The sequence below is a fragment of the Coffea eugenioides genome, chromosome 6 (assembly GCF_003713205.1).
Source record: "Coffea eugenioides isolate CCC68of chromosome 6, Ceug_1.0, whole genome shotgun sequence".
Classification (NCBI taxonomy): domain Eukaryota; kingdom Viridiplantae; phylum Streptophyta; class Magnoliopsida; order Gentianales; family Rubiaceae; genus Coffea; species Coffea eugenioides.
In genome coordinates this window covers 22256330-22393911 of record NC_040040.1, presented here as the reverse complement: position 1 = coordinate 22393911, position 137582 = coordinate 22256330, and the positions used below count along the sequence as shown (strand labels likewise).

Genomic DNA, 137582 nt, shown 5'->3' with positions numbered 1-137582 from the left:
AATTGATTGAAATTTAAATTCTTGAACCCAAAAACAAAGAAAGAAAAGGAAAAAAAAAAAAGAAAAAAAGAATCGGGGTCACTACTTACCAGAATGCAGTGAATCGGGGTATGGTAGAGGCCCCTGGCTCTACCGAGGTGGCTCCGTATGGCTGCTCCGTATGGTGAGTCAGTGACGGTGGCAAGAATCAGGCGAGCTACTGGCCAAGGAAGGAATTCAGTCGCTTGATTCAGTGGGCTGCTTTTGTCAAGAGGGTGCGGCTGCGGCTGCGGCTGCGGCTGCAGGTGTGGAACGGGAAAAAAGTTGACAGAAAGGGGAAAAGAAAAAATTAGGAGAATGGAGGCTGGCGGTGAGAATGGAGGCTGCGGGGATTGGGGTGCGGCTGCGGGGTGACGGCTCTGGCCTGTGGGACGGGAAAACGAAATACCAAAAGAGGAAAGGAGGAATTAGGGCTATAGCAGACGGGAGATGACTTAGTGAGTTAGTGTACCACATACACGCTGAAATGACGAAAATGTCCCTATCTTTCGAGCCTACCGAGCTTATACGAGCCGAGCCTGCTCGGCTCGTTTAATAAACGAGTACTCATTAGAGCTCGAGCTCGGCTCGTTTCTCTCTGTTAACGAGCCGAGTCGAGCCCTTATCGAGCCGGGTCGAGCTCGGCTCGCGAGCTGCCCGGTTCGATTAACAGCTCTACTCTTAGTTGGTCTTTGCATCAGTTTCACTCGTAACATTATTCAAACGGTCTTTTAACAGACCTATAATAGAAATTCGGAGAATAGTCTCATTTTGCATAAAGTTAAAATTATTGGTATCACTTTAAAAAATTATGTACTTTTGCAAAAATTATAGAGGAGATGAAGTGCCATTAACAATAAGTGGTGTCTCCATTGATTATGCCCTTGTCTAGTAGAAGGTTAGCTGTTAAATATGGCCAGAAGTTGGAAATTTTTTTGTTACTATTAGGGCCTATATTAAACATAAATTGCGGCTAATTGATAGAAATAGGTTGTAAAAAAAAATGAAAGTCAGACATTGCGGGTCTGACGGGGTCGTTATAAATCTATGGTACCGGGCTGACACAGCCGCACGACACAAATTTGTTTTTAATAAAAGGACACTGGGCCGGGGCTGGACTGACAAAAGTTAAAAAAAAGCTGGTTTGCCAGCAGAGAAGAGCCGGCACTTCAGTGAAATTGTTTAAAAAAAAAAAAAATTCGGCAGGCTGAAAAAAAAAGCTGACAAAGTGGAGGAAAAAAAAAAGCTGGCTGCCCGGCGGCCAGTGAAATTGTTTTTTAAAAAAAATGCGGCAGGCTTGTGGACAAAAAAAAAATTGGCTGGCAGCTCCCGTGAAGCAAAAAAGCTAAACCAAAAGAAAAATTTACGTGCGATAACTGTTAGCATTTAGTCGGGGCAATTTAAGTATTTGAAATAATATCCATGCTAATAAAATAAATACATAAAATTAATATAATTAGCATAGCTTAATTTCGAAACTAGTGATATTAGTTTAATGCAATTCATTTTTTTTGTTAAGATAGTTGATAATTAGTTTACATTATGTAGTATACAATTATTTTAATTAGTTTAGTGGATTAATTAGTTTAATTAATTGAATGAATTAATTTTAAGAGGTCTGATTAAATGAATTTAGATGTATTTGGCGAGGTTAATTAATTGAATGGATTAATTGAACAAATTTGTGCAATTGAGTTTTGATTAAGATAGCCATTTAGTGGGGCAATTTAAGTATTTGAAATAATATCCATGCTAATAAAATAAATACATAAAATTAATGTAAATTTGCATAGCTTAATTTCAAAACTAGTGATATTAGTTTAATGCAATTCACTTTATTTGTTAAGATAGTTGATAATTAGTTTACGTTATGTAGTATACAATTATTTTAATTATTTTAGTGGATTAATTAGTTTAATTAATTGAATTAATTAATTTTAAAGCGATAAATGATTTAATGTATGCATTATAATAATGGATTATGAACGAATTTGCAATTGAGTTTATTAAATACCATTATCGGGCAATTAAGTATTTAAATAATTGATGCTAATAAAAAATGGCTAATTAATGTAAATTAGCTAATTTCCAAACTAGTGTATTAGTTAAGCATCACTTTATGTTAAGTGTTGATATTTTCTTTGATAACAATTATTAATATTATGATTAATTAGTTTAATTAATTGAATGAATTAATTTTAAGAGGTCTGATTAAATGAATTTAATTAAGGTGCTGGGCTGACCCAGTCCGGCACCTGACATATTTTTTTAAAAAAAAAAGGTACCTGACATCTTTTTTAAAAATAGGGAATCTGTTGGGTGCCAGGCTGATATCTTTTTTTAAAAAAAGGAACATGTCTGTTTTCTTTAAACCTGTCTGATTTTTCTTTTTTACACCTATATTCTAATGAATTAGCCACAAAAGAATACATTTCTGACAATATTCTTCCATCCACGGAATTAAAGTGGAGGTAAGAATTAAACATTGGTTACATTTCTATGGTGGAAAGTTCACTTTTCTGCGCACAAAAAGCAGAAGCAATGCAAATGTGGAGATGCATAAAGAAGTATATTGGACACTCGAAAAAATGAATTATGCATGGATGAAAAATATTATATATATTAAAATTATAATAAAAGTCTTTTTAAAAATTTATTCATTATTTAATGTTCAATACTTATATTTGGTAAATTAAAATAATTAATTAAATATTCTATTATATTATAAGTAACTATATATCGTTAAGTCGATTGAATAATATGTAAACAGTTATTTTTTTTGGCATTTCAAGTAGTTGTCTATTAAGTTTTAACTAAAATAAAGATTTTATAATTATTTGAAATTATGCAATAAAAAAATCAATGTAAGATGAACATAAATGTAAGATGAACAAATAAATGTAAGATGAACAAATTGTATGATTGAAATATTTGATTTAATATGCAAGAAAGACAAGAAGAAATGGCAAGAAGTTTTTTCAAAATTAATGTGAGTTATATTGGTAATCACCTTTATTTGTTATTTTAATCATAATACCTGATTATAACCGATTATAATACCTAATACTATTTACAACTAAAGTTACTATATACTCAAATTAAAATTTTCTTTTTCACTAAATTTTCTTTTATATATGATGCACGTTTTATCATTTGTTAAAACAAATTAAATGATAAAACAAATGATAAATTTTAACAAATTAAATGTTTTCTGAAACCTAAACCCCAAACCCCAAACCCTAAAGAACAATGCATTTCTGAAACCTAAACCCTAAACCCTAGACTATACACATCGTAGAAGTACAAAATAATGTAACCTTAAAGAAGGAACACTAAACCCTAAACCCTAAAGAAGAATGCATTTCTAAAACCTAAACCCTAAAACCCTAAAAACATCCATGGAATTAAAGCGGAGAGAAGAATTAAACATAGGTTACATTTCTATGGTGGAAAGTTCACTTTTATGCGCACAATAAGCAGGAGCAATGCAAATGTGGAGACGCACAAAGAAGTATATTGGGCACTGGAAAAAGCTGATTATGCATATATGAAAAATAGTATACATTTTAAAATTACAATAAAAGTCCTCTTAAAAATTTATTCATTATCTAATGTTCAATACTTATATTTGGTAAATTAAAATAGTTAATTAAATATTCTATTATAATATAAGTAACTATATAGCGTTAAGTCGATTGAATAATATGTAAGCAGTTATTTTTTTTTGGCATTTCAAGTAGTTGTCTATTAAGTTTCACTTGAAATAAAGATTTATAATTATTTGAAATTATGCAATAAAAAATCAACGTAAGAAGAAAAAATGCATAACATGACATTGTACAATCGTGAATTTAAAAATAGCGATAAGTATTATAATAATAAAAGATTAAATTAACGCTAAATCCCCATATTCAAATATTTGAAATTGTAAAACATGCAATTGAAATGATCATATCAACGGTCAGTACGCCTTTTGCCCTTGCCTTTATCACCTGGTGTTGTAGACGGATAGCAAAATTTTTTAGGCTTTCGTCTGCAACGATCACGAAGAGCATAGGGTCCTACGTCCCCCTCCTCATCCGACTCAACTGTCGTACTGCTAGCTATCACCATCGTGTTGAGAACGATACGTGACAAAATCCCCCGTCTGACCGTATGTAGTAGTAGATATCGGCTGGATCGATGCAGGTACGGTCATAGTCTGTCCAAGACTGTAATAATCGGGAAGGTCTGAAATGGAAGGGACACCACCCGTTTCGTTCAGAAAATTGAATATTGGATGTAGCTTAGCAGTAGAAGATGAGGTCGCTGCAGTGGCAACGTATCCAAATGGAGGCTCGTTTGACGAGGATGGAAAATGTCCCCCAAATACAGGCAAATATGGAAAGGGCTTGGAATATACACCAAAAGGTGGAAACTGTGGCAAAGGCGTGGCATCTAGAGCAATATGCTGTGAGTGCGGGAACGATGTCACCTGAGGGGTAAAGGCCGATATATTCTGTCCAGGTGACACACCGTGGATGTCTGTCATCGGCACAGACACAGATGTGGTGAATTGATTACTAGTCGGGTTGTAACGCGACTGAGTGCCCCCCTCGGTCATTTGAATGCCCGTCTCCTCAATGACTTCGTCTTGCAACCCATGCCTATGGCGTCGACTTCTACTAGATGATGGTCCACCTTGTGTAGGGACACGTCGCACGCGAGGTTGGATAGGAATTTCTGGTGTCACATGAGGATTATGATCGAAAGAATCATAATCACCAACAACCATGCGATCAAAGCGCTGGAGATATTGCATTGATCCATATGCTCCATCAGCAATTGTTGCAAGACGTGGATGAAATCGACTTCCAGGGTCATCAAGTTCAAGTGCATCATGTGATTGCCGACCAATGCGCTGCATAGTATTCATCTGACATATACAAAATAGGAGAAAACATGATCATCCATTGTCCAAAAGTAAATAAATTAAATTTGGGAGATAGTAGTAATTTACTAAATACTCAAACTGGCCCGAAACTCCATGCAACATTTGTCCAACTTGTGCCTGCTGCTGGATAGGAGGAGTAATGTACAGAACGGTGTGATTGTGATACCACTCCAGATAATTATTGGAAGGCCTGAACGTGGTTGTAGGCACACCAGGTACTTGTGCTTCTGCACGCGCATTCCAGTATCCTATCCAATCCCGATGAAAATGAGCCCAATTTCTTCCAGGATAACCGGAAATCTCCAATTGGTGTAAACCTCGATTAGTGTCAACTTTGTCCGGAATTTCCTGCCTCATCCCAAATTGGCGCATGACACGATCTGGACAATATATTTCGACGATGTGCCAGAAAATTAGAGGGACTCTTACCCGCCATATGCGCTCCCCTCTTCTGCAATAATCAGGTAGACTAGCCAGTACGCCATCGCTATACGGCATCCAAATAAACTGCTACCATAACCATAATTTAGATACGATCCAAAATTAAAAATGAGGGACTATAAAATATAATTTATTGATATAGACGTTATACCTGATCCAACCGCAATAAGGCTAGCTGCTCCCGATAAGATGTGCTGGATCGGCTATAAGGGTCAACCCCAGTTCGTTCAGCGGCCCATCTACCACCTCTAGGAAAATCTCCAATCCCAGAATATGGGAGTACATCAGGACGAATCACGGGAATCTGCTCCCACGCCCAAAGTTGTACTAACAAGTACGGACCTCCAGATGTGATTGTAGAAACACGTGATGCGTGGCACAATCGTCGGTATAAACACGCCAACGTCGCAGATCCCCAGCTGTACTGGCCCATGGCATCCAAATTACGAACATAGTCTAGCCAACTTAAACTAACGACTTTCTGACACGAATCTGCAAATAGCAATCCACCCAATAGAATTAGGATGTTCATCCGGGCATACTGGCGAACCATCTCATCAGAAGCATCTGCAGGCAGTGGCGTACTCAACCGTCGGGATATGGACGATAACTTCAGACGACCGTGGTTGAGCATGTTATCTTCTGGCCAATATCCCAAAAGGTCGTTAACTAACTGTTTGCGGTCTAATGGACTACGTTTCGTCTGTACTAATGTGACGGGTAGACCATCAACCCTTAGACCCCACAAAACCTCCACATCCTGCAGAGTCACAGTCGCCTCTCCCATAACTGGAAGGTGAAAAGTGTGTGTCTCTTGCCTCCAACGCTCCACAAGTGCATTTATAAGACCATGATCTACTGTGAGATAACCGGTTCGACGAATGCCATAAAAACCAGCAGCATCGATGTAGTGCGCAACCCGTTCATCTAAATGTATAAGAGGTTGAAAAAACCTCTTATCACACCGCCGAACATCTAAATCCACACCAGTGCCTTGGAAGATCGCAGCTGACCTATGTTCTGATTGTAGATATAAAACACTGTCATCCAACGGACCGGGATGAGGGGGTGCTGTGGTTGTGTTCCATCGCTCCATTTTAAATCTTGCTTTCAGATACAAATAACATAATAAATGATACATCCAAATTTTAACACTTTAACAAATGCATCACAGCAGACAATACATCTAGAGTTTAACATTTATCACTACCAAATACCAGTTCACAACAGATAATACATCAAAAGTTTATGCATTTAATACTATCAAATATCAAATACCAGTTACTTATTAGTACAACCCTCCACCAAAACTGACACAGCTCAAGTTATTTATGAAAATAACCAGTATATGGACAATTAGGGGCAGTGTGACCCGGCTGTAAGCAGTTACTGCATCGACGTGGTGCATCAGGACTTCTTGTATCCATTTGATTTCTGATCCTAGCAGTTCTCAATGGCCCGAGCATCTTTTGTTTCAACCGATCTCCATTGACATTCAGCTTTAATTCCGCCAAGGTCCAATATTTATCATCCCGTAGCGGCTGAAAAGAACCACTGAATGTAGCCTGATAAGCGGGAAACGTATGTTCATGAGCGATAAGCGTCATTGGACTAATACCACACCTATAACCCGCTGCCATAGCATGTGAACATGGGAAGCGTAGTTCTCTCCATTTTTCACATGTACAGGTATGACTTCCAATGTCAACAGTCTGGGCATTACCTCCTTGTCGGCTTTGCCGATAAGCAGTTGTGATACAGTAAATGCCTCTCTGGTGATCGAACACTTGAACTGCATCTGCCCTCCCTTTTTTTTCATTTTTAACATATTGCTGCCAACATTTTTTTGGGAGCGCGTATACTTGATTCCATGCCACCTTGTGATTTTTGACAAACAGGTCAACTGTTTGGTTGAATGTGAACCGTATACATGCAGTAATTGGAAGCAACCAAGCGTCCCTCAATAAATTATTGAAACATTCAACCATATTTGTGGATATGTGCCCCCAACGATATCCCTCATCTTTGCACAGAGCCCATTGCTCGGGTCGAACTGATCCACCCGTTAGCCATGTGTACGCCTCCGTATTCAAGGAGTAAATCAAATTCATGATGTCCTCATACTTGTGCGGCTGATTTGCCACACCAACAGCGTACATCAGGCTTTTAAGTCTACCAGGCAGCATAAAATATCGTCAGAATAAGTTTAATATATGTTTAATATGTTAGGGTGCGGTGAAAAAATATTTAAGGGTTCGGAGATAATTTACCTCTCATTCTTGAATTTTTGTGTGAAATTGCTCCGAATATGAATCAAACAAAATCGGTGCACCCCTAATGGCTCCTGCCACTCTTCGAGTGTACGCATTGCGTTTATAATGCCATGGTGACGATCAGAAATAATCCATATATTTTGCACATCACCACACACGTGAATGCGTAACAGTCTCATGAACCAAGACCAACTCCGATTATTCTCCTCATCAACTAGGGCATATGCCAAGGGAAACATTGAATTATCAGCATCAAACCCTATGGCGACAAGAAGTTTTCCCCGATAAGACCCTTTCAAAAAGGTACCATCCACGCATATCACCGATTTTAGATAGCGGAAAGCTTGGATGGCTGGAGCAAATGCCCAAAATATATAATAAAAAATTATTGCAGAGGGGGCACTTAATGGATGATGATCCCACACAACTACCGTCCCTGGATTCGACCGTTGTAACTCCTCAATATATGTCGGCAGTTGCGATATGGATGTCGGCCAATCCCCATATAACATATCAATGGCACGGCGTCTAGCGTACCAAGCCTTCTTATATGACACATCGCAATGAAACTCTTGTTTCACCGATGCCTGAATTTCCTTGATTTTGTACACCGGACCATTCATAATATGGGGAATAATGTGCTCGGCAATTGTGTCACTACTCAATCCACGGTGATCATTACTATAGCAAACACGGACGCAAGTATGTGCGTCAGCAAGTGTGACAATCATTCACATGTTGTGCGAGCTCCGTAAGGTTGCACGAAGCTGCCAATTACAAGGGAGGACGGAGTTACGAGCCCGACAACGAACATACCAAGTCGTTGGCGTGCTCTCACGAACTCTGAACTCCCTGTTCTCCTTGATGGACCCCAATTTTACAGCTCGTTGGACATGCTCCTTTGATTCAAAAAGATGGCCCAATTCTAAATCTCTGGTATGTTCGTTCCATATTCTTAACTTCTCCACTCGCCCAGCATCAAGGGGGTCAAAATTCAATGCAGCGTCAACACCAGCTTCATAACGCAGTTGTGGACCCTCACTATTTATCCAAGGAGCACCATGATCCATGTCATCATGGGCCATAGATGTGCCCTCTAGAAACCCTGCTTGACTATCAGTATGATGTTCATGGTTCTCAGCATCGGAACCACTAAGATTGGACTCCGGTTCGGAGTCCATGTCAACATCTACAAACTGATCGTCAGTAGATGGCTGTGCATCAAACATTGGTGCCGATTCATTATCCGCACCTCGAGAATGAATGGTTGAGGTGTGAATTATCGGTCGAGCACCTGTACATGGAGGATCATTATTCGTCCGCCGACCAGTACCCCTTCTTCGCCCTCTATGCCTTTGTTCGACATCTGCTCCAGCTAGTTGGGTCATTTGACTCTCAAAATGGCCGACTGGCTGGAATAAAGATATATGTTCGGAACTGCTACCGCATCGCTCAAGATTACCACTTATAATTTGTAAACCATCGGTACCATGTTCTTCTAAACCCAATAGCTTCTCGACCTCCACATATATTTCGGTTGCAAGTCTACTACCAGATTGTAAGTAGTACAAACCAGCAACTCCATTGTCATTTACCAAAGGCATTGCACCAAACTTGCCATTTTGGAGACAACTCCGATATATCAAACTAATCTTATAGCTGTTCCGATCTAAACCCATACTAGTGCATATTCTGTCTACCAATTCATCATAACCCACCACCTCTGTCAGGAACAACGCATTTTTCGGTATAGGAGGATCATATGAAATTGACCCCTTTTTGTATATAATTTTTCCTCCCCAATATAATTGTATCACCAGGCAATTATCACTTGACATGTTATACCTATTACGGACGAGTGTTGATAACATTGTAAAATCGCATTGATAAGCTTATTTGAATAATCAATTAATTGATCGAATCAAATATGTATAATTTATAACAAATAAATAAATAATTATGAGTCCATAATTGTAACAAATAATAACCAAAAATATAACAAATAACAACAAAAAATGCATTCTAATTAAATAATTCAACCATTTATAACAAATAAACATATCATTTAATAAATAACAAAGTAAACCTAATTAACCACCTTAATTACTACATTTAGTTATAAAAATTTTACCTTATGCTAAGTCTATCATGCACCTACATTTCATATTGGGTCAATTAAATATGAAATTCTAATCAAATATCTCACTAATATTAAAAACCCTATTTTAAAATGATTTTATGCTAATTACATTATGTTTATGCATTTAATGTATTAAATGTAGCAGTTTTTCCAAATACTTGAATTATCCCCACTAAATAGCTATCATAATCAAAACTCAATACATGCCTCGACAAATAAATCTAAGTTCATTTAATCGACCTCTTAAAATTAATTAATTACAAAAGAGTGAGAGGTCCTAATTTAACTAATTAAACCACAAAACTACTTAATCTAATCAGATACTAAATAGCACAAGCTAATTATCAACTAACTTGCACAACAAAGTGAATTGCATTAAACTAATACCCCTAATTTTGAAATAAAGCTAACCTAATTACATTATGTTTATGCATTTAATGTATTAAATGTAGCAATTATTTCAAATACTTAAATTATCCCCACTAAATAGCTATCATAATCAAAACTCAATACATGACTCGACAAATACATCTAAATTCATCTAATCGAACCTATTAAATTTAATTCATTCAACTAATTAAAAAGCAACTAATTAATCTAATTAAATCACAAAACTAATTAAACTAATCATATACTAAATACCGTGGACTAATTATCAACTAACTTGCATAATAAAGTGAATTGCATTGAACCAATAATACTAATTTCGATATTAAGCTATGCTAATGACATCAATTTTATGTACTGCATTTATTATAGATTTACATTCATGTAATCAATCACTTTAAATACATTTATTAAACAAATTTAAACAACTAATTAATCTACTTAAACTAATTCAATCACTAAACTAATTCAACTAAGCGTGTACCGTGCTTCACTAACTAATATTAACAAACATACGTAAACTACATTAGCTGTTTACAATTGCTTCAACAATAAATTAAATATTTAATTAATAACAAATTATAACAATAACATAAAATATTTATCAACAATTCACTAACATAAAATGACAAATTATAGCAACTTTTATATAATACAAATCACTAACCTCTTTTGAATCAAAAAAATCGATTGCCTCGGGAGCACCGTGAGTAATGAGCCCGGCGACCTTAACAGAAGCACCGCAATTAATCAGCACGGCGATTAACAAAAACACGGCACCAAGCGTCTGATGCCAATTCTGCATAAGAATAAGGTAATTATTAGAAACACCAACGGGATCACAAGCCAATTCTACTGCCAAACAAGGTAATAATCATTTGTTAAATAAGGAGGACTAAGCCAACAAACACTCACGATTAGGACCCCAGGACAGTTCTTTGCCCAACTCTGTCGAAATATCGATTAGGGCCACAAGATAGTAATATGCCAAACTCTGCGAAATGTAAAGTGAGGTGCTCGTGTGAAAGTGTGAGACACTGAGAAATGTAAACTCCGACTGAGAGAAAAGTGAGAAATGTAAACTCCGTGTGGGAGAAAGTGAGAGGTGCGGACGATGAGGAAATTCCTCAACGCTTATATAGAGCATTAGGTAAAATCTAGCCGTCCGTTTGGACGGCTAGATTACAAAGTTTCTTTAAAAAAAAAAATTACACTACCGGTAGCACACAATTATTGTTTCACGACCTGCTAAACTCTAATGGAGCATAGTTTTTTTGTCCAGTTATCATACGTAAATTTTTCTTTTGGTTCAGCTTTTTTGCTTCACGGGAGCTGCCAGCCAATTTTTTTTTTTTGTCCACAAGCCTGCCGCATTTTTTTTTAAAAACAATTTCACTGGCTGCGGGGCAGCCAGCTTTTTTTTTCCTCCACTTTGTCAGCTTTTTTTTTCAGCCTGCCGAATTTTTTTTTTTAACAATTTCACTGGCTGCCGGGCTCTCTCTGCCCGGCAGCCAGCTTTTTTTAGACTTTGTCAGGTGTCAGGCTGACACAGCCTGGCACCCATGTGTCTTTTATAAAAAAAAAATTTTTTGGTGTCAGGTGTCGGGCTATGTCAGCCCGGCACCCATAGATTTATGCAGGACCCCTGTCAGACCCGCAAATGTCTGACTTTTCTTTTTTACACATATATTCTAATCAATTAGCCCTAATTGCCTGTGTTAGGTGGATAATTTATGTCCAAATTTGTAGCACAATCTGAAATGCAATTGATTACTTAAATACTAGAAACTAGAACGGATGCTCAAAACTTACTATTTTAAGAAACCAAGGAAACTCATCTGCCTAGAGGCAAGTGTCTTGCTTCAACGAAAAAATAATTGCACTAAAATTTGATCAAGTAATAAAATAAAAAAAATCAAGTTTGAGTTCCCTCTGCCCCCTGGTGGTTTCTTCAGTTTTGTTGACATCCATGGTACAATACTTCAACCCTTCTTGCTACACAAATGACAATGAATAGTTATCTTTTTTTTTTCTGGGAAAATCTAATCAAAGGCTTCTAATGTTGTTTGAGTTGGAGGGTTATCATCTTTTTGGTTCACAATAAACGAAGCCACTTTATTTTCACCAAAGTTTGTGAATTATGAGTTTATATATATCATGATTATGTGTTGATAAAACTATCGAATATTTGAGTGTAATTGTATTAATCTATATTGTCCACTCTCTATATTTCCAATTATGAATTATCTATTCCATTCTCAAAACACCATAATTTCAAGTTTCAACCTATTTTGTTGATTTTGGGATTAACTCAAATGAAAACTAGATAATCTGAGTACGTGCGTAGTTCGGGTAATGGCCACATTGGTTGAGTTTCTCCAAAGTTGGACTGACTTCATTCGATGGGTGACCATTTGCCAAATCTGCCAGATTTGTTTTAGGCACTTAATGGATTTAGGGTAAGCAACCTATAGGCTAAATGGTCATTAAACTATACTTCACTTTCGACTGATGAAAATTTCGCTGTTTAAATTCTCCATTTAACTGTTGAAGTTGGCTCTAAAAATGGTTTCATATAGGCTTTCTGTAAACCTTATTCGTACGCTTCAACGTCCCTAGTTAAGTTAGACTGAAGTACTTAGAGACCTCACCTTTTGCTTTCTTGCATAATAAAAATTTTTCTTATGAATAAACTTGGGTGGATAAATACTAAATAGTATTAATTGCAAATGTCCTTCTAAAAGTTCTATTTTAACAAGACCCTTTTTTCTTGATGCATTAATACAGCATTCCAGCTAGTATGTAAGGGAATCGGTGTGTCGCGCCCCACTTTTTGAAATGTTGTGAGTAGTGGTGTGTGGATATGTATGTGAACATGTGTGCAAGTGAAAATAAAAGGCCATGGGACTTGAAAATGCGACGATTTGGCCAAACAAAGTTCAAAAAGGGTTTTTGGATGGAAAATGGAGTCGCCACTTGGTATAGAGTTAGGGTGTACCAAGTCACCCAAAAAGTGATTTTTGGAAAGTAAAGTAAACAAACCCCTTTTAAGAACTTTTAGGTCTACGTAACCAAAACGAGGGATCGGGGGTCACATTTAATAAGGGAGAAGGCAAAGGCAAAGCCTAAGGCACTCCCTTACCCTAGCCAAAGCTAGTTGCGTGACTTAACCCTTCTTTTCCTAATTCTTCTACCCAAAATATGCGTTGCATGTTGGATATGACTAATGGATATGAAAAAGAAATGCAATCCTAAATCTAAAATGTCTCTTACGAGGCTTTTTGGTCCCAACCACATGAGTTGTGGTGGCCAATAAGGAAAGTCCTCATAGAGGTCGCGAATGATGCAAATGAAGACTCAAATATGAGTGCAAGTGTGAAAATGTAAGAAAACGTGCATGTGTGCAAATGTAAGACAAGTGCATGTGTGCAAATTGAGAAAATAAAGGTGTTTGTGTGCAAATGGATGAAAATATGATAGTAGATACATATAAGTGCAATTGGGTGCAATTTGTGATGTAGAAAAACAAGTGACAAGAAGAAAAATGTGAGAACATGGCATTTGTATTGAGAAAGATATAAGTAGTGAGAAAATGTGGATAAAGAAGGTGAGGGAGTGACATGATGAGAATGAAAGTGTATGAACCTAGAGGAATGCATCAAGTCGGGTACGGGAATGACTCCTAATTTCACGACTTTAATTTTCCCTTTGATTAGAAGGAAGAACTAGCGTGCTAAGGCTATTTTGTAGCCACACTCGCTCGTTTCCCTTATCGAAAGGGGACTCTCAAGCAAATGTACTCTATAACTAGCATGAAGATGCAAAAACCTAAAATGAAGGGGAAAGGGTTGGAGGGGCATACCAAATGCTAGAAAACTAAGAAAAATGCATGAAATGTAGTGAAACATGCAAGTATGAACTAGCGAGGGAAATCCCTAAGGGTCTAGCGTTGGACTAGCCCATATCTATGAATTCCTACTAGCGTTGGACTAGTGGAAAACGGGACAATGAGCCACAACTAGCGTTGGACTAGTGTGGTGACGTGCATTCATCCATTACATTCATCTATGACTATAGAAAGCAAGTAGACATGCCAATCACCTATAAACACGTAGCACATAACACTTAGCATGCTCGACTAAATGCAAGAGCCTAATAAAGCAAATTAACACGTAGCAACAAAAGCAAGCCATCAATCTAATGAACCTATTGCATTTTGCTAACTAAAACAAAAGGGGAAGGGGAAAATGGACAAAAACGCTCTCCAAGCCCTATCTATTACAAGCCAAGAGGTGTACACATACCCCATAAATAAATAAAAGAATGACTTAATAAAAGCAAAAGTAAATGAAATAAATGAAAGGAATTAAGGAAAAGCAAGGAAAGCAAAGTAGGCATGCAGTTCTCACTTAGCACGTTGGATCACATAGGAGAGACAAAAAGGGATAAAAGAAGTTGTACCTCCCCCTGTTTGTAATGCTAATAAGGTGAACAAGACTTAACTTGGGCTATAGTCACCAAAGAAAGAGCTAATTTGGGCTAAAACTATCAAAACAAGGGGTTAATGCATCACTTTAATTAACAAAATTTCAAGGAAAAGAATAAATATGAAATTGAATAATTAAACAAAGCATTCAAGGAAGTTAAACACCCCTATTCTCCCAATTAAACAAACAAAGGTCCATATAAAGAATTAAAGAATATTCAAGGGATCAATTTATTATTACTATAAAATTACGGACCTAAGGTGAGACCTCCAATCAAATGATAAAATTCACAAGAAATGAATAAAAAAACCATTTTACGACAAAAATTCAAACATTCCACTAAAAATTCAAATCAAAGCTATAAGTCTATGAAAAGTTTTTAAAACCTACAAATTCATTCTAAACTTATGAATAATCTATCCCAATCATTATATTAAAACATACTAAGAAAGTTAAAACTTGAAATGGACGAAATTGATTAATTTATGTGATTAGTTGGGCCACAGGGGAACGAAGGGAGACTTGGGGGGTCAAAGTGCTAAATTCCAGAAAGTTTTTCATGCAAAACCATGCACGGTTATGAAGCTTATGCTTCTGCAACTTCCAGCCAACATTTTTCTGCAATTTTTTTTGTATTCATTCTAATGCCATTTTCCACCCAAACCAAGCAAACATTTTTAACCCAAACATCAAAGCCTCGATTCCAAAATCACAACAATCAGCATCCAAAACAGACCACGAGAGAAAAAGAGAAGCGTATGAATGGGAGCAGGCAACGGCAATGCATCAGTTTTTTTTTTTGAAGACACGCACAGCCATCTAAAAATGATGAAATGTGCGCTGCATATTGAACAAAAGAGAACAACAACCACTGGACAATTACGGCATCTGGAATATACATTTGTCTTCCTCACTACAAGTGCAACCATAAAAAAACAGCAAAAGCAACGTGAGGACTTGCGGCACACCGAAATTCATTTTCAGCAGGCATCGAATCATGACTCAAGCTAGCCTCAAATTAATACTTGAATGGTTTTGTGTTAACAAGGCTTGAGGAACCGCAAGTTCCTGGAGCGCGAGATGGAATGTGGAATGACCAAGGAGAACTCAGATGATCTTCCCCAGGATTGAACGTTGCGGGTGGCTCCGTCACCTTCCCTTTCTGCAATCTTCCTGCTGCAACTTTGCAGTTCAACTCACGCAAAGTTGAAGATCCTAATGCCAAATATGTGGATCCCGTGAGCGTTGAAGATGATTGTTCTCCACAGAAATCGAAAAGGACTTGCTACTGGCTCTGATGAAAGCAACGCAAAATCTGGAATTTTCCTGGTTTGCCCGTAGCTTCCTTTGCCCAGATTCTCCCTTTTCTCTCCCGAAAATTTTTCAAACCTCTCTCTTGCTCTTGGCTTTTCCCTCTACCACCGTACTCTCACTTTTCTCTCTCTCTCTCTTCCCCCCAGAAATCTTCCCTTGCCGTTCTCTCCTTTTCTTGCTCCACCAGCCGTTCTTCCTCTTGCTTTTTTTCTTTTCGTTTTTTCAGCCGTCAACTCAAAAACACTCCCTTCCGGCTGCTGTTTTCTTTCCCTTTTATAGGAACCCCCAATCCCTAAACCCTCACCTCAAAGGTGAGGATAAGGGATTGGTTTCTACCAAGATTTCCAGCCCTCCGATGGGGCATGCGTGACTGTCCTTGCAAGTTGCGGAAACGCAGCTTGCATGTAAAAATCCTTTTTTTTTTTTTGAATACTAATTTAACAAAATGATAATAAAATTAAGTAAAAAGAAACCAACAATTTAATTAACATCGGATGAAAATAAATAAACTAGAAATAAACAACAACAAAGTTGCAATTTTTCATTTTCATCATTTTTCTCTTTTCCTTCTTTTTTCTTTTCCTTTTTCCTTTTTTTTTCAAATGAACCAATCAACAAATTAAGTAAACACGACTAAAATAAACAAATACTAAGAAATAAAACAAAATTGCTAATCTTAATAATAAAAATCTTTTGATTGATGCTTTTCTTCTCCAATTAATAACACTAAAAGAAATGAAACTTATCCCCCTCTTTATGAAACTTTCTCCTTTTGACAACTTTTAGGCTAAAGTCTTACAATAATAATAATAATAAAAGAATAAAATAAAATAAAAAATAAAACAGTTAAAAGGACCAAACTAATGCAAAAAGTAAAACTAAAATAAAAACAAATGCTAAAAGTTTAAAAACTAAAATCGTGACTGAGGATGCTCACCTCGGCCATCCCTGAGTGGCCGAGGTTATTCCACTTCATCCCTCACACAAGCGCAATCTTGTCCTGAGTAATGACCCCTGATCCCGGCCGGGGCCCTGGTCTTCTCGCCTGGACGACCTCTGCACCTCAGACTTCCAGCTCAGCTGCACGCTGATGATGTCAAGCCACCTGACATCATCAGGGACCAGTGCTTTATCTGAAAAGCACTGACGCTCTTAATGGCTACTACGCAGGACTCCCCGTTACCCTGTCCAGGCGGCTACAGTGTCAGAGGCGGCTACAGTGTCAGAGTCAGACCTCCTGGCAAGGAACAGAGCCGTAATTGCAGAACATGGGTCCCACTAGCATGAGCCCTTTGTCCTGCCATCCATTCTCGCTCTATAAATATCTCTCACATACACCCAACAAGTAAGCATACTGTTCATTTGACAATACTATTGTTTATCTCGTTCTCATACTAACTTGAGCGTCGGAGTGATCCCAGGGGAGAAGCCCCGCTATTCACTTCGGACAAGCAGATATACCTCACCTCACCTTAGAATAGGCTGATTCAGGTCGGTTCAACTACCCACCAAAAATCACCTCCTCAACTGGCGCCGTCTGTGGGAACGAGATTACTGCTAAAATGAGATCCACGCGCTCCAGAAGTGGAAGAGTCCCCTCGACAGGGGCTGGGCAAACCTCGGGAGCCCAGCAAGATCGTATTTCTGAAGAACAAGGGTCCCCAAGGACCCAGCCCAACAACGAAGACGCCATCGCAAAGATGGTCGAGTTCGTGGCTGATAACCCGAACATTTTCGAAGAACTAGGGAGGTACTTCAAGAGGCAGGGAAAAGAAAAAGCTGAATCCTCCAAGAGGAGACCGACGAAGTCCCCTGAAGTACCTTCCGGCGAAGACTCCGATGAGGGGCACCTCTCTCGGAGCACTTCCAGGCGCGCCTCTTCCAAGGCGACATCTAAAATTGCTTCCATTTTCCGGGCGTTTTCCCGGGGTCTTCTGAGAAAACGAGCCGATGACCCACCTCGGCGTCCCGGAGGCTTAGTAGCCGAGTATCTGAGGGCTCCGCCCTTCACGGATGACATCAATGGGGAGATGGTCCCCCCAAATTTCAAACTTCCCGCACTCCGTTCCTACGATGGCCGAGGTGACCCTGAGGTTCACCTCCGCGCCTTCCTCTCTGCCTTTCGGCTCTACTGCGTCCCTGACGCAGTAATTTGCCGAGCTTTCCCCATCTTCCTGCAGGGGACGGCCCGAAAGTGGTTCTGGGGCTTAGAACCGAGGAGCATTTCCTCGTTAGACGAGCTGATAGATCGGTTCATCCACCGCTTTGTGTCGTCTCGCCCAATTACGAATACTTCAGCTTACCTCTTGAACCTGCAGCAGGCTCCCAGCGAGTCACTGCGCTCATACCTGCAGAGGTTCGATGAGGAGAATGTACAGATACCTGATCAGAATGAGCAGGTAACCATAGCTGCCTTCACCAACGGGCTGATCGCGGGAATCTTCAATACCGAGATACACCGGGATTACCCCCGCACACTTCGGGAACTCTGGGATCGAGTAGATCAGGGAATCCGAAATGAAGATCTAAACCGCATGAAGCGGGAGGCTCAAGCCACTCGTACCGGGCAAGATTCCCGGAGGAAAAAGGATGCCGGCCGGGCTGAACAAGGCCCCAGCGGGTCGTCGAGTCAGTTCCGAGACCGCCGAAGTGTCTTTGATCGGATCGTCAAAGGCAGGTCGTCCACCTCGGACGTCGAGCTTACACCTCTCAACTCCATCCGGACTCATGTCCTGGCTGTGATGAGGCAGAATCACCTCGGCCGAACTCCTCCTGAGATTCCGGGGAGGAGAGATAAGAGGAACTCAAACCTCTACTGTGCCTACCACCGGGATGTTGGGCACGAGACTGAAGACTGCAATGATCTGAAGCGGGAGATCGAGAATTTGATCCGGCAGGGATACCTGAAGCAATTCGTCCGCAAGAATGGAGGCTTCAACCGAAGCGTCTCCCACCGGGAGAACCGGGGCCCCCGCCGAGAGGACAGGCGGGACACGAACATGCATTGCCGAGGTCCCGAGGATCGTAGGGAGGACAAGCAGCCTCCACGCGATGGATCACCGGGCTACGGCCCCAACATCGCCGGGGTGATCAACACAATCGCGGGAGGACCAACGGGAGGAGACAGCCAGAACTCCCGGAAGCGGACCTACCGCCAGGCCGGGATGGAGGTGGCCGAGCCGAGCTCTCGGCTGTCTGAAGTCATCACTTATGGTCCCACTGACCCAGTTCCTGCGGCCTCCAGCAATCACGAAGCTCTCGTGATCGAGGTTCTCACCAACAACTACACAGTCAAAAAGGTCTATGTTGACCCCGAAAGCTCGGTAGACGTCTTGTACTACCGAACTTTCGAAAGTTTGAAACTGACCAGGGAACAACTCACTCCTGTCAGAACTCTCCTCGTCGGATTCGGGGGACACGTAGTCCACCCGGAGGGTATGGTGTCCCTGATGGTGACTGTCGGGCGTCATCCCCGCTGCCGGACTATACCCGTCAACTTCGCGGTGGTCAAGGCAGATTCTCCCTATAATATGTTGATAGGTCGACCCACGCTCAACGCCTTGAGAGCTGTGTACTCTACCTACCACCTGAGTTTCAAATTCCCGACACCAGCGGGGGTGGCCGAGGTGAGCAGCGACGTGAGCACTGCCCGCGAATGCTACCTCGCCACCATTCAGGCCGCTGTCACTCCCCGGACTGCATCAAAGGCCGAAGAGAAGAGGCCAGCTGTTCTCTCCAAAGACTGCATTGATCCTCAGAAAGCGGGAAAGCCCGGCAGGCTGGAACCCGGGGATGAGGTGGAGCAGGTGGTCCTGAATGAGGCAAGACCGGACCAAGTGGTCCAGGTAGGGGCCGGACTCCCCTCGCCTCTAAAGGAAGAAATGATTTGCCTTATAAAGGACCACCGAGACGTCTTCGCTTGGTCCGCTGATGAGGTGGTTGGAGTGCCACCTGAGCTCATGGTTCACCAGTTCAACGTTAATCCGCAGGCCCGTCCTGTGAAACAAAAGCGCAGGCACTTCGGCCCAGAACGCAGCAAGGCCATATCCGATGAGGTCGACAAGCTCTTACCCGCTAAAATGATTCATGAAGTCCAATACCCCACCTGGCTGTCCAACCCAGTCATGGTCAAAAATGACACCAGTGGTAGGAGGATGTGTGTGGACTTCACAGACCTCAATAAGGCCTGCCCCAAAGATTGCTATCCTCTGCCAAGGATAGACGCCCTACTCGATTCGGCGATGGGACATGAGATCCTCTGCTTCCTGGATGCCTTCAAAGGGTATCATCAAATAGGAATGAGTGAGGAGGACCAAGAGAAAACGGCATTCTACACCGACAAAGGTGTCTACTGCTATACCACCATGCCGTTCGGGCTAAAAAACGCCAGGGCGACCTATCAAAGGTTGATCAACCGCCTCTTCAAGGATCAGATCGGCCGAAATGTGGAAGCCTATGTGGACGATATCCTTGTCAAAAGCTTAACCACTTCGGCCATCTTATCAGATGTAAGGGAGGTCTTCGGCGTCCTGCGGGACTCAAGGATGAAGTTAAATCCCAAGAAGTGTGTCTTCGGTGTCACCTCAGGAAAATTTTTGGGGTATCTGGTTTCCCACCGGGGAATCGAAGCTAACCCAGACAAGGTCAAGGCCATCCAGGACATGTCCCCACCTCGGAACCTCCGAGAAGTCCAGCGATTGAACGGACGTCTGGCTGCACTGAACCGCTTCCTATCCCAATCCGCAGAAAAAGCTTTGCCCTTTTTCAAGGTGCTTAAGAAGACCGATCAATTTGCCTGGACTGAGGAGTGCCAGGTTGCCTTCGACAAGTTGAAGCAGTACCTGCACCACCTACCCACCCTCGCTTCACCTCGGCCCGAGGAGAAGCTGTACCTCTACCTCTCCGCAGCGGACGAGGCTGTCAGCGCTGTGCTCATCCGGGATGAGGGCACTCAAGTGCCAGTCTATTATGTCAGCTGAGCTCTCCCTGGGCCGGAGACTCGATACACCCAAGTGGAAAAACTTGTGCTAGGACTAGTCCACGCCGCCCGGCGGCTGAAACCCTACTTCTTAGCTCATCCCATCTCCGTCAGGACCGACCAGCCGCTCCGACAGATACTGGTGCGGCCCGAGGCCTCCGGGCGCCTCACTAAGTGGGCCGTCAAGTTAGGTGAGTACGACCTGTCGTATGAGCCGCGCACCGCCATAAAAGCTCAAGCCTTAGCCGATTTCTTGGCCGAGCTCACCTTCACGGAAGGTCGAGAGTCCACTCCTGCCCTAGCCGAAGTGTCCACCCAGCACCTGTGGACGTTATACGTGGACGGATCTTCCAACGGGTATGGCAGTGGAGCAGGACTGCTCCTGGAGGGCCCCCAGGGAGAAGTGTGCTCGTGTGCCCTCCGCTTTGACTTCCCGGCCACCAACAATGAATCCGAATATGAGGCCTTAATCACGGGACTCCAGCTAGTCCGCAAGCTCGGTGCACAGCGGATCCACGTCCGCAGCGACTCCCAACTCGTAGTATGCCAAGTCCTTGGTGAGTATGAGGCCAAGGATGAAACCATGCAACGGTATCTATCCAAAGTCCACCAACTCATCGTGTATTTCGAGTCTTTCGAAATCCAAAGAATCCCCCACTCCCAGAATAGGCGGGCCGACGCCTTATCCCGGTTGGCTTCCACCTCATTTTCTGACCTCAACAAGACCGTTTTGGTGGAAATGTTGAGCGAGCCGGGATACATGGAGGAGGTGGCCTGCCCTGTGAACACGGGAGAAACATGGATGAGCCCGTTCATCCTTTTCTTAGGGCAGGGAGTCCTCCCCGAGGACCGAGCCGAGGCGAGAAAGATACAACGCAAATCTACTCGGTACGCGCTCCGCGATGGAGAACTGTATAAACGCTCATGCCTTGGCCCATGGCTGAGGTGCGTTACACCCGAGGCAGGACGTCAGGTCCTCCATGAGATACACGAAGGCCTATGTGGGGCTCACGTCGGCCACAGGATGTTAGCCAGGAAGACCTTACTCCTTGGGTATTTCTGGCCTTCCGTTCGACAAGATGCCCAAAATCTTATTCTCAGTTGCCCATCCTGCCAAGTCCATGCCCCTGAGCTTCACCAACTCTCAAATTTCATGGTTCCAATCACTTCACCCTGGCCCTTTGAGCAATGGGGGACAGACATCATCGGTCCTTTCCCTAAAGCGGTCGGGAGTTATACCTTCCTGGTAACCGCTGTGGATTATTTCACAAAGTGGGTTGAGGCCGAGCCTCTAAGGAACATCACGGGGCTGGCCGTTCAAAAATTCTTTTGGAAATGCATTGTCTGCCGCTTCGGCATACCTCAGATCATCATTTCGGACAATGGGAGACAGTTTGCCGAGAACCCCTTCAAGGCTTGGTGCCAGAACCTCGGCATCAAACAACATTTCACTTCGGTAGGCCACCCTCAGGCCAATGGTCAGGCAGAAAATTTCAACCGAACTCTCTTGCATGGCCTCAAGACCCGACTACACCGAGCTGGATCATCTTGGGTGGAGGAACTCCCCAGTGTTCTGTGGTCGTATCGGACCACGCCGAGGTCATCCACGCAAGAGACCCCCTTCTCCTTGACCTATGGAGCCGAGGCTGTCATCCCTGCTGAGATCCTTACACCCAGTCCTCGGCTGACAGCCTATGTAGCCGAGGAGAACGGAGAAGAGAGACAGTTAGATCTCGACCTCATCGACGAGAAGAGAGACCTTGCCTCAGCTCGGATAGCTTCCTACAAGAACACCCTAACCCACTACAACAACACCCGCGTCAAGCATCGGCAATTCCTGCCAGGAGACTTGGTGCTTAGAAAAAACTCGGTCAGCCGAGCTGAGCCCCAAGGGAAACTGGGCCCGAAATGGGAAGGTCCATACCGAGTTGTGGAGTATAATCTTAATGGGTATTGTAAATTGAGTTACCGAGATGGCTCTCTAGTGCCGAGGACTTGGCACGTCGAGAACCTCAGACTGTATTATGTTTGAAAATTTTACTAAGTTATCACTTCAGCTGCTTAGTTATTTTTCAATACCAAGATGCTACACATCCGTTATCAGAAAATAAGGGGGACAAATAGGGGACGAAGCAAGAAATTAAAGGAGCCGAAGTGAGGAGAAATAGATCTTTCATTCAAATAAGAAAAGGCATTACAAGAAGAATACAAAAGACCGAGGTCAGGAGTATTGCTAATAATCTCCCACCTCGGATTTACACTTAAACCCCTATGAGCTAAGCCTCCATCTCGGCTCCCTCTTGGCCAGTTGCCTCCCCGGCTTCTTCCCCGCCGGGGTGAGTATCTTCTCCACCTCCTCCTTGCTGTTCGGCAGCCTCCTCGCCGACGTCACCCCCAGTGTCCTCTCCTCCTTCCTCCTCGAACACCTCATCGAGCTCAGCTAACCATTTGTTGAACTCGTCCTGGACTTCGGCCAAATTCCTTCCAGCTTGGATGCCCTCGGCCATCCGATTGCACAGCTCCTTGGAGTCCTCATTATAGTTGGCACTGTTCCTCAAGGACTCCAAAGCCTCAGAGGATAGATAAGCTGCGGCCTCGTCTATGGCCGATGTGAAGCCAAACATGAAGCTCGGCCTTGTCAGCTGGCCGAGGTCCCCGATGAAGGTCTCGGACCTCCGGAAATCCTCTACAGCCGAAGTCCTCGCGCTCTCGGGGGCCTGCTCGTGGGACTTCTTCACCTCCTCTGACCTCTTCTGCTCTTCCTCCAGAGCCGACCTCAGACTGTTGGTAGTGGCCTCGGCCTCCTCCTCCTTAGTCTCGGCCTCTTGAAGACGTCGCTGAAGCTCGGACTTCTCGGACCCGGACACCACCAGTTTTTTCTTCAACTTGGCAATCTGATCTTGCAGCTTGCCGGTGTCCTGCTCCTCAAGTAACTCACAGTACCGATGTGCCATCTCGGCCACAAAGGCTGTGTTGGAGGCCGTGGTCACCATGACGCTTTGGAGTATCTCGGCCGGAGTCAGCTTTCTTGTGAACTCCACGTCCCTCGGCAAGCTGGACTGCATCACCAAGTCTTGTGCAACCCGAGGATTGCTGCACCTGTCGTTGACCTTAAGCGTCTAGTCCGGACACCAATGGTCGCCGGGGTGAAATTTATCTTTCCCAGAAAACACTGGGGGGCTTTGGTAACGGTTCCATAGTGAAGACCCCGTCACCGCGTTGACTGGAGCCTTCAACTGTTTGCCTCGACCATGTGGAGGTGGAAATGCCGTAGTCACCCCTAATGGCACCCCTTCCGGAACTGAAGAAGTGGACCCTGTGGCAGCAGCAGCCGAGCTGCTCTGGGCTGCCGTGGTGGGGGTGGTCTTCTCCCCGAGGTCTTGGCAGACTGACCCTTGAGACTTCTTTTTGGGAGAGGCGCCGACGTTTCCCCCGAGCTCTTCTCTTCGACCTCTTGGCCACTCGCACCTCAGCTCGACGTGATGATGTCGGACAATTTGGTCACTGCACAGGAGCAATAATTATTATTTGCCATAACCGAGGTAAAGAAAAGCCATGAAAGAAAATTACACAGGTTCTCAAGTTTAATGGAAAAGAAGGGCTTGTTGGGAGGCAAGTTTAAAGCTCGGCTCATCCCCGTCGACCAGCACAGCTTCGGGTAGTCCAACTAAATATCGAAGTCCCGCCCCCGATTAACTTCTGGAAGGACTCTCCTCGTGGTCCCCTGCGAAGGGTACGGCTTTCGATTTTAAATGGGCCTCCACAAAATCCCAAAAGGAAGTCCCGGTCGGGACGAAGACGAAGTCCCGTTTTCCAGTTCTTTATCGAAGTGGGAGCCCCAACCACCAGTTTCGGATGGTGTTGTTCCGGTTGCTGATGTAGAACCACTCCTTATCCGTCCCGTGTGCCTTGAGGGTGTAGCATCGGCGGAAGAGATCCACAGTCGGGGTCACTTTTGATGTCGGCACAGCATCTCGAAAACCTCAGAATGCGGCCGCGTTTGGGACTAGCTGAGTGCATTCTTTACTCCGAAGTGGCGGAGCAAGTCCAGAAGAACCTTGACGTCGGCTCTCAACCGGCCTCCAACTGCTGGATATAGACCGCCACAGTGCCCATGGGGGGGTCTTCCTCGGCCGAAGTCATCCTGCCGGCGAAGTGATGATATTACCGGCCTGAAGGGGTTTACTTTCTTATTCCCTTCTCGGCCCTGGTCTTCTCCCACTCGACTTCTGAACTTCGGCATCTTGCCGAAGTCAATTCGGGCTGCGTCCCTCGGAGCTACTGGCTCCAGTACTCCCTCATCATGGGGCATCTGGGTTCCGAGCTCGCTATTAAAGACGACCTCGGAGCTACCCTCACTTATCTCAGATGACTCTGACACCGAGGCTGTCTCCCCGGCTCCCACTTCGACTGAACCTTCTGCAGCACTAGACGTCGACCCCCCAGAGCTGGACGAAGCCGTTTCTTCCGAAGTGTCGGCCACCTCCTCGGCCTGGTAGCTTGGTTTCACAGTTTCCTTGTGGGTTTTAGCCGTTTTGGCCACGTGTGAATGATGAGATGAAAAGAAAAATACTTACTGTTGACTACGGAATCTGACGAAGTGGATGATTTCAGCTGTGATATCGGCTGGCAGGACTCACCTCGGCAACGCTCAGGAATTTTACAAGTCTGAGGCTGAGAAATTAAGTGGTGGGCCATAAGGTGAAAAAGACCCCCTATTTATAGGGATTCGGCGAGAATCCGAAAAGGCGGCAAGAATGTGAAAGGGCGACCACGTTCAAATTCAAAGAACGTGCTTTTCTCTCTCCTCATTAATGACCCGTCCTTTCGTCTGACACCCTCTCTGCACGAAACGTCCCACTACCTCACGACGTGACCACTCTGCTCACCACGTCCTATCGACTGACAAAGCCTACGCGTCGCACCACGCATCTTCCGGAACAGTTTCGGGCCTCCAACCATATACGACCTCGGTACAAGAAAGTCTCGGCACCTCCAGGGTTCGGAACTTCCGAGGCTTGGGGGGCTTATTGAGGATGCTCACCTCGGCCATCCCTGAGTGGCCGAGGTTATTCCACTTCATCCCTCACACAAGCGCAATCTTGTCCTGAGTATGACCCCTGATCCCGGCCGGGCCCCTGGTCTTCTCGCCTGGACGACCTCTGCACCTCAGACTTCCAGCTCAGCTGCACGCTGATGATGTCAAGCCACCTGACATCATCAGGGACCAGTGCTTTATCTGAAAAGCACTGACGCTCTTAATGGCTACTACGCAGGACTCCCCGTCACCCTGCCCAGGCGGCTACAGTGTCAGAGTCAGACTCCCTGGCAGGGAACAGAGCCGTAATGACAGAATATGGGTCCCACTAGCATGAGCTCTCCGTCCTACCATCCACTCCCGCTCTATAAATACCCCTCATGTACACCTAACAAGTAAGCATACTGTTCATTGGACAATACCATTGTCTTTCTCGTTCTCATACTAACTTGAGCGTCGGAGTGATCCCAGGGGAGAAGCCCCGCCATTCACTTCGGACAAGCAGATACACCTCACCTCACCTCAGAAGAGACTGATTTCGGCTGGTTCGATTACCCCCCAAAAAATCACCTCTTCAGTGACATTAAAAATTTGGTGTCTACACGGTGCAATTTATTGATGGCAATTGGTGCCATGTTGGATCTAAGGTAGAAAATATGCCTTATAGAGTTCTCCTTCCTCAAAATTTATTCACTTTTTGAGTCAGAAGAAAACCTCACCAAGGTCTGGAAAGCATTGTTCGATGTGTATGAGGAATATGTTGTTGCAACTGGCAGTTCAAGTGAAAATGTAATTGTGTCCTATGGCAGTGCATCTGATGGCCGGATTCAAAGTAGCAAAAGTCTTTGAATTGGAACGATTCTACTGAATATATTGTAGCAGTATAGACCTCAGCCTCCCCACAAATCCGAATTGTTAGATTATCTAGATAAGCCTCATCGTCTAATTGGCTCAGATCCAAGTTCATTTCACTCCTTATAGTAGTGGAAAGTCAATAGTATTACATACCCGACTTTATCTAAGATGGCCTGCGATATCTTGGTTATTCTGATAACTACAGTAGCATTGAGATCATGTTTAGTGCCTGAACTAGAGTAATTGATTCATATAAAGCTGCATTGGCTCATCAATCTTTCATATACCTCCGTTTGTACAGATTGCACCAAAGTTCATGTGCTGGAATTTACGTTATTTTGAAGGTATCAGCATGTCTTGTTTACTGATTTCATACACATTATAGAGGAGTTCAGCTTCTGCATTGAGTAATTATGTTTCATGCGCATAATTTGATTTACACAGACTTCTGGTTTTTGAAAAGATGCAGTATGGTACTTGATTCTCCCAATTTGGAACCTGGATGATACATCATTTGAAATATTTGGAAATTCACAGGCGGATTTATTGCTAAATGAAATGGTTCTGAAAATTGAGTAATTCTGGTTCTAGAGGACTGAGTCATGTCAAGTGCTCAACTTGAGTCGATCTCGAGTAAGTAAAAGTACTGTCAATCTTGAGCTCGAGCAAAAAGATTGCTGCTCACTCAAACTCAAGTTCAAGTAGTAGTTTTTTGGGTCGAGTCAAGCCTATAGAGCTACTAGAACTATAAATGCAAGAGAGGATAACTATTATGGGCAAGATTAAATAAGAAAAATATATAAATGCAAGAGAGGATAATAATTGTTAATATGTGTATATATATGATAGATTAGGTGAATACTAAGTGTATTAACGAGTGAATACTAAGTATGTGTATAAATACTAAAAGCACCTGTTAGAAAAAATCCTTTTAATTTTGTGGTAGGTGTTTTGCATGCTACACTGTCAGGAACTCAGAAATTAAGCCATTGTCGTTTTATTCACATTGTTTAGCGTTTGGTATACACAGGGCATAGATGCTGGAAACGGTATCGTTCCACTAAGCGACAGTTAGTAGTAAATAAAGGCGGTTAAGACATAATTGCATAAATACCCCCCTAATGATTGTAACAGAATTAGTTAGGATATTATTTGTCTGAATTTATCAAATTCCCATACTTTCCTCTTTTCTGTTATTTCTCTCTCTTCCCTTCTACCTTTCTTTCTTTCTATTGCTCTGTTTCTATTAACTTTCCGGTGACTATTGTAGCCCATTGTGGCAGTGCTAGCTCGGAGCCTGACAGTTGGTATCAGAGCAACCGATCCTTGGCTGCTGAGGAGGAAGGTCTACCATGGCGGAAGGCACGAGATACCGATCCTTGGAAGATCAACTGAAGAAGTAGGAGAGTAAGCTCCAAGAATTGGCCGAATTCATGGCCGCTTTGCATACTTCCGGGCAGAATGAGTTACGGCAGAGACTCCAGGAAGAAGTGGAGAAGAGCAACTCACGATTGGAGACAGTAGTGGGCAATCTGGACCAGAAATTCTGCAAGTTGGAGCAAAAGTTCAGCGCACTAATGAAGGTGATGTTGAAGGACAAGGGAGTCCAGGAGAATGAAGGGGGATCTTCTGAACCTCTTCTGCCCACACCACCCTCGCATTTCCGACTGGCGACTCAAGCTGAAATAGCAGGCCACCAGCAAGAGTCCAGAGGTAGGATGTCCACTCCCAATTTGCCTAGGTTAGAGTTGCCAATGTTCTCGGCAGGGAACCCCAGGGAATGGCTTAGGAAATGTCATAAATACTTTTTGAACTACCAGATACCTGCTAGCCAGAAAGTAGATTTAGTGGAAATGTTCTTAGAAGGCAAAGCCGACAACTGGTTCCAAGGGGTAAAATTAGCTAAACCTGGACTGAATTGGGAAGAGTTTAGCGAGTTGTTATGTGAGCGATTCTCTGGAAAGGGATCCCTTGACATAGTAGAAGAATTTAATAAGCTGCAACAAGTGGGGACAATGGAGGAATATGAGGAAAAATTCAAGAAATTAAAAACTTTGATGTTGACCAAGAACCCCAAACTAGATGAGTCCTATTTTGTTTCTAGGTTTATCAGTGGGTTGAAAGAGGAGATCAAGCCCATGGTAAAGATGTTCAGACCACAGACATTGACCAAAGCATTTGAAGTAGCAGAGTTGCAAGAGTATGCACTGGAGGAGCAATGTAATCAGACTAAAAATTCTAGCAAGGTTGCACTGGAGCCTAAATTTGGGATGTACAAGGGTCAAATTGGTGGACAGAACCTACCTAGTACTTACAGGCTTCCTGCAATAACTTCTAATACTAGGAAGACTGAATTCTCACACAAGGAGGTGGGAAGACTTTCAGGTGTACAGGCGTAAAAATAACCTGTCCTACAGGTGTGGAGAGAAGTTTTGGGATGGGGCATCAGTGTAGGGCAAAAGGTCTGAACTGCCTTAGTGTTGAAGAAGAAGAGCAGACTGATTTTGAGGATGTAGTGGGGGAACAGGATGAGCTTACTGGTAGAGTTGGGGAGATGGCTGAGCTATCATTGAATGCCTTGTCCGGTGCCATTCAGAGGAAGTCCATTATGCTGATTGGCAGTATAGGAGGCCTACCAGTCAAAATACTAGTGGACACTGGGAGTTCTGACAGTTTCATCAACCACAGACTTGTTACCTTATTGCATCTACCTTATCAATCTGTAAATCCCTTCACTGTGACTTTGGCAAATGGAACAGACATTACCAGTGGGGCAGCATGTCCTAAGGTAGCTTGGAGGATACAAGATTACCAGTTTCAGTTTGATATGAAGATAATGGAACTAGGTAGTTGGGATATCATCCTGGGGGTTGATTGGATGTGTCAGTTCAGTCCAATCACCTTTGACTTCCACACCCTCAGCATCGCACTCAGTGATAGAGGGCAATTACTTCATCTCCAGGGGTTCATCAATCAACCTACAATGGAGCTTGTGAGGGGAAGGGATCTCAGATCCTTCATCCAGGAGAAAAAAAAGAGCTGTGCACACCTGCAAGCGAACTCCACCAAGGACCTTCAGAAAGACATTCCAGAGCTGGTGGAACAGGTTCTGCAGCAGTTTCCACAGATATTTGCTACTCCAACAGGACTACCTCCAGAGAGAGAGCTAGATCACCAAATCACTCTCAATCCAGGGGCGGAGCCATTTAAACTCAAGCCTTACAGGTACCCCCACTCCCATAAAGCAGAAATTGAGAAGCAAGTTGCAGAAATGCTTACGAATGGGATTGTTAAGCACAGTACCAGTCCTTTTGCCTCCCCTGTCTTGTTGGTTAAAAAAAAAAGATAATACTTGGAGATTATGTATAGATTACAGGAAGCTGAATGAAGTGACTGTCAAGGATAGATTTCCCATTCCCAATATTGATAAATTGCTAGATGAGTTACATGGTACCAAGTATATGTATAAGTTGGACCTCAGGGCTGGGTACCATTAGTTGAGGGTCAAGGTAGCAGACACTCACAAGACTGCTTTCCAAACACACCATGGGCACTTTGAATTTCTAGTAATGCCTTTTGGTCTAACAAATGCTCCAGCCACATTTCAGGCTTTGATGAATAGGATTTTTCAGCCATTCCTGAGGAAGTTTGTGTTAGTGTTTTTTTATGATATCTTGGTCTACAATAGGGGTGCAAACGAGTCGAGCTCGAGTCGAGATTTAACTAATCGAGCCGAGCTCGAGTTAATTTTGTGAAGCTCGAACTCGAGCTTGAGCTCGACGAGCTCAAAATATCAATCTCGAGCTTAAAAAATAAAAAATAATAATAATTATTATTTTTTTAAAAAAAAATAAAAAATAATTATTTATTTTTTAAAATGAATAAAATAATAATTTTTTAATAAATAATAAAATATTAGGGGTATATATGTAATTTTACTATTAAAATAAAAAATAAAAAATATATATAATTGAGCTCGCGAGCCGCTCGCGAACCAACGAACTTAATGTTTTTGAGCTCGAGCTCGAGCTCGAGATCGACTTAATTAGCTCAAGCTCGACTCGAGCTCGTATTCGAGCCGCTCGCGATCGGCTCGCGAGCGGCTCGATTCGTGAACACCCCTAGTCTACGTCCCACTCTAGAGTCATATGCACAAAACCTGAAAGTTGTACTCCAGGTCTTAGCTGATAATCAGCTATATTGCAAGAAGTCAAAATATTCTTTTGCTCAGACATCCATAGAATACTTGGGGCATGTGATTTCTGACGTTGGGGTCAGCATGGACCCAGATAAGGTGGGATGTATCCTGTCTTGGCCAACCCCCAGCTCAGTTAAGGAATTAAGGGGTTTCTTGGGACTGACTGGGTATTACAGAAGATTGATAAGGGGGTATGGTGTGATTTGCAAGTCTTTAACTCAGCTACTGAAGAAGGAGAGTTTTGGGTGGAACCATCATGCTCAGATGGCTTTTGAAGACCTCAAGAGAGCCATGACCACAGCTCCAGTACTGAGTATGCCAGACTTTGAAATCCCTTTTGTCATAGAGACTGATGCTTGTGGAGTAGGGATTGGAGCAGTGTTGATGCAACATGGACATCCTATAGCATTCCTTAGCAAAGCTCTATCTAGCCAGAACTTGGGGTTGTCTGTTTATGAGAAGGAGTTATTTGCTTTGGTGCTAGCTGTGACCAAGTGGAAACACTACTTAGTAGGCCATCAATTTGTCATCAAAACTGATCACCAAGCTCTCAAACATCTGCTGGAGCAAAAACTCACTCACCCACTGCAACATAAGTGGCTCACAAAATTACTGGGGTTGGACTACGAAATCCAGCACAAGAAGGGAGCTGACAATAGGGTGGCAGATGCTTTATCAAGGAGGAGGTTTGAAGACCCCCTTGAGGACATGGCAGTGAGTCATACCATGTGTGCAATTTCCTCAGTGCAACCAGCATGGATGCAGGAGTTGGTTGCAAGCTATGAGAGGGATAATGAAGCTTAGCAGAAGATAGCTCAGCTCCTGTTAGACCCCAATGCAGTCTCAGACTATCACTTGGATAGGGGAATGCTCAAGTTTAAAGATAAACTATATGTGGGATCTGCTAATAGTATTCGTGGCAAGGTGATCAAGGCCTTGCATGACTCAGCAATGGGAGGGCATTCTGGCCAAAGGGGATGTTTACACAGGATACAAACTCTATTTTATTGGCCTGGACTCAAGCAGGATGTTGTCATCTTTGTCAGATCTTGTGATGTGTGCCAGAGGACCAAGCATGAGAACGTTCCCTATTCTGGACTTCTGCAACCTATTCCAGTCCCACAACAGGCATGGTCCCACGTGTCCATGGATTTCATTAAGCAGCTGCCTCTATCCCATGGTTTTGACACTATTTTGGTAGTGGTGGATCGACCGACAAAGTTCAGTCACTTCATACGTCTCACACATCCTTTCATTGCACAGCAAATAGCTCAGGTCTTCCTTGACCAGATTTATAGGCTCCATGGATTACCAGAATCTATAATTTCAGATAGAGATAGGACTTTTGTTAGCAGATTTTGGCAGCAGTTGTTCCATCTGTTGGGAGTTGGCCTGCATTACAGCTCATCCTACCATCCCCAGTCTGATGGCCAAAGTGAGCGAGTGAACCAATGCTTAGAAAACTATCTTAGGTGCATGTGCAGTAAACACCCCTCTCAGTGGAGTAATTGGCTACCCACAGCTGAGCTTTGGTACAATACCAACTTCCACACCAGTTTACAAATTACTCCATTTGAGGCATTGTATGGATACAAGCCCAACCACATTCCATTGGGATCCTTCCATGACAGTATTATACCAGCTGCAGCTAATCTGGTGCAGGATAGGCTCAAAGTCATATCACTCATCAAGGAGAACTTGGCAAAGACACAGAGTCGCATGAAACACTTTGCCGACAGACACAGGTCTGAACGTGCACTCCAAGTGAGGGATTGGATGTTTCTTAAATTACAACCTTATAGACAACAAACAGTGGCTATTCGAAGGAGCCTAAAACTCACAGCAAAATACTATTGACCTTTCCAAATCATTGCTAAGGTGGGAGCGGTGGCCTATAAGTTGCAGTTACCTGATGGAGCTAGGATCCATCCAGTGTTCCATGTTTCATTGTTAAAGAAAAGGATTGGAGATGCTCAGGGTATTGACCCTATGTTCCCTGCATGGGACTCCTCTGACCAATGCTTACTTCAACCTGAGAAGATATTGAAAAGAAGAGCTACCAAGCGTAACTCTCAAGTAGTCATCCAGTACTTAGTGAAGTGGGATCAGCTACCGGAATCAGAATCCTCTTGGGAAGACAAAGACTTCATCGACAAACAGTTTCCAGAATTCCAAGCTTGAGGACAAGCTTTGCTTAAGGGGGAGGAATTGTCAGGAACTCAGAAATTAAGCCATTGTCGTTTTATTCACATTGTTTAGCGTGTGTTTTACACAGGGCACAGACACTGGAAACAGTGTCGTTCCACTAAGCGACAATTAGTAGTAAATAAAGGCGGTTAAGACATAATTGCATAAATACCCCCTAATGATTGTAACAGAATTAGTTAGGATATTATTTGTCTGAATTCATCAAATTCCCATACTTTCCTCTTTTCTGTTATTCCTCTCTCTTCCCTTCTACCTTTCTTTCTTTCTATTGCTCTCTTTCTGTTAACTTTCCGGTGACTGTTGTAGCCCATTGTGGCGGTGCTAGCTCGGAGCCTGACATACACACGCTGGAACAATCGTTGTCTATAATCCAAATATTTCTCAAATGCATTAATTAACGCACTGGTCATAACAAAAGTCTTTGTTTTGGACGTTAATTACAATTGTTGTAGTATAACAAAAGTCATTGTAGCATAGTGGTGAGTATTCTTGCCTGTCATGCGGGTGACCCGAGTTCGATCCCCGGCAACGGCGCCAAAAAACTTTATTTTTTTTAGAGTCGAGTCTGTGCAATAATGAATATCTATTAGAGAAAAAATATAAATTTTGTATATAGGGTGAGTAGGGTCGAATCCACAGAATTGGGAAAAATTCGTTTCTTTGAGAGTTCAGAGCCTTGGGAGTTTTTTATATGATTGAGGATAATTAAACAACTCAGATAAATTAAATAAAATAAAAACTAAATGACAATTTAACAAAATTAAATCAATAATGAATAATATCTAGCCAAGAAATAATTTCGGAGACGATTCACCCAATTAATCATCGATGCAATGATAATTTCATTTATTCGCTGATAAACAAGTTATAACTGTCAAACACGCGATAACAATCAACTTCTTCTTACTGTATTAGTGATCAAGGTATGACCATTAATCACTTTCCTAATCAAGAAATAACCTTAAGCACAAACATAAAATTCAATTTTCCAATTACCTTAAGAATTAAAGAAGCTATGTTCTAACCAAATAACATGCTATGCGGGTTATTTTAAGTTAGCCCATATGTTCTCCTGACACAAACTCAATCATATCAGTCACCACTAATTTAAAGCAATTAAATAATTATGGATTTAACTGATCTAACTGATTTTAGGTTATTAGATTAAATTAAATATTAGGTGCCCTTAATATTCAAATAAAATAATAACCATAAGAAATTAAATCAGAGAACATAAATTGCAGATTTATTATAAAATAAAAAGCCTACAAAACCTAAGAAATAATTCCAAGGCCAAAAAGGCACCGAAAACTAAAAACACAAAAGAGTTTAAATAGCATAAAATATTTAACGGTCCAAAGGCCCATTAACTTGCTCTTTTGGTTTGATGCTTAATTAAAATTCCTCAAATTAGGGTGTAGGTCTCCTAAAACTCTTTTGAACTGGTGCATATGGCACTTGGACTGATGCTCTTAGTACATTTAAACTCATTTAACCCCTACTATATTCATAACCACCATGAGAAGAGACTTCTGTGTAAAATTTTCGATATGGGATATAAAGACAAACTCATTAAATCTCTACCTTGACGTGTATCCAATATCGACAAATAGCAGACAAATAACAAACAAACTCCACCTTCTCCAGAAAAAATTTAACGGATTCCAACGAACCACGATAGTCCAAACAAATCCCAACAAGCCACCAACAAACCAAGATGAAAAAGGGTCGACAGGTCCCAATGAGTCAAAACTTATAAAAAATTCAATATATCCCAACGGGTTAAAATAGCGAATATAGTAATCTTGCTCCACCTTTTTCACGAAACTCTCAATGAATTCCAACGGGCCAAAATAACTCTTCTTTAAACCATAACTAAACTCCAACGAAAATTTTTCTTCACTCTATGTAGCGCTAAATCAATATCCCGGAATTGATAGTGATCTATTATTATCATCAAGAGCCCAAAATTTGAAACTCTGATACCAATTTGTTAGATTTGGTATCAGAAAATTGATCAACAAGAACAATAGAGTTCTTAGCAACCTAATAAAGACAATAACAAATCAAATAAAATAAACACAAAGATACAAAATTTTACGTAATTAGACCTAATTGATCTACATCCATAGGCGAAAGGGGTCGCAGATTTACTATAATAGCAAAATAGTACAAAACCTAGAAAATAATTCCAATGCCCAAAAGGTACCTAAAATTGAAAACATAAAAGAGTCTAAATAGCATAAAATAACACTTGCATATTAAATAGCATAAAATACTTAACGATCCAAAAGCCTACTAACTTGCTTTTTTGATTTGATGTTTAACCAAAACTCCTCTCAAAATAGAACATGGGCCCCCTAAAACTTTCTTGAATTGATACATAGGACACTTGGATTAGTGCCCTTAGCATATTTAATCTCATTTAAATCCAAATAGACTTTTTTATAAAATTCTCGATATGGGATACAAAGACAAACTCAACAATCTATTCCATTCTTAAAATAGCATACTTCTAACTAATTTACTTATTTTTCAGGTTGTCTCAGTAGATAATTAAGTGGTCTACTGTGTGCGCAATTCGTGTAATGGTTATATTTTTGGTTGAGTTGCCCACAAGTTAGTGTCGATGTGACAAGGCTTCCTCTTTCATTGACGGCAACTTGCCAAATCTAAATTGTTTGAACACACACTTTTCAAGAATAACCCAAATTAATTACATAGAGTAATTTAATAAAAATGAAAAAAAAATGGTGTTTTGAGATTCACTTGCCAATGAATTCTAAAATGGTTGAATTGTCATCAAATATATATGGAATTGTTAAAAAAGAAGTTTTAGCACCTCGAAGATGCTGGGGCAAAGTAGTAGTGGGGGAAGTTCAGAGTGAATACAGGATATTTTAAATTCTTGAACCAGAGCAGTCTTCCTCATTATTCAGATGCTCATTCAAAGGCAATACAAAAGGAGATGGATATCTCAGGCTTAGCACATCATCATATTGCAAGTCACTTGCAGGTACTAATCTTGATCAGCCAATGAAAATGCTCACATTTCTTATTGTTTCATTCATTACTTTTCTTTAATTTTAAAATTCTTTTGGTTTTTTGAATTCCTGAGTTAATTTCCTATATTTTTGTTCGGCTTAAATTCACAAGTTGATTAACTAATGTTGCTAGAAAAAGAAGATTTTCTGTTTATTTTGGTTTATCTTTAGATTTTTTTTTATATTATCATTGATTTTTGTTTATTTGTTAGGAGTTCCCATGTTTAACTTGCTGAATGCCACCAATAATAATAATAATAATAATAATAAGAAACCTTTTATGGCTCAACTTTGATAAGATTTGTTACTTGAGAAATATTTGAACTGTAGCAAATTAAATGTAGTCGCCAGCCAGCTATTACTATCATAGGACATTAAGTAAATTTTATATGCCAACAATGTTTGGATAATACATTGTTGTTCATATCCTGAATTAGCCTCAAATTTTCATTTGTGTGAAGTTCACATTAATTATTTGGTGGCTTTCCATTTCCAATATTCCTGTCTCCGAAATTTTTCTTTCCTTTTGATAAATTCTCCTACATTTTTCTCTTCTTTTATTTTGTCTTGCTCTTTTATATTTTAACTCGAATTGGGACTCACAACAGGAAAGATGCAACTGAATTTTGAAGACAAATTTTGTTCATTATCATCCCAAGCTTAAACATGAAGATGGGTGACAAAGTGCAAGTTAAAATAGCAAATTTTTCAATTTGTTCAAAGAGATAACATTGGCATATTCTAACCGCACTAGGGCTATTTATCAGCAGCTTGAGTGTCATTAATTGGTTAGTTGACTTAAAAGATCATGAGTGATTGGTGATTGGTGTTCAGTCCAAGTCACAAAGTAATTTTGAACAATTTCATTTCTCTTATTCTATGTTGGTTATTGGACTAGTCTTCTTTCCATTGTATTAAAGAGAACTTCTCTGCATTACATTTCAATAAAATTAATTTAAAAATTACTTTCAAAAATCGACACCGTTCATAATATATTTCATTACTGGTGTTCGTTATATAAAAAAATTCATATGAAATTGACCAAGTTTTACCGTCTAAGTTTTTGAATTCATTTCAACATTTTACGATTGTTGCTTGCTAAATTAAGTGCTTAATCACTTACTCTACGTATTCAATCCTTCCGGTTGCATTTGCAGCTGCAGAAGAGAATTGTCAAAATGAAAAATTGAGGAATAAAAAAAAGTGATCTCCTAGCAAATTTAGTCATCACAATCGAGAGAGAATCGAGTGTTATTCAGTCTAATTTCCCTTAAAAAGTATGAGATCTTCAATGTCCATGCCACCATATCAACCATATACAGATCATATCACCATCATTAGCACATATTTTGCCCGTGGCATCATTGGAGTCATTTGTTTGTACCATGATCGTGCATTCACAACATGACCAATATGATCGATCAGACTCTTCTTCTTTTATCCATGATTATGTTATCATCCATTGCATAGGAGAATGTGCTAAATCGAATTATAAAATTTTGAAAATTTGGCAAGATGTTACCAGGTTATTCTTGCTCTTTTATGGATATGTGTCATAAATTAGGTGTGATTGTCATAAACGAACTCTTGTGAATAACCGTATCTAAAAAAAAAAAAAAATTTCTTGTGAATATATGTCATAAACGTCATATTGTAGGCCAATATCTTAAGGAAAATTCTTATTTGGATCAAGACCATAAGAAACTAAACCTCGAGACTGAAGGAAAGTGTTAGACCGATTGTCTAATTTGTCCACTAGAGAGTCCCAAGAGAAAAAGCGAAGGGGGTGCAAAAGTAGATTTAACAGAAGTAGAATATGGGTTTAAAAGAGAAAGACAAATAGTATTGAATTTTTCTGGTTCAATTGTAAGAACATAAAGATAATCTAATTTAATTGAAACAGTCCTTCGAAGTGAACGGGAGGGATCTATGGTAGGATATTGGGTTGACAAAGTAGTATGGAGCCTTTCATGGCTCACATGTATACATACTCCAATAGTATCAAACCTAGTCTTCAAGTGTATAGCTCAACTAGTTTACTCTTACACCTTGTACATATATTGATAAATTGCCACAGAAGCATAAAATTCAGGTAATCCCACCTGAAATTTCCACAAATTCTGATGACGCAATAGCTGAAATAGTCAAAACTAGAGTTGTAAACGAATCGAACAGCTTGCGAGCAGCTCGAGTCCAATCTCAATCAATATCGAGTTCGAGCTGACCAAGTCGAATTCAAGATAAAAAATACTAAACTCATTAGCTCGTGAGTTGGCTCAAACTCGATTATAAATATTTTTTTTTATTTTTATTTTAATAGTAAAATTACATATATATCCCTAATATTTTTTTAAAAAATAAATTAATTATTTTTTATTTTTTTAAGCTCGAGTTTAAGTTTGATATTTTGATCTCGTCGAGTTCGAACTCAAGTTCAAACTTTGTAGAATTATGTTGAGCCTCAGTTTAATTAGGTCAAAACTTGACTCGACTCGACTCATTTGCACCCCTAGTCAAGGCTGTCATTCAATAACAATCTAAGCTTCAGAACAACAGTTTAGAAATAGAATTCCTCAAAAAAAGAGTGAGAGGGAAGTAAGACAGAGAGGATATAAAAACTCACTGTTCACAGCATTTTCTGATCAGACCACTTATTGTTTATGTGCGTCTTCAAACTTTGGGCAACCAAAAAAAAAAAAAAAAGGGAAGAAAGGAAAAACGAAATTAAGCAATGTATAAGAATGAGAAAAACGAAGAGAATGTAGGAATAAACACAGAAGGCTCAGAGCCAACATAAAGTTACCATAAATCCAAAAGAAAGGCAGGAAGGCGGAAACAAACTTCAGCCTAGCTTTATTTGATGTTGAAGGCATTCGGGCTGGAACCACAAAACCTAAATATCATAGAAGAAGTTGCCAAGTACCTTCAGCAGGCAACAACTTGTTGGCCTTTAGGAGAACTTGAACAATATGCTACTACTTCAAGGCTTTCCCTAGCAGCTCAACCCTACGCTTCATATGGATTCTATTCCTTTCTGCATTGGGTTCATACATCGTTTTTTTGACACTCTCAGACTGTGATGGACCTCTTATCTGCACACCCAAATTTTGAAGCTACCATTGTAGCTGATAGTAGTGCAAAACAAGGGAGAGTGACTTTTGTTAACAATTAACATGTTTTCCCGTTTCAGCTCCAACTCCTTCAAGCCCTACATGAAATACTAACCCAAGCTAGGGCTAGAACTAAAAGTACTACTCATAAGTTGATTCCGATATGACAAGTAATCATGATGAAATGTTTTAAGGTTAGATCTGGTTGACTTCAATGACAATTGAACTATTTTTTTTCCTTATTTTCTTTTGATTCTTTTTGGGGTTAGTTTTGAAGTTCATGCATGCTGCTTTAAGCTTCAGACATCCCTATGCTAGCAAACAAAGTGCAAGCTATGGTTTATTTTAGGTCAACTTGTTAATTGAATACACACTCACTTGTTGAAGAGATTTTATTGAAGTTATATAAATGCAAGAAGTTTTACCTACTAAGAGACATGGTTGAAGCCATTCAATCTGTTTGCTCTATGATTCTATGAAATACAGATTCAGAATTTGTAGGTCCTAAGACCTGGTAGATACGCCTCCAATGGATGTTACGAAATTAACAAGTTACTAAACACGATTGGCGCACGTGATATGTAACTTGATAACAAGACATGAATTGTAAACTTTAGCTGATCATCTATCATAAAAAAAAAAAAAAGAATTCAGCAAGAAAATTGCTGTAATTAAATCATCTTCTAAGATAATCATAAAAGTTCTGTGGAGTTTCAATAATAAGTGAATTTTTATAATGGCACCACTTTTCTTCCTATTTCTTTAATTTTATGATGGTATTGGTTATCATGATGATTATAGTTAATTTATTGATTGAAATCTTTTGGAATTCCAGGGGAATGGATTTTGTTGAGGATTATATGAAGAAACGGGAAGATGATGACTGTGACAGCTTGATGGCATTTCTTTCAACAAAAGACCAATCTAAGAGTCTCGTCATCTGATAAGCATGGAAACATTGCTTATTTTATAGATGGCATAAACCACCATTTGCCATAAGCCTACACCCTACCAGCATATTAACCATATCCTTGCAATTATTTTTACCTTGCTTTCTTTCTTTCTTTCTTTCTTTTTTCTCCTGATATCTCTCATCGATAACTTTACTAGCTTTGAGAAACTGTGGAGGGAGGCTATGGCGAAAGCAGAGTCAAGCTGTGCAGGAATTTGTGGATAAATTTTTAGCAGTGGTGATTGGAGGAGAAGAAGAAGAAGAAGAAAATTGTAAACAGGTATTTGTTTTTGTGAAAAAATTTCCACTTTTTGTATTAAATTGACCAGAATAACTGCTGACTTATGCGTTTGGCAGTTTAATTAATGCATGGTCCTGTGTTTGCATGTGTATATATGCACAGATACACATAGATAATGAAAGAATATGCACTGCTGTTGCACGTATAGTATAGAATGCTTGATGATAGGAATTTGGTCTCCACCGGCCTTGGTGACATGCCTTCCTACAATGATGTGTTTTCTTGGAGCGTTGAAGACCAAAAGCATGGTGATTCAAGCTTGCAGCGTTGTCATTGCCGGCAGATGCAAGTTGCGTCCGAGGAGTTGAAGGGCATATTAGTTTTAAGTTAAAAAATAATTCGAAACCCTTGGAAGCACGGTTCGCAATCGCGGCGGTTACAAACACAATTGCTCCGCATTGTTCGCGGCATTTCGGTTGTAAATCGAGTGATACGCATATTTTTTACTACTGATATTTTTTAAAAATTCTGAAAATTTTATTAGAAAAAGGAAATAGAGTAACAAGCATAATGATGAAATTAAAAATTGCAAAAAATCAAGATCAATAAGTCCAATTACTAATTCAACGAAAGAAGTTAAAGTTGTTCTTAAACAAAAGAAAAAAAAAATTGAAGCCTAATGAATCACCTGAGATTTATGGCAGAAGATGGAGCCTCCAATTCTCTTGGGCCTAAATTTGATGCTTTCTATAGGTGGGCTTCTTCTTTGACTAATTGAGCAGCAGACCAATGCATTCATCTCTTGCACTCTTTCTCTCTTTTTATTCATTTTCTTGTCCAGACTTTCCTTCCTTTGACTCTTCATCCTCCCTGCCCCTTTTCCTTCCCCCTTTCAAACACATAGCTTTGAAAGATACAAATTGAAAAATATCTAGAGCTGCTAAAATATCTTTGTGTCTAGATATGATCAAACCTTGAAAGAGCTGCTAAAATTTCAGTCTACCTTTCAAAGATCACACCCTTCAATCTACTTTCACCAAAAACCCAGAATGATATATTCAAGTAAAATGAGTTTGATGAAACAGCCCATCTTTTTTCCTCTGATTTTGTTGAGTTTCTAACCGTTGAATTTGCTCATCATATTGTGTTTGATGAAAAAGTTGATCGGTTTCCCTTTTATATATTATATAGAATGTTTTGTCCATTGTAACACTTCAACGTTCTTGTATTCTAGTTCAAAAGATATGAGATCTTTAAGTTCTAATTTCCAATCAACTATATTTTTTAACAATTTTTGGAGATTTTGATAGGACTGCCACAAGGTAACTTAGTTTTCTGACCTACATCTTCACACCCTATCGTTTTATTTTCGATGGATTGAAAATTGTCATATTTGAATTCCATCTACCATAATTATTCATGTATTTCACATAAATTTCTTCATAACATCCCAAAACCTAAACGCAAGCATATAGCCGTGCCTTTCGTTTAATCTGCTTAATCTAAATTGAAAAATATGAGTAAGTTCTCTAAGAAGAAAGAGAAAAGAGCAATTTCAACGTCGAAATTTCGTTAAGTTTTGCAGCTACATATTCATGTAAAATGGAAAAAAAAAAAAGAGAGAGAATAGTAATAAAAAAATTAACCCCTTAGATTCAGTATTAATATAACCATTAACACATGTTTATAATGTTCATAGGAAAATCATATCTACTAACTTAGGGTTCAACGTCTATACCATATGTAAAGGGAGATGCGGTTTTTGGTATAAATAAAATTTTGTCACTTTATAATTTTTCTAAAATATTCTTACTACCTACCTAATGTATTCAACTGCTAATTATGGTTATGAATTATTTATAAATAACTATCTCTTTATGCATTTTATTTTGATAAATTATTTTAATATTTATTGTCAAAAATATAAAACCAATTCTTCTAAAAATGATATAACTTTACTCAAACTTTAATAATATTTTTCTATTAGTTGCACAAACGGATCTGAACACTTGTCAATAAACAATTTGTGAGGTTTGACAAAAAAAAAAAAAAAAAAAAAAAAAAAACAAATAAACAATTTGTGAGGTTAAATGGTGAAGTTCACGTGGGTAGTCCAGAAGAACGGCATCAGCCGCCACCCTAGACAAGCCGTGCCCCAGTCTTATTCACGATAACTTATTATATGAATATATTTATGGACCTGTCAAGCTCCCTTCAATTTTAGAAACTATCACTTACACCCCCTATTTCACCTTTAAGATAACAAAACAAACCCAATATGCTGGCCTGGAGATAAAATTCCCATGAACACCCTAAAATGATCCTCCCATGAACAAATTTTAGAAAAAGGATAACATTTGAAGGAATAACAAACAACGATTGAGTTGTATTTGAACTCAAATAGCCAAAGAGCCAAAGCACTTCATTAGCCCTCACTTCTTATCCTATAAATAAATTCCCATGAATAACCCAAAACGACACTCCTATAAATAAATTTTAGAAGGGGATAAAATTTCAAGGAATAATAAAATACAAGGGATAATATCAGAAACCTCCCTTGAAGTTTCTTCTAATATTAGTTGGCACCCCTAAAATTTTAAAAATAATTGTAAAAAGCTATATTAACTTTTATTTGATGCATAATTTAAATAAATGAAACTCAAAAATTTTTAAAAAAAAGAAACAAAAGTCACTTTCTTCTCTTTCCTTATTCTCCAACGTTCTCTTTTACTCATTTTTTTAGATGACTATACAATATTTCATTTGTAAATTATAATAAATTGAATCTTATTTATCTTTTGCTTTTAATGATTGTGATGGAGTGGGGTATGATTTATTTGTTTATTTTGAGATGATTTTTATAATGATTGGTGTAATTTAAAAGTGTAGGCACGGGTTGAGAAGAGATTGGAAAAAATATAAAGTTCATAAGAAATCAGTTTTGAACATATAGAGTTAAATTGGTACAAGTGTATTTCTTTGCAAATATATTTTTTATTTTTCAAATTTATTTTTTTATGGGATATAACATTATGACGTGACAGTACTGTCAGAGATTATTTTTTAGGTGATGATTTTTTTAAGTAAATAAAGTGGTATAGGAATATTTTTATTTGGCACGTAAAAGAGCAGTTAGGATTTTTAAAAAATTCGTTACACAAATAACAAAAATAAGGGAGGTAAGTGATATTTTTAAAACTTTTAAGATACCAGATGAATTAAGAGAAACCTTAGGGAGGATACTGATATTATCCCATAATACAAAACAAAGATTGAGTTATATGCTTGCCTCATTCTCCCCTTATAATTGTGTCTCACCCAAATTCATACGTCTCTTTCCCAAATCATGTGGTCCATGTCCTCTTCTTCTACCACTGCCACACTTCCCTCGTTCCTCTTTTTTTCCAGAAAAGTACAGACAAGTACGTGTTCCCGCACCCATGGACCATGGCCGAATCCTCTATGAAGAAAAGTTGATCTCCTAGGACTTTTGAGTGACATGACGAAAGGAACCCATCGGTAGCTGGAAAATTGATTGTGGTACTGCAAATCACAAGATTGAGGCTGATATGCAAGTATATGTGGCTGAATTCACGATTTCTTGTCTACTATTGCTTGGACTATGTTGTGATTTTCTTGCATGTTTGATAGCTTCATGGTTTTGGACACTATTATTCACCTTTTTTTTAAAATTTTTTTTGCTACGGCAGGATGTTTATAACTGCTGACAGAGATGAGGATTAGACGGCAAGGGAAGATTTGAAAGGTGACGGGTGTTTTATGAGGCTGGCCAAGTAATTGAAAAAGGGTAAGATTTGATGAGGGGTGAAAAGGGTGGAGGAAATGGAGTTGGAGTCTTCTGGTACCTTCTTCATTTTCATTTTGGTTTTTCGCATTTTTTTTTTTTCCTGAAAATTATGGTTAGGAGTCAGGCCCTTTAACATAGTGAAGGGCGGTAATTGTTATTATACAAACCTGAGGGGAGCTTCCTGTAATTAGGCTAAACCTCAGGGAGATATGTGACATTATCGCATATATGTTATACACATGAAAAACATTCTTGCTGCTTGTTTGCATTTCCTAAAGAAATATATTTGTTGTAGATAATCAGTAGGTGGTGGAAGTTTGTTTCTGGACGGTAGAATGGGATCCGGATCAGCATCATCAAACTCAAAAAAGTCTTTGACATTCAGGGTGACCAGACAAAAGCCTGAGCTGGTCCGTCCGGCCAAGTCCACCCCTAGGGAATTCAAGCTCCTCTCTGACATCGACGATCAAGAGGGTCTTCGCACTCAACTCCCTGCCATCCATTTTTACCATAACCATAATAATGATCCCAGGATTAATGGGACCAGGAGGAGATTAGACCCCGTGAAGGTGATCAGGGAGGCTATTGCGAAGGCTCTGGTGTTCTACTACCCGTTTGCAGGGCGGCTGAGAGAAGGCCCCGGAAGAAAGCTGATGGTTGAGTGCACGGGAGAGGGTGTTCTGTTCATTGAAGCCGATGCAGACGTGACGCTGGAGCAGTTTGGGGATGCGTTTCAGCCTCCATTCCCGTGCTTGGAGGAGCTCCTCTATGATGTTCCTCACTCTGGAGGAATCCTTCACTGTCCTTTACTGCTTATACAGGTACAACCCAACCACTGTACCACTCTTTTGTGTCTTTTTTTTTTTGGTTCGTGAATGTGGAGGTGTCCCCATCACTCTTTCCCAGATTCTTCTAAGTTTCTCCAAGGAAGAGGTAAATTGATAGTTGAATCCACAACAAATACTACCTATTCTTAACGGTAGAAAAATGCTACCCTCTTTTTTGGTACATATCCATGATGCTAATCTACACTCTTTTAGATAAATCTCGCCTAGTTTCGTCTAAGGTGGCGTCTCACACAAATTGTCAACTTCAATGATAAATGTCTGCTCCCATGGGTAGTCCGATTGGTTCTGTAACCTGGTAGTTACTAGTAGGTCCGTGATCAACCCTTATGTGCTACCTCGCTGTGTACCATTGGGACAAGACTTTACGTAACCTTAGGAATTAGTCTAGCCGAAAGGTTAGAATGCCCTTTAAGTAAAAAAAATATGATAAATGCCCCACAAGTAGGCCTGGCCCTGTCCACTACCCAATTAAATTGTTCAGGGAGTGGGCTTTATATTTTGTTCTTACACTTGCAATCAATTACTGAGTGCCAATGGGAATTCTGTAAAATGCATCTACAATTATTGTATGAAAAAATTTAGTATCACGATACGGAGTAACTATTTGGATGAAACTCTTTGGTAGAATTATAAATTCTTAGTTACGATAAATAGCAATTGGAAGTCATAGTAGTGGGTATTTTCATATTTTGTTCTAGTAAGTAGCAGCTAATTAACTAGCTAAACTATATTATTCACTGATCATGTATATAACTGTAATGGTATTGTACTATATACGGTTTCGGACAGGTACGATTGGTTTTAGGTACTGTTGATATGGTTATTATACTTTTTCATGATACTTTGTTGTATTTCATGATGTACAATAAAAGTTATAGAAATGTACATCAAATCATGTAATACAACAAAAGTTATTTGAGTATACACAAAACCATGAAATGTGTACAACAATCGCACCAGTTATACTTAAGAGCAAATGTACTTGTCCAATTCCCATCATGTAAAACGTCTACGCAGGTAACTCGTTTAAGATGCGGTGGTTTCATCTTCGCACTTCGCCTAAATCACACCATGGCTGATGGTGCTGGACTCGGTCAGTTCATGAATGCTGTGGGAGAAATCGCACGGGGAGCCTCTGCCCCATCTATACAGCCAGTATGGCAGAGAGAGCTCCTCAATGCTAGAGACCCGCCAAGGGTGACGTGCACCCACCACGAATACGACCAGGTAGCTGATACCATGGGATCCATCATTCCCCAGGATGACATGGTCCATCGTTCTTTCTTCTTTGGCCCGGCAGAGATCTCAGCGCGATCTCAGCGCTGAGAAAATCGATCCCTCTTGACCTTAGTCGCACGTGTTCAACGTTTGATGTTCTGACAGCCTGGCTCTGGCGCTGCCGAACCATCGCCCTCCAGCCTGAACCTAACGAGGAAGTCCGTGTGATGTGCATTGTTAATGCTCGTTCCAAGTTCAATCCTCCCTTGCCCCAAGGATACTACGGCAATGCTATAGCATATCCAGTGGCGTTGACAACAGCCGGAGAACTATGCAACAAGCCTGTGGGATATGCAGTGGAGCTGGTGACCAAGGTCAAACGTGTTGTGACAGAAGATTACATGAGATCTGTGGCTGATTTAATGGTTATTAAAGGGAGCCCTCATTTCACTCTGGTGAGGACTTATCTTGTGTCGGATGGTACCCGGTCTAGGTTGACTGACGTTGACTTCGGTTGGGGAAAGCCGGTGTATGGGGGGCCGGCCAAGGGTACTGTTGCCAGCTTTCACATAGCTTTCAAGAACAAGAAGGGGGAGAAAGGAAGAATAGTTCCTATTTATCTGCCGGGTTTGGCAATGGACAGATTTGTGAGCGAGCTGAAAAAATTGTTGAGCAACAATGTCCATCGTGGTGCCATTACTGATCGCTCCATCTCCGTCAAATCAGCCTTGTGAACTAACTTTCTTTCTGTACCTGATCAAGTCCACCTCTGTATTTCTCATATCATTCGGATATCACCTGTCCAGCTCTTGCTATGACTCACTCACTCACTCTTAATCACCAAATTGAGTACACACTCCACACCGATTATTCACTCTACCAAAAGACGCAAAAATCCTAATTTACGATAACAAGAAAACGTAAGGAAAAACCCTTGATTATATGTTTAATTGCAATTATTGAGGGGGTGAATGAGTAGTAAAGCTATTGTAAAATAATGAATTCCAAATAAAAGGGAATTTTAAGAAAATATGAGGGATTTTACAAGTTCTCACAATCACACTACCAAAATGCACAAAAAAACACACCAAAACCTTAGTATGCACAAAAACCCTAACTTATGCCCTTACTTTAGGAAAATCATAACTTGAGTTATAAGTGCAAAAATTCATACAACTTGGCTTGTTAAAAACTAGACTTCAAATACTAAATCTCTTTAAGGTGTTTTTGAGTATAGTTTCTATCACTTGTGACCGAGCGAGTGGTACAATCATTCTAATTAGACAAAAACATGTCTCTTCTTCTATTATACCGCCACATGAATGCTTCAGCCCAAATTGCAAATAATTCATGTAAGTTTGGATCAAAATGTTGCACCAGATTGGCCGGATTTTTTCCGATTAGACCGAGGTATGCTCTTGTATTACTACCTCTAATCTAAATCTACATGAGCCTAAGAAATCTACAATGTGGGTATTGTCGAACCATAACATTTTATCCAAGAGTTGAGGAATCCAATGAAGTGAGTCTAGCTTCAACTTCTCCAAAGACTGACCAATACCATAATTTGATGTTGGATCTTTCACTTGCTAATTGTAATGGTTTTCAATTTACACTTTTTACTGATGTCGCAGATGAACAATGGGGCATGACCTACGGACTGGAACTTGCACGGGAGAAGGGATACAGTCCATAGGATGTTGTAGTGAAGGATGGAGTAAGAACAGCCCACACTTCAACATCATGTCATCAGAGTTGGAACCATGATCATCAGCAGGACCTGCTGATTCTCTGCAATCCACCAGATGTTTTTGAATAGGCACAATTTGTGTTTTTTAGTGTAATGGGGTTACTGGTCGTCAATCAGTTACTCTGTAATGGGTCTGAGGCTTCCCAATGCACCTGAAAAAGAAAAATCATCATACTTTGAAATCTTAATAGAGTAGTTAAATCCACAACTTTCCAGCTTAATTTGACTGATTACCATGTGTTTGTTTTTTAAACACGGAAATTACTTGGAGATCGTATTAAAGCTCTTAATACTATGTGAAGTTCCTCCTCATGATCAAAATGATTGAACCCATTCAATTCATTGGCCCTTTGAATCTTTGATATATCAACATGATACAAAATTTGTATATTATCATGAAATTCTAAAATCACCCTTCAATTTAAAGTTAATATAATGTCCAAAATATGAGGACAAACATATACTTTTAGAAAAATTTAGATAAAAATGAAATTTTAGGAAAAAAAATTATATTTTCTTTGTTTTCAATGCTATTTATTAAATTGCTACCACTATGATCAGTGGCGGAGCCATATATAATTTTCCTCCCTCCCTCAACATTGAGAAAATTGTTTTTTAGGCTTAAAAAATTTAAAAATTTCAAGAATTGCTCTCTATTTGCCCCCTCCTAAAATCTTTAAGGCTTTCTTTTCTAAGTGCATTGCCCCGCAACATCTATAAAATTCTCTTTTCAGGTGCTTTGCCCCCCTCCCCCTCCCTGACATCAAATAATTAAAAATTTCATAATTGTTACTATTTACAATAATGTTAAAAACATAGATATTAATCCAAATATAAGCTCTGTCGATATTTCTAAACACAAATTGTTAGAGTGATTTTTATTATTAAATTTAGGTCTAATTTAAACTTAAAAACATATTTTATATAGGAAAAAAAATATGTTTTACATAGATTTTCATTTAATTTAATTCACTATAACTGTGTTCTACATACTGTCGGAGATTGACCCCCTTGACCTTAGGGTCTTCACTTCGCCACTGATCGGGATAAAAAAAAATTTATACTTATTTTGTCTCATATAAAAGAGCAAATACAGACCCCAGTGGCAGCTAAGAATAAAGCTTTGCCATGCTTGCCATCTTTGCCCTCATCATTGCCTTAGCATCCTTCCTTTCAAGGAAGAAATCAGAATTAAATTACTAATTCTGAATCCCAGGTAAAACCTCAAAAGCCGACAACTCTTGAGACCACCCAGAAAACTAATAACCTAACCCTTAATCCCCTGATCGATGTGGGATTCTTGTGGTAAGGCCAGGGAGGCCTTAGCATCCTTCCACCCTTTCCAAAAGTTGGTAAAATTATCGACGAACGAGAGATATTAGGAGAAAAGGAAAGAAAAGATGAGAAAGCAATTGTGTGGATAAGGTTGGTAGGCCAAAGGCTTGCCGCAAATAGTTTTTTATGCAATCCATAAAACAAGCAATGTTTCCAAGCTTATTAGATGGATATTTTGCTAAACGAAGTGTCGTCTAGCTACCATAGTCATCATGTTTGATGTTCCCGTCTCTTCATATCATCCACACAAAAAAAAAAAAAAAAAATCATCCACCATAAAAATTTTTAAAATTTGCACGATAGTGACACAAGAGCTAACTTTAATTTGTTGCTTTGCTAGCATATCAAAAACATTTTTTTTCTATAAAAAGGAAAATGATAATTATTTCAAATTGGACGAAGGCATCAACAATATTGAACTATCTAATTGGTCCAAAATATTTTATTTTCTTTTGCTGAGAAACTACTTTTTAAGCAAAAACATTTTGGAGAAAATAAATTACATAATTTTAAGCATGAACGAGATGAAAAATGATTGTTTATCCTGTTGCCTTATGTCTATGTGAAGTGATTATTACAAACAAAGGCACATTATTAAGAGAGGGAGAAAATGTACTTTAAAATTATCTTTGTGCATGTAAAGAACTGTGCAACATTTCAGGTAAAGAACACGAATATCAAAAGGGTTATACGAATATCCTCCACAGTAGATAAATCAGGAACGGTGCACAACCAACTCTCCAAAATAAACGAGATTCATCAAGAATCTTAACCCAAGACGCACCCAATAGGACAAGGTATGAGACCCAAACAAAACAACAGCTGTTAAAGTTGATAAAATACGTCAAAAATCTGAATGATGATAATAGCCTTAATAAACCTAGTTATAGGCACACAACCACTGCTAAAAATACGCAAGGAATTGAAAACAATTAGACTAGGAAACTACTTAACTAAAAAGAAACTCTTAAAACATTTAATTAGAATAGGAAATGAAATACTATGAAAAAAGGAAAACGAAGTAAAACGAAGTTACTGTCAGAACGGTGTTCAGCCCCGGTCATAGAGCCGGACTTGGTCTGGTCTCATTCTACATCAGTCCCCTCAACTTCGAAAGAACTCGACCTCGAGTTCCATGGTAAATTCATTACGCATATATGAACAAATAATCCCACAATCCTTCCTCAAAGTTTATAGGGGCACCTGGTTCAAAATAATTGATTTCCCTGAGTCTTATCTTCCTTTGATGAAAGATTGCGAACCATATACACGGAGTACTGCTTGTTTTGAAAAAAGTTCTCTCTAGAGCTACGGTTTAACTCAACAAAACTTGCCAAAATTTCATCATCCAAAGATAAGACCTCATAACTGGCTATCTATAAGGTTGATATAGACCATGTTGAATAAGGGCGCAATCATGAGCAATTCTCCTAGCACGATCACCCTCTTCTCCATGATCCAATGTGTGGTGTGCATTAGCAATCATCACAAGAGAAGTATGCTCTGATACCAACTGACACGGCACGGAAGGGTGATAAATCAAGGAATACACAATCAATTTTTCAAAATAAACAACATTCAATAAGAATCTTAACCCAAGGCGCATCCGATGGGGCAAGTTATAAAACCCAAACAATACAATAAGTATTAAAATTGATAAAATATGTCAAAAGACTGAATGATTATAATAGCCCAAATAAACCTAGTTGTAGGCATACAACCACTACTAAAAATACTAACGAACAGAAAACAATTAGCCTATGAAAGTAATTAACTAATAAGAAACTTCTAAAACATCTAATTAGAATAGGAAACAAAATAATACGAAAACAGGAAAACAAAATAAAACGATATTATTGTCGTGATGAAGTTCGATGCTGGACTTGCTTTGGTCTCGTCTATATTAAGGTGACTTGGTAAATGAGTTTTGACAACCAAAATAATTTACGTAACATAATATTAGTTTCTAAATAATAAAATTACCATAATTTGACCCCAATAAACTACTAAAAACTTAATTTGAATAAAATACTACGCTAAACAATACTATAGAAAATTCTACTTCATAGGCTTGATTTAATATGCCAACATTATCTCCCTTAAATCAAGTTCTCAATCCAAAACGATCCCTAACATTAATATGTCTTGTAAATTCTACAAGCATCAATTTGAACTCTTCATCTTTAAAAGGTTTTGTTGCTGTAATATTTCACGCATCTGGACTGATTCATCTTGTCACTCAATTTGTTTTTGACTTGCTAAAATAATCCATGCTTCTAGATAGGCTGTTTTCATCACACAAATTTAATGTCAATTATTTTAATAATCACAACGTATTTTATAGAATTCTTCTCTGATCTCTATCTTTGCAACATTTTCGGACTAATCTTATAGTCATCTTCATCGACTGGATACTAACCTTATAGTCTAACTCAATCAGCTGACTTTTTTCTGAATAAATCTTGTGACTCAACTCCAAAAGCAGAAGCACCCGAACTAATTCCATTGTTGGGCCAATTCTTCAATTTTCACAGGCATCCCAAAATTAATTTCTTAGACCTAGAGTTCTGGTGCTAGATGTAGAATCCAAAATTTTCATCAAAAAGCTATAGAAGATCAATTTTATAAAACCAATATATATGGGAAGACAATTTATACACATAAAAATATGTGTGGGAAAAAAGGAATAAATCAATAATTTAATATCAATAATGCCATAAGAACAAGCCTATCAAACTTTAACTCTTCTCAGTTGACAAACATATTAAGACTCCCTATTTATAAACTATATGACTTGATAAACAAGTCTTAACAATCACAATAAATTACCTAACATAATATCAGTTTCTAAACAAAAAATTACCATAACTTTACCCCAATCAGCTATATATTAACAACTTTATTTGACTAAAATACTACTATTAAATAATAATATAGAAATTTCTTTTTCTTAGACTTGATTTAACATGCCAATAAAATTTGTAGAACAATCTGAAATGGAATTGATTACTTAAATCCTAGAAACTAGAACAGATGCCCAAAACTTACTTTCTTAAGAGACTAAAGAAGCTCATCTGGCTAGGAGCAGGTACCTTGCTTCAAGGTGAAAATAATTGCATTAGAATTGGATTAAGGAAAAAAAAAAAAACCTAGTTTGAGTTCAGTCTAATCTCTTCATTGGAGACATCCCTGTTGGTTTCTTGAGTTTCGTTGACCTCCATGGTAACATGGTCCAGCCCCTTTTGATACACAAATGACAGTGAATAGTCATCTTTTCTCTGGGAAAATCTCCTCGACGGCTTCTTTTATTGTTTGAATTGGAGGGTTATCTTCTTTTGGGTTCACAATAAGCGAAGCCGCGGAATTTTTTTCCCCCAAAGCTTGAAATTATGAATTGTCTACTCCATTCTCAATATTTCCAAGCATACATGGTAAAAGTGGAAAGAAATTCTTGTCACCATATATACCCTATTTCACGTGCGCTAGGCGTGCCTAATCTGTTAATAGAGCACATCAGCTTCAAATATATATGTTACAATTGTTAAGTTATACAAAGTCTACAAGTTACTTAGGCTATAATTTTCAGCTCAACCATGTAGATGAAAAATTGAAATTCAGTGTATTTAGTTTAAGGGTTTTTTTTTTTTTGGGGTAGGTTAGTTTAATGTTTTTGTTAGTTGAAATTTCATTACCCATCAAGACCTCACCTTTGCTTTCTTGCACATGGGGTATATAAATAGTATTGATTGCAAATATCCTGGTGAAAAAAAATTTATTTTAACAAGACCGTTATTCTTCATTTATTGATACAGCATTCTAGCTAGTTTATAAGAAGCCATTTTAAAAGGAAACCCATCTTAATTTTTAGGTTTATTTAATATAGATAGAGTAAATATTATATACGTTAATAATATATACACTATCATGATTAGATGAATGACACATGAACAAAATTTGAAATTTTAATTCAAATAAATTGTCATGTATTCAATAGTGATAATGCATGTATTATTAATATATAAAAGATTAATTCATATAGATATCAGTCATAACTACGGTTTATTGTGTTTAGTTTGTTGGTTTCCTTTCTTCAGTGTCTACGATGCCTTGTACCATGTGAATAATGAATTCGAATACACAAACATCAAGTTGACAGATTTGGCTAAGGTAAAAAGTTATTATCAGTTATGTACCAACTTAAACTTCAGCGTCTGATTTCTGAAAAGATTGTTATGTTACAACATTTTACCAATTATGCTTTCTAAATTAAGTGCTTAATTACTTACTCTACGTATTCAATCCTTCCTTCCTGAGTTCATGTGGCATTTGCTGCTGCAGAAGAGAATTGTCAAATGTATGCGAGTTGAGGAGAAAAAAGAGTGATCTCCTAGCAAATTTAGTGATCTTGAACAAGGGAAAATTGAGTGTTATTTAGTCTGATTCTCCTTGAATTTTTGAAATCTTGAATGTCTATGCACCATATCAACCTAGTATATGAAATTTGCAAATAGCTGGTCATAAAATGAAATTTTAGAATCAATTAACTCAAAAATAAGTTAGTATATCGAATAAAATTTGATTTAGAGCTTCCATGTAAAGAAACATACTATAACTAGAAGCTCAAGATTAAGAAAAATAAAATTGATTAGTTCGCATCCGTCATTTTTGGGTAAGCTGTAAATTCACTTCTAGGTACATAAGTAAACACTTGATGATTTGCCATTTCTAAGAAAATATAGTAACACACTTTTGCTTTTTGAGAGTATCAGTTCAGGATAGTGGGAGATATATCCAGCCAAAAAGAATGATGAAAGATGCAATTGGCAGCTTAATCTCTGGTAGTGTTTTTTTTTTCCTCAAGTGTGTTTATGTATACACTTACATAAACATATAAACGTACAAGCACACATAGGATCAATGAGAGAATCCACACTCTCATTGCACGTATAGGATGCATGATTACAGGAATTTTATCGGCTCAATTCAACTTGAGACCTCTTAAATTATAAATACACACTCATTTTAATCTTTAAACTTCAGTTTTAGATTAAAAAAAAAAATCTAATTGGACACGTAAAAATCAATTGGTAATTTCTATATTCATTTTTTTAGATAAGCAATTTCTATATTCAAATAGAACAGCAATGGGCTGAAAAAAATTAGTGTTAAGTAGGAGTACTTAACTTTGAAAGTTACAGTCTAAAATCCTCCTGTAATTTTGCACATTACCAAATGACATCCTAAAGTTTCAACATGTCTATATAAACTCTTTGTAGTTTTATGAGAAGTGGAGAGTAGATTGAAAGGTGGTCACAATCTCCCGTTTTATTCTGTGTTAAGGGGCTAAACCCCTCTCTTGTAACCAAAAGAAAAAAAGATTGAAAGCATGTTTGATTATTGTGATCGAACCAGACGCACATGATATGTAATAATCGTATCCACTTAATCTTGTATGATTTCCAAAACTATCCACTTAACTTTTCTACCATTTGGGTGTTTATCCACATAATACTCTCAATATTTTTATGCAAGGTGTTTACACCATTATTTGATTTAGTAATTAAGAAAGAACAATAATGGTATTTCAACTAATAACACCATCAAGGTTATCTTCTATTAAGTTTTGACTTTAAATGAAACCATGATGGGAGTTATGTAGATATTTTCAAACGTTAGATATGCGAAACCACAGTGTTGCCAATTTTGACGAATATGATGCGTGCGCAACCCGTGGAAGGTGTTTGGCATCACTGAAGCTGAAGCTCTTGCCATGGCCGGTTCTTGATCCGTGAAGAATGTTCTCGGCGGGTTACCAGACATGGCTTCTAGAATGGTTTGGAACAACCATTTGTAGGAATCAACACCATCATCATATAATAGTGCAGCACCAAATATTACCATCTGGCGGTGATGATTAAATCCCGGGAAAATGCCCAAAGGACGACATTCCTTGTTTGTTCTAAATGTCGTGTCGAAGGTAACCACCTCTCCAACATATTTGTAGTCTATAGTTATTTGTTCCTCACTATCCAATTGTACAGCAAAGTAAAATGATGGGTTTTCCAGAGGTTGTTGTTGAAAATGTCTGAAAATGGTTCCAGCTTCCCCCAACCTTAAGCTTCTAGAGCGCTTGTTTGGAAGATACCCCAGCTTATTTGCGAGGTTATTGGACTGCTTCAACGATAATGACACAAGCAAGACATCCTGTCTGAGTTTCTGCACGGGGTGTCTTTGTTGCCCTATCCCTTTTATCCTGAAGCCGGAATCCTTCTTTATTACATGCTAACTTCCTTGAAGTTACCATTCCCTATTTATCTTTGTTGCAATATTCTTTTAGAACACCAAATCCAAGAGTTGCTGCATACATGTTATAGAATTTGTAAGATTCATCGTCTGAATCAAGCAATTGTCCATAATAGGGTGTGAAACACTTTTGCGTCATATCAAGCTGGTCTTCCTTGTCTCCCATTTCTGCATTACTCACACAAAGAAAGCACTGAAAAGAAATAAATAGGGCAACAAATTCATGGTACTGAACATGCTTGTAACTGATTGTATTCCAAAAAAAAAAAAGGTAATCTAATAAAGGACATACATTTCAACTAGAGGTTTCAACAAGCCAAATCCAGTCGAACAATGCAATATTCAATCTTGATATGATTTTTTTTTTTTAAAGATCTGGCTTTGATCTTAACTCAAGCTGAGCTAAAACCAATGTGGAATGTGAAAATTTGAGGATGGTGGACTCGATAAGTCTGTTATTAAAAGGGCAAATTATATTTTACTCTCCTATAGTTCAGTATTTTTATACATAATCCCTATATGATTTTAAAAACTATACATAACCCCCTTATAATTTAGATTAAAATGTCAAAGTGATGAAAATGATCATTCATAACGGAACCTTTAACAATATCGAAATTACCCTTGTTTAAAAATTAAAAAGATTGAAGTGACCAAAATATATAAATATAATATAGATGACACACTAATCCCGTATGATTTTATACCTATAACCCTCTTATGATTTAATACTTTACCATATAACCCCCTTATAATTTTCAAAATATACGCATAACCCCTTGTGGTTAATAAATAATTTTTAACTTTATATAGGGGTATTTTTTACATTTTAGACGATTTCGTTATGGATTGTAAATTTCGTCATTTTGACACTTTAATCGAAATCATGAGGGGGTTATGTATAGTTTTTGAATCTATAGGAGGGTTATGTACAAAAATACTAAATTACAGGAGGGTAAAGTGTAATTTGCCCTTATTAAAATTACCTGGTATTCTTGCTAATGTTGATATTAAACAACTCTTTTCTAGATGCTAATGTCTTTTGCAATTTTCCTTCAACCTTCTAATTTTGATGCTGATTTCTTCCTCCTCTTCCTCTTATCGGTTTCTCCCATTTCCCCATTGTCTTCTTTTTCATTTCCCTCTTCTCTCCCTCCCGGGGTAGTAGTGGTTGATATCTTCTGTTTTTCTGCCATTTTTTTCCTGTGATGTATAATGGTATGTGCTTTACATCATTCCCAAAACGAAATCATTGATGATAGTCAATGTATTCGAGATTTTGTGCTCCGACTTCAACACAACAACTTGCCTCTAAGCCAATTCGTAGTCGCTCAAGTTTTTTAAGCTTAATCACCTTAAGATTTGCAAGGCCTACGCAGCCTGAAATTTAATTCCAAAAGATTAAGGAGGGCTCTATTGTTTTTGGTAATTTTATTTAAGGGTAAATTACACTTTACTCCCCTATAGTTTAGAAATTTTTCATGTAACTATCCTATAGTTTTAAAGCTATATATATCTTGACCTTTGTAATAGAATTGATTAAAATATGAAAAATACCCTCAATGTCAAAATCAAAACTATTTGCTATCCATACAATGTTTATCTATGGATTTCAAAATCATATGAAGGTTATTTTAAATCAACATTGTAATATTAGGTCTACACATTTTTCCTATCGACCACACATGCGGTCTACTCTTTCTTTTTTAATGTTATTTTTTTGCTAAAGAAGAACCCAAATGAATTAAAGAGAGATAGGAGGAAAGGTCCATCTAAATCAAGAGAGAATTCTATGCACTCTTTGAATTTTTTTATTGCAAAATACGAAATATGAACACCTAGCCTACATTCCATAAAAGAAATTTAAAATTCCTCGCTGTGGCCAACTATTAATGACAAATTAGCCTTCAGGATAGATTCAGATTTGCCTTCGATAATATGTAGTCAACTCAACTCCTAATGAATCACGGTTCACACGCCAAGAAGCAAAATCTAACATCCAACTATTCACTAAAATTCAACATATATATCCATGCTTCTCAATTTTGGACAAATTCTTGCTGAAATTTTAACGCCTATAGCCAAGATTGAAATGTGCCCAGCATTGTGGGGTACATATTTACTTTCTTCTTATAAACTCTTTGAGCTTCACCATATATATTTTGTTATCATGATTTTGAGGACAAAAAGAAAAAAAAAACAATTCATTACTTTGGTTCCTAAAGTATCTAAATTTAACCAGAAAAGCATATTTGAAGACAATCCTACAGGTGGAAGTCATGTGAACAATAATTGAAACAGTTGAACAAATTCTATCTTGAAAATTAATTACAAAATCATTCATTTGCAGTTTCATATTTGCACGAAAATGTTAGCTTCGATTTTTGGTTGTAAAGTTATAAAAGATGATGGGTTCTTGTTTGCTAGAAATAATAAATAACTGGTGTTGATGGAGCTAAGTATTTTATTCAGTCTTTTAACTTTTAACTAACAGATATTTTAACAAAATATTCAGGCACCAAAAATGATGGAATAATATGAGCCACCTTATATTTATGGAGGGGCATATAAGATAAGTACTAAATAAATCCGACTTTTTTTAACTGTATATATTAACTTACATTTCTTAATCTGTGTAAAAATTGAAATAAGTAATCTTTATAGGATTGAGGGGGGTATATTAACTCTGACATGCTATTTGGTTTATAAAACAACCAAATTCATTTTTTAGCTAAAGTTTGGAGGCTTCCAAATCTTTAACTTTAACAATAATGTATTGGTTCCTCTTTCACATATGTTTGTTTGTGTTTTTTGACCAATTAAGAAACACTTAAACTTGAGGTGGTCGGGCAGCAAAAGTGCAAATCCAAAATGAATTGACTAATCACTACCGCTAGTTAGAGCTCTGAAGAAAATATATACTGCTGCTTAAAAATCGATTTTCAGAAACCAGTTATTGTACCCTAATTACCTTTGTTGGATCGGTTAGAATTGCAATGAAGTGGAAAAGATCTCAATTATACATGGAGAAGTAATTAGAGTAGATGATAACTTACACAACGCAAAAATAATATTCAGATCATAGACACAGTCAGAATTTTTAGCTTAGGGGTGAAAAAAATTTAATACATAACAATACAATTAATGAAACAAAGAAAGTGTATCAAAATATAATACCAAATTCAAAATATTATAACTAGCAACCGAATGCTTTAGATTCTAACCCAAAAAGGAAAAAAAAAGGTTTTGGAAACACATGAAACTAAAAAGTAGTTCAAACCAAAACCATTCATATTTTGTTTCAATTGTTAAGAAGATTTTATTTGGATTGTTAGTAGCATTATTTCGTTCTTGGTATTGATCGTGTGGGATTAATTCTTTAGCCTTTTCAGTTTGCTTAAACAAGTTTTAGGAAATTAGATAGTGTAGAAGTAGTTCATAATGGGGATTTATGTGACAAAATTAAAGAAGCATAGAATTAGGTCCCAATCAGACCATTGAGAGACATAACAATTAATAAATAAATGTCTGTACGTATTGTTAATTGTTATTTCTCGTGCTAGTTCCTTGCAATTAATTAAATTTTGATAATAATTAAAGGGACTAATTCCACTTTGTACTCTTAAACTTGTACCACTTTTCTTGCAATTATTTAAAATTTGATAATAATTAAAGGGACTAATTAATTTTGATAATTAATTAAAGTTATTTTGATATTAAGCCATTGCTCTAAATATAAGATTACATGGTTTTTGAAAGACATTACTGTCATGCATTTCATATTTCTCCATGAATTGGAAATCTTGGTTTTGTTATTGAATACCACCAGACTACTTATCCTTCGGATTGGGGCCCATTTAAAAATATTTGTCATGGATATTAATTACGATTATCATTCACGAGAAAAAAAGAGTGAATAAGCATTTGGGGTTTAGGCCAAAGTATTCTTTGTAGCTTTCTTTATTTTTCTCTTTTCCCCTCACCTGAAAAATGACCGGTCCAATCATTATGCAAAAGATATTGTGTTGGCTGTGGTACATTGGGTACGTTTGATGCCACTGATCAATCAGAGACTTGGCACGCATGGCGCACGTGTGGGATGCATGGTGATAAGATATTCAAAAAAATAATTAAAAAAAACTTTTGGGATGATAATTGAGAAAATATACAATAATAGGAAAGTTCCCTCCCACATCGGTTGGATGGGGTTCTTCAGCTTGGGTTTAAGGTCCATAGAAGTCTCGTCTAGGCACCAATTGGCTGGACGTGGATTTTTTGTGGATCCCCTTTAAATTACTTTTAACTGGGTCATTTAGTCGCTAACTGGATCGTTTAACCGCTGACTTCCTGAGTGTTTCTAATCTAATTGGATGTGTGAGTTTCTGCCTCTTAACAGAAAAAAAATACAACAATAGGAAAGTAGAACGATTCAACAATAATTCTTAGGCAAAAATTTGAGTAGACCCAGTATATGAACCTCATGTGTAGATAGGGTGATTCAAAATTTGCAACACCATCTCACCAATTTAAACATTAAATACACAGTGAAGATGTGAAAAAAATTTGAACCACTAGATCTATTAAACCAAGTCTGTCCAAGTTTTTGCCTAATTCCTTATACACTAAGCCAATTTAGTTCTCTATCTTAAGCCACGGTGAGGCATGATTGCCGTGATATAATTGTCACCTGTTCGAAGTTAATTGAGAAAATTTTTAATTTAGTCCTCCAACCTTTTTACTTCAGTGTATTTTGTTTTCTATTTTTTATGAATTAATATTTTATTTACTAATAGTATAGTAATTTTTTTACACTAACAATTTTTAATGTATGCTACATGTATGCATTTTTTGAAGTTTATATTTAAATTTATATTATGTGACATAATTTAAATATGCTAATATAAAGAAAAAAAATTATCCAATGGTAACGTATAAAAAAGTTATCCATCTTTTGTTTGACAGTACTATTTAGTCCCTCAAATCTTTTTGGCCAATTTCGTCCTCAATGGCATTAAATTGTGTTTTTGCTCACTTTCATGAGCCAACTAAGGTCAATTTAGGAATTACAAGCCCAGTCATAAAAGAGGGGAACAGTACAATCTTTTCATTGTACTCTTGATAAACTTGAAGTGAAACGAAAACCAGTAAAGATCTGTTGTGGATTACACGGAGAGACAGAAACCGGATGACTGGGACAGCAGTTCGGACTTCGGTGACACTTCTTTTAGCAAAAGACAAAGTAAGAGTCTAGCTGTCTTCCTGATAGGCCTACAAACATTACTGCATGTTCCGTAAATGGCATAAAGATCCATTTGAAGTTAGGAAATCACCAATTTAGTACTCCCAACATTTTTACCTCAGCCAGTTTAGTTGTTTATCTTTTATTTGGTATAAATTAGTCCCTTAACTTTGAGTTTTTAGCATATGTCTTCCTTACACGAATTAAATTGTGGTTTTACTCAAAATCTCCTCCCAACCAAAGCAATCGAGGAATTACAAGCCAAGTCTATATCAAAGAGAAGGAAAAAATAAATAAATTTTTTGTTGTATCTTAATATCTAGTAGGAAAACACAAATTCTCCACAACCCAGCAGTTAGAGGTGTCAAATTGGATAATTTAGGCAACTTTGGACGAGTTGAAATGGGTAATGGATATATATGGATAAGTTAAAAAAATGAGTTGAGTAATTAAATTACTCCATTTATTTTAAATGTATTAATTGAATTTGATAGATTACTCAATAATACCTATTTATTAAATATGTATTATTAGATAACCCATTTATACTCATATGTAGGAAGTTAAGATACCCATTTCCAGTTATTTGTGGGCGAATATAAGTAAATTTAATTAAATGAATTTGTTTGTCACCTATGCCAACAACCATGTTACACAATCATTTTTAACATCCTTTCTTTTTGTTTTTTTTTTATCTTTCATCAATATATAATTTTCTTTATATATTTTTTTCTTTATATTGCTCGCTAATAATTTTTTTCTTTCTTTTCTCTAATATCTCTCGTCAATAATTTTACCCAAATAAATAATTTGGAGCCAACTAAGACCCCGTTTGGAACCTGAGTTTTTTGAAAGTTTGTCTAAAATTTTACTGTATTGCACTGTAGAAGTTTTTGAAAAAATTTATTGGTTTATGAAAAACTTTTTTTTTCCTTTTCTTTTTTTTCTTTCTTTTTCTTTTTCTTTCTTTCCTTTTTCTTTTCTTTCCTCTCTTCTTCTTCTTCTTCCTTCCCCCTCCCCCTTCCCTCCCTCGCCATCTCTGCCTCCGACGTTGAAGAACCAGCAGATGCGGTCTGGTACCGCGAATGGTTGTGATTTGGTAGTGCGACCAGATCGCAGCTAGGGGAAGAGGGAGGGTGGCTGGGGAGGGGGAGGGAGAGGAAAAAAAAGAAAAAAGAAAAAAAAACATCACAGAGGGTCGCCGCGCGTCAGGAGCTTTCTTGTTGTCTGTTCTTGGGCTACTCCCCGAGTTGCTATTTGAAAGAGAGACGAAAGTTGACTTCTGTAACACCCCAGTAGGAGAGCATCCCATCTGAGGGCTATCATCCCAGACGTCTGTCATGAGGATCAGAGTCGTTGAGCTCTTGAAAGCTCCTGCGCTACTAGAAGTGCTATTCAAAACCTCTCCCAACGACCCACCTAAAATTGAGGGGAAGTATGGAATAGGTTGGCATTTTCGGAAGGGAGAGGGGGAAGGGGAGGGTAGGAGAGAGGGATATGGAGAGGGAGAAAGGAAAACAAAATTGTTCAGGCTGGAGCGGAAGCAGCGGCAAAGGTAGTGGCCGGCGATAAAGGTGTGATGGATCGGGTGAGGGAGAAAGAAAAAGAAAAGAGGTGTATTAGATATTTTAAAATGTGTAAATTAAAAATTTTGATAAATTTTTTGAATTTATATAGCAAAAGTTATTAAAAAATTAGTAACCTACAAACTTACAAAAAAACTAAGGTTCAAACAAGGTTCCAAGCAGGGTTAAGTTTTGAGATAAACAAAAACTTGGATGGATAGATACGATCTACGACTGGTGCATAAATGGGCTGGTGCCCACATTATAATAATTCCAATCTCCCATCAGATCAAAGTACAGGCTTTAGCTTTGTTCATCTGCAACATCTGCAACATCCACAGCTTTGTTCACAACATGGTGTCCTGCAATTCAGCATTGGGATTACAAGGGACAAGCACGAACCATGGGTAGGCATTGGAATCTGTCTAATAGGAGGAGCTCAGGAAACACACACAGGTTGGGCAATGCGTGAAACCAGTTCAGGATCTTTCTTGCTGGATGAAGCATTAGCTCTAAAATTGGCAATGTGTAAAGTTGCTGAAATGCAACACAGAGTGGTCCAATTCCAAGTGCAGAATCAGCAGCTCCTCAACCTTATTCAATCCAAACAAGCGCGGGATATCAGATTAGCAACTGTGGTGGAGGATATTATTCAACTTAGACTTTTGTTTCATATATGCTCCTTTTGTCTAGTTCAAAATGATAACTATCATCTAAGCTCCAAGCTTAGTACTTATGCTTTAGGCATTACTTTTGATGAGGAACTTTTGTTTCCTTAGTGGTTAAATGACCGCTTGTATAGTTTCATCGAGCCTTTGTTCGTACTTGTACATCTTTTGAAAAGGAATACAATCATATATCGTTTTGAAAAAAAAAAAAGTATTAGGTAAAAAAAAAAGTACAGGCTTTAGATTCCTCGTCACAGTTCCAAATCCTGCTTTACCTTCCATGCGTACCCCAATCATTACCACGCCTTCATTAAAATCACTGCTCCCTTCCTATCCCAGTCATCATCACCGTATTGTCCTCCACACATCTTCATTACTTCCTCTACCTTCCCTCCCCAAAAAATTGTGACCATTCCCTTCCTCCTCTATGCCTCCACCACCATTCTCCTTCTTCATGATTTCCTTCCATCTTTCATTTCCTGAGATGCTTTAGGGTTTTAACTTTTTTAGGGTCTATACAAGTTTTTGTCATTGTATCTTCCTTCAGGCACTTGGTACTGCTACTACTGATTTGAAAAAGGGGGAAAGAAAAAACCATGCGGGAAAGAAAGGAAGAAGATATCCTCCTCAAACTATGATCAATTTTCATTAGCAGTTAGCAAGAATACTACCTGTACAGTTGTACTCACTTTTTTCTTCCTCTGCGCCTGACTGTCTATATATATTATATACATACATATACTTGATCAAAAGCATTTTCATTGATTAATCAGTACAGTACGCACTACGCAGTAGTAGTAGTTTGTTTGTGGGCAGTAGAATGGGATCCGTATCAGCATCATCAAAGTCTTTGACATTCAGGGTGACTAGACAAAAGCCTGAGCTGGTCCGTCCGGCCAAATCCACTCCTCGGGAATGCAAGCTCCTCTCCGACATCGACGATCAAGAGGCTCTTCGGATTCAAATCCCTTTCATCCAATTTTACCGTAACCGCGATGATCCTGGCATTAATGAGAGCAGGAGGAGATCAGACCCCGTGAAGGTGATCAGGGAGGCTATTGCAAAGGCTCTGGTGTTCTACTACCCGTTGGCAGGGCGTCTCAGAGAAGGCCCTGGAAGAAAGCTGATGGTTGAGTGCACGGGAGAGGGTGTTCTTTTCATTGAAGCCGATGCAGACGTGACGCTGGAGCAGTTTGGGGATGCAATTCAGCCTCCATTCCCATGCCTGGAGGAGCTCCTCTATGACGTTCCTCACTCTGGAGGAATCCTTCACTGTCCTATAGTGCTTATACAGGTACAACCCTACAACTGTACGACTCTTTTCTTTTTTCGGTTCGTGAGCGCCAGCACTTCTTCCCTGTTTGTCATGTCACATAGATCTTGCCTAGATTCTTCCAAGTTTTTCCAAAGAAGGGGTAAGTTGATAGTTGAATCACTTGGCAATACTACCTACTTTCTTTTAATTATAGAAAAGTACTACACTCTTTTTGGTATTGAATCCATGGTTCTAATTCACTTGTACTTTGACACATCATTTAGTAGTTTAAACTTTTAAAATAATTTTAAAATTGGTAACCCTTATTCTATATTTGATAGAGAATTTAATCTCACTAGTACATTAGCTAAAAGGGACAGTAAAACTCCCCTTAATTATATAGTGCTTCTTTTATCAATACTACAAAAGAAACAGAAGAATGTTCGTTAGGAAAAATTACACCACAGACAATCAAATCTTTGGTTCCTTACAAGTAAAACCTTATTTCTCATTGTTATAGCTCTTTTAACTTGTTGGATGTGGCATTCACTACCTAGACTATAAAGTATAAAGCAAATTATAAAAAAAAAAAAAGGGAAGAAGAATATAAGAGCCCATTTGGATTGGAAATTTGCATGTAAAAATTTTCGAAATATTCTCCTAAATTCTTTATTTTGTTCTTTTTGAGCGCCCTTTCAATCAAGGCTCCAAAAAATAAACTTCCAAGAAGGTGGGTAGGGGGATTAACATGTACTACTATTTGATGGAGCCTCAGCCCACAGGAGGACAAGCTTGTGGCATGTAGGCAAATGGACGGGACTGGTTATCAGGTTTGGTTGCATCTAGACTGTCGGCTGTGTTCAAAATAATGCCCCGCAAGTCGGCCTGGCCTTAACCACCAGCCTTTGGTCTGGTGGCCACGTCAAACCTTTAAGGCTCGGACCTTGCCTCCTACCAATTGTCACGTTATAATGTGAATTTGGTTCAAAAAATCCAGGCAGGTGCACTACGCATCCGTTTGATCCGGTGGTGATTCAGTAATCTTCGAGTTACTCCTGGACCTCCTTAAGTCCACCCCCTCCCCCTAATGTAGGATAGATTAAAATATACTACAGTTGTCATCTCCGAAAAAAAAAAAAAATTGGTCTGGCCTTATTCACCACCCAATCATTCAGGCAGTTGGCACTACTATATTTTGTTCTTACACTTCCAATCAATTACTGAGCACCAGTAGGAATGATGTAAAATGTCTCCACAATTATTGTATGAAAAATGTTACTATCGTGATTCAGAGTAACAATTTAGATGAAACTTATAGGTAATTCTGTCAGAGAATTCGTAGGAGCTGATCTAATAGGGGTTTCTACCCCCCTTTTGATTTCTTGCTAAGGTGCTCTAGCCTTCCCTACGTACCCAAAAAAACAAAAACTTTAAGGTAGATTATAAATTCTTAATTATTATGAGTAGTACTACCTCTGTCCCATATATTTAGTCATGTTTGAAGATATATACTTTTTCTGCATAGTATACTCCATTAAAAAATTTTTGCTTTTGTTCCACTTTTAGCTTTAATCATGTGCTAGTCAAAATAAAAAGTAAAAAGCAATCTTATCATATTTGTCTTTATGCAGCATTATAAAATAGTTAAAAATGTCAAACATGACAAACATTTAGCCAAAAAAAAAGTACAATACTTTTAATAGGACGGAGGGAGTAATTAAAAGTCATGTTAGTGGTTAATAGTGTACTATTTTCATATTAGAGTCTTGTTTACTATCAAATTCAAGATTCAAATCCATTACTAGCAATTAGGGGTGAAAAGAGTGTGGAGAGAGATAAGAAGATTAAAAAATAAATAAATAAATAAAAATAAAAACTAATTAACTAGTTAAACTATAATATTCACCCATCATATGTATATAATGGTAATGGTATTATCATACAACGTAACACAGGTAACTCGTTTAAGATGCGGCGGTTTCATCTTCGCACTACGCATGAATCACACCATTGCTGATGGTGTTGGAATCGCTCAATTCATGAATGCTGTGGGAGAAATCGCACGGGGAGCGTCCGCCCCATCTATACAGCCAGTATGGCAGAGGGAGCTCCTGTATGCTAGAGACCCGCCAAGGGTGACGTGCACCCACCACGAATACGACGAGGTAGTCGTCGATACCAAGGGAACCATCGTTCCCCTGGACGACATGGTCCATCGCTCTTTCTTCTTTGGTCCGGCAGAGGTCTCAGCTCTGAGAAAATCCATCCCTCTTGACCTCAGTCACAAGTGTTCGACGTTTGATATTCTGACAGCCTTCCTTTGGCGCTGCCAAACCATCGCCCTCCAATACGATCCCAACGAGGAAGTCCGCGTGATCTGCATTGTTAATGCCCGCTTCAAGTTCAATCCACCCTTGCCCCAAGGATACTACGGCAATGCCATAGCATATCCAACGGCGCTGACGACGGCCGGACAGCTATGTGAGAAGCCTGTGGGATATGCAGTGGAGTTGGTGACCAAGGCCAAACGTGTTGTGACGGAAGATTACATGAAATCTGTGGCTGATTTAATGGTTATCAAAGGGAGGCCTCGTGTCACTCTGGTGAGGACTTATCTTGCATCGGATGTTACCCGGGCTGGGCTCAATGAGGCGGACTTTGGTTGGGGGAAGCCGGTGTATGGGGGGCCGGCCGAAGGTACTGTGGCCAGCTTTCACATACCCTTCAAGAACAAGAAGGGGGAGACAGGAAGAGTAGTTCCTATTTTTCTACCAGGTCTTGCATTGGACAGATTTGTGAACGAGCTGGAAAACTTCTTTTTGAGCCACAATGTGAGGCCCCATTTCCGCCGTACCACATCGAGACTTTGAGGAATGAAATAATCAGTTTGAAGGGTAAATTACGGTAATGTGACCTCCTTGTAGTTTTATCAATTATTATCGCATGATCTCCTAAAGTTTTAAAATATCCACTTTACCCCCTTATACTTTTATGTAAAGTGAAGGCTTGTGGAAAATAGCTATGTAATGTTATTAGTTGAAATATCACCAGCGCCCTTACTTAAAGCTATTGATTACTGCTGCTGCTGCTAGTTTAATGTAGTATTATATAAAATAATTTTGCTTATCTTCACTGCTTTGTATATACTTGTGCTCGTGCATAATTTGTGCTAATATTATTGGTTTTGATGATACAAATTTCCTGCGGCCTTTTTCTCACAGAATTTGTAAAAGCCTCCAATTTTTTCCAGTTCCAAGTAAACCAAATGTAAATTTTCTCCATTTTTTTTTTTTATGAGCATGCCAATACATTTTTTTGATGATTGGTCCATGGTTGTTCGTGAAGCAATGCTAAAATTTGTCATTTCTATGGAGGTGATACATCTTCTTGCAATGATGATTGCCGCCACTGAAACGCCATGGAAAGCAATTAAGGAACAAGAAAGAATGGCAATGGCTTCTGCCAACTCCGACAGGGGAGGATAGCTTTTGTGGAAGTTGCAGAAAGCCACCAACAAAGCCACTAAGACCTCGAGCAAGATCAAGGGAAGAGCCATCTTTTATTTTAGTACATGATATAGGTTATCTATACCCTCGTGCAAAGCACGAGCTGTACTTCAGTTTGTAACAGAAAATTCAACACAGTATCAAGGAAAGAGCCAATCTTTTAGTTCGTAAAAGAAATTAAAACCCTGGAAAGAAGCTCTACTTACTATCAGCACAAAAACTCTTTTGTTGGTGCCTGCCTCAGACTGAAAGGTATGCCCATAAGGATTGGTTGGCTCTGAAGGACCATTATGGGAACAATTGATAGAAGGATTCGTTTCAACAAATCTTGGATCACTAGGTTCTCAATCTTTACATTCTGTCTCAGTTATCAGTGACAGAGAAGCAGAGGAAGTCCCATTGATAGTGTTTGGATGATCAGCTTGCAGGATTCACTCATGCATGAGATATATTCATGTCAGATACTAACAAGAACAGAGCAGAGGAAGATACGATTAACATATATGTTGTGTATAATTTTGATGCATAACTGTATTATATTGCTGTGTCGAAATACATGAAATATTAAATTAATATATATATATATAAACTTTTCTTAAAACATAATAATATAATGTGATTGTATACTAAGGGTTAAATAATGTTACAAGCACAATAATCGCACTGAACTAATTAAAACGAAACCATACTAACCCTGTCCAAGAAGAACCACATTTCATTACCAGTGCTGAAATTAGGCTTCACTTCTATTAGAAAGCAAACTGATTCTGCTAGCAGAAATGGGCAGACTTTGATAACAACAATTGGCAATCACATTGAGCTAATTGGAAGAAAGTTGAAAAACAGAGACAGACTTAAGTTAAACAGTGGAACCCAAATAAGCAAATCAAGCAAAGAAATTGAAAAATAAGATAACAACAATTAGCTATTGAAACTGATTAATCAACCAGCTGAAGCAAATGTTTGTTGACATTAAGTGTCAATCACCATCCCAAAGTAAAAATTGTACAGATATGTAGATGAAAAGGATGCAGCATCACTAAAACACTCGTATCAGTAGCTCTATATATGATGGACACAATCACAAATGAAATGTCTTTCATGAATCAAGACCAATTCAAATGAGCAAAACCATCAGAAAACCAAGAACCAAAAACACGAGTATCCAACGGCGTTAAGAAAAGACTTGGGAGAAAAACACGCTATTATTCCTTCTCTCAGGCACTTATACACACATCTATCTTTTAAGTCTCTGTCGCATACGTGTTTTCTATATTAGGTATGTACAGCTGATTAGGATTAGAAACTAATATTTGAAAAAGGAATTCAATACTCTTTCTAGAACCAAAAAGAAAAAGCAAATTTTTCACTGAACTATGGTCCTAGTACTAGTCCATTTTTTATCTTGGTATGTCTCATTCGTACTTGTTTATGTATAATTGATTCATTGATGCTAAAATCAGAAGCTTTTTATGCATGAAGGGGTCACAATCCAAAAGGAGTAATTAATCTGGTATTCGAGATGTTCATCCACGTGGATTGCTTTTTTCGTGCTCAAACCCTCAAGTTTCAAGTGGGCTTTAACCTTATTAATTTTCCCCTTTAATTAATCAATAAGCACAAATCAACAAAAATTCCAAACAAACATATGCGAGAGAGGGTGTTGCTCTAATTCAAAGAATGCAAATTCCAACTGTTGTAAGATGCAATTTGCATATAGCTCACCTGATAGCATTTTCTTTGTATCCCATATCAGTGCCTCGAGAACAATACACAGGAAAATTGTTGTGAAAAGGTCATGATCAACTATAAGAAGAATCGTGCATGGTTTGTGCTAATATTGGTGTTAAAACTTGATACAAAGTTTCCAAAGCTTTTTTCTTGCAAAAGTTTCGAGTCTCTTCCAACTTTTTCCAATTCCGGGCAAACCAAAAGTAATGGATTTTTGTGATTTTTTGGTGCACTATGCATTTTAATTTGCCAAAGAGTGCTGAAATTTCTCATAGTTTGTAGAGGCGATGCACCTTTTTCGCAATGAAAATTGCCGCTATTGGAACACCAAGGCAGGTCAAGAACAAGAAAGAATGGCAACGCCTGATATGGATGTCAACATAGAGCAGAAACCCTAGCCGAAATTGCAAATATATATATATATATAACGCCAGCAAAGAACCTCCAACCTGAAGCAACTTCACATATTTACACATAAAGCATCCTTGTTGTTGTCAGTACTTATGAATGGTGATCTAAAACCCTGTGCAAGGGAGCATTAGTTAGTTTGTATCATGAATGTCAATCAGGAACAATTTTCTCCAAAGTTAACAATAGATTGAGTCCAATAAATTGTGCAAGGGGATAAAAAAGTTTGGACGAAAATTTAGTTTGTAGTTAAACATATGCTTTCTGAAAAAATTACCACTATTGCTATGAAAACTTAAAAAATGACTTGCTATAAAAGCTTATATAGGAATTTCCCCCTAACTTCATACTTGGACTTTATTTGCACCCGCAAACTGTAATTTGTAGACACATTATTATTTCTAATTTGGTTATAGGTTTCATATAGGTGTTATTAAGCTGAAGTAGAAGGCAACAAACTTGTTCATATCTGGTACGTGGTTTTTACAATCCTATTAAAGGTATTTATAAACTAAATGTAGTTATGATTTACAATTTGTGGAGGACATATATATACATTGCACCAATTAATTGATGTAATATATGAGTTGATTGCTAGAATTCTCTATTTTGCACTATTCAAACATTCATGCTAGCTTGACATAGATAGAGGAAATTAAACTAAGAGAAGAGCAAGAACGATTGTTACTACATACATTTCTAACCAGTATAGTGGAACAACTCTTGTGCGTATTGTAATACATGAAAAGTTGCTTGTACAACTTTGCAATTGAAAAAATGTTATATTTAGTAAACATTCATGTAAGTTGCATAATAGTTATGTGGCGTTCTACAAATAGCAAATTGTGCAAAGTTTGGACCACGAACGGCCCTAGACCGTCCAAGCCCTCAGTCCAGGAAAACCACCCTCTACTTTAACCAATTTTGTGGTCAAGAACAAGCTTTAATAAAGTGTATATGACAAAGAGTACTTTAACGTCTATGAAATCAAATGCTACTGTCTATTTTCAGAAGGATATGGTTCACTCATATAGATGGACAATTTTAATCTACTACTTGTTTTTAAGGCTAGCAATAATAAATATCCTTATACTATATAAGAATGGATCGTAGTCAAAAGGGACTTTGAATTTCAATCGCATGGATAAGAATTTTTTTAAAAATATAAAATATTGTGTTATATTTTTAAAACTTTTGATACAATTGAGAACAATATGTGATTGAGTATGTTTACCGAAATGTCTTGATTTTGATACATTTAAAACTTTGATTTATGAAGAACTTTGGAAACTTTGAAATCTCAACTTAATTGTTTATGAACTTGCGTATCAATATATAGTGTGTGCTTTTCCCATTAGTTCTTTATTATTAGGCATGTCATTCTAGTCGGAAAATTATTGGTTTATATAGGGTCCAATTTTATAAAACTCGAATCCAAACTCAAGCCATTACCATGGGAGTTGCTGAAGAAAACTTTTTCCTCCATGCAATAGAATCAATCATGAGCCCTCCTGCTAATTATGGACAAAATTTAGGCTAGTGAAATACCACAGGAGGTCGACCAAAAAGACCTAGTACATTAAATAATATTTACCCAAGTTTGTCCAAAATATATTTATTGTAAGATTGATGCTCTTTGACAAAATTGTGGCCTCTTAATAGATGCTTGGGCTTTTTCCCCTCCTACAGGGATCTAAAAACATATAATGAAAATGGGGGAGGAGACTAGTGCCTTCTTTCATGAAAGAGAACCTAAAGTCTTGGGCTCTATTCAGATACCATAAAAACGAGGGTGTGAAGGTCCAAAAACGGGAAAAAAGACGAATATGGTTTTGTCCAACCACAATTGCGATAACTCAAAGATCTTTTTAGTTTCATGTCTCAATTTTCTACACTTCTATCGTCAGATGCTTAGTAGGGTTTACGTTCTTAAATTGCTTCTGAATTTTTTGTTTCCATTAAAACCATAGAATTCGTGTCGATTCAATTTTATGAATAACCTTGTTAATAGAATCAAAAATCTTGAACTTTTTTTTTGGTGGTAATGAGGGCAGATGGTCAATTTGACAGAAAATTCGATGATTGGACAAAATCCGATCATCAAAATCCTCTCGTTTTCTCATCTTATCTTGTTCTCATTTGCCTTCCCCATTTCCACACCTTCATAAACAGGTTGCGGGGAAAAAAAATTGCATAAACAAAGAGGCACAAGCTCCTTTTATAGAAGCTAATTAATCATAACAAATCCATACATAAGTCTCTGAAACACTGCCAGTTGATAATATTACAATACATACCATACCATACAGGAATATCTTTAAATTTGGGAGAGTTGCTTAATATTCATGGGGTAGACTTCAGCTCTGGAGTTGGAATAATATGCCTTATTTGCGATGACAGCATTTACAGTTTCAGTAGGATGCAGCCCATCAAAGAAAACGTTACTTCTCCTATTTGAACAAATTGATCCACCTCTCTTGCAAAGAGTTCCAGTCCCACCTTCTTCTATCGATGGCACTTTGCAACAAGCATTTTTGGCATCTTCGAAACCTGCAGATTTGATGCTTGCAATTTTGTAGATGTTTGGAAAAATTAATTTCATGCATATATGAACAAGTACTCCATATTGTATTAATTGGTCCAAAGGAAGAAAGGGAGAAAAAAACCACACAGACACACCCTTGAGGATTTTGAGCCAACAGCAAGCTAAGTTAAGAATTAATTAGTTGGAGGCTACCAAATTAAACAAAAGGACTCAATGTTCATGATGAATTAGACATTGGAAAAGGTTTCTCTAGCTACCAAAGGTACCATAAATGTTAGGATAAATATCTATTTACTCCCCTATGATTTCACGTATAACCAACACAACACCGTTAACGTTTTAAAATAAGCACATAGCCTCCATGATTTTATGTAAAGTGAAAACTAGATAGAAAGCAACTCTTTTACGGTGAATCGGCTCTAGAAACACACGTGCTAAATTGATAATATCCGCTTAAATTCTCTACTGTTTTATACTTAGGATTTTATGCAAGGTGGTTAGTCCCCATTCTGTTAAGTAAGGTCAAAGCTATAATTTTAATTGACAATGTTGTAGAGGTTTGATTCTTTCAAATATCTACTTTACAAAAAATTATAGAGAGTTATTTGAATACTTTTAAACATTAAAAAGTTCAAGACAAAACCACGATGGCATGCTATGGAGATACAAATACCTGTTACATGTATCATAAACAATGAGGGGCTTGCGATGGATAATTGATATAGCATATGTGTTTTGAACAAAATTCCATGCATATGTTGCACGGTTTAATTTCGTATAGTGCAAGAGTACAGAGACACAGAGAAAAGTTATCACTGAATAGTGTAACGTTGCCATTGGCAAAAGATAGTGTGTTATAATAGAGACAGGAAGATTACCTTTTGATGACGGCTCTTTTATGATATCCCTAACAATTTTGTACGAGTTAACATAAACAAGCTTGGAAGCAGGCAATTCTAGTTGGATTTCATCCACCATGGCCTTCAGGTTGGTGTTAAAAAGATGAATAGCTCGATTTACACTTTGTATGCAACGTTCATGCATTGGAATCATGGTCCTGGCCATTGGGGTGCATCCGTTTGGGTTCACAGACATGAGTACGAACTTTCGAGCTCCCAAATTATACAGCCTCTGATTTGGTTTTAAAAAAAAAAGAACGACCAATTACTAAGTCAAATCATAATTACAAATCGTTGTTCTGAAAACTGATTAGATGAAAGACATATATATAAATGGATTAAATTCACTTCTCATTGTTAGAGTAAACTTTCTGCTTAATTTGCACGTTCATGTGCCTTGCAATTTGGTCTGTATTGTCAATGAAGTTGATATAAAAGGGGTAATTGCTTTACGGGTGCAAAGTTGAACAAACCCTCCATAAATTTCAAAATGATCGTACCATATCAACTTTTTTCTTTCTACTTCTTGAATGAAAAAATGACCCCTCTGGCATGATATAGAAATATTCCTCTACTTCTAGAAGAGAGCTGGGACAACTGCATCAATAAGTTAGCATGATATAGCTCTAGAAGTCCCCTCTGGCTCTGCCTCAAACGATTGTGTAAGCCAACCCGATGACCCATTCATGAAGCTAAGAAGCTTTCATTTGGAGTCATTATTGATAATATCGTCCAATTTTTTACACTAAGCCTATATTATTTCCGGAATGACATGTTTAATTTCTGATCTTTCGAAACGGAAGCACCCCTTGAAAAAGGTGAGAAATAACTACCAATACCATGATGTATTCCTTGATTCTAACTTGTATTTTTATCCAAGTATACATTGTTCGAAAAATATTTCTACTACAAAAAGTAAAAAAAAAAACATTAATTACCAAATTATCATCATAAAGTGCATTATTCTCAACTACTTTCACTTTAAAACTCCAAGAATTAAAGACCTTCTGTTCAAATCTCCCATATACCCTTTTTGCTCCTCTGTTCCGAAAATATTTTATTAAAATGAACATGCATATATAGCATAAAATCTAAAGGTAATTGATGCACTAATATGCAATTACGTGCCCAATCCGAGTGCTAAAATGGGAATGATAACGAGGGACAATCATTTATTGTGCCTTTTCTTTTCCAGACAGGATTTCTCTTTTTTTTTTTTAATGTTGTATTAATGTTACTTGCCAAGCCATTAAAAGGTACCTTAAGTTGACGAGAGAGAGTAGTAGTCAACTTTGTAGTGAATGCTTCAAGACTGACATTGCTGCTGTCTTTGTCTCTGCTCAGGAAGTAATTAAATGTGTAATCGTTTCCTCCGGTTCCAACCACAAACAAGTAGTGGGCTAGTGATTTCCCAAAATCTTCCCCATTCCCGAATTCAGGAAGTGTCACATTCTCGAAGTTTTCTATCTGCTTATTCAAGCTGAAAACCTGGCCCTGGAATCCATAACATTAAAGAGCAAGTTTTTAATCAATTCTATTTTGCATGATCATCCACCAAATGCATAGAAGAAGATGCAGTTTGATCATATATCGAAAAACTAAAGCCTTCATGACTGATCATCTCGAAATCAAGACTCTTTTTATGGCTTTTCAACTTTTGTAATTGGCAATTAGTAAAAGGAAATATCAAAATGTTTGTATCAATAAGGACAAATCTATATATAGGCTACAAAAGAGAAAATAACGAGTGGTACAGATTTTGCTGCCTAAAAAGAAAAGAAACAAGAAAACTGCAAAAAAAAGTGCATTATTAACAGCAATAAGAAGATACACAATCGGATGAAATTGCTAATATTGTGTCTATGTTATTTAGGGGACTTTGACTGCAGTTTGTAAATCCATCATTTGATAATGCACTATGGAGTTCTTCGACATGCAAGATAGACTTCTAAACAAAAGAAGGCTACCTTTGGACCTGAACTCCAATCCCACTAAACTTTCCAAAAATGCAATATTTCTCCTCTTTCCTATGTGTAGATGGTAACTCCACCGCATAAAACTTCAGCAGAGCAATTTAGACACCAAAAAATCAATTCATATAAACCAAATAGGAGAAGAAGCTTGTTGAAATTAAAAAAAAAAAGAAAGGCTAGCTGGAGGTTTTTCTTACTGCAATTGCACCAGTTTCATCTAATATCCCAGAAGCACCAGATGCATAATTTACACCATAAAGGATCCTTCTCCCCTTAGTTGTGGGATCTGCGAAAGGTGGAATAAAAGTCGGAAGTTTTAGCAATTCACCGAGAAGGTCGACCACATTCTTCCCGTTGGTGAATCTCCCAGTAGAACCAAGAGGAAAATCTACTCCATAAGGGAAATAGTTGGCCTTAGCTAGTGAGTTTGGAAGGAAATTGTTATTGCCATTATCAACAAGGGAACTTCCAAAGACAAACATCCCTCTAATTTTAGGATCATTATTTGCTGACACCTTTCCGTAGCTGCTGCAAAGATGAAGGCAAACAATGACAAAAAAGGCAAAGGAAATTGAACCCTTTGATGGTTTTGGCGCCATTATGCTGAGATTAGGTGCTGAGGTTTCGAGGTTTTGTCTAGGATAGTATGAATGAATTTTTTTGTGGAGAGTGTACAAGGTATTAATAGGACTAAAAGCAAATGTTTATGCAGGCAAATTTGGCTCAGCAGAATGAAATTAATTTTTTTAGAAAAACATTTAAAATAGTTTCAGCTCCGGCCACTTTTGTCAAAAAAAAAAAAAAGTTTCAATCACTTGCCATAGATTAGAACATACTTCAGGACCATAAGTATCTTAGTACTTATAAATTATCTACCATACAGCTTTCACATCGACAATGTTCCGTTCTTATCAATTGAACCAATACGTTTTGATAGAAATTAAATGGAAAAGCAAAAATAAACGGCAAAATGGGTGAGATCCGCTGAAGAAGTATAAAGAAACATGGACCAAAAGCCACTTTAATTGATAATGAAAATTTTCCTATTTTAAAATTTCGTCTTGTAGATTTCAGCATTAGAATTTTTACCTTTTCAGGTAAGAAACTGGTAATTAACAATTATTAGGCTCAAAAATATTAAGAATTATTAGAACTTTGACTTAGTCGATATGTCTTACCATACTTGTCACGGTTGACCATTCTGGAAACTGTCAATGTTTGGACTTTCTTGAATTTCTTGGCCGAAATTGTAGAATTATTTCAAGCATTGAAAGCTGAAAAAGATTAGACTAATATTTTATTAGAATATACTCCATGTCTTAGATCTGAAAAAAAAAAAAAAAAAGCCGCCAATGTCAATTATTGAGTGAGGTATGTCGTCGGTGTAGATTTTACTATTATAATACAATTTGAATTTTTCACATTAATTACATCAATTTGCAAACAATTCGGAAAGACAACAACACAATCCTACACTTGTTTCTAATAAACTGATTTAAGCAGCATTCATTTCAAAAAAAAAAAAAAAAAAACAAACAAGAAAGATTAAAGCAAGAAGCAATCAGATGCCAAGTAAAGGAGGACAATTAGGCAAGGACTAACTCTACACCATACAAGTTGGCCGAAGAAAATAAATTGCATCGGGTTTGGCAGTTAGACACAGCACACAGACATAAATGCTGTAATAGATCGGCTTACAATGGCTTTAGCTTCAAACATTTGATGCATTAAAGAAAATGAATTTCAGTTAAAATAGTTTGTTGACCTCCATTAAAAAAAACATAAAATTAATTTTATGGATATTTTCACCACTGAATCATTTATCTACTTCCAACCAACTTTTGGCATCCACAGGACAATGGCAGTTTGAACGGAGAAGTTGTCTGCAAAGAATAGACAAGCTGCAAAACCCAACTACTACAAGTTAATGAGTTTTGCAAATAAACAGCTGTATTAGTAAAGCAATATTAACTAAATAACAAGCAACTTCTAGGAATACTTGTAGATCATGTTTAGGGGTGCAGGCGAATCAAGTAACTCATGAGTAATTTACGAGCGACTTGACTTGGTCAAACACTCAGCTCGAAATCGAGTTCGAGTTCAAACTACTCGTTTCATACAACGAGTTGAGTCCAAGTATCAATATTTATTACTAGAGTGCTTGAGGAGGTTAATTGAGTATTTGTATTATTTATATATTATATATTTTAATTATGGAATAACTATTATGTGTTCGCATTTTAATAAATTTACATAAAGCAGTGTTCAGTAAAAACTTGAGCTCGAACTCAAGTAGTTTAAGTTCAACAATGCTTGTAGTTTACTCGAGTTCAAACGAGTTGAGCTCGAGCTTAATTTCTATTACGTCGAGTCAAGTTCAAATCCAATGTCATGTATTTATTCGAATTCGAATTCGAGTAGCACTAATAGTGATCAAACTCAAGGTCAAGCATGGTACTAAGCGAGTTCAACTCAGTTTAATAGCATCCCTAGTCATGTTAGAATCGGTTACTTATTGTGTTTGGTAACACAGTGACATCCCATGAAAATCAAGTAGTATTAATATGTTCCCACAGTCTGTTTGATTACATTTGATCAATCGAGCAGTTGATAATTCACCATAAAAGAAATAATAGTGCTTTTTGTTGTTGCAACAAAAGTAATCGAGCAGTTGATAATTCACCATATTATTAAAATTTTTAATAATATGATGTATACCACATAAGAAGGTGATTGAAATAATTAAAAATTATATTTATAATTCAATTAAAAGAATTATTTTTGACACAATAGATATCCAAACACACCGGAGACAAATATAACACAAAAATCTCGCTGAGAGGTAGTTGTACAAGGTAGCAAGGGTTTCAGAAACACATTGGATGAACTTGTGCTCCCCGTGAGTGGTAAGATATAGGATAAGTAGGGGAAAGTTCCTCATAAATTATGGAAAGATTACCTAATTTGGAAGTTGGAGGGATAAGCATAGGCAAAATTCCTTGAATACAGATGTAACGTATATGTTAACATAATAAATCAAACTCGATAAATATGTAGTTTAGAAGTTTATTGTGATTAAGTTGTTGGCAATTTCTAACTATTTATTGTGGACTTCATTAAAATGTGTTTAAAGTTTTAATATTGTAAATGTAAATTTGATGTGAAACTCTATGTTAAATTTTGTTTGAGTACAACATTTTTACGACTAGTCCAGTAGTCCTATATCAGGGAAGGAGGGGAGTTTGGGAGGGGAATGGACCCAACTAAGTTATTGAAAACTCGAAAGGAACTAAACTATTTTTGAAAACATTTCAGGAAATTCTAAATGGAAATGTTAAATCCACCAAATATTGTTGGAAAAAGAAAAAATCACATAAGAAAAAATCACTCAATAACAGCGGGTGCACATTTTGGAGATGATATTATTTTTGACTTTCTGAGTACTTTGGCTAGAAATTTGTCACCCTTTCATCAGACATCCAAGATCCTCATAGTCAATAATGTTGAGGCTAGTCCTATTGCCCTACATTCTTGTCTGTAATGCAGCCAAACTTCAATTGCTATATATTCAGATGATGATGGCGAGCCACCACATCTGATGGCGAGCCACCACCACTCCAACTTGATTTCGGACTAAGGAGATCCTTTCGGTACCAGCCTCAATGGAACATGCCACGGAGAAGAAAGCGTTGGAGATGCGACTGCTCAACCACCCTAAGAGATAAGCGCAAGAGGCCTGTACACTGAGGGGGTAACCCTAAGAATACAATTAATCTATTTTGTATAAATTTCATTTGTTGCATTCAAAAAATTTATATTCAATTTTCGTGAATGAATTTTGGTTTATATTTCTATAGTAATTTGGTAGTTGCATTAGGTGCTTATGAGTAGATATATTAGAAAAATGTTTGATAGGATGTGAAATTTTCATCCAATTTATGTTTATTTTTCCTTTTATTTTAGCCAAATATTGTATTAATTGATGGATTCTACTTATATTTGGTTAATGGTGCTAATGGTAGGAAAATAATCAAAATATGATTAAAAGGAGTAATTTCCAGCTAATTTGGTGGTGGCACATTCAAGTCCAGATTCTCGGGATTTAGTACACGTGAGAAGCTTCCAAAAATGCATCAAGTAGTTGGCTAGAAATTAGGAAGCTAGCGGGCCACTCCCAAAAAAAAAAGAAAGCTGAGGAAGTTGACTTGTAATAGGGCTTTATTCTAAGAAGTTGATTGGTATTAGAATACCAACCAATTAGGAGTCAAAGTAGAAAAGAAATCGTCAGACAATTTGTTTCCATCTTTTGTGTGGCTAGAGATGTGAGTGCATTGGACTTGGTCTTTACTTTCTCCTTTGGCCGTCTGGGTCTGGGAAAGGACACAGGAGGACAATTGCTTTCGTTTTTATTTTTTTTGTCTTTTACTTTTCCTTTTTGGCGACTTTTGGGGAGACAACAATTGTAAGCTTCGAATAGCTTTTTCGCATGGCTTGTTCTCTATTAATGGAGAACTAACTTCGTATTTCTAGTCAAGGGGACAACTAACGATTTGGTTCGGCAATTATTGTGTGATCTAAATTATTTTAACTGTTTCCTTCATTTACTGGTATATATATATTTTCTGCTTTTAATTATTATAACTTTTGTGTATGATTGAACAGTGCGTAATATTTAATTATTCACGTAGTTTATTTTGCTAATTGGGGGTAGTTGAATCTGTAATTATTCCATTACCTTTGTCTCGATAGCAACTGGCGTAATTGGATTTATGTCAGGAAAACATACGATCTAATTTAAACAAACCCTCGTAGCATATTTGTTAGTTAGGATTGGATTTTTCTAATTTTTAATGCAATCTAGAAATTAAATCCTAGGCAGGTGACAAGTTTTTCCATAGACTAAACGATACGGCGACATCCCTAAGGGTGTCTTAAATGCCGTTCGGTAAACCCCATAGTGCATCATCTAGTTTAGTAGCCCAATCCTTGCGTGATTTATTCACAGTTTTCTCCAAAATGAGCTTTATCTCACGATTCGCTAAATCCGCTTGTCTGTTGGCTTGAGGATGGTACGGAAGTAATGTCTTGTGCCTACAGTCATATTTAAACAATAAGAAATCAAGTTGTTTGTTACAGAAATGCTTTCCTTCATCACTTACTATGGCCTTCGGTATACCAAATCTACAAAAAATGTTCTTTTTAAGAAACCGAAGTACAACCTTAGAGTCATTAGTAGGTGAAGCAATTGCCTCTACCCATTTAGAAACATAATCCACTGCTACTAAGATGTACTTATTATTAAAAGAACTAGGGAATAGTCCCATAAAATCAATACCCCACACATCAAATAATTCAACTTCTAGAAAAGTAGTTAGGGGCATTTCATTTTTTTGAGATATATTTTTAATTCTTTGGCATGCATCACAACTTTTAACATATTTCCTAACATCTCGGTACATAGTTGGCCAATAAAACCCTGATTGTCATACCTTTGCCACAGTCTTTGATGTGCTAAAATGACCACTTGTTTCAAGGTTATGACAATGATATAAAATATTATGTACCTCATTTTCGGGAATACATCTACGCACCATACCATCGGCACAATGTCTATATAGCAATGGTTCCTCCCAAAAGTAACTTTTGACATCATGCAAAAATTTATTCTTTGATGATAATTAAATTCCTTTAAAATTTCTCCACTTACTAAATAATTAGCAATATCTGCATACCATGGAGAATTAATAGTTGCTAGGACAAACTCATTCGAAAAATTTTCTTTGATAGGAACTTGATCCTTGATTGGAATATATTCCAAGCGTGATAGATGATCCGCCACGAGATTCTCCGTTGTCTTTTTGTCCTTTATCTTCACATCAAATTCATGCAATAAAAGAATCCACCGAATTAGTCTCGATTTTGCATCTTTCTTATGTAGCAAGTATTTAAGAGCCGAATGGTCTGTATATATGATAACTTTAGATCCTACTAAATAGGATCTAAATTTATTTAAAGCAAATATCACTGCCAATAGTTCCTTTTCCGTTGTTGCATAATTGAGTTGTGCCTCATTTAACAATTTGCTAGCATAATAAATGACGTGTAACCTTTCTTCTTTCTTTTGCCTCAAAACTGCTCCAACCGCATAGTTACTTGTATCGCACATCAATTCAAATGGTAGTGACCAATCGGGCGAAATTATAATTGGAGCAGAAATCAATTCCTTCTTCAACCTTTCAAAAGCAACCAAACAATTATCATTAAATTGAAAAGGGGTATTTTTACATAATAAATCACACAACGGCTTTACTATTTTAGAAAAATCCTTAATAAAGCGTCTACAAAAGCCGGCATGTCCTAAAAAACTCCTTTTCCCTTGACATTGGACGGAGGTGACAATTGCTCGATGACTTCAATTTTTGCTTTATCCACCTCAATTCTCTTAAAGGAAATCTTGTGTCCTAAAACAATTCCTTCTTTTACCATAAAATGACATTTCTCCCAATTTAGTACAAGATTTGTCTCCTCACATCTCTGCAAATCAAATTCAAATTATGAAAATAATGGTCAAAAGATGAACCATACACAGAAAAATCATCCATAAATATCTCCATAATTTTCTCAATATAATCAGAAAATATAGCCATTATGCAACGTTGAAAAGTCGCAGGAGCGTTGCACAAACCAAATGGCATCCTTCTAAAGGCAAAAGTGCCGTAGGGACATGTGAATGTCGTCTTCTCTTGATCCTCCGGAGCTATAGCCATTTGATTATATCCTGAAAAATCATCAAGAAAACAGTAAAATTCATATCCGGCTATTCTCTCCAATAATTGATCAAGAAATGGTAAAGAAAAATGATCTTTTCTTGTTACTGTATTTAGCTTACGATAATCCATACACACTCTCCACCCAACCACAAGTCTAGATAGAATCATTTCATCATTTTTACCCACAATTGTAGTTATTCCACCTTTCTTTGGTACAACATGAATTGGACTAATCCAAACGCTATCGGAGATAGGAAAGACTATACCTGCGTCAAGCCACTCAAGAATTTCATTTCTTACCACCTCTTTCATGTTTGGATTGAGTCTTCTATGTGTTTCCACCACTGGTTTGCAATTGTCCTCCAATAAAATGCGATGCATGCATACAGAAGGACTTTTACCTTTAATGTCTGAAATTGTCCATCCAATTGCTTTCTTGTGTCTCCTTAGAACTCTTAACAACTTTGCACACTACTCATCATCAAGGTCAGCACTAACAATTACATGTAAAATGCTATTTTCTCCAAAAAATTCATACCTTAAGTGAGTTGGAAGTGGTTTCAGTTCTAATTTTGGAGGTTCAACTTCCGAAGGCTGTGGATGTCCTTTACCTTGGCCAAGACTTTCATACAAATTATCCCTTTTATAAGGTGTTTGAAAATTCAAATACTTGGCCAATTCTTCAATCTCTTCACAATCGCCTCCTTGCATACCTAAAGTCATTAAACAATATTCAAGAGAATCGAAGTCAAAATTGACTTGGCTCATCTCCTAGGTTAGTTTATCAATTATACCAATAGAATAAGCATGATCGGTAAAAGAAAGGTATTTTTTCATTTCATTCAAATTAAATTCTACCTCTTCTTCACCTACTTGAAACTTAAGCTTGCCATTTTTTACATCAATAATAGTACCTGCAGTAGTTAGAAATGATCTACCTAGAATAATTGACATGGATATATCTTCTTCCATATCTAAAATCACAAAATCCATTGGAATGATAAATTTTTGAATTTTTATCAATACATTCTCTAACACTCCCAATGGATATCTAATAGACCTATCCGCTAGTTGTAAAGTAATATTCGTGCGTTTAAATTCATGCAAACCTAATTGTCTAGCCACCGTTAAAGGAATTAATGATACAGTAACACCAAAATCACACAATGCTTTAGAAAAATTAATGTTACCTATGGTGCAAGGTATAGAAAAACTCCTCGGATCCTTCAATTTCGGTGATAAGTTATTTTGTATGATGACACTACACTCCTCCGTTAATGCTATTGTTTCGCAGTCTTTTAACTTCCTCTTTTGAGTCATGATTTCCTTGAGAAATTTCGCATATGAAGGAATCTGCAAAATAGAATCGGCAAAAGGAATGTTAATATGTAATTGTTTGAAGGTATCGAACTTATTCTGCTTGAGTCTTTGTGGAAATGAAACCGCAGGAGGTATCGGAATGGTATCGGAAAATGATGGTTGATTTTCTCTTGGTTTCTCCTGACTATTTTCCTCCTCAATTGCCTCTTGATTCCTCTACTTTTCTTCTTGTTTTTCTGCTTCATTTTTCACAACTTCCACCACTGGAGGGTTCTCCACTTGTCTACCACTACGAAGAGTAATGGCTTTAACATGTTCCTTAGGATTAACCTCCATTTTATTAGATAATTCTCCTTGATTTCGATTATTCAAGGAACTAGCAATTTGACCAATTTGAACCTCTACATTTCTATACATTGTAGTAAGTTGGTCCAATCTTCCTTCCACTCGCTCAAATCTGTCCGAAGTCACTTTAGCTAGTTTTTCCACAGCAATCTCCCACCCAAGTTTATTTTCAACTTGTGGTTGCCTCGGTTGAAATCCTGGCGGATTGGTTGGCCTTGGTTGATTTCCTTGATCTTTTCATTCAAAATTTGGATGATTTCTCCACTCTGAATTATAAGTGTTCGAGTAGGGATTATTTTGAGTAGTACGATTGTAATTATTGACAAATTGTACCTGCTCAGAATCCACACATTCATTAATATCATGTTCACCTCCACATATAGAGCAACAAGCTACATGTGCATTAGATGATCTTGAACCAACTCTACCTTATCTATTTAGCATCTTCATCACATTATTCATTTGAGCACTTAGCATATTGAGAGTGTCCATTTCTATCATACCTGCGTGACGTCTTGTATTACCTCTCTCATTGGCCCATTGATAGTTATTTGCGGCCATTTCTTCTATCAAATTCTAAGCTTTTTGGGGCGATTTACCCATTAAAGCTCCACCTGCAGCTGCATCAATCATAGTTTTAGTAGAAAAAGATAAACTATTATAGAAGGTTTGTACGATTAGCGAATCGGACAGTCCATGATGTGGACATTTTTGTAGCAAATCTCTAAATTTTTCACATGCCTCATATAATGATTCACCCTCTAATTGGCTAAAACGAGTGATATCCATTCTAAACTTAGCAGTCTTGCCTGATGGAAAATACTTATTCAAGAATACTCTTGATAAATCATCTCATGTAGTGGAAGTGTTAGGAGCATGAGAGTGTAGCCAAATTTTAGTCTTATCTCTCAATGAAAATGGGAACAATTTTAGCTTTATAGCATCATCACTAACTTCATTCATTTTAATTGTATCACATATTTTCAAGAATGTAGCTAAGTGTGAGTTAGGATCTTCTACTGCATTACCTCCAAATTGAGATTGTTGAACCATTTGTATAAGTGATTGTTTAATCTCAAAATTGTTAGCATTTACCATAGACCTTGCTATACTTGTTTGAGATCCTTGTATCCCTAGTAGAGCAAAATCTCGTAGAACTCACCTATTAACTTCGTTTTCGGCCATCTCTTCTTCAAATGATAGCTCGATTAAGATTTCCTCTATCGGTTGCCAAACCTCTTGTTCCTCTTGCTGTGGTGTATGCCTCCTTTGTCTACGTAGTGTCCTCTCAATTTTTGGATCAAAAGGTGCAACTTCCCGAGATGTCCACTACAACAAAAATAAGAAAAATTATGCAATTTCAATTGTCAAAAACTGATTAAAATGAAAAAATAACTATAAACAACTTAACTAATAAAATAAAGTTGTCTAAATTAATAGAGATTATTAGTTCCTAATATTGCCGCTCCTAGGCAGCGGTGCCAAAAACTTGACGAATTTTTGTTATAAGTGCAAGTTTAATTCCAATTTATACCCGTTGACTGCAAGTATACAGGCCAAACTAGTAGTTTAGGGAATTAATCGGGTTGATCCCACGAGGAGCAATGTCTACAAGTACTAGGTCCTTGTTTCCTCTATTATTTAGACTTATAATGAATTTGAGTAGAAAAATTATATTGCTATTGTCTACAAATCTGATTTACTAAATGCAAGATACAAATGGAAAAATTTCACTAAAGATTGAATTTAGAAATATAGATTCCACTTATGACACAAAAGATTCAAATAAATGAATTTAACACTTGTTACTACTCTTGTTTAACTAGGGATTCATTTCCAAAAATACCAAAATCTCATTCTCATGATAATACTGATCTAGAATAGTTTAGTTTTTCCTAATCTCTTGGTAAATAACTAACTCTGTTCTTGTTCATGCATGAAATACAGATTTCATCCACTTGAATGTATTTCTATTCTCATGAATTTACAACTCAAACTCTACTCATGTTATTCCATTGTTTTTACCATTTCTCAATGAGTAATACAACTATAAACCTGCTATTGGTGATCAAACAACAACAGGTAATCAAGCATGCACAAGTAAATAAGTTAATACAAGATACAACAAGTGTAAATCACATTCAATTCATATCACTTGACCATAAGTTTCATCTACTCCCTATATATAGAAATTTAGCTACTTATGGATAATATAACAATCAAAATCATAACTTCATTAATAAAAAACATCACAAGTTACAAGTACAAGAAGGATAAAGAAACACTTAGCCAAATTAATAGTGAAGCCCTCCAAATTCTGCTATGACTTGCACTAGATGATTATAAGATGAAGTCTCCAAGTGCTTTTTTTCAAGTTTTTCTAGCTAGAGAGAAAATGTCTACAAGAAAGAATGCTAGCTACATATGATTCCCTTGACTTCTCCCTCCTGTTCTGCATAAAAGCTAATGGAAAGTTCTCTTTTTCTCCCCTCATGATTCCAAAAATCTCAAATTTGTTAAGAAAGTCAAAAGAAATATTATTTTGACTTGACAATAAATCATATTGTCCTTCTTTTTGCTTCAGAAGCATGTGTCACCGAATTCTCTCACCAAAGAGAGCTGAAAAGTAGTGTGAAAAGTAAGCAAATCGGCTGTGCCACTTGCAGAGGAAAGAAGCAGATCCGAGCCATGAATCAATTGGATCCGAGCTCAGATCATAGCTGATCCGAGGCCTTTCTCACATGGATCCGAGCTCGGATCGACTGACCTCGGATCGACTGACCTCGGATCCACTACTCCAAAAGTACAGACGAGAGTTTGGATCTCCCTTGTGCACACGGATCCGAGCTTGGATCTATGTACTTCAATTTCCAAATTTTCAATTCCTTCATTTTTGCTTCTCGTTTCTTTTGTACTTTATCCTCCAGATGATCTCTATCTTGTACATGAATTTCATATATCAATATCTTTCAAAATATCATAGATTAAAGCATTAATCCACTCATTTAGCAAGTTTTGATTACTCAAACAACACTTAAACAATTAGCACCAAAAAGAGTTCAAATATAGCTTTAATCCTTTCAAAACATAACAAAAGTTCATGCCAAACTTTTACAAAATGTACGTTAAATATTCACTTATCAGATCCTACTTGCCACTGTCTACTAATTAGTAATTTTGCCAATTAATCGATTCTGGTATATCGGATTAAGCACAGTCTTCGGAATCAGGATCAATCAAGTAACCCATTGCACATCTAGAACCCCTGCTCCAGTACCTGGAATTGATTATTGACTATTTTTGGTGGTAGTTAAGTTTTTATTATTATTGCACAGGCTCAGCACTTGTCAATTTTTTGCGCCGTTGCCGAGGACTGATGCCTGATTAATTTGTTTCTTTTTGAGTTCATCTTGTTTTTATTTTTTAGTTTTCTTTTTTTAATGGCCACTAACATTCCGTATTTTAGTGATAGACTAGATTTTAGTCCTATGAAAGGAAATGAGACTTGTGCTTTTTCTGATGATCAATATTCAGATTCACTGAGTTTTCTTATAGAAAAAATGGCTACTGCGACCTGTGAAATTTGTTATGCCACGGATCATTCAACCGCTATGTGTTTTGAATATCAAGATTACCTGAATGCCTACATGAATAAGTTTAGAGGTTTTTCACCCCAATCTCAAACGTGGTATGACCCTTACTCAAACGGGTATGATTAAGGATGGTGGAACAATTCCAACTTTAATTATACTCCAGAGCCAATCAATTTTCAACATCAATATCAATAGCAACAGCCATCATCCATGTCAGGTATATCTCTTAAAGAAATAATTGAATTAATAATTACTAACACATATCAATTTCAACAGAAGACACAAAGGATGATTAAAGAGATGGAAGATGGAAGGCGTGACGATGGAAAGGATGAATTGATTTCTCCAATTTATGAGGAATTGCCCTCACAGACCATCAACGACCTTAAAGACCATGAGAGTACAATTATCGTGACAAATGACATAGAACTGCAAGAGCCTCAAGAAGAAGAATCAAATGATGCAGTTGAAAAGGGAATTGAAGTACAAGAAATGAAACACCAATATCAAATTGTTCAAATGAATGAATCCAGTGAACAATCTCCAAATACGGTGACATATCCTCTATTCATTAATCAATATTCTCCTGACTCTTATTCTTTAATTCCTGTTAGTGAGATTGACTTTATTATACCAGAAGATTTTGAATTTCATGATAGGAATAAGTTAAGAGTCACGATGGTCAAATATTTCGAACCAAGAAGTGCTCATGATGGAGGAGTGAGTGAAGAATTAAGGTCATTACTTATTTGTTTGGCACCATCTATAAATCCATAGAAGACCGTACCTCGTGTGTTTAATGATTACTCTATTTACGAGAGTTATCAGGACTATACAGAGGATGAAGCATTGAAACGAACCACAAGATTTTATTCTCCATGAATAAACAGGGCAATGTCTAGCAAAAAACGTTAAAAAGAGGCGCTGCTTGGGAAGCAACCCAAGGCTCTTTGTTTTAGTTTTCTTATGTTTCTGAAGTTTTTGTTAAGTGTTAGTTACATTTAGTGAGTTGTTATTTTTGTGGCAAGAAACTGGCAGTTAGACGTGCCCACGCCAAGTGGTCACGCCTAAAGAATGAAGTTTTAATTTGGCAGTCAGAAGACTCTCTGGTAGTTAGGCGTGCCTACGCTAGATGGTCACGCTTAAAGATCCTAATTTCTATGGGTTGGTCAGAAGAATCAAGGATAGTTAAGCGTGCATACGCCAGGTGGTTATCTTTAAGGATCTTAATTTCCGTAGGTTGGTCAGAAGACTCTAAGACAGTTAGGCGTGCCCACGTCTAACGTAGTGGTAAAAAAAATAATAAATTTCTCCTTTCTTTTCTCTTCATTTTCCTTTCTTTTTCTTTCTTTCTTTCTCTCTTCTTTTTCTTTTTTCTTTCTTTCTTTCTTCCATCCGAACTCCACCACCGCCAGCCATCAACATACGTCCAGTTTCACGATCAATTGCCCCTCACCCGTAGCTGTCCACGGCCCCCTCAATTATCAAGGAAGTTTCGTTATTTCCATTACTTTTCTTTTATTCTTTATTTTAAATTGGGAACCGTGTAAGATTTAGGTATGGGGGGATAGCATATGATAGTATATTGATATTTTATTGAAAAAGTGCAAGTGTAGGTATTTTTGTTGAAATTTTTTGTTTGACTTTGTCGAATTTTATCCAATTTTTGCTTATCTTTGTATATATTTGTGATTATTCCTGATAAACGATGGATAGATGTCTCAAATTTTTCTATTGCTAAGATTTTACACTTTAAGGTGTTAAGTATGACATGGTTAAATCTAAGAGTATCATTTTGATGAATATTTGAGATTTTGTGACCTTTGCACTTTTTGGTTAACTTTTCTAAGTATTGTAAATATTTGTCTAGCATTATTTTTATGCAAATTTGTTCAACTATTAATCTTAGTTCTTCATATTTAAGAAATAAAACGGGTTTGTGTGATTTTTAATTTTAATTTGATGCTTATTTATGAATAGTATTCGGCTATACTCCATTAGTATCGTTGCCTAGTAACCGAATATCTTCACCATAAGTGTCGATTTTAGGGTCAAAAAGCGACGATAGCTATGAATATGTGATTTTTAAGTGATGATGGTTGAGTAACCAGGCTATTTCATTTGGCTAATGTTGGAGTTCGCATCAAAACGCTTAAATGGCTAAAGACTAAGCATTCCCCCTGAAAAAAAAAAATCAAGTGTGGGGATGTTTTAGAAAAAAAAATGTATTAATAGTGAAAAATGTGAAAGTGTTTGAATGAATTGTTAATCCGCTGATCCATGAATTTTAATGTTGAGATTTTGCTTAATAGTCGAACTATTTGCTTATGGATACTGGTTGAATATTTTATATTTTTAGATTAGTTAGTCATAAATTGAAAGAGTCATTGATCTTGAAAGCTAACTGGAGAGATATTTCTTAAAAATTATCACTAATATTTGACATATGTTTTAATTATATCTTGGCAATAGAAGATTTGAATAATAGCCATTGTTTGAATTTGATTACTTGATTTGTTGTTCTCATACTTGAGGACAAGCATGGTTTAGGTGTGGGAGAAATTGATAGGATGTGAAATTGTCATCTAATTTATGTTTATTTTTCCTTTTATTTTAGTCAAATATTGTATTAATTGATGGATTCTACTTATATTTGGTCAATGGTGCTAATTGTAGGAAAACAATCAAAATATGATTAAAAGGGGCAATTTTCAGTTAATTTGGTGGTGGCACATTCAAGTCCAGATTTTCGAAATTTAGTGCACGTGAGAAGCCTCCAAAAATATATCAAGTAGTTGGCTACAAATCAGGAAGCTAGCAGGCCACTCCCAAGAATAAAAAAAAGCTGAGAAAGTTGACTTGTAATAGGGTTTTATTCTAAGAAATTGATTGGTATTAGAATACCAACCAATTAGGAGTCAAAGTAAGAAAGAAATCGTCAGACAATTTGTTTCCATCTTTTGTGTGGCTAGAGACGTGAGGGCATTGGACTTGGTCTTTATTTTCTTCTTTGGCCGACTGGGAAAGGACATAGGAGAACAATTGCTTTCATTTTTATTTTTTTCATCTTTTACTTTTCCTTTTTGGCGACTTTTGGGGAGACAACAATTGTAAGTTTCGAATAGCTTTTCTGCATGGCTTGTTCTCCATTAATGGAGAACTAACTTCGTATTTCTAATCAAGGGGACAACTGACGATTTAGTTTGACAATTACTGTGAGATCTAAATTATTTTAACTGTTTCCTTCATTTATTGGTATTTATATGTTTTCTGCTTTTAATTGTTATAGCTATTGTGTATGATTGAATAGTACGTAATATTTAATTATTCACGTAATCTATTTTGCTAATTGGGGGTAGTTGAATCCGTAATTGTTCCATTACCTCCGTCCTGGTAGCAACTGGCGTAATTGGGTTTATGTCAGGAAAACATATGATCTAATTTAAACAAACCCTCGTAGCGTTTTTGTTAGTTAGGATTGGACTTTTCTAATTCTTAATGCAATCTAGAAATTAAATCCTATGGTCGTACCTAAGGCTGTTTTCGGGTTAGAGAAATAGTTAACGGTCGTACCTTAACTATCGAAAAATTAAGAAAATGTTGGTTGTTTATCGCGTGTATGACAACTATAACTAATCTATTAATAAATGTTGGAATCATATCTGAATCGATGATCAGTTGCATGAACCATTTCTGAAATGTATCCTTGGCTAGAGTTTCTCCAATTATTTCTCTCAATTAATTATTTTTTGTATTTAATTTTTTTAGTTGGCAATTCACTAGCATTAAATTCTAAAACTCCCCGTTTGTCTTGACTCGAAAGGAACGAACTTTTCCTCAGTTCCTGAGAAGACGATCCTGCTTGCCACTGTTTACTAATTAGTAATTTTGTCAGTTAATTCATTCTGGTATATCGGATTAAGCACAGTCTTCGGAACCAGGGTGAATCAAGTAAGCCATTGCACATTTAGAGTCCCTGCTCCAGTACCTGGAATTGATTATTGACTGCTTTTGGTGGTAGTTAGGTTTTTATTATTATTGCACAGGTTTGACAGGTGCCGAGCCTATGCAATAATAATAAAAAACAAACTACCACTAAAAGCAGTGAATAATCAATTCCAGCTACTGGAGCAGGGACTCTAGATCGTATGTTTTCCTGATATAAATCCAATTATACCTGTTGCTACCGGAACGGAAGTAATCAAACAATTACGAATTCAACCACCCCCAATTAACAAATAGCCTACGTGAATAATTAAATATTACGCACCTATTCAATCATACACGATAGCTATAACAACAATTAAAAGCAGAAAACATACAAATACCAATAAATGAAGGAAATAGTTAAAATAATTTAGATCTCACAGTTATTGTTGAACAAAATTTTCAGTTGTTCCCTTGACTAGAAAATGGAGATTTAGCTACACATTCTCAAGGGAAATCCGCAGGACTCCCTTGATAACCCTCAGTTCCTTCTCCAAAAACTAACGAAAAAAGACAAAGAAAAAAGACAAGTCACACCCGTCCCTCTCAATTCCTATTTTGTAGCTTCTTAAGGAAAACCAACTCCTCCCGAAATTGCAGCTGGTTAACTCCTAATCAAACGGGAATTTGGCTTTTTCTCTCTTTTTGTTTCCTATTTAGCTTCTACTACTAATAATAAGATATGTTCCCCAAAATATAAAAAGGAAACTACTAAAAATAATATTCCAAGTTTCCTAATCCAATACTAAGACTAATAATGAAAATTAAAATCTTCAAAATCTTCCTCCAATACTGCCTTGAATTTGATTCGGACTTGGAAACCGGTTCCGAATGTGCCACCATCAAATTAATTGAAAAATTGCCCATTTTTGTCACGTTTTGCTCTTTTTCCTACAATTAGCACCATTAACCAAATATAAGTAGAATCCGACAATTAAAACAATATTTGGCTAAAATCAAGGAAAGAATAATTATAAATTTAGCAACAAATTATAACCTATCAATGTTATTAAGTGATCTTTTCTTTTTCCAGCAATATTTGCAAGATTTAACCGAAGAAAGGTAATGATTTTTTTTTTTTATGCTGAAGGTAATTACACCGTTAGGCAAGTTTTTTTTTTAAAATCAAGGCGTCCCCATCTCCCTTGCGTTTCAAAAATGCAATGGGGCCTTTGTTGCCAATCAGTCCCTGCCATTTTTCTTTAAAAAAAAATATTTTTCCACCCCCAGCTTGAAATAATTGGAGTTGGTCCTTTGACTAGCACCATTTTGATTTCTTTTCCTTTTTTGAAAAATAAATGAAGAAATTTGCCCATTGTTATAGCATATTCTAAAGAGTTTATGGAAAGTCGATAAAGGCTTTTCTTGAGTCATTATTATTGTGACCATTGACTCTATTGAAATCATGAATTTTGTGTTTGATAAAATTGAAATTTGAATTCATTAAATTATTAAACTTTTAATATTAAATTAATACCTTTGAGTGTATATTATATTAAGTGATAAGTGAATAGCTTATCACTTATTTTTTGGAGCAAATTTTGCCTAGAAATTTAGTGCCACTTAATTAATTTAAATGTTCAATTTTTAGTATAACTGACAATTAGGCGAGTTGGGCTAGTTTATATTGGATTTTCACTTAAATAGGTTATATCCAATCCACCCAACTTTAGATTGGATTAGATCATATTGGGTCATGTCAAACCCATGACCCAAATATAATCTAACTTATTAATTAATATATTTTGATATATAAACTTTCTCACATACATTTACACACATAAAAAGATTTTTTTGACATACATAAACACATTTTTACATACATAAATATATTTTCACACACTAAAACACTTTCACACACACAAACACATACTCACTTCTTAAGCTCCTTGGAAACACATAAATAGAATAATACTTTATATTGCTTGTATTATGAATTTTAGATATAGATTAGCTAAACAAATTTGTTTACTTTTTACTTTTTAATACTACTAATTGATTGAAAGTTATTTTTGTCACAACTTGTTTAACACTTTTACTATTCATATCTACATTATTGTAAGTTCTAAACAAATTTGTTTACTTTTTACTTTTTAATACTACTAATTGATTGAAACTTATTTTTGTCACAACTTGTTTAACACTTTTACATTCATATCTGCTTTATTGTAAGTTCTAATATTCAATGTATTTAAATTATTGAATGCTAGATTATATTATGCTTGAAAATGTAATTAAAAGACATATAATTTGTTGTATTATAATATTGATGAGGAATTGTTAACAATGAAATAAAACAAGTTAGAGAAAAGTAAAAGAATGCAATTAGAACAAATTTAAAACTCTATTCTAGGTACACAAAAAGATTTAAAAACAGAATCAAGTAGCAATTGGATAATAACAATCAAAAAAAAAAAGAAAAAAAGGAGGAAAACAACATACTCTTAAAAGACATAATAAATTATTATAGAAGTTGAGCAACTATAACTATTGTTGTAGAAGTAAAATAAGCATGAGTTTTTGCTTCAAGTTTCTTTTTTCTTTTAAATAAAAATTAAAAAATGATTGAAAACATATATATGAGAATTTTGAATACAAAATGGTCAATAATTTGTTAACATATGTCCAAATGCAAGTGGTTTGGCATATGTGTATTGAATTTTGTATTTATTGTTTTGAACTATTTTCAAACAAGTTGAGCATTGGATGCCCAGATAAAAAATCTATCTCGTCCAATAAATAAATTGGGTTGTTCTTCTCAACTCAACAAAGCCCATAACCCAACTAACCCAACTCATCCTTTAAAATTAATGGGCGGGTTGTTGGGTTATAGATTTTTTTGCCAGCTCCAATTTTTAGTTATTAAATACAATTGAATATATTAAAATCTGAATCTATTAAGTTTAAACGATAAATTAGATTATCAAATAGAGCCTTACTCTACTTCCTTCAAAGTAAAGTTTTTGTTAATTAATTACTCCCAACCTTTTGTAAATTTGGGATTTGATTCTAGAGTTACTAAATTACGACCCACATTTATTGTTGCTAGTTGCCACCCAAAGCCCAAAGGATAGATAGCACGGATCATAGTTATGAAGCATGGCCCAGCGGTTTAACCGGTCAACTCAGTAAATTGATTACTTAATTGAGCCAGATCAATAGTTGCACCAAATTAGAAAGGAACTCGTTAACTAGACAATAATTTATTGATTTGATTAGTAAAATCTCAAAAAACCAACCAGTTCAACCACCTATTTGACCCACAATATCTTTAATAATTTAAACACGTTATTTTATTACTCTATATAATATAACCATTGAATCAACCAATAAACTTGCAGTTCAACTTCTAACTTTGTTGAACTAATAGCCCTTTTGGGTTGATATCCGGTCTGGGTTTAATAACTATGCTACTGCTGCCTCTTAACAATGATAACGAGTTAGCTTTGAGCAAGCTAGCTCCTTCAAAGTTCCAACCCTTTCTGGTGAGAGGCATTAACTCCTTACCGACTTCCGGGTCAACTGGCTCCTATATCAAATGATCAAATCTTTTCACTTGCAAGTCCTTTCGATGTCATCATTTGGCTTTGTCTCCATCTTCTTGGATCTCATCTACTTGAATAGACCCATACCTAGGATTCCAAAGGTTAATTATCTGTCCATTCAGCCAAGCCATTGAATGTCACACCAAACTTTGTTTCCTTATTCATTTTTCTTTCTTTTTCCCTCTTGTTTTTGGTGGTAACCTACTCATTTGAAAGTCTTTAAATTGTGTGAAAAATCTCTTTTATTCCCCAGCAGGTCAATGTTTTCATTTTCTTATTCAAACAGCACAAGGCAAACAGGCTGGTCAATCTAGTTTTAAAGACTATTGGAAGCCACAATGCCAGAGTATACCACTCCTATTACAAGGCAAAAAAAAAAAAAAGAAATCAAAATCTTGAGAACCAAATTCCAAAAACCTTTTCTGAACCAACATAATATTTTGTATTCAAACCGAGTAAAAAGCATTAGGAAAAAAGGAGTTTCATCTTGCACGGAGTAAACTCCATACCATCATCACATTGTAGTGATATTCATAAATAGTCTGTTAACAAAAGCCTACGGTATATATGTGGTTATGTCTACTAAAAATAAAGGCAACTGCAGAAGGTCACAAAACTCTCCAGTTCCGCTCCACAGCATTGCAGATCCTAGATATACAGAATGCAGCGCTCAACGGATAATCAGAAACTGCAAGAAGTCATTAGAAATTAGATGGCTGAAAACAAATTATTAGCAAGATCATTGACAAGCTACCACCATAATTCACCCCCGGAAGGCAAATTCTCAATCAGCAAAAGCACTGAAATGCAGAGATCAGTTTCAGATTAAATTTAACATGGACTTGTCCATACTTGTACTAAAAGAAAACCGAACTGTACTTGCCTCACAGCTAAAAGATCGCATAACTGGAAATTTTGGTTAGGTTTCTGAACTGAAATTAATGCACGCTTGCTAATGAGTCAAAGAACTATGCAGACAAATGATATTCATCAAGTACCTGGGAATTAAGAGCATACAAACAAGTGTATTACTTTTTTCCTCCTCATCTTTGTTACAGCATATATTCAACTAATAGGAACAAATTATCAAGCATGCTGCCCTGTGGTTGGTGATTAAAGAATATCAAATAATCAGAAAATGGAATATCATGTATGACAAAAGTCAGTCTACAGTGGGAATTGGAATTACGGCTACAGACTACTCAAGCCAACTACATGCAGCTTGGGCACTTAGAGAAAGAATGTCAGGAGATTCACTGCAAGATCAAGCGGAAGCTGTCAAACTAGCTCTAATGAATGCCGCCAATCAAGGTTGGAGAAACATAGAGGTGGAGCTGGACAACAGCAAACTGAAGGGATACATTGTGGACTCAAGACATAGTAGCTGGCGGTTGGCAACACTAATAGAGGATATTCAGTCCATTAGTAGCCTGTTTCATCTGTGCTCCTTTTCATTAGCTAATACAGGGAAATTAGATAGTATTAAACTGAGCTTGCATGCTCTTAATAGCTGGTTTGATGAAGAATGGGTAAATCCCAATCTTAGATGCTAACGCATCAAGGATCATCATGGGACAGTTGTCTCTTTTGTTTGGACCTTTGTCCAATTACTGTAAAGCTTTTGTGATGAAATATAAAACTAACGTTTCGACAAAAAAAAAAAAGGAATAACATGTATGACAAATTTCAGGCACTCCATATCTCCAATATGTCATCTCAATTGTATGCTTGGTATGTCCAATACTTCTTCCTCAAAAGTTACAAATCCCATAAATGGAAATTTTGGTCATATATCTACTGAAATTAACACTCACTAAATAATGAGTCAAACAACTATGCAGACAAGTTATATTCATCAAGTACGAGGGAAGTAACATCGGACAAACAAGTGTACAACCTTTTTCCTCTACATCTTTGTAACATAATTTATAGTCAACCCTCCGAGCAAAACTATAAAAAATGCTAACATTTAAAGAATATCATACAATAATAAAATGGCGTATCATATATTGCACATTTCATGCATCTCCAATATGTCATTTCAATCATATCCTTCATATGACCAATTCTTCTTCCACTTATTCAATGGCTAGATGATGAAGTAGAATACTTGAGTGCGAAAGGCATTCTACTTAATGAAATACTCTGGAAAGCACAACGAACTTACTACAAATCCTAGTTAGCCTAAAATAGTGCGGCACAGTAAATCTACTCTTAGCTGCAGTCTTAGATAAATTAAAAAGCTGAATGTCTCAAGGACAACACTCAATTTGTTCTGTCCCACAGCGTTTAACTATCAGGGAATCTTTATGACCATACACTTATACAAGTAAATTAATACCCTCAGAAATACTACGCTAGGAAATGAAAATCTTTCTCAAATTCATGGCAAACTTGCATAGCATATATTTTAAAGACACACTTAAAACCATCCTTTCTTTCAAGTCACAGCACCCATTTAAGGCTAAATTACGGTTCAGCCTATTGGGTCATTTAGCACTTGACATCTCCAAACAGACCCTGCTCTCTAGTGTTTCATTTTTTTGACATTTTAAACAAAAACAGTTCATTTGAGAAACTCAATTACTTGGAATGTTTATATCTCCATTAAAATGAAGTTTTGAAAGTCAAACAAAAACCAATTATGCATCAAATTTTGACCATGGGAACCAAGACACTGGGCATAAGCTACCAACAATCTTTATGGCCAACAAACTCTAAAAGAGCCATTCTATGCATTAAAATTTCTTCGAAAAAGATTAGATTCATTGGCTATGTAAAATCAACTGAAATTTGTGCAACTACAAGCTAAACATCTTCAACATCAACTAATAGGAGAACCCAACACCCATATAGAAACCAATATATATGTTTTAAAATGTATAAATATAAGATGGAAAACGAAAAAAAAAAGTGACCAAGTTATCTTACTTGAGATAAAGTCCTCGACATAATCAACATCAATTTTTCCATGGGCCATCGCACCAACCTGCATAAACAAGGTCAACCATGATGCAAGTTTTAATTGAAATCAATGAATACAAAATTTCTGTTTATAGATAAGCACACAGCATACCACGAATACAAGGTTCATCTCATTACCAACAGCAGCAACATAATCTTGCATATCAACCAATTTTTGCGAACTATGTGAGAAGCCTGAGATCCAAGTAAGTAAGCTGATTATTCAAAATTAATTGCTTGGGGAGTGACAACAAAGAGAAGGCAATTCTATTCACCTATTTTCCGAGAGTTGATGGGCAAATACTTGGTTACAGGGTTCTGAATAGCTTGCAGAAGTTTTTCACGCTTACCAACAGCAGTTATACTCAGTTTTTGTAACAGCTGCACTGTAACGTTACAGAAATGTGACAAAGCTCTAATACGAATATAATATAACAACCTGGAGAAAAATTCAACATTCTCAAGGTAGAAAAGTAATTGCCAGGTGGAAAGACTAGTCAAACTTACACATGATGCCAGAAAAACGATCAAATGTCCTCGGAATACGAACATGAGGTTTAATTTCAAAGAGCACGCCTTTCTCAGTCTTCACATACAAAGCTTTCATTCTACCAGATTTATTAAGTGTACTGTCCAAAATCATCAGGATTGCCTGAATAAATAACATTCACGTCATGTGTAGCTTTAAAACACAATGGAACTCAAACTCAAAAAAGGGAACAGAAGTCAAGCTACTGTGAAACACAAACAGATTTTAAACTTTTTACACAGTAAAGTGCATACTAAATGAAGCTATGAACCTAGAGCCAACTTTTGGCACAAAAAATGTGCAGCACAACACAAGTGAACGGGTAACTCATTCAAATTATCTTGAACTACCATGATAGGAAAGGGAAGAATATAGATTTTTGGCCATTGCTCAAGTCAGAAAGTAGGAAAGTAAAAGAAACTAATTTCGACGAAAAGTCTCCAGAAATTATTAACAGCAGCCTGAGAATACAATAAAAAGAATCCAATGCAGATTGAGAATTTTACAGGTTATGCCATCTACCACCATGTATTCAAAAAGATAGTGACTTTAGGCAGCTGTTTACTCCTTGATTTCCTCTCAATCCACTTCTTAAGCAATCATATGAATATTAATGATATTCAGTCCTAAATTTCGACAAGGAAAAAAGCAAGTAACATAAAAGGAGCCAGAAGTAAGAGCAGGAATACGTTGTCAGAAAGCTAAACCCAGTCAGACACTAATCTTAACCAAAATCACATAAGATGCTTAATTCAAAATATAGTTTTTCATAATTACATGGGCTTTCATATCCCCAACAACAGCTTAGGGGTAGCATAAGAGTTCGAATTTTTGCTGATTTTATTGCTGGTAAATTGAGATACATCTATAGACAATTAGCAACCCCTATGTTAATGAGGCAACTGAAGAAGCAGTATTTCCTTAGGGTATCAGGCAGACTCGGCACAGTTCAAACAAATTATACCATCCATCAAGAACTCAAAATAGAAGCAAAAGTACTCGGCTACCTGATGAGCAATGTCAGGCCGGTAGTCAGCTGGATTCCGTCCATTTCTCCTCAGAAAATTCGCATGCTTGTCTGAGTTCAGAAGTTGATAATTCTGCATTATCAAAACAAAACAGAAACTACATAAATAAGTAAACCAAAACAACTGCTAGACCCCTAAAACCCAAAACCCAAGAACATAATATACTTCCTTATCCAATTTAATACCTTTCCCACTTTTGCAACCTCCAGAGAAGCCTTTTCAAGAATGAAAATAACCCCAGGTTTGTTGGCGTTTTTCTGGTCATCAGCAAGGACAATTGGAAGACTGGGAAGTTCATTTGCTATTTCTTCAGCCCTTCTCTTCTTTTCATTTATATTCTCCTCATCTTCCTCTTCCTCTGCCCCTCCCTCTCCTGGGACAGATTTTTCTACATATTCTTCTTCTCCATTTTCTTCTTTATCATATTGCACCTTATCTCTCTTCCTTTTCTTGTGCCCTTTCATTTTGTAATGCCTCACCATTTTTCCTTGATCAAAAGCTCAAAAGAGCAAGCTTTTTGCTTGGAGAACCGGTTGAGCAGGGGAGATGAAATGAGAAGACAGAGGCAAGCCTTTGATAATTTCTACCGGATAGGGTTTTTCCAGGGCTTAGATACCCGATTTTCCAAGATTCCTTTAATTACATTCTTGGCCCTCAATATTAGGGAAATTAATTCTCTGCTTTTGCAATTGCATTCTTGACCATCAATATTCTAGAAATTAATTGTTTGCTTTTATTCTTCTATTTATTGTACTATTTGCACATCAAAACTAAATATATTTCCATTCTTTTAACTGGTTCGTTTGGATTGGCAGTTTTTCCAAAAACTGTTTTTGTCTTTGAGAAACAACACTTACTGATAAGTAAGTCTACAGTGGGTCTTTAATAAAACTGCGGCGTTTTTGGCAAAATACCCAATTGTCTTGTTTTCGGCTTTCCTTTGCCGACGCTACTTTGCCAAATTGCCTTCTGTGCTGAAGGCGAAGACAGATTCAGAACAGGGACCAGTCAGGAGCTTGTGCAAAGTACTCCTCTGAAGCACCATTGCCGGCCATCGAGAGGCGAAATTTGTGAGTAATCGAAGCAGATTTCAGCTCGCAACCTTCGAATCCAACCTCCTTCAGCTCGCGATTTCAGGTTGCGACTTCACTTCCAAACCTCCTCTGAGCTCCGACCCCCTCTTCGCTCTTCGATCCATCTTGCTAGTACACCCCTCTTTGAGAGCGACCTTGTCTGCAAGAGCCCATCCTCGCGCTTCAATCCATCAGGATCTTAACCCCCTTTCACAGCGAACAGCACATCTCGACAGTGACTGGCAGCTCCGACCCCTCTTCGCCCTTCGATTTACTGTTAAGGTTATGTTTCTAAGGCATTTTGCGGCTTTCACTTTACTGTTCTTGCTGCGTATTGTAAAGAATAATGTGTGGGATGTTCAAAATTTGATGTCCGGAAGCCCCAAAAATTTGACTGTGAGGTCAAAATTTGCTTGCTGCTTTCAATTTTCCAATTTGGCCATTTAGAGGTGTTGGACAGTAGAGTTAGAGATTAGTTGTGCAAAGTATTGTGGTGGATGAACCAAGTCTCGGCAATGCTGAAAATGAACCATGAAAAATTGAACTGGTTTGAATATTGAGACGATAAACTGGCCATGCTCTGAATTCAATGTCAGATTTCATTTTTCAAAATATTGAGAAAATCTCTTGACCACAATACGGCATTGACTTCAATTCATATCAGCTGGTCATGAATTTTGTCTGGTGCTGTTTTGCCGGAGTTGGTGGTTGCATTCGATAGTCCTTATTTAAATTTACCAAGATGTCTTACTTGCTTGAGATTCATTAGAATTGCCTAAATTCAGTGAAAGAAGCATATGTTTGTGCTTCTGATGGAAATTACATGGAGAACGGCTGCTTCTGATTGTGCTTTGGCATATTATTCCCCCCATGAGTGTGTCTCGCTTTGTTGAAATGCGACTGCAGTCATGTTTTCGTATTATTGTAGTATTAATTCTTGTGTTTTTACCCCAAAATGAACTCTTTGATGCTATTTCTGTGATTTTAAATTGTCTTCTCCGGCTATAGATGAGATTGGTATCTGCAGTCTAACTTCATACTGCTGTTTGGTGCTACAAAACAGGGTAGGTTGGTATTTTCATTGCCGTTCTCTAAGGTTACATGCCCCCTATTACCCGCCGTGCTTCCAAAGGTAGTTTGCGTGGTTCTGACTCTGTTTACTGCCTTGTTTAGTGCGACTAATTTTGACTCGTGTGTAAACACAGGATTGAAGACGAAAAATTGTGACAATTGTTGGGGATCCAACTCAGCTTGGAGGGAAAACGATTTACAAAAGTACATTTCTAACTACTACAAGGTAATACATGCTAGTCCTCTACTTTCGCTACTTATTATTTTATCTCTGTTTTGTCCGGCCGATAGTATAAGTACCAACGTTTCTGATTGCCTTTATTTATGGGTTAATAAGATGAGAAAACAAAGGCGCAATCCAGGTGGGCAGAAATTTTATTTCACTAGGCAGCAGGAAATAGAAATTGCCAACCGCCTAGTCAGCATGCATAGAGCTAGTGAAATTAGGGACAATAATATTGGTAGCTACGTGGTTCCCGAGATTCAACAGCAGTTGAACTGCCAATTTGGCACATCGTTCACAAGGGACAGCATAAGAGCCAAATACTATGCCTTGCGAGAACTTACCAAGCTGTACATTGCCTTCAAGAGGCGGGAAACGGGACTGGGTTGGGATAGCCAGAACTTTACCTGGTTCATGGACGATAGCAAGTGGGCTGAGCTTGCATAGGTATTTTTTGTCAAGTAAACTGTTTTTATATCAATTTATGGCTGTTAAAAGTTAATCAGATTATACGTGCAGCTCCCTCAAATAACCTTTTGGTTGTGTTTTTTTTTTTTGTCAGGTGAACCCAAAATATTTAAAATTTCAAGATGACTGCACCGTCTACCACTTGCTTGAGGAGGTTTTTGTCAACCAAGGAGCAACGGGAGATTTCAGCGCTGGCTTTGAGAACGAGCCCCGTACTTCACCCGAGGAGAGATACATGGAGAATCTTGCCTGATCGTCACGGAGAAAGGGAAGGTCGAACGCTGCGCACGAGGGTGTTGAAACTGAGTTAGTAGGGGCAAATGAAGCGAAAGGGAGAAAGGGCAAAGGAAAGCGGAAATCGGGGGACATGTCAAGTGGTAGTCCTATGTTCACCGCCTCCCATTCAACTTCTGATAGGTACATGAAGGCTCTTGACACCATTGAGTCCCTGGTTAGTCGCCATAAGAGCAGCAGCATGGGCGTGTCAGTCAGTTCTCCGGACAAGTAGTGTTCCGGCCGCGGTGGCCCTCTCAAAACTGCCTATGAAGCTGCCATGGATCAACTTTGGGGAATGGAGAACGTTTCGTACGCCTCCAAAATGGCCGTGGCTGAAATATTGATGGATAAGCAAGAGCTGGCCATTTGGAATTTAGCACAATCGGACGCCGACCGCATCACATTTATGAAAATAAAAGGCTGTTTCCCGCCTGATACGCAGGAGCCCCCTCCCCCACCTCCGTTCTAGGCGTTTCATTTCCATCGGGAGCTTGTATCTGAGACTTGAGTTGTTGACTATGATTTCTTTATAGCCAACTCAGCTTGTTGTAGCATTTGCTACCGATACATTTGAGTGTTTTTTTTTCAGAGGTGTTGTGATTTGTCTATTTGGATTCCGGCCCCGTACTGGCCATGAGTTTGTTCAGTTTTTATTGCATTGGGTTGGAGTTGTTGAGTTTTTATTATTATTGATAATGTGTTTGTGGCATTGACTATCTTGGTTAATCTCTAAATTCAGGGGTGCTTTGTGTCCATGAATGCCCTGGATATTATATGTCCAAACGCAGGATTTGAGTTAATTGTGTTTGGTCCTCTGTTGGTTACTATTTAAAACCATGAGTAGTATATATTTTTGGGGATGACTTTGTGGGATAATTTCTAAGGATTAGGAATGTGGTGCTAGTTTTCATTAACAACAGGTTACTCGTTTTAAGGCATTTGTTCATAGCTACAAATGTTGTGAACTGAAATGGCAAAGTAACATGCTGTCCTAAGGTATATGATTGGCCAGGTTTTGTTGCTGTCCAAATATTCACTTATTGGCTTGTTAGTAGCTGTCTTGACTTGGAATCTTATTCACTGTGGTGAATATATATTCCAAGAGCTATTGCCATATAAACAGAAATCATGTGGCGGATTTTTGTTTTTCAGATTTGTTGCCCGAAATAGCATATAACCTGCCTTCTTGATTTGCTGATGCTATATAGCTATTTGCCAGTATGCTTTAATTAGGAGATAATGGCGTTGTTGTTGATCATGCCTTTTGAAAATGGCCTTTTTTCTCAGGATCACGAGTGACTTTGGCTGCCCAGATCACATTTGGAAATGGAGTATGAGCATTATTTGCAAGGTGGGGATTTCTTCGACGAAGGAGATGAGGAGGAGATACTTTTGACCTTCATCTACTTTGTGCTTGCTGGATTGGCTCTGTTCGACCCATATCTAAACCCTGTGGAGCGCCGACGAATTCGAGATGGTGCACAGTCGGGTGCTCAATGGGTTGTAGAACTCATAAACGGCCATCGAGACAGAATATTCGACAACCTTCGAATGGAAGCTCCGTTTTTCCTCCAGTTATGTGATTTGTTGATTGAGAGGGGCTATTGGGAGCCCCACCCGACAGGACGGGTAGGCATTCACGAGTCTCTCGCCATTTGCCTTCTTTGCTTGAGTCATAACGAGCGACATAGGGTGCTAGCCGAGAGATTCCAACGCACAACCGAGACCACGGACCGTCATCTACGACGATGCCTTCGATCTCTCGTTCGCTTGGGACGCGACTTTGTCCGGCCGATAGATTATCACACGACGAATCCAAGAATACAGAACAGTGCTACGTTTTGGCCCTGGTTTAAGGTTAGAGATATTTTGTGAAATCTCTTATTAATTATAATCTATAGGAGACTGAACGTCTACTTATTGTGATTAGGATTGTGTTTGAGCTATTGATGGAATGCATGTTTCAGCTTGGTGTAGAGCCGAAGACAGGGAGCGTTATCGGAATAGGCATGACGGCTTATCGCAAAATATATTAGCAGTGTGTGATCATAATATGCGATTCACTTATGTTAGGGTAGGGTGGGAGGGTAGCGCACATGATTCTAGGATCTTAAAAGATGTCTTACTTGATCCTAATTGTGCTTTTCCATGGCCACCAGAAGGTAATTTGGGTATTAAATCATCCATTTGGAATTTATCGCATGACTTTTCTTAAAACATTTATAGTAATATTTATAATGCACTTAACTATAATTACTTTGTATGCAGGGAAGTATTATGCGGTGGATGCGGCATATACGAACATGTCAGGATTTATGGCTCCCTTTAGGGGTGCACGGGGAACCCAACAGGAGCGGGCATCAAGAACACTTTTCAACAGACGCCATGCATCTTTACGGAACATTATAGAACACACGTTTGGTGTTCTTAAGAAGCGATTTTCGATACTTAAGGGCCCCATGCAGAACTATTTGATGGCGACACAGAATAATATTGTCCTGGCTTGCTGTGCATTGCACAACTTTATGCGCGATAATGTCCCGAATGACGCATATTTTGTTGAAGAAGAGACTATTGCAGCACAAGCAGATAATATAAATCATGTGGTGGATCAAATGGCCGGCGCAGAACCACTGGATATGTCGCCTCAAGGAATTGCTGGTTGGAATGAATTCAGGAGCGCCTTGGCAAACAGCATGTACTATCACCAACATTAGTAGCTCCATTTTGTCGTTATCTATTTTGTGCTTTTGTAACTAGTGGGCGGATTGCGAATGGCAAACCATAAATAATGGTTCCACGGTGGCTATTGTATATGGCATGTACACTTATGCAAAATCTCTATCTATTAAGTTTACTTTTAATTATACCAGTGTTGTACTGATAAAGTATTTTGTTGAATGAAATTTATTGATTTTTTTAATTACCAATTTGAATGATGTTTTTCAAAAATAGCTAATCCAAACCAGCTTGTTTTTAAAAAACAAGCTGTTTCTCAAAAACAAATAATCCAAACAAGCTTGTTTTTGAAAAACAAGCTGTTTCTCAAAAACAGCTAATCCAAACAACATTTGCTGTTTTTCAAAAAATGAATAGTATAGTTTTTAAAAAACAACCCCAAAAACAGCCAATCCAAACGAATAACAACGTTCAATCTTATGATTCAAATTAGTACATGTTACATGCCGCATCTGCATATAACATTTGTAGCCTCTTTTTTTTTGGTGTTTTTTGATTTTGTATTTAATCTGCATTTTAATTTAATAATCTTGTAAATAAACATTTAAGGAATATATTTATGTGGATGCTTTTAGATTTACATAATTGGGCCTAGTAGTTATCACAAAATTGAACTGATGCACTAGGACTAATTTAATCAATTCTGAACCAAAACTTCTAAAATTTCATAATTAAATCATCAATATACTCCTGAAAGTTTAAAACGAGCGTTTTTGGAATATCACTTTTATCATTTAATAGGAAATTAAAAAATTAATGTTCTATCTTGTTTTTGAAAAATTCATATAAAACTTCTACACTATTAACTTACATTAATTAGTTTCAACGGGTGACAATGATATCTTTGGATTTTTTTTGGAGTGATTATTCCTCCACGATGAGTAAAAACCTTTCTCTTTTTGTCACTCAAGAGATGCACATATAAAAGTGAAGCTCTATTTAATAATAATTTTTTTAACTAATGACATGAATATGGTATAAAGGAATTTTTATGCTGTTTATGAGCGTAAAAATGATTAATCCTTTTCTTGAAAAAAAGATTTTTTTCATTTTTTATGAGGCAAAATAACTATTACAAAAAAAAAAAATTAAAATAAAAGAAACAAATCCAGATAAACAATTATGTATTTTGTAAACCTATAGTGGGATAATTGTTTGCAAATTGCAACTATACAAAAAGGTTTTTAGTTAAAATTGCCAAAATATAAGGACCGGATATCGGCACATCGCCCTATGCCTATAACGGGTCGGTTCAAACACTCCCCGCCGACCCATTCCTCGGCTTACTCAAAAAAAATAATGGCGGCCAACTTCGTCCACCGGTAAAACCCACTCCAAAACCCTCCCCTCTCTCTCTCTCTCTCTCTGAAAAAAAAAACACACACACACACACACATTATTATTGTTCATTTGATTCTGTATTCTCCCAAAAAAATGGCGAATCAAGGTGGCGGGACCTTGAAATCGACGTCGATAAATGGGGTGAAGATGTACACCGTCACCGGCCAGCACCGGTCATTGGCCACCTGGCTTCCTCCCAAGAAGCTCCGAGCTCTCCGCAAAGACAAAGGTCACCCGGAAAGCTCCCCCTTTTCTACGTTTTGTTTAACAATTGTTAGAATTCTTTCTCTGGCTTCCCCTGTTGGTTAATCCCTTGCCTTTTGTGACTAATTTTTGAGCTGATTTGAAGCTTAATAAGTACTTTGGATTAATGTTAGGGTAATTTGCACCTAAGCTTCTTAGAGTGTTTTGATTGTGAAGAAAACTGCCCTTAGGGTGCTCCCCCCGGGGGGGGGGGACGGAATTGTTGTACATTTTAATGAGTTGATTGCAATATGAACGTCAACTTTGTCGACCACTTTTCTTTGTCAGATTTGCTTGCTTTTGAAAGCTTGTGGCTTTGCAATGTTGACTTAATATTTATGTTTGTGCCGAGGTTTTAGATTATATGCAGAGAGTGGATTTGATCCAGGATTTGAGGTTTGAAACTGCAACAAGTAGAATTAAGGCAACATCAGATGGGGAATACCTTATTGCTTCAGGTGAATATTAGTAGTTTTGAATCATAAAATTATACATGCTCCTGCTTTGGATTTATGTTTTGAGATGAAATGTGGGTGAGTATCAAGCTTTTATGTTATCTTCAATTTTAGGAATATACCCACCACAAGTCAAAGTGTACGAGTTACGTGAGCTATCCTTGAAATTTGAAAGGCATTTGGTGTCAGAGATAGTAAACTTTGAGGTAATTTCTTCATCTTGCAATCTTCCTTGTGGATGCTGCATATGATTAGCAATGTATTGCTGCTAATTTACTGATGTGAGTTCCTAGACTATATGCTTGCTCTAACCCAAGAATTCTTTTGCATGGTAGATGTGGTTTCTTTGTGAAATGTGTTAATGCATCACATTTTTCAACTTGTGAGTATATACTCTTGTGTTATATTCTTTTTTTTTTTTCTTTTTTAATTTTTCTAGCAGGGGAAGAGTGGGATTTAACAAGCGGGAAGGGGAAGGGGGATTTGAACTTAGGATAAGTCCTAAGGCCTCAGTGTTATATGCTTTGTCATGATAAAGATTAAGTCATCTCAGTGAAGTATTTATTACCTTGTATGAACTTCTTTACTGTCCAAACTGGACCCTAACAAGATTATTAATATCCTCTTATGTGTCATGCATAAGTGTGTAGAAACTTTTAATCTGGCATACTGATTTATGACACAGCTGTGCTGGTGGGGTAGAAATGATGACCTCTAGAAGGATGTTTTAATGGTGATCCAAAGAATCCTAAAATTGTTAAATGGTTCTTCGTAATCTGCTGGTCAGCTTAGCAGTTGTTTATTTGAATTTAGGAGTCAAATGTGGTGTGTCTCTTTTTGCATATGAACGTTGCTGAAATTTTTTTCTTCATTCCACATTTGTTTTTTTTTTCTTTTATGATCTTAGTTGGAGTCTTCGTTGTCTAAGTTGGGTTGTGGACTTGAGTAATATAGGCGGTTTTTATTTCTTATACTATTCTTGCAGCTAGTCTATTACCATAGAGATTTGATTAATAAGCAAATCATGTCCATTGAGAATTATTCCCTCTCAAATTCCCATCATTGTCTTCCCTTTTTGCCTTTTTTTTCTCGTCACTTTTCTGGGGTCCTGTTGACAGCCTGAAAACAGACTTAGATTCTCTTCAGTCTTCCATTAGCACTGTTAGGAGAGAATACCATAATATTGTCCTCAGTCAAATTGGCCTGTCTTTATTCTTTGCTGAGAAATCTTGTCTTGTAGGAGTTTGTTTGATTTGTACATACCTTTCCTGCAAGCTTTGTAGTTTTAGTATAGGTTTGTCAATAGATTTTATATTGAATTCTGAGGTGATGGCTATCCCAGTGAAATATATTTCTATTTCTTCTAAAGTGTCTGAAATGTCTCTCTCTGTTTTCTTGAAACAGCATTTTGTGAATTTTGGGTTTTCTTGCTCTTTTAGGTCTTGAGTGATGACTATTCAAAGATTGCGTTTCTCTGTGCTGATCGTTCTGTTTGCCTACATGCCAAGTATGGAAGTCACTACACCTTGCGGATTCCAAGGTATTTTACTAACCAATCTTCATAATATGTCTTTGCTGGTGATCTCTAAGGAATATTGCATGTGAGATTTCCTCCCCTTTATCTCTTTCATCTTAACTTAGTGATGGAAAATCGTTCGAATGCTTTGGATTTGAAGCATGTACAAGTCTAGTTTTGCTCTACTTAGGAAGTTTGGCGTTTGCTGTTATATAATAGGATTCTGATTCACTAGGCTAGTTCAATAAAGCGCACATATTCATCTTGAAGGTAAGATGAAAGGTTGAGCCTAAAGTTTGATGATATAAATGTCTTTGTTTTTTTAGGCAATGATTTAAATGTCTTTATTAGTTAGGAAGTACAGATCTTTGTCATATTTCATCCAAAAATTAGGAACTCCTCCTGTTTGTATCGATTCTGTGCTATGAGAGATTTAAAGAATGTCCCTTGAAGCTGTCTGAGTACAGGTTTTCCTGATCTCTATTGGTTATCAAAATTTTCTTGTCTGCCCTACTCTAGGTTTTGCTGGTAATGGTTTTTTCCTGTAAAATTATGTAAATATGGTTTTCACCTAGTGAAACTTGTTCTTTTTGGTTAAATGAATGAAAATATTTAAAAATGAGGAAACTGTAGTATGAGCAAACCTAGTTGCAACTGAAGTTACATGAACTGTAAGTCACCTGTAGAGTCACCCCATACAAGAAAGGCTGGAACATATTGACATTGGTGAACAAGATTTGTAGTCATGTTGATCCTTGCTGTGTCCATAACTTATAGGCAGTCAACTTTGACCAAACTTATATTCATGTTGCATAATTAAAGCCCTGAGTCTCTGGTAATAATTGTTATAAGCCCATATCAATATCATCACATGGTCTGGTACAAAGTCTAATTTTGATATAAGCAAATAGTCTTTTTGCATATGTGCTGATGGGAAGTAGTATGGATCCATTCATTTCTAAAAGATTGATGGGCGTCATCACTTGATTGTCCATGTATTCTCTTCTGTTGCCTGAAACCTATGTTTTCTCTCGTGGATTCCCCAACTTTCCTAGATTTTTCTTTTCTCCTCTAACATTTGCTTGACGTTTTGGTTTTTCTTATTGTATGAACAGGATGGGAAGGGATATGGCATATGATTGCTGGTCGTGTGACTTGATCTGTGCTGCTTCATCTCCGGATGTATATAGAATAAATTTGGAACAGGTCTCTTAAAAATTTCTTTTGCTTGTACCCTCATTGTTTCTATGGGTTTTTTTTTTTTTGCCTTTTTCTAAAACTTATTTGGAGTATCTTTCTTCAAGTGCTTTGTTTACTTTATTTTCTTCTTTGCTGGCTGTTTTGAGGCAATAGAAGACAGTCTTGCAGAGGCTGTGATAAACTCCAACTGAACTTGTAAAATTTCAAATCCCATGAAACACTGCATGAGGAGATAAAGAAACACTAAGATATTATTGTTAATTTTCACTTTCTCCTCCTTTCCGTACTCCACATTCACCTTGTTCCAGGATGTTTGCACACAACCTAGTGGTTGTTGATATTCATTAAATTAGTGATCCAGGCTGGAAGTCCAAAAATCAAATCTTGCAGTTACTGTGTTCTTCTTCCCCATTTGTCCTATCACTTACCTTCATTCATTAACTCTAAAGTGACTATAAATTCATCTGGTTCGATCCTGGTGGTTGTGTTTGTACTGTAGTACTACTGCTTGTTGCTGCAATTTGTTTTTGCAACACATGCCTGAATTCTGACAGTAGAATGCTGTTCAGTTCTTCGATTCTCCGAGAAAAAGCTTCTATTTTCGCATGTAGAAAGAAATCGAGAACTACAAGGAGCGCCAATGGGTGATTTATGAGAGCGTGAGTCTACTTTTCTAGTGATGAAATTTTACCATGATTTTCTGTGGGAAGTCGCCTCTGCTCTCAGGAATTTGATTTCAAATCTTTAGGTAGAGACAAAAGTTCATTTCAACAGGATACATGAAGGAGGCATTGAAAATTGTGAACTCATAGAATCTTGAAACAAGGAAAATGGGCTTATCCTTTTCAGAGGGAGAAGTGAGGTGTAAATGGATTTCTTCCATAAACTCCCTTAGTGGTGCTTCATTTACTTGACAGTGGTTCAAAGAGGGGAAGATTTTCTATTCATTGGGAAGCTCTTATTATTATTATTATTTTTTAACTGGTTTGAATTTAGCAGTCTGAATGTATCACCACAAAGAACCACCTAGAGATGTCTCCTGAAATTGCATTCATGTTGTTTGATAGACTTTTTGCCTTCTCAATAATTATGTATGTGTGACTGGCTTATTTTTTATTTGCCACGATGGACATGGTTGACAAAGTCACTGTGGTAAAATGAACACGTGTTAATTAAGGTTTTAGACTTGGGAGTATCAATTGTGGGCGTTCTGCTATTTGGTATTGCTATCAGCTGACATGGGTCAAGTCTCGAGTTTTGACATAGGTTGAGGCTCGTATTTGGTGATTTTAAACACTTTATATTCTCTTCCAAATGCTGTCAAACTGTGCTCTCCTAATATTTTCTGTTAATCTCATTTCTCTGGGCAAACTGATCGAAGGTCAGTTATATTAGCTTATATATCATGCGGAGTAGTGTATGCTTAATATATCAGTTGTTGGTTGTAATCATTGATGTCTTCAAATTTTGTTTCTTGAATTTTTTGATTGAAAAAAAGGAGCAAAATGCTTAAGTAGAGATTTTTCCCCTTTACAGGGCCGGTTCTTGTCCTCTCTTAACACACAATCCCCAGCACTAAATGTTGTCTCTCGAAGGTTAGTGAGACCATATTTCTTTTTCCTTCAATTATGTTAATAAGCTGTCTTCCTTTTCATTTTTATTTTCATAATTCAAAGTAAAAGGAAGGCCTAAAGATGATGTAAGGTTTTGTCCTTGCTTCTTGTTTATTTCATTGTTCTCTTCTTTTTTCTTCTTTATATGTGAAAAACAGCATGGTCCATGGATTGGTTGCCTGTGGTGGAGAGGATGGTGCTGTAGAATGCTTCGACACTAGAGCTAGATCTTCAGTTGGCAGGATAAATGCTGTTGCAGCTGCTGGTGACATTGATCAGGTAGCTCTTTTATGATAGATCATTGACAACTCCCATCAGATTCTCTTTGCATATGCTGTTGTCATTGATTGAGTGAGTTAGCTCATTAACTCTGTAACTTCTCCACTCCTGTATTTCTTGTTCAGAAAGTTTATTTTGAAATGGTCAATAAGTCATTTCATTGTAAGTTCTTTATTAGTGATTATCATATATCTGAAGACCAAATGCTGTGGTTTTGGTGTCCTTCTATTTTGAAATATAGTTTCTTGCATGGAGTGTAAAGCAGAATAGGGGACACATACTGGGCATAGTGGTTCTGAAGTTCAAACTGGTTTTGCGCCCTGCACGCGTGAACATGTCACGGTCATTTCCTAATTGGTCTTTGCTTGTACTGGACATTGATCATTTATTATGCCTTATTGTCTCACCATTGCGGGGACACTAAAATCATGGCTACATGTCCATTCAGCTGGAAATGCCTTCTTCCTAGTATCAATGGAGGATTTGGAAAATTAATGTGCAAGTATATCCGAATATAATTGTATGGTTAGAGATACGAGTACCTCGTAGATGATGGTGCTCTTTTTTAGCTTGGGTATTTGATTTGGAGCGCTTCAAGAGACATAAATCAATTGAATCCAAATCTTTTCAGGCCGTTCACCACCATCTCGTGTATCTTTAGTTCCTCTGACCATTGACATAGTTCAGCTCTATTTGTGGTGTTAGAGGATTTTTTCTTTGCTGCAAATAACAAAATAGGATAATAGATTGTACTTTCTGATACTTCTGGACTTCAATATAGAGGTGAAAAAAGGCTTTTGGTTTTGATGGTGTATCCACTTGATTAATACTTTTTGTTGATTATGTTTCCTTTTATTATTTTCATCGAATCATAGGAGGTTACTGCAATACAATTTGACTGTGATGGAGGTTACCTCATGGGTGTTGGAAGTAGTGCTGGGAAGGTATGCATCATCTTTGTGTTTTTCAGTAAATCATTCTGGACGATGACTAATGATACATTTTTTATAGTGATTGTATGTTTTCTGAAATTTAAAGTGCTTGTTAAATTATCCCTTAGATCCAAATGTGATATCAAAGAACTGAAATATCTGCCTTTTTTTTTTTTGAAAAATATATTGTGGGGTGATTTAAAATTTGAATGGATCTGTCTTTTATGACAATATTGCTCTTACTTGTATCTTATGGACATTGATTTATAAAAGATGCCTTTGAAGCCAGAAAATTTGGTGTTCAATGGAAAGTGCTAGCCTTTCTGTCCCTTATTATTTTTTTAAGCATTTAAACTGAGATTTTAGTGGAGGAAAAAAAGGCTGTATCCTTGGATTCTACTGTAATTCATGGCATAGTGAAAGAACCTTCTTAATTTGACCTTATGATGTTATAATAAAGTTATATTGCAGTGAAATTTTTGGAGAGCCATTTTGAAGTGGTAATACTTCTCAAAAAGATTAAAGTTGACATTACTGCTAATTTGGTGTGTATGAGCTGTTATCTAATGCATCATTTAGCAAGTATTTCGAGATTAATCATCAATATGGTCATTTGTGGTTGATTTGAAAGGGTTGCCAAGTAAGCTAGTGATTTTTGCTGAATGACCACCACTGGTGAATACAGAATCAACTCTGATTTGGTATCTTCTTTAGGCGTATGTTTTTCTAAGTGTTTATATGCCTCATCTCGGAAAAATATTGTGGAACGTGAGCTTTTGCTTTCCTTAAAAGTCAACATAACGTAGATGGGCTATCTGGGAGTGATGACCATTACGTGGTATATGAGCAGTGTAATGTATGTGCTTGCACATGGATGTGTAATCACTTGTTAAGGAACTTACCAGGGATTCTAGTCTAATAAAAGAACCTTATAGGAGGCTTCTTCTTGGTGTTTGATTTTTTATTATTCACTTCTGACACATGAACTTTTCTGTTACATTTTTCTTTGTTGATATGTGAAGTTCACTGCGTTGATATGTATTATATTAATTGGCAGGTTTTGATTTATGATTTACGCTCTTCATATCCTGTGCGAATAAAGGATCACATGTGAGTTGCTTTTCTGAGCTGCTATTGGGTATATAAATTACTGCTGGTTGGTTCGTATTTTATGTGTCTGATGCTAAGGCATCTATTATTTTGTGGAACCTGGCAATCTTTTATAGGTATGGCAGCCCGATACTGAGCATCAAGTGGCATAAGACTCTTAATTCAGATAAACCGAAGTTAATTACCGCTGATAAACACATTGTTAGGATCTGGGACCCTGAGACAGTAAGGAATTCTCATATCTCAGTATGTTTTTGTTGCAATTTGATATTTGTAAGTTGCAGAAATGTGGTTGTCCTCAGATTGTTGCTTGCTGGTAAGAAGGTTCAATAGGTCATATGGACTTGAATGCTTCCTGGGCTCGAGACAAATTCAAGAGAATTGTGAAGTTACTTATGTTAGCATTAATTGCTATCTTTGTGGGAGGGTTTTGGTTGCTGGAAACCCAATGTGCTGGCTGAGAACAGGCCAACTGTATTGGTATCTTCTTGGTGGCTTTCTATGATTGGAGGTTGTGAATGCCCTTTGAGCCTGGATTTATGTGGTAAATAAGGGTGAATAAAAAGAGTTCACATTTTAGATGACCAGAGAAGCAGATTGGGACCAGCAAAACAACTCATACAAGCTTCAGCTCCGAAAGATCTAACTTTTATTGGTTGATGGTTTTAACTACTAATCGGAAATATAGTGAATTTTAAAGACTGCACAAAGGAGCTTTAAGTTGTAAGTTGTTAAGCACTTGAGTTGTTGAGCACTAGGAAAGAGATTCTGGTGAGCTATTAGGTGATTATCTTGTTAGTAAAATAATGGAGATAAGGTAGGCACAGAAATTCAGGCTGTGTCTTCTTGTAACCCTCCCTCCTTGAGGTTCCAATTCTTTGTTCTCTGCCTTCTTCTTTTTCTTTGAGCTGGGAGGAACTGATGGTAGTATTAGTGTTGTCACAAAACCTTCACTGTGTGACAAAATGTGAAATCTGTCTGGTTAAATATGCCTTTTGAACTCAACTTAATATTTCAAGTGTGGCAATAACTTTGTCTAATTGAGTAAATCTGGTGTTTTTAGGGTGAAGGGATGACCAGCATTGAACCGACGGCTGGGAAAATCAATGACCTATGTGTGTTTGGTGGAAGTGGGCTGATGTTATTGGCTTTGGACAACAGCCAAATCCCTTCTTATTTCGTACCTGCCCTTGGACCGGCTCCAAAATGGTGCTCTTATCTTGAGAACTTGACGGTATGACTATGTGATGTCAATGACCTATGTTCAAATTATGGGTTGTAAAATCACTTTTTGGCAACTTAAGAATGAGTTTATGATATTCCTATCTATTTACAGGAGGAGCTGGAGGAGAATGCGCAAACAACTATTTATGATGATTTCAAATTTTTGACCAAAGAAGACCTTGCGAAGTTGAATTTAACAAACTTGATTGGAACCAATCTTCTAAGAGCATACATGCATGGTTACTTCATTGACTATCGGCTGTATAAAAAGGTAAATATTTTTTTAACTGGACTGATGCAATAGCCCTTTTCAAATCTATAGGACATTTTATCGGTCATGCAGTCTTCTAAAGCAGTAGTTAAACTAAACTGTTATTTAGAAATGAATAACAATTTAGAGGAGTATGAGGTAGACATGTTTTTCTGCATTCAATCAGGTTTAAGATTTCAGTATAGAGACCTGAAATTGAAGAATTATAATGATAGTTGCTCATATTTCTTGTGCAGGCACAAGCTTTGGCAGATCCATTTGCTTATGAATCTTATATAGAGAGACGGAAAAAAGAAAAGCTGGAAGCTGAACGCGCCTCAAGAATTACAGTCAGTTTCATGCCTGAACTTGTTGATTAATTTACGTTTTCATCTTGTTTCCTTTTGGCAAACCTCTAAAGTATGTTTGGTATAGTAGTTTTGACCAAATTTGGTTATAATGGATTAGTAAGATTGACTAGTTAAATCCATTCGAAGTTTAAGACATCAAGGCTGATTAAAGATATCTTCCAGCCTTGTATATTCCATTGTTTGTTTCAGGTTTGTGTTTGAGCTGATACAGCCTGCTAAGACCAATAGCATTTTGAGTGTGACCATGTTTGGTTAGCTAACCACTGAACTAGAGTGATAATTTAAGAAAAACATTTTTGTTTCTGTACCAACTCATGGTACAAATGCAAGGAAAATTGGTGAATCAACAGATTTTGTTATCCAAAACACCCCTCAATGTTTTCTGTATGGTTAAATGACGTCACTATCTGCAGGATGATAGTCAGTTTGCATTTGCATGGTATTCTTTCAAGATATAAGAAAAATTGTCTTATTTTGGATACAAAAAACATCCATAGATGAAGGCTGATTGTTTCTAGAGAGTAATCAATAATAATCTATATATGACATAGAAGAGATATTTGAATTCATTTGCATAGTAGTTAACTTCATAACCTGAATACACGAGGAAACTATCAAGTGCAATGTGTGGTTTACCTTCTTTGAATAGCATTTTATAGGACTCCTTGTTTTCACAAATACATGAAGTTGATATCTTGCAGGCATTTTGTTTCTGGTTTCATTCTGCTGGGGGTCAAATAATAGCACAGAACAAAGGGAAAAAATCTCTTTGATACCCAGTATCCTTTCAATAAATATGAACTCTCAATTATATGTAGTATAGGTAAATCTGATGTTCTTTCAAAAGTAAAGGGACTTTTGACATGTTGGGCAGTTATTGGTGAATGGTGATGTAGCGGATTGATCTAATTATTATTCCATATTCATTTTATTTATTTGCTGATCTCAGTTGTATACCCAAGCAATTTGTCCGGTCTACATTCTCTCATATCTGTAGACATCACGCTTACATGCTTATGCTACTTGATGTTATCTATAACTCTTCCTTCTTAAAGAAAGAAGAAAAAGGTCATATTTGTTGATGTACTTGCCCAAGTTCATTTGGTTACGAATGCCTTTTCTAGTGGTTGATTGTTTAAAATATAGTCGCTGTAAAATTAGATGATAAAAGGGCAAGTCACCTTGATCACCTAGACATACTTCTTCCAAATTTAGGCTCCCGACACCCCCCCCCCCCCAACAACCCAAAAAAAAAAAAAAAAAAAAAAAATAGTGCTATACTAACCAAATTCGAAGTTATCCTAGTAGCCAATAAGGGAGGACCTAAATTACACATAATATGTCTATGCACGGATCTTTTCACCTATGTTGTTGTGCTTGTACAAACGTTTGCACTTTGTTGTAACATAAGAGTGAAACTATAATTTCTTGTTACTTGAAACTTGCTGCTTGATAGAATAGTACTAAGATTGGTAAAACTATAGCACCATGCATTTTTGTGTTGAAGGGTTGTGGTGTCATTGCTTCTTGAAATGTATGACTTTGAGATATTTTATGCTCTAGTGTCAGAAACTTGTTATTTGGTATTTCTTAACCTTTGTGTGTTCGTCTTTCTGCAGATCAAGAGAAAGTTGCCAAAAGTTAACCGTGGTCTTGCAGCTCGACTTCTTGAAGATGAAGATGCTGAGAATGAAGGGAGAGACATTGATAATGGTGATACTAAGAAAACATCCAAGAAAAAGAAAGGACTAACCAGTGAGGTCATGAAGGACGACCGATTTGCCGCAATGTTTGAAAACAAGGTAATTTTACACTTCTTTTTATTTGATTGATGTCTCTTTAGTAATCTAAAGGTATCTCACACATGACAATGCACTCTTCTGAAACTAAACTTTGAATGTTGTGGAGGGGAAATATGGCACCTTGCATGAAATTGTTTGAAAGTCGTGCTAACCATTGTTTACTTTTTTTTCCTTTGAGATGCTCAAGAAGCGCCCAGAATTTGTATACTAAAAATTGGAGCAATAAGAACCTTCATGGTGGTTGTTATATGGTTTGTTGGGAAATATTTTATGTAACTAAATAAACCTACATGAAGAGTAATGCTGGAAATCTAATTGGATCTTAATTATTAGTTTATTCAGATAATTTCTAATAGTTGGGATAGTTATTTGCTTATAAGTGGTAGTTTGTAATTGTCAGTTTAGTTTAGGAATGCCATGGACGTGTATGATTTTGTTGCTCTTTCATGCATTTCTTTATATTGTTTAGCTGCCTGTAGTTAAATTGGTAATTAGGGCCGCTCCTATGTTGCCTGCTTTTGATTAATGTCGTCTATTGATTCTTATAGGACTTTGAGATTGACGAGTTTTCACAAGAATATTTGGCTTTCCACCCAATAGCATCCACGAAGCAACCATCTTTGGTCGAGGAGCATTTTGAGCCTGTAATGGAAGATGAAGACCTTGATGCAGATGATTCAGATGTATCGGCAGCCAGCCAATCTTCTGACAATGAGGATGCTGGTGGCAGAAAGAAATCACGAGTTCCTAGGTGAGTCTTGAGTTTATTTTTTGTCCATACTTTCATCAGTGAAGAAAAATGCATCTCTTTCTTGGTTATGTATCCAATTCTGCACTATATCGTACATGAATACTTTGATATGGAAATACTTATGCTAGACTAGACATCAGTCTTCATAATTAGAGATGTAGTAACTAGGCTGATTTGGCTTGGATAACTCATGGACGTAGTTGCCTGATAATACATGAAATGGGCGACTCTTTCTGTTTAATTCTTATCCCTTTATGTGAATACTCAGGTTGTACGAGGTGAAGGATGAGCGACACGCAGAAGCCTTCTCAAATAGCAGATCACTAGCAAAGGAGGACTCTCTTTCATTAGGAGAAAGGGCTGCAGCTATGGCAAATATATCAAGAGATGCTAGTGGTGTTAAGGTGGGAGCAGGAGGGTCCCGTGAAATATCCTTTATTTCCAGAAGCAAAGCAAAGTACAAAGAATATGATGAGGACGAGGAGAGACTGCCTCAGAAGAGGAGAGGAGTCCAATCTTTGAAACTGAAACCAGATAGATCAAGTTTTCGAGGCCGTGGGAGGGGAGGAAGTCGTGGAAGAGGCGGAGGAAGTCGTGGAAGAGGCAGAGGAAGGGGTCGCAGGTGAACTGAAGTTTAATTATGTAACCGTGTGTATACTGTATACTTCTTGTCGGCCCTTTTGCTCAAGCACACTGGAGGGGTACAGCATTGACAAAGTTAACGACTAGAAGAGCAAATTTTGCTGCTCTGTTGCTCACGACGAAGTTTTGCAGTTTTCAGGGGCACACATCCTTCAATCATCTATTTTGAAGGCGTATTAGGAGGGTACTTAGTGGAGAAGGCGGCTCTTTATGTCCACCTTTTATAGTTCAATTCCTCGGAAGAGGAATTCATTTTTGGTTCAATAGGTCTGATGCTTTTCTGGTGACTTAAACCTTGATACGTTAGATCAAATGCATGAGATCATTCGCCTCTCTTTACTACTTGATCTAAGCATCAATTTTGGGTAAAATTAAACTGGTGCAGAGGGAGAATAGTGGAGGTAAGGAGCTCAGCGAATTCTTGTGCAAAGTTGAAATAGAGTTTCTATGGAAGGTTTACGCGCGGTGTGGACTTCAAAGATTATCATGCTCAGTGTTGCTGAGTAAAGTAATAAGAAATTGGAAAGTAGAAATTGACAAAATTAAAAATTGTAATGAACAGTATATTTAAGATATAAGTAAAAAAATATTACAAGTAATGAGCGTAGATTGTTGATTGGAAAAGGCATGATTTAAAAAACAGAATAAGTAGCTCTTCAGTCATTAATGTTGAGATTATTGATGTTGAGGTTGTCAATGTTGTGAACTTCATTCATAGTGTAGTAAGTGATTATTTCATAAGCTGAGCGTCTTATTATTCTAAACTTTGAAGTAGAGGGCTTGACGTAGCATATAAGGATTTTTCCGTGCAGAATTGTCTGGAGATGTTGAGCTGTATTTATGTTCTGGTGTGAATAAAGTAAGAAAGCAACATAAGTTGCTGAAAAAAAGAGAGCGAAACAAGTGCTGTATAAAAAAAAATTGATAATTACCTCTGTTTGCAAATAGTATAGCTCAGCGGTTGAAAATTGAGCTAGCTTTTCGGCTTCAGAGGCCATAGCAGTAAGACACAGAATGCCAGTTGAATTCGTGATCCAAATTGAAATACAAGCCGTGGAATTAATAAACTAATGCACATGTGTTTGGAGGTTTAGATTGACTAACATAAATAGCGTACATTATTTATAAGTACCTGGGTTGGAGATCAACATTAGCTTGGCAGTATTTGCAGATAATTTTCCGTTCATCTATACAGCTGTCTGGGTGATAATAATTGGGACAAACTATATAGGTTAATTTTAGAGGTTTACAATCAAACTCGACGACACCTCTAATCTATGTAGTCTTTGGCTTCTATAAAATAAAAGCAATAGGAGGAGAAAGTGGGACATAGTAACCAGTAAATATAATAAAGAAGTTTAGATGTGAAATTGGACGGTAGTATAAGAATTTTACGAAGTGAAGTAGAGCGGCTATGTCATGGATTTGACTGTGATGAGGGAGAGAAAGAAGGATGTGCGCATTAGCATAACTGTACTCATGGACCATCTGTGCTAGCTGAGGTGCGTTGTGATGATACCTAAAATAAGAAAGGAAAAGTTAAGCTGGCACAGAATAATTGAAATGATGGGATGTACAGCGTCTAAAAAATTCTGACCAGCGATGTAGATCCGTTGCCTGTTGCACAATTGGAGCTATCAATATAGCAGTCGAATCTTGAGTTGAAAGACTAAGATCTGGGATTTAAGACGAAAAAAAAGAAGAAAATATCAACCATAAGAAGAACGGAAAAGTTTTTCAGCTAATAAATGTGTTGCTTTTTTTAAATAATAAATAGTAGGTATTTGGTTACAGTTTTGTGTTATGACTTTCATTCTTATGGCAATGATGACTGGAAAATGGTTTTGAGCAGCTGCAATTGCAGGACCGTTGTTTTCTTCGAAGTCATTCTTCAAAGTTAAGATGAATGGCCTCATGCTAGCAACACAGGAAGAATAAATTTTTTTTGTGAAGAGTTTATTTGCATATATGATGCACGGAATAACAAATTGGATCAGCAGGTAAGATTATTACTCTTGATCGGCAATGACATAGTCTCGAGTAATGGATGTTTTTCCATGAGAAGTGATAGTTTTGACAGGTAAAGCGTGTAGCACAATTCCCATGACATCTAAGGAATTTTTTTAAAAAAAAAAATCAGCATGCTAGTAATTTCTTGGTAGCTGAAAAAGATATTGCATGGCATGAGCGTTAACTTACTTATAAGCTCATTAGTGTCAGCAAGTACGGCTAATGCAGAGAACGAATGTAGCTGGAAATGAAGAGGAAGAGAAGGCTGACTAGCCTCTTGAATTTCTTCAATTAAAGTATCTTTAGTAGCAATGAAATGAAATGGATATTCGATGATGGCAGTATGAGTGTTTGGCGGAGAAACAAATGCTCTAGAGATGTAGTATCTTTTAAACGGTACAAGCAATTCTACTCTTTGATCGAGAATGTTTTGAGCAACATGCATTTGGACTGTAGTACCCTATGATTAGCAAGCATTAAATTGCATCAGAATTTAATTTGATATAGGAAGGTAAAAAGAAGACTTAGATATATATCACCTCTGCGTCAGCTAGCACAAATGTTCGATAATGTTGCTGAAGAATTGAGTTATACTTCATATGAGTTGCTTCAATTGCCTAGACAATAACTCCCCAGTCTTTCAAGGACGGATGAACAGCAGACAAAGGCATGCTAGAAGGGTTCATTTTTGGGGTATGCTGTAACATGATGTAATTTGAAGAGAGGACTGAGCGTGCTGGTTATTTGAAGAAGAAACTAAATATAATTTATTGGTAGCAGGTCATGAATATCTAGCAGACAAATGGTAAATGATTTGTAGCGTGGTAGGTAATGAAAATTTGAGTAATAAGTTGACTGACCGGTTGAAAAGAGAACAAGTAAGCAGATTGTCAGGCATGAAGCTGGAAATCTAGCACTATAATGTATGTACTGAAGAAACTTTTGTTAGGGCAGTGGTATTTTGTCTGTAACTAGTTTAGAACTTGTGATTTAAACTGAGCATTTTTTTATTCGTGCATAAGCTGAACGAATAATTTGGTGCAAAGTAAGATGGTTGTGGCTGGCAATGCGAAATTATATGAAAAGGAACAGTAAGCAGGGGGTATAATTGTATATATCAAGTGCAGAATATGTAATATTTGTCATAGTGAATTAGTAAATAGTATAATTTAAATTAATTAAAAGAAGGGAATCCGTTTGAATGCATGAAATTGTACTGTAATATAGAAATAGATATTGCAAATTTAATGCACAGTAAAGGAATATTGTGGGCAGAAAAGAAAAGCTTGGTTGATCAGTGTTGGGTCATGCGTGATGTTTGGTTCAGATAAGTCATTTCATTATCAAGCATCTGATTACCTTTTGCAGCAGGGAATATATTCCTGGGCAGAATAAATTGTTGGATATGCATGCTAGTCAAAATGAGCCAGAGTAGTTTGGTTGTGGGGAAGCACGATAACAGTAAGTTGATTATACATTTAATTGAGTATTACATATGTAAGTGGATATTCGTCCATCATAAAAATACAACGAAAATATATTGTACTAAGGGAAAATCTTCTCAACTCCATTACTATCTAAGATTAAAACAGCAAAGTTTGTCTCTGATTCTGGAATGAAGACAAGCGTGTCATTATGCTGCAGATGATGGTCCAGAACAAAGTTTCTCCAATTGCGTTTGAGTCGGTTGCCCTTTATTCCAACTTCAGTGATGTTGTGGCCAGTTTTTAGAACTATAGTTGGAGTTCTCTCACCATTTAGAAAGTGATCAACAAACTAAGGGAGTTTCTCGAAATAAGAGAATGTAAGTTAGTTTACCAATGAGAGTAAATTATTCTGTCGGATGAAACCTGTTTAGAAACGATGGGAAGAAAAGATCATTACCAAGGAACTTGGATATGCTAAGTCAAACGGTTGATAAAAGCAGATTGAATTGGACAAATCCTGAGAGAAATCTGGGCTCAGTGATGAGGAAACAATTTGCCGATGAAGTGATAAAAAGGTAGGATCTGGTAAGAGGAAAGAATGATATTGTAAGATATAGTAAGTGGTATATATAGAATTTTAAATTAGAAGGCCAAACATAACTTGTGAACCTATACTGGTTTGCTGATGCAAAAGATCTGGTAAAGAAACTGCCCATCGGAGATAGACTTGCTTTTTCAGCTCACAGAAATGAATAATATCAAAAATTAGATCTCCAGCATGTCGAAGCAACAGCATATCATGTTCTTTGGTAATGTTCTCGCGACAATATTCTACCCATCCTTCTTCAAAGCAGTTATTTCTGACTGAGATAGTCCGTCAGTGTAATCCATGTCTGAAGGTGATGGTAGTGTCATGGTGTTGTCTGAGCAATATTTGAAATTCAACAAGCAAAGGCTGTATGTTGCATAAAAAGGGAGCTCATGTTTAAACGCAAATTCAAGAATAAACCATAACAAACCTATTACGTTGGAGACAAATATTATTACATGTCCTCTGTTCCTGTATCTAATAAGAAAGCAATATGTTTGTGGAGCATTGCTTGTGACGTGAGAGCAATCCACAGAAACCATAGATGTTTCGGCCATTAAGCTGCTAAGGTGAATGGATGAGATATTGTTTACAATAGAGCGCTGCATATAGTTTAGGAAGTAAAAGTAATAAATATATGAATGAGAGCAGTTGGTGAATGTAGTTGTATAAGTTTGAGCTACAACGAAAGAGATTAGCAGGAAAAACCTGTTGGTGAAGTCAGGAACAAATCTGCTCTTCGATGTGTTAAGTTAAAAAAGCAAAGACATGCACACAAAAAGAATGAATGGAAGACGGAACAGATTTATATATTTATACTACTAAGTAGTGACTGTTTATTATAGCACAACAAATATAATAGGTTGTGAGTTGGACCAGCAGTTTAGCAGCTGAGGATGTTGATGCGCAGAGAAGTATACGTTATAACTGATGGTATATCTATTATATCCATTGAATAATTAGTGTAGAAGTAGATAACTATAGAGTAAAATTGTGACCAGAGTGTTCTAGTGTAACTAGAGGGTAACGAGCATGTCATTGAAATGTAAAGATTGAATAACTGGAAAAAGGTAAATGGTAGTAAAATGTTTAGTCAGAAAAGCAACAGAACAAAATACAAAAGTTTTTTAACTTTAGCTGTAAGTTCCAACAAAGGGAATCAAGCACTGGCAACATAGTTCCCCTAGTAGAATAAACCACCAAACAAAATAAAGTTCAAAATAAGGGGATCAAGTATAGGTAGCATGGCTTCTCCAGTAGAATAAGTTGTTGAACAAAAATTAATTGATAGCAACATCTAATAGTGTTAACTATTCGTGGCTATCAATACAAAAGGAAATGACAGCAATCTAAATGAGTTTCGCCTTTTTCTTGGAGCTTTCACTGACAGTTTGGGAAGTATTATTGCCTTCATCAACTAATAGTTCAAATTTTTCAATGAGACATTGTCTAGCCTTCGAAGCTGGTTTGGTTTCTTTAACAGGTGCAGCTCCTGTAGCAAAATCAATTTTGTTAACAAAGCCAAAATACTAATATATGTCTATATAGGCTATATTTAACAATGATAAATAAATATCTACTCAATTGTATAATAGAATCAGAAGAACAAAGGAGTTTTTGAACTGATGTTTATGAGCTATTATTTTTGGCTTGAGAAGGAAATAAATGCTCCGTTAATATCACTAGTACTGTATAAGGTTACTGCTCGACTGCTGATACCTGAAGTGACGGTATCAGCAATGTCAGCCTGAAGGTCAATTAACAAAGTATCATTCTTGGATTCAGTCGGCGGTTGAACAGCATTAGTATCAAGAACTTCAGAATAGTAGATAATTGTATAGCGTTGCTTTGCATTGGCCATTTGAGTCTGCACTGATTTTATATGTTCCAGAAATCACTTTAACTCCAGCTCCTTATGGACAGCCTCTAGAGAGAGTTCAATGTTCTATGAAAGGAAAATATGGAGAAAAAAATAAATAAATGGATAAGGATTATATGCACAATGCAAATGTCTGTTGCAATAAGAATTAAATGAAAATAATAATAATTTGACAGTCATTTTTTTTAACGAGAACAGGCCTGCTTAAAATGGTCCATTATTTCAAAAGCAGTGAAAGTTAGCAGTTTTTCTGCTTGTTCTCCAAAGACAGAAACTGTGATGGCACCAGTATCATCACATAAATCCATATTAAAGCGACACCTATAGATGTATGTAAATTTCAGTGAGGCATGTCTATTAAAGAAAAGTTGAGCAGAACTTATATGTTAATGAATTTCAAAGTAACTACCTAGGCTAAGCAGGATGCTTTTCTTTGCATGTATTACACATAAAAATAACTCCATCTGCAGCAGCAGTGCCCTGACAGCATTTTTTACAGCTCATATACCAATATTTCTGGAATACGTGCTGAAAAGAGAACCTTGCTTTAACCCATACATTCTAAAAGACAACAATGAAAGGCACAGTTTTAACCCATATCTTAATATGCAAATGGACAGTTAAATGGCAGATTAGAGGAAAAAGTGCTGAACCTTTTGTGATGGTCTGACATTTGAAATTAAAGTGATTTTCTGATCTAGTTTCACTGATATGTGAGAGTTATACTTAATATAGCTTTTTTCATCAATGATTGCTGCAAGTAGTTTGGTATTTCTCATCGCCTTGTGATAGAGTAATTGAAAATAGTAATGGAAACAATTGATTACAGGTAATCAATTGCTTACATGACATAAATAATTAATTAATACCAGTTCTTTAGTTCTCTTGCTTCCTGTACAGGAGGGTCAACGAGGATCGCAGAATCAAATCACGTCGACAGTGCAACTCCTATAGGATTAAGAATGATGATACATTGGCAAGTCTGGTGCATCAATTTTTCATGGAAATGAAAATTAAAATAAAAATGTATGGAGGCAGAATTACCATTATAGTTGCTAACTTTCAGCCTACGACATATGACGATAGTTGTGTATGCCAAGTATGACAGCTTGTGATCTAATACGCAGACAATAAGCAGCTGTTAAGACATATAAGAGATATACAGAAAATGAGAATGGAACTAAGTAAGAGTTTGAAGTGCAGCAGAAAGGAAATTTTACTGTTCATTGACAAGGACGAATTTCTGAATAATCGATTCTTTGAAATCTTTATTAATGATCCTCATGTCCTGTGCTTCAATAACTATTCCAAGGACATCTGTCAAAGGAAAATGTTCTTGTAAAAGCTGCTCTAAGTTGAAATTCATGATATATGTGTAATACACAACATACATACCCACAGATTTATCCCTATGATCTATGTACTGTGCCAAGTCTGTGAATTGAGTGCAGTTAAATTTGACAGGCATTATATCTTCGTCATCAGCATCCTCTTCAATGACAGTTTTACTAGTGATCATCCACTGTATTGTCAGTTCAGCTGTTTGATATTTTAGGTGCATTGGTCTAACCACAGTATTCGATATCCTGTACTTTTTGTAGACCTGCAAGATTGGTCCGACCCTAGGAATATCAAGGTTGAAAATAATGCCTTCAACCTTTGATCCCTATTGCATAAGCAAAAATGTTCAAGAATCAATCAGTTGTGAATATGAATATAATATAAACAAAAATTTTAAATGCAGAGGTTGTATTTATCTACCTCTGTATCAACAAAAATAAACTTTTGCTTCTTTGTCAGCGTCGACAGTGATTGGGTAACTTGTTATTTTTCCTGAACAATAACTTTACACGACCAGTCTTGCATATCAGGTAGAATTTCTTTTATGGATAAGAGCTTGTCCATGCTAAATGGAAAACAATAAAGGAAATATCTATCAAATGTCAGTACGAATAAAGAATGGTATTGCAGGCATTTTAACAACAAAATAATAATTATGGGCAACAAACCTTAAGTTTAAATAACCCTAACATGCAGTCCTAGTGTTCAGTTAGTTGAAGTATTTCTTCAAACACAACATTTCTAGTCTTGCAATCAATTTTCATGCCATCAAAAGTTTCAGGCAGAATAAGGACTTTAAGTGTTGCAGATGTTTTAACTTCAGATAAAGCAACATATAGTTGTCCGTGAGAAAAAACTGGTTCGCGAAGGTAGATTCCAACATAATCTAGTGTTTGGCCTTGGAATTTGTTGATTGTCAAGGCAAAACAAACACGGACAGAAAACTGTGTCCTTATAAATGACAGGCCATTCTTGTCATCATCAGATACTTGCAAAGGAATTTTAGGGAGGAAAATTCTTTTTCCTTGATGCTGACCAAAAGCTATCTCTGCGCAGATAGTATTTTGCCTCAGCTCTCTGTAAATGAGTCGCGTACCATTGCACAATCCTTCTGTAGAGTTCAAGTTTCTTATAAGCATGATTGGACAATTTTCTTTGAGCAGCAGCTTGTGAGGAGGAAAGCCTTTTGGATTTTGAGAATTCAAGAAATCGTCATAGTCTCCTTGATGCCATGGATCAACGGTTCTATCAGAACTAACATAGACATGAAGATTTCCAGGAAATCTTTTGATCATCACGTCATTTATTTCATCAACTGAGCTATTTTTTGGAGCAAGGACACATCTATTGATCATACTATAAGGATCTTTTGAATAGGTCATTAAATCTGGAAAAACAGATTTGAACAACCTGTCCGTAAGAAATCTAAGTGAGAATATATAAATGTTCAACTACAGAGGAAGGACCTGATAAAAGTAGCACTTGGAAGGGAAAATTCCTTAACCTATTCAAAGATTCTTCTTTTTCAGTATAAGGAATGACCATCTCAGAAGATAAAGTTATTTCACCATGTCAATCAACAGCTTCCCTTCCTTCTCCTATTCTCAATAAGAATTCTGAGAATGTTGGATCTAAGATGGCTCGCATATTCTGCGTCAACTGGAGCTTTTGCAACTTAGACCACAAAGGAGAATTAGGAAGACTAGATTCTATAAGAACCTGTTTTGTAGCCTGTTTGATAACCGGCAAAGTTTGATGAAAATCACCACTGAAAACAACTACTTTTCCTCCAAACGGAAGGTCACAGTCCATTATATCTCTAAGCAAACCATCAAAGGCTTCAATAGTTTCTCGTTTGGCCATTGAAGCCTCGTCCTACAAGATTAACCTTGATTGAAAAAGTAATCTCGCAACACTGCCCTATTTACTAATTTGGCAGGTTTTATTTCTAGAAAAATGGTATTTTAAATCTAGAGTGGGATGTTCTTCCTCTTGGAAGAATAGAGGCTGCGACACCCGACGTTGCAACTGCAATACCAATGTGGCCTTGGGATCTCAAAATAGCTAGAAGGGACCTATATAAAAAGGTCTTACCAGTTCCTCCAGGGCCATCAATAAAAAAACTTTGGCCAAGAGGAGAGAAAACTGACTGGAGAATTAAATCATAGGCACGTCGTTGTTCAACATTTAACCTGAAAGGCATTAGAAGATACTCTGCTAGAACTTCAATACTTCTCTCACATTCAATTTCCTTTGTTAGCTGATCATAGTGCATATCTGTGGAAGTGTCTGCAGCTAGATGGTAGTCAACAAAACTTTTACCCATCTGTTCGACCATTTTTTTAATTTCCTACAGACCTTATTTCTGATTTCTTCAGCCGTATATAAACAAAGATGTTGGGATCGCTGGTAATCTGCAGAGAGATCTAGCTGAAATTTGTCCCAAAGAAACCGAGGATCTGCTGGAGAACAATGAACAAGAATAGTAGCAAATAACAGTCTCAAAGAGGATGGCATTTGAAAAACAACTGCTTTTTCAAGAGTCTTTTGTATATATGTATCAGACTGTAAAAGTCTAAGGGCCAAAGCAGCATCTCTAAAGCAATTCATTTTTTGGCCATTAATAGTTAACAGGTCATCAAATGACGTAGGTGCTCGAACATGAGTTAACAGGAGTCTAAGGTAATATCTCTCTCCTTCACAAGGGCTGACTGTGACCAGCCTTCCAATGGCTTTTTTACGCTTTCTCTCAGTCCAAACTTTAAATTTAAAAGACCAAACAAAATGTTCTGAAAATTTTCTATAAAAGCACTTCAACGTTTCAACCTTTGCATTTGTTTCGTTCATTTTGAAGAACTCAGTCAACATAATTTTTGAGAAGTCAATTTTCCTCATCAGCTGTAAAAAAGGTCTGAGTTTTTGTTGAAAGTAATAAGCTGCTGGCCAGGTAGGTGAACTTAAAGAGTATAAACTGCTGGAGTCATCTCGTTTAGTCTAAATTCAAAGATGCGCCAAAAAGCCTCAGGGGGTGAAATCCATCTTCCCTGCTGGAATTCTTTAATTTCATCGAAATTGGCACGGGAATCATCAGATATAATTTTGAAACTGATAAGATCGTGTCCTTGGAAGACATACTTGTATAAATATTTAACTAGCTTCAAAGTAGAACAGATTTCCACATTCATGTGGCAATCAAACAAGGCTAAAAGATATGGATTATAAGGAATGATCCATCTATTGTCAAGTTCAAACCTGCGGATAGTTACTTTTCTGACAGCATTCCTTCTCATATAGTATGAATAGCTGTATTCGGCATGAGTTGTATGTTCACAGAAGTTTTTTGGATAATGATTTTTATAGCTACCATTTTTCATACAAGGGCTATTCTTGTCCATATCTCCGCAAGATCCATGAACCATGTGTTTAAGAATAAGAGAGTACAAATGAGGGAACTGCTTAGGATTAGGGAGTTTAGCAGAAACTATTCTATCGTATGAATCAGAATTAAGCAACTTGAATTGTGGCCTCAAGATTAATAACAAGTGAGCATGAGAAAAGCCCCATTTTTGGAATTCAATAACACAAACGCATGCAGCGACTTCTCCAAAAAAAATTTTGTCTAAAAGTTCAGCCTTGAGTATTTCAAATTTTGCTCTAAATACTCTAGACAAAATATCTGGCCTATCTTGAGGTTTTTCTTTAAATTGCAGATTTTCTTGAATTTCTTTCCACATTGGATTACATGTCATGGTCAGGAAAATATCCGGCTTTCCATATTTCTATACCAATGCCATTGCATCGAGATATCTTCGCCTCATATCTCTTGGGCCACCGATAAAAGAAGCTGATAATATCACCTTGCGACTAACTTTTGAGCCTCCGCTCTGACCAATGGAAACACTATCTAGGACTCCTTCAAGGATTTCTGTCCAAATATCATTTTGCCTCTTGCACTGAAAATCCAGCTGAGATGTTTCAATTTTTACATAGGAATCAACCGAAAATTGCTGCAGCAATCTAAGAGTATGCAATAGCATGGATTCGTCATTTTTCCTGATCTGGAACCTATAGCAGTAATACTCTGTAGCCGATACAGTATGCTCATCCTTCTTTCATGGTCAGCAGCTATAGGAAATGAAAAAATTCTACATGTAAACAAAAGTTTATTTCATAACCGTGAAGTTGGCAAATTATAAGTTAGGAGATGTACTTGCCTCTCTTTTCTAAATCCATAAGTTCAGATGGTTCCTGTATAGAAGAGGGATCAATGATAACCTCTTCATCACAGGAATGATCAGTTTGCTTTCTTTTATAGGCTCGCTTAATTCCGTGGTGCCATCCAGATTCACCACGAGGAAATAAGAGAGGATACTGCAAAGGATCATAACAAGCATAATAATGCTGGATCTTGTGAGCAATATTTGAGTGGCTATATATGAGAATATGCGCTTGCTCATCAACTGATTCATCATCATTTTTAGTCCATATAGCGGCAACTTGAGAAATAGAAGGAATATTATAAATACGCTGGTCAAGGTCAGGATATTAGTTAAACACAACATTACGTTTTTCAAGATGTGGAACATCCCTTAGATCCTTAAAGAATCTAGCATAAGGATTATCAGAAAGTATGTCCATCAAAAGCTTTAAAGTGCTCTCACGTAGCTTGTCAAAAGCAGCGACTCGCTTGATTAATTATTCATCGATATAAAAAAAATAGAGATGGATTCCACAAGGTCTATCATCGGACTATGATAAACTGTTTAGAAAATGATAAACCTGTCCCTGGACACGAAAGGTATACACTCCTCTTGCATTCCTTGTCAATTCTAGATCATACTTTGCAGCAAATGAGGTGAAAGACAAGTTATTGTTATAAGTATGAGCTAATTTTCTAAAATGCTCACATTCTTCATCATTTCCTATAAATAGACGCTTTAGAGCGTAAGGCATCAGAGGAGCAATAATAGAAATTTCTCCTTGAGAATAGCAAAAGCTAGAGGGTTCCAAATGGAATCTTTTAGCTCCACAATATTGACAATCAGGAGCATCAGGAAGCAATAAAGATTCTTTAGAAATTTCATCAATCCTAGAGATTTTTGAGCGACGATGTCTAGTAACTGTCCCTGTAGTTTAGGCTATGTAATGGGAACGATGCTCATAAGAAAATCTGAAAAAAGACTAATATAAAGGGAATATGGGAGAAAAGGTCGGAAATATGACAAACAAAGAAAGGGCAACCTGATTGCCTCCTTCTTGTCAATATAACGTTTGAACGATTCCTTGTAGTAGTTGTAACACCAACAGCAGGATCAGACGATTTGCTGGTCTCATTCGTGTTGCCTGGCAAACCGTTCTATTATTTTAGAAGGAACAACTGTTTGTTCTTAAAGCAACGGGACATCTACGATTTTAGCAAATTCTAATAAGCTGGGCATAACGCACAGCATTGTCTTAGAAGAGAGAAATTAATTTTTTTAAAAGACAGAGGTTGAACACGGAAAGGAAGAAAAAGAATTAGCAAAATGAATGAATAATACCTGTAGGCTGAGCGGGGCTAAAAAATTGAGGATTGAATGTAATAGAAGAAGACACACCATGCTCACATAAGTGGCTTAAACACGAAGTATCGGAAGAGCCAAGGAATCTAAAATTTGACCCATCCATAGGTTCAAATATGGCATTTGTACTTTCAGTATGAGGATGACAGGTTTGTTCATTTTCATTAAGGACTACAACGGTAACTTGTAGAAGATGAGTGCTGTTATAGACAGACCACTCCGATGCTTCTGCTTAGAACAATGGTCATGAGGTAAAGAATGAGAAGGCAGAAGCTCCATTTTTTTTTCTTTTCTGAGAACAACTCTCTGTGGGACATTTCCTACGAGGAACTCTGCCGCTGCACGAAGCTATAGTAATGCAGAGATATAGATGGTCTTATGTATATAGAAATAGCAGACAAAAGATGACGATACCAGAAGCGAACAAGAAACTCAAGGAAAACGATTGCCAAGTGTTGCAATACCTGTACCCAGACAGATGCTTATAGATGGGAGATTGAATGCAGCAGAAGACGAAACACAGTTTCTGGAGAAGTAATTTGAAGGCGCTGCATTGAGAGAGCTAAGGATTTCAAAGTTTAAGTTCTTAACAGCTCTAGAGATGTTATGTGCATTTTCATTCAAAGCATCAGAAGTTTGTTGATTCTGGTTGGAGCCTGTAACAATGTTATCTGAAGGATGATCCAATGTTTTAGATAAGACATTTCTATGACTGGGGTGAGAAGGCTAAACATTAGTTGAAAGATGAGGAGAGAGAGAGAGCCCTGCTCTTTCATCTTTGCAGTACTACATTATGGCTGATCTTGCTTAGGGTGAATTGTACCACTCAGGAGAGTTGCTGCAAAGCGTACAAATAGATGGCCTCACTTGTATCAGAGAAGCACAGAGAAAATGAAGGCAGTCAAAGATGTCGACACGGGAAAACAATTAAATAACTAAATGGCTTCGGGGCAAATACCTAGAATAGTACTACGGCATATATACCTTCAGGAGCAAAATTACATTGCACTAAATGTGGGACAACAGGAGAGGAAGAAACTCCACTAGATAGACACAGCGAGGCAAGTATAGCGGCAGACATATAGTTCAACGATTCTTCAAGCGCAGCAGGATGATTATCAACAATCTAATTGTGACTACCTGCTAACTTGTCATTACGAGCAGGAGCAAAATCAGAGAAACAAACACCAGTTTCAACATGTCTGAATGGCACCCTACGAAGGTAAGAACGCGATGATTTCTCCTTTTTCTTAAGAAGCCTGGCTTCATGCCTCCGGCGTGAAAGGGTAGCCTTGTCACTGTGCGACATTTCTGCGTAACATTTTCGTCGGATAGCATTTCTATCCATCTCACTAAAATAACTAAGAAGGAACAGTCCAAAGATGATGAGCTTGTGGGAATTGACAATAAACATAAAAGAACATAGCAGAATCCAAAGAAAAGAATACAACACACGCGAGTTGCTCTAAAGAACAGAATATAAAAAATTATACAATGAAACGATGAAAACATGCATGGACAGCATCTACACTGCAAGAATGTAGCGAGCAAAAACACTAAAGCAAGCATGAATATTCTGAAGAAGCCATGCATGTTCGGGAAAAGACGTAAAGTGTGAAATGACCAGGAAGGGGAAAAAAACAGCCATCAACTAATGCAGGCACAAGAAAGGAAAAGGCAAAGAAAACAAAGAAACAAGCATCTAACTTGCAAGGAAATTCCTGTCATAACACATAACAGAAGATGAGCTCCATAGCAGGGTCCCCGCAAGAACGAAAATGCCACCAAATTCCAAAAACAAGGACATCAAATAAGGCTGTAAAAGAGAAAACGACAACCACAGAAAGATGAGATGCTGGAAAGAAAACAAAAAGGCGGGAAATTTTAAAAAATGAGCTTACCACAAAAGCAAAGGCATATATGGACCAACATTTATCAGCAGGGAAAGGGGAAAAAAAGGAACAAAGTCAGTGAATAAAATGGCCAATGCTGCCACAGTTCATAAGTAGGAATGGTAAAAAAACATATAAATCGATAAACAAAAAACGGACCGAGACAATTTTCCTGAAGCGGGCGAATAGAAATGAAGGCTTCAAAAGAACAGAGCAACAAGCAAAGGAAAAAAGAGCAAACCAAGCTTATAGCTGAAACAATAGAACAAAAGAGAAAAAATGATCACCCAAAGCGTAAAGCAACCACAAAGCATGATAACATCTGCAAAATCCAGGACACAAAGTATGGAGCAGTTTCTAAGGCCGTACGGAGAGAACGTTGGAAAGTATCAGAGTCAAAGAAGGGAGCCCTGTATGAAAAATTGCACAGTGACTAAGCATCTCTTTTGACATCTATAACCCAACAACAACAAAACCAGGTCAACTCACAAAAAAAGAATGTAAATAAATATGTCAGCCAAGGGTAAATAGGTAACTCATGAGCTGTCACATTGACCCAATACACACTCTAATCTCACCAAAAACCTGACATTAGGTAAAATGGGAAGGAAAGTAGCATTATTATCATCAGGAGAAGCCAAACATTATTATTATTATCACCGTTCCTCGATTCCGTACAAGCAAGCTTATTTTTTTTAGGCATGAGTCCATTTTTGGGTTCCATACAAGCAGGCAAAACACACCCCATTTAGGCAAAACACACCCAACATCACAAAGCAGGCATTGAGCACGTGCAGGACTACAACTTTTCCACCCATCACAAAGCAACACATCAGCAAACCACACACCGTTTGGCAACTTTCCTAAGCACTTAGTCTACTTTAGGTTGATAAATGACGCTTAACATGAAATTTGCTGCATTTTTCTTGTGGTGTTACCCTTTAATTTATTTGTGTACTTATTTATTTTGTTTGTGTGTGGTTATAAAAGCAGAATGGATGGTGCTTGATATCCCATGTTACAGATTTTGTCTAGTTATTCAACTGTGGTTTACTCTCCTTGACGGTTTGATTGATGGTAGCAGGCCAGGGTGAAACTTCAAATCGGAAAAAAAGAAGATGCACCAATAAAGTTTCTGACATTTATGACTTTGGGATGATAATAACCGCATGTAGCAAGGAAAGGAGAGAAATTTAAGCTTTTCTCCTCTTCGAGAAATTGAGTTTTAGTAAATTATTTTACCCTACAAGGGGAATCACAAAACAAAGGAGCATCTAAAAGTGGAACAGAACCATCCATGGCCAAGCAAAACTCTACCCAAGACAAGTAATGGGCTGCCAATTTCAACTCTGTATTTTCCTGGCCAACCAATTAGGCCATGGGTTCACAATTTATCTGGCTGGCTTGGTAGTGCCTGAAACGCCATTTCAATGTGCAAAATCTTTTGAACCAGCTTTAGTAAAGCAATCTCCAAGATGATATATTAGAAAACTGAGCTGCTTTGCAATTTTCAATTAGCTGCAGCAGTACTACCAGATTGTTGACTGTCATAACACCAAAATTTGCCTTAATCCAATCTCCAGGAGGTAATCTCTCAATGGTGGCTTTCGCAGGTTCGTGAATTTGCACTTTGATTGTGGATGATCTGCAGTTATGCCTAGTGTATGGTATTGTTACCGCCTAGGAAAAATAAAACGGGACAATATCAGAAACCTCCCATGAGGTTTCTCTTAATATCACTTAGCGCCCTTAAGATTTTAAAAATATCACTTACCTTCTCTAGTAATTGCAAAATGATTATATTAACCCTCATTTGGTACATAATTCACATATCAAATAAATGGAGTTCAAAAAATTACAAAAAAAAAAGAATAAAAAATCACTTTCTTTTCTTTCCCCTTACTCCAGCACTCTTTTACTTATTTTTTTGGATGATTATGCGATTTTTTATTTGTAAATTGCAATAAATTGCATTTTGTTTATCTTTTTCCTTTTGTGACTGTAATAAGGTAGGATATGATTCTTTTATGTTTATTGGAAGTTGACTTTTATAATGATTTAGTACAACTTAAAGGCTTGAGGTTGAGAAAAGGTTGCGAAAAAAAAAAGGTTTATAAGAAGTTAGTTTGAAGTATTTAGAGTCAAATTAGCGCTAATATATTTCTTTGCAAATATCTTTTTAATTTTTTCAAATTTATATTTTTATGGACTATAATTTTGCGATGTGGTGGTATAATTAGAGATTTTTTTTAGGTGATTTTTTTTCCTTTTTGGAGTACACAAAATGGCTTAGGAGTTTTTTATTTAGCAAAATGAGCAAAAGGGTAGTTTAGAATTTTTATAAATTTTATAACACAAATAACAAAAGTAAAAGAGGTAAGTGATATTTGTAAAACCTTAAAAGTGCCAAGTGATATTAAGAAAAACCTCAAGGCAAGTTTCTGATATTATCCCAAAACAAAAATCCTAATTTTGCCTTATAATTTCTTATAGTAACTACTCCCAGGAAAAATAAAAAGTTGTAACGATGTAAAAGTAATTCTCCAAACAAAAAAAAAAAAGTTGTGCAGTAGATTTTTTCCTACATTTTTTGCCTCCATCACTAGCTAAGAATACTTGATTCTATAAAAGGTGTTTATGTCTTCCATTAATTAAGCTTTAGCCTCCGTACTTAATTCCATACCCTTCGGTCAGGCACTTAATTGTCAGCCTAGATTCTGTTACAGCTCCTTAAAAGATACGTGCACATTTCATGAGAACTCCGGAGAGGGAAACCAGATGGCAGACGGGTTCAAGCCTACTTGGAATTTCAAATCTCATCACCTTTAGAGGATCTTCAACCGCGTACAATAAGCGGTATAATGTTTGACAGCTTTAGGGTTGGAATGATGCGTGTAATGGATAGATCACCCATTACAAAATTTAGCAGCTGACAAAGTTTTGCCCAGCAAACTTGTTTCAACGTTCATTTTTTACAACGGTTACTAAATTTGCAACTTTTATTTTTTCCAACAGTCATATTTTAATTCTCTATATAAACATACAACACACTCCTTTTTTTTTTTTCATATCCTACTCTTCTACTCTATTATTTCTTTTATTCTCTCACTCATTTTCCTCAACCTTCGTGCGCATTTTTTTTTTAAATTTCAATATTTTGTGATTATGGATGAAAATTTTAGTAGTTTTACAAATATGTTAAATGTTCCAAATATAGAAAATTCATCATCCTCACAAAATCAAAACCCCCAAAATTTTTCAAATTACCCATTTTCTGGTATTCCTACAAATGTGTAAAATTATGCATTTCCCCTAAATTCAAAAGGTAAAAAATTTAATGAAAGTTAATACTTTATTTTTTGAAAATAACAAAATTATTTTAAAAATTACTTTATTTATTTATAGAATATGAGTTATGCATTATTAAAATAAATATTTGATTTAATTGTGAACCCATACTATTACACCTTGTGGAATGTAATCCATTATGAGTGAACGTGTAATAAAAAAAGAGAAAGTGAAATGCTGACGTAACATTTGGATTACACTCTAAAG

At 37.1% G+C, this 137582-nt stretch overlaps 6 protein-coding genes, 1 non-coding gene and 1 pseudogene across 7 annotated transcripts; 6 read left to right on the top strand and 2 right to left on the bottom strand.

The window, feature by feature from the left end:
• Positions 1–17693: 17693 nt before the first annotated feature.
• LOC113773859 lies at positions 17694–23003 on the top strand. Its single transcript, XM_027318463.1, has 2 exons — positions 17694–20963; positions 21096–23003. Exons 1-2 carry the CDS (start codon positions 17694–17696, stop codon positions 23001–23003), a joined length of 5178 nt encoding a protein of 1725 aa, XP_027174264.1.
• A 21096-nt stretch (positions 23004–44099) lies between these two features.
• On the top strand, positions 44100–47296 carry LOC113775585 (annotated as a pseudogene).
• A 16874-nt stretch (positions 47297–64170) lies between these two features.
• On the top strand, positions 64171–67623 carry LOC113776249 (benzyl alcohol O-benzoyltransferase-like). Its single transcript, XM_027321365.1, has 2 exons — positions 64171–64645; positions 66562–67623. The coding sequence occupies exons 1-2, from the start codon at positions 64172–64174 to the stop codon at positions 67474–67476; spliced, it is 1389 nt and encodes a 462-aa protein (XP_027177166.1). The 5' UTR covers position 64171; the 3' UTR covers positions 67477–67623.
• Positions 67624–72455: 4832 nt separating this feature from the next.
• LOC113775888 (GDSL esterase/lipase At1g29670-like) lies at positions 72456–76296 on the bottom strand. Its single transcript, XM_027320932.1, has 4 exons — positions 75866–76296; positions 74956–75189; positions 73675–73927; positions 72456–72801 (listed from the first exon to the last, which is right to left on the bottom strand). The coding sequence occupies exons 1-4, from the start codon at positions 76265–76267 to the stop codon at positions 72569–72571; spliced, it is 1122 nt and encodes a 373-aa protein (XP_027176733.1). The 5' UTR covers positions 76268–76296; the 3' UTR covers positions 72456–72568.
• An 8498-nt stretch (positions 76297–84794) lies between these two features.
• Positions 84795–84901, top strand: LOC113776640. Its single transcript, XR_003469127.1, has one exon. It is a non-coding gene; the product is annotated as a small nucleolar RNA R71 (small nucleolar RNA).
• Positions 84902–95635: 10734 nt separating this feature from the next.
• On the bottom strand, positions 95636–100314 carry LOC113775133 (ribosomal RNA small subunit methyltransferase NEP1). Its single transcript, XM_027319887.1, has 7 exons — positions 99935–100314; positions 99729–99821; positions 98700–98844; positions 98468–98578; positions 98305–98387; positions 98160–98217; positions 95636–95916 (listed from the first exon to the last, which is right to left on the bottom strand). Exons 1-7 carry the CDS (start codon positions 100229–100231, stop codon positions 95837–95839), a joined length of 867 nt encoding a protein of 288 aa, XP_027175688.1. The 5' UTR covers positions 100232–100314; the 3' UTR covers positions 95636–95836.
• A 4599-nt stretch (positions 100315–104913) lies between these two features.
• On the top strand, positions 104914–105577 carry LOC113773858 (putative nuclease HARBI1). Its single transcript, XM_027318462.1, has 2 exons — positions 104914–105022; positions 105129–105577. The coding sequence occupies exons 1-2, from the start codon at positions 104914–104916 to the stop codon at positions 105575–105577; spliced, it is 558 nt and encodes a 185-aa protein (XP_027174263.1).
• Positions 105578–106958: 1381 nt separating this feature from the next.
• On the top strand, positions 106959–119670 carry LOC113775316 (nucleolar protein 10). Its single transcript, XM_027320138.1, has 16 exons — positions 106959–107169; positions 107543–107641; positions 107753–107844; positions 109078–109178; positions 110270–110360; positions 111891–111949; positions 112126–112246; positions 113122–113190; positions 114236–114288; positions 114405–114513; positions 115352–115522; positions 115625–115783; positions 116020–116112; positions 117753–117935; positions 118484–118686; positions 118955–119670. Exons 1-16 carry the CDS (start codon positions 107034–107036, stop codon positions 119310–119312), a joined length of 2097 nt encoding a protein of 698 aa, XP_027175939.1. The 5' UTR covers positions 106959–107033; the 3' UTR covers positions 119313–119670.
• The last annotated feature ends 17912 nt before the right edge of the window (positions 119671–137582 follow it).

Bases quoted from the DNA above. Each gene is read 5' to 3' on its own strand.
- LOC113773859 (XM_027318463.1), top strand. From the start codon at position 17,694: ATGGTCGAGTTCGTGGCTGATAACCCGAACATTTTCGAAGAACTAGGG. The intron at 20,964-21,095 runs GTCAGCTGAGCT...AGGACCGACCAG, and splicing joins CTCAAGTGCCAGTCTATTAT to CCGCTCCGACAGATACTGGT.
- LOC113776249 (XM_027321365.1), top strand. From the start codon at position 64,172: ATGGGATCCGTATCAGCATCATCAAAGTCTTTGACATTCAGGGTGACT. The intron at 64,646-66,561 runs GTACAACCCTAC...AACGTAACACAG, and splicing joins GTCCTATAGTGCTTATACAG to GTAACTCGTTTAAGATGCGG.
- LOC113775888 (XM_027320932.1), bottom strand. From the start codon at position 76,267: ATGGCGCCAAAACCATCAAAGGGTTCAATTTCCTTTGCCTTTTTTGTC. The intron at 75,190-75,865 runs GTAAGAAAAACC...TATGGATTCCAG, and splicing joins ATGAAACTGGTGCAATTGCA to GGCCAGGTTTTCAGCTTGAA. The intron at 72,802-73,674 runs GTAATCTTCCTG...TCAAATCTGCAG, and splicing joins AAAAGAGCCGTCATCAAAAG to GTTTCGAAGATGCCAAAAAT.
- LOC113775133 (XM_027319887.1), bottom strand. From the start codon at position 100,231: ATGGTGAGGCATTACAAAATGAAAGGGCACAAGAAAAGGAAGAGAGAT. The intron at 99,822-99,934 runs GTATTAAATTGG...TTGATAATGCAG, and splicing joins AGGTTGCAAAAGTGGGAAAG to AATTATCAACTTCTGAACTC. The intron at 95,917-98,159 runs GTAAGATAACTT...GACTTCTTGCAG, and splicing joins TGTCGAGGACTTTATCTCAA to TTTCTGATTATCCGTTGAGC.
- LOC113773858 (XM_027318462.1), top strand. From the start codon at position 104,914: ATGCGATTCACTTATGTTAGGGTAGGGTGGGAGGGTAGCGCACATGAT. The intron at 105,023-105,128 runs GTAATTTGGGTA...CTTTGTATGCAG, and splicing joins TTTTCCATGGCCACCAGAAG to GGAAGTATTATGCGGTGGAT.
- LOC113775316 (XM_027320138.1), top strand. From the start codon at position 107,034: ATGGCGAATCAAGGTGGCGGGACCTTGAAATCGACGTCGATAAATGGG. The intron at 112,247-113,121 runs GTAGCTCTTTTA...ATCGAATCATAG, and splicing joins CTGCTGGTGACATTGATCAG to GAGGTTACTGCAATACAATT. The intron at 116,113-117,752 runs GTCAGTTTCATG...GTCTTTCTGCAG, and splicing joins AACGCGCCTCAAGAATTACA to ATCAAGAGAAAGTTGCCAAA.